This window comes from Anomaloglossus baeobatrachus, chromosome 5 (genome assembly GCF_048569485.1).
Source record: "Anomaloglossus baeobatrachus isolate aAnoBae1 chromosome 5, aAnoBae1.hap1, whole genome shotgun sequence".
Classification (NCBI taxonomy): domain Eukaryota; kingdom Metazoa; phylum Chordata; class Amphibia; order Anura; family Aromobatidae; genus Anomaloglossus; species Anomaloglossus baeobatrachus.
In genome coordinates this window covers 297,863,537-298,007,715 of record NC_134357.1, presented here as the reverse complement: position 1 = coordinate 298,007,715, position 144,179 = coordinate 297,863,537, and the positions used below count along the sequence as shown (strand labels likewise).

The 144,179-nt window shown below is 48.5% G+C and overlaps 1 protein-coding gene across 1 annotated transcript; it reads right to left on the bottom strand.

The window, feature by feature from the left end:
* Positions 1-28,149: 28,149 nt before the first annotated feature.
* On the bottom strand, positions 28,150-137,586 carry LOC142310005 (proton channel OTOP2-like). Its single transcript, XM_075347482.1, has 6 exons — positions 137,220-137,586; positions 94,956-95,092; positions 94,719-94,777; positions 94,452-94,579; positions 85,999-86,855; positions 28,150-29,560 (listed from the first exon to the last, which is right to left on the bottom strand). The coding sequence occupies exons 1-6, from the start codon at positions 137,584-137,586 to the stop codon at positions 29,390-29,392; spliced, it is 1,719 nt and encodes a 572-aa protein (XP_075203597.1). The 3' UTR covers positions 28,150-29,389.
* Positions 137,587-144,179: the final 6,593 nt, after the last annotated feature.

Genomic DNA, 144,179 nt, shown 5'->3' with positions numbered 1-144,179 from the left:
GCTGTATGGCTTTATCTGGCTGGTATTAAAATTGGGGGGGACCGCACGCCGTTTTTTTTAATTATTTATTTTACTGCACAGTATAGACCCGCCCACCGGCTGCTGTGATTGGGTGCAGTGTGACACCTGTCACTCAGCGTGGGGGCATGTCTCACTGCAACCAATCATAGGCGCCTGTGGGCGTGGAAAGCAGGGAATATGAGATGGCTGTGTACAGAGCACAGCGCGCCGGCCGGTATAAAGGCTCGGTCACGCTGTGCAGGCCGGCCAATCACTGCAATTCCACAACTAACAGGGCTGTGGCATTGCAGTGGTCTGCCAGCCAATCCCTGCATGAGGGCTGGCTCTCAAAAGAGCGCCAACATGCAGAAATGAAGACCACGAGTAAAGCACGAGTATTGCAAAATTACTCGGTACCCGCCGAGTAGCCCGAGTACAGTGATACTCGTGCGAGTACCGAGTAGTAACAAGCATACTCGCTCATCACTAATAGACAGGTGTGTGCCTTTCCAAATCAAGTCCTATCAGTTTTATTAAACACAGCTGGACTCCAATGAAGGAGTAGAACCATCTCACGGAGGATCACAAGGAAATGGACAGCATGTGACTTAAATATAAGTGTCTGAGCAAAGAGTCTGAATACTTATGACCATATGATATTTCAGTATTTCTTGTTTAATAAATTTGCAAAAATTTCTACATTTCTGGGTTTTTTTCTGTCAAGATGGGGTACAAAGTGTCCATTTAATGAGAAAACAAATGAACTTTTTTAAATTTACCAAATGGTGGCAATGAAACAACGAGTGAAAAATTTAAAGGGGTCTGAATACTTTCCGCACCCACTGTAGCTGCCCTTGTGATACAATACTAAAGCATCATGGAATTTATAGCGAAGCATAGAGGAAAAATCTGCAGGAATAAATCTGGTAATCACGCTAGAGATGCAAAAGGAGGCAGAATTGCAGGAATTAAGTATCTGTATATAAAATATAAAATGTATATAAAAATGCAATTGGGTGCAGGGAGGAAAAAAATACTTTGTCATGACGAGGCAAATTTACATTTTTGCGTTTTCATTTTTTCCTTCCCTTCCTTCCCAGAGCCTTTTTATTTTTCTGTCTTCATAGCCATATGAGGGCTTGTTTTCTGCCAGATGAGTTGTACTTTTGAATGATACCATTTATTTTACCATATAATGTACTGTAAAACGGGCAAAAAACTTCCAAATGAGGAGAAACTATGAAAACCCCCCCAGAATTCTGACATGGATTTTTGGGAACTGTTTTTACGGTGTACATTTTGTGCAAATAGGATCTCACAATATCTTTATCCTCATCAGTATGATTATGATGATACCAAACACATACAATTATTTTTATTATTTTAGTAGTGAAAAAAAAATCAGAAGTTTGCCAAAAAATTGAGGGGGTTTGTATCATCATTTTCCAAGAGCTGTAATGTTCTCATTTTTCTTATGATGGAGCTGTGTAATGGATTATTTTTTAACGGAGCGTGAAAACATTTTTATTCATACCATTTTGTGATAGATATAACGTTTTGATCTCTTGTTACAGCATTTTTTTGTGGTATTTCAGTAACCCCTTTAAAAAACCCTCAATTTTGACATTTTTGTGTTTATAGTTTTATCGATCGTATTAATTATTTTTATATTTTAATAGATCAGACTTTTTTACTGCGGCAATACCCCATATGTGTATTTTTTTAATTATCTTTATTTTTAATGGTGCAAAAGGTGTGTGATTTCATATTTTAGGATTTTTTTATTTTTTTGTTAACTTTTGTACTGTTTTCAATAGTCCCAGTAGGGGGGCTATAACCTGCGATCATCTAATTGCTACAGTATATTTAGTAAAAATCACAGTCTCCTTTGAAACCAGGCAGGGTTTCAAAGGAGCGCTGCTATGACAAGCATGAAGGTCTTCAGCAGATCATCTGCTGTCATAGCAACCCATTGGTGATCTGCAATCACGTCACAGGTATGCCCATGAGCGTTTAAAAAGCTGCGCCCCCACTCTAACTTGTATTAAATCCTGCAGAGTTCGACAGCGGGATTTAGCAGGTTAACAATAATAGGTTTAACAGATTAATGATTGTTAAAGGCAGGTCCTGGCTTTAACACACAACCATTACCTGCCAGGTATGGGGTGAACTCACCCGCTTCTGACATGTGCCATATATGTACGACTTTAAGGGATTAAAGTGTATCAGTCATTTGTAGGTAACTTTTCAGAATACGGTTACAAATGTGTGTGTACATGATGAATAACACTTTCTCAACTTTTTATGACTTTTATCCTGCGTTTTTCATCCTCCTCTACAGTGTGGTGGTCCGAGTGGTCTCCCGGAGGCTGCAGCATTTTGCCACTCCCCAGGAGTGGCAATTGCCCATTATCCAATCTGGTTGTCAAACTGACAGCTCAAAGGACATGACAAATGTCAGCTCACTGCACTCAATTATACTTACGTCTTTTAAGATCATGAACAATTGAAGCCCTGACCACCCACACTTCTGGGGTCAGGACAACATCAGCATTGTGATCTGGTGACATCATCACCTGCTCACGCTGCTGATGTTACTTTGGCGCCACAGAGGAGGAGGACAGTTGGCCATCCAATGAAGCCGAAAATACAAAGTAGTTTTGGGGCAGAATTGGGAGACAGTACAGGGTAGAACATTGTTGGGTGACAGCATGAGGAGAGAAAAGTGTGATGGTACAGTATGGAGAGAAAAGTGTGATTAGACAATGTGGGTGAAATAGTGTATGGAACAGTATGGGAGGAGAAATAGTGTGAGTTGACAGCATGGGGGGGGGGGAGAAATGTCTGAGTGGAAAGTGTGAGGGGATAGTGTGAGAAACATTTGAAGGGACAATATGGGGAACAGTGTGATGGGACAGTATCGAGGGAGAAATGTGTAGTATAGGGGAATAGTGTGAGGGGACAGTATGGGGAAGTGTGAGTGGATAGCATGGCAGAATACATTGACCAGCGAAAGGGTAGCAATGTTTTGAACTTTTGACTTTCAGGCTCCCTATCTCACCATCCACTACAGCTTTGAACATGAGATTGGCATCATTTATAGACAATCAACTTGACTATCTTATGCATAAATATCACTTGCAACTATTTAGCATATGATTAGCTATGCAGATTTTTGTCACGTATCTGCATTGTCACTGTTTTGCTCCTGGTGGTGTAAAAAACTTTTTCTTCCTATATACTACAAATTACAACCTGTTCTCACATTCTCAAAGAGCTGAGTATGTTACTAGATTTATTCCCAAGCAAAAGCTAACTGACTCAAATTGAGGCACAACCATGAAAAAGATTTCCCAAGAAAAGAGAGCATCATTCAGCTCATTGATAGTGGTCTCTTGGATAAAAAAAATTGCCAAACTGCATCATGTGAGTGCCATGACAGTTGGAAGAATATCAAATTAAGCCATCAATTCAAAAGCCAAGAGGTGCATGTCCAGGCAAAATATCGGAGTCATAAAGTTGGCTCATCACAAGGTCTATCAGTTCTTGTCCGACAAATACGGTACTTCAGGTGGATCTTATGCTACGTGATAGGGAGTTCACAGATGTCCATGCAAGAACACAAGTTACACAGGTCTGGAATGGTGGCTTGAAAAAAGTTGGAGAAGCCTTAACTTCAATATCATCATAAGATGGGTTAATTTGAGTTTGCAAAAAAGTATGAAAAATAGACAGTAGAAGTTTGGAAACAGGTCATTTGGAGAAATGAGATGAAAGTCAATAAACTAGGCTCTCATGGTTGAAATTGGTCTGGAGGAAACAAAATGGGCTAATGAATGGAGAAATTGAACAAACTGTCAAGTTTGATGGACGAAGCCTGATGATATGGGGTTGAGTAACAGCTAAAGGCGTTGGATACTAGAGCATGATCGATGGTGGTCTCAATGCTGAACTATATGTGAGTATCCTACAAGATGAGTTACTTCTTATACTCAAGTACTATGGGTATGAAAAGGAGAACATAGTGTTGCATCAGGACAACTACCAAAAGCAAACGTCAAGATTGGTGAAGAAATGGTTCAATGACAATGAAGTAGAGGTGCTGGATAAGCCTTCACAGTCCCTATACCTCAACACAATCGAACACTTGTGGGTAGAGTTAAAAAAAAGCTGTATATATACACCAGTGAGTTGACCAATATGCACCAACATTGGGAATGTGTAGAAGAGACCTGCTATCAGCTTTCGATCGAGACATGCTTAAATCTGATCGAGAGCATGCCCAGAAGGAGCCAGGCAGTGTTGAAAGACAAAGGTAAATTTACAAAATACTATCAAAATAATACAATTGAAATTTAGATTATTACAAGTAAAACAGTAATAATGCATTAACATGAAAATAATCTGTGTAACTCATCATATCCTAAAAAATTGTAAGTCATATTTAAGGTGGGAATGGTCTGTGGGGACAGTATTGGTTGAGAAATGTGTGAGTGGAAAATGTGAAAATGAGGGGACTGTATAGAAAAAAGTATAAGGGGACAACATGGGGAAATAGTGAGAGGGTACAGTATGGATGAAAAATGTATGACGGGACCATATGGGTTGAGAAATATCTGAGTAGACAGTATTGGGGAATAGTATGCGAGGACAATATGGGGGCATAGTGTGATGGGACAGTATGGGGGAAGTGTGAAGGGACAGTATGGAGGGAAAAAGTGTTAAGAGACAATATTGGGGAGAAATATGTGAGAGAACAGTATGGGGGAATAGTGTGAGGGGACAGTTTGGGTAGAGTAATATGTGATCGAAAAGTGTGAGGGGACAATAGGGGTAGAAAAGTTTGAGGGGACAATACTGGGACAATATAATGAGGGGACAGTATGGGGGAAAGTGGGAAGGGTCTGTATGGGGGAGAAATGTGTGAGGGGATAGTATGAGGGAATAATGTGAGAGGATAGTATGGGGGCAGAAATGAGTGATTGGACAATACGAGGAGAAATGTGTGAGTGAACAGTATGGGAGAATATGAGGAGTGATAGTGTGAGGAGACAGTATGGGGAAAAATGTATGAGGGGACAGTGTGAATGGAAAAGCATTAGGATACAGTATGGGGGGCAAGTTTGGGAGGCCACAATATAAAAACTGGGTAGTGTGGTGGGACAGTAGAAGAGGGGGCAGCATGGGTGAGGGTGAGGGCACAGCAAATAGGTGAAAGTATGCAAAGGGACAAGTGTAAGGAGAGAGCAGCGTATAGAAGCTGGACAGTATAGGGTTATTATAAGTAATAAGAGCAGACAGTGACAGTTATAGATCAAAAGACTGGGCAGTTTTTAGGCATTACAGAGGGACAATATAGGAAGGAGAAATTTGTGAGGGGACAGTATGGGAGGAAAATGTGTAAGAGGAAAATGTAAAGGGGCAATATGGAGAGAAAAGTGAGAGTGGGTAGTATGAGGGAAGAAAAGTGTGATGGGGCAGTATAGACATAAAAGTGCAAGGGGACAGTACACCGTGTGCAGAATTATTAGGCAAGTTGTATTTTAGAAGATTTTTTTCATTATTGATCAACAACTATGTTCTCAATCAACCCAAAAGACTCATAAATATCAAAGCTTAATATTTTTGGAAGTTGGAGTGTTTTTTTTTTAGATTTGGCTATCTTAGGAGGATATCTGTTTGTGCAGGTAACTATTACTGTGCCGAATTTTTAGGAAACTTAATAAAAACCAAATATATTCCCATCTCACTTGTTTGTTTTCACCAGGTAAACCAATATAACTGCACAAAATTTAGAAATAATCATTTCTGACATGCAAAAACAAAACCTAAAAAAAATTAGTGACCAATATAGCCACCTTTCTTTATGATGACACTCAACAGCCTACCATCTATAGATTCTGTCAGTTGCTTGATCTGTTTACGATCAACATTGCATGCAGCAGCCACCACAGCCTCCCAGACACTGTTCCGAGAGGTGTACTGTTTTTCCTCCATGTAGATCTCACATTTTATGAGACACCACAGGTTCTCTATGGGGTTCAGATCAGGTGAACAAGGGGGCCATGTCATTATTTTGTCATCTTTTAGAACTTTACTGGCCAGCCACGCTGTGGAGTAGTTGGATGCATGTGATGGAGCATTGTCCTGCATGAAAATCATGTTTTTCTTGAATGATACCGACTTCTTCCTGTACCACTGCTTGAAGTTGTCTTCCAGAAACTGGCAGGCGGTCTGGGAGTTGAGCTCCACTCCGTCCTCAACCCGGAAAGGTCCCACAAGTTCATCTTTGATGATGCAAGCCCCTACCAGTACCCCACCTCCACCTTGCTGGCGTCTGAGTCGGAGTGGAGCTCTCTGCCCTTTACTGATCCAGCCTCTGGTCCATCTCATTTCATCAGTTCATAAACCCTTTGCAAAATCAGTCTTAAGATATTTCTTGGCCCAGTCTTGACATTTTATCTTATGTTTCTTGTTCAGAGGTGGTGGTTTTTCAGCCTTCCTTACCTTGGCCATGTCCCTGAGTATGGCACACCTTGTGCTTTTTGATACTCCAGTAACGTTGCAGCTCTGAAATATGGCCAAACTGGTGGGAAATGGCATCTTGGCAGATTCACGCTTGATTTTCCTCAATTAATGGGCAGTTATTTTGCACCTTTTTTGCCCAACACGCTTCTTGCAACCCTGTTGGCTGTTTGCCATGAAACGCTTGATTGTTCAGTGATCACGCTTCAAAAGTTTGGCAATTTCAAGACTGCTGCATCCCTCTGCAAGACATCTTACAATTTTGGACTTTTCAGAGCCCGTCAAATCTCTCTTCTGACCTATTTTGCCAAAGGAATGGAAGTTGCCTAATAATTAAGCACACCTTATATAGGGTGTTGATGTCATTACACCACACCCCTCCTCATTACAGATATGCACATCACCTGATTTATTTAATTGGTAGTTGGCTCTCAAGCCTATACAGCTTGGAGTAGGACAACATGTATAAAAAGTATCATGTGATCAAAATACTCATTTGCTTAATAATTCTGCACAGTGTATAGGGGAGAAATGTGTGGGTGAAAAGTGTGAGAGGACAGTATGGTTTGATAAATGTGTGAAGAGACTATCAGGGGAGAAATATGTGAGGGAACAGTATTGGGGAATAGTGAAGGGGGCAATATAGAGGATATTGTGATAGGACAGTATGAGGGAACAAAAATATGAGGGAACAGTATGTAGAAGAGTGTGAGGGGGCAATATGAAGGAAAAAAAATTGAGGGGACAGAATGGGGAGAAAGAGTGAGCGGACAGTATGAATGGAAAGTGTAAAGGGACAGTATGGGGAACAGTGTGAAGGCACAGTATGGGTGGAAAAGTGTAAAGACTACTCAAATTACTTAAGCTGTGTATAGTAGGGGGGCCAAACAAATGTATTGTCCCAGGTGGAGGAAAACCTAGAATCCCCTCTATGAGAGGTGTAGCTAAGAATATAGCACTGAACTGAAATAATACTCAGCAGTATAGTCTGCGTAGCTCTCTGCCTATGACTGCTTGGTCTCTCATTGCTGATTACTCCCCCTCCTTCCTATGTAACCTCATACTTTATTGTGCTAGCTGTCTGTCCTGTTTTGACCAAGATGAACTTGAGCTGTATTGCTGAGTAAATAATGCTTTCAGTAGGAAGACATTTTTCTTATAAAAAAAGGCAGCTAATTACTGTCCTTGTACTATTGATTTATGCAAAGATTGTTGACCTTGGGTTGGCGCTGCAGGGTAATAAAACTCATTTTCTAGGGTACGGGTTGTTAAGGTATTCTGCAATACTACATATTGGTCACGTGTTGCTGATAGGATCTATGGACTTAAGGCCACTTTACACGCTGCGATATCGGTACCGATATCGCTAGCATGGGTACCCACCCCCATCGGTTGTGCGACACGGGCAAATCGCTGCCCGTGGTGCACAACATCGCCCGGACCCGTCACACTACTTACCTGCGCTGCGACGTCGCTGTGACCGGCGAACCGCCTCCTTTCTAAGGGGGCGGTCCGTGCGGCGTCACAGCGACGTCACTAAGCAGCTGCCCAATCAAAGCGGAGGGGCGGAGATGAGCGAGACGTAACATCCCGCCCACCTCCTTCCTTCCGCATTGCGAGCGGCGGCAGGTAAGGTGAGGTTCCTCGTTCATGCGGTGTCACACGGAGCGATGTGTGCTGCCGCAGGAGCGATGAACTACATCGTACACGCTGCAGCAGCGATATTTGAGAAGGGACCCCCATGTCCCCGATGAGCGATTTTGAACGTTTTTGCAACGATTCAAAATCGCTCATAGGTGTCACACGCAACGACATCGCTAAAGCGGCCGGATGTGCGTCACAAAATCCATGACCCCAACGAGATCGCTTGAGCAATGTCGCAGCGTGTAAAGTGGCCTTTAGTGAGATTTGTTTACTAGCTACATTATATGATAACGCAGATGTGACATTATAATAACCAAAAAAACAAACACAGAAAACTAGGCAAGGAATATATTAAGAAGCAACTGGGGACTACATATGAACATAATTTACCAAACTACATGATATGTATAGACTTCTAAATTGCTCCTTATAATAAAAGATAATCATACAATAAATGGACTAAACATGATACTGTTCAAACCTTTAAATTGCATGGTCGACTAACAAAGAATACTAGCGAGTTTTCCTGCCCTGTTTGTGGAGAATTGAGCTATTATGTAGCATTCAATGATTATTGATGATTTGTAAATAGGAAGTACAGGGATGAGTTTATTTAACTGAACCGCTTATGTTTGTGTTATCAGCAATATTTGCAGTACAAACTCACACCCTTCCTGAACCACTTATGCCTTACAGTCTGACGTGAAGCCGGAGTGTTTATATGAAGTCAGTTTGGAAAGTTGTGTTTCATTACATACAGCACAGTCAGTATCAGACTGGGGCGGTATGGGACCACCAGTAACATTGACCCTGGGGGCCAACTGATCAACTACATGAAAATATTACATTCACAAATGTATCTATGCTTCTATCTATTATATATAAAGCTGAGTGCATCTGTGTGTGTATATACAGTCATATGAAAAAGTTTGGGCACCCCTATTAATGTTAACCTTTTTTCTTTATAACAATTTGGGTTTTTGCAACAGCTATTTCAGTTTCATATATCTAATAACTGATGGACTGAGTAATAATTCTGGATTGAAATGAGGTTTATTGTACTAATAGAAAATGTGCAATCCGCATTTAAACAAAATTTGACCGGTGCAAAAGTATGGGCAACCTTATCAATTTCTTGATTTGAACACTCCTAACTACTTTTTACTGACTAACTAAAGCACTAAATTGGTTTTGTAACCTCATTGAGCTTTGAACTTCATAGGTAGGTGTATCCAATCATGAGAAAAGGTATTTAAGGTGGCCACTTGCAAGTTGTTCTCCTATTTGAATCTCCTTTGAAGAGTGGCATCATGGGCTCCTCAAAACAACTCTCAAATGATCTGAAAACAAAGATTATTCAACATAGTTGTTCAGGGGAAGGATACAAAAAGTTGTCTCAGAGATTTAAACTGTCAGTTTCCACTGTGAGGAACATAGTAAGGAAATGGAAGAACACAGGTACAGTTCTTGTTAAACCCAGAAGTGGCAGGCCAAGAAAAATATCAGAAAGGCAGAGAAGAAGAATGGTGAGAACAGTCAAGGACAATCCACAGACCACCTCCAAAGACCTGCAGCATCATCTTGCTGCAGATGGTGTCAATGTGCATCGGTCAACAATACAGCGCACGTTGCACAAGGAGAAGCTGTATGGGACAGTGATGCAAAAGAAGCCGTTTCTGCAAGCATGCCACAAACAGAGTCGCCTGAGGTATGCAAAAGCACATTTGGACAAGCCAGTTACATTTTGGAAGAAGTTCCTGTGGTCTGATAAAACAAAGATTGAGTTGTTTGGTCATACAAAAAGGCGTTATGCATGGAGGCAAAAAAACACGGCATTCCAAGAAAAGCACTTGCTACCCACAGTAAAATTTGGTGGAGGTTCCATCATGCTTTGGGGCTGTATGGCCAATGCCGGCAATGGGAATCTTGTTAAAGTTGAGGGTCACATGGATTCAACTCAGTATCAGCAGATTCTTGACAATGACGAAGTTGAAGTTACGCAGGGGATGGATATTTCAGCAAGACAATGATCCAAAACACCGCTCCAAATCTACTCAGGCATTCATGCAGAGGAACAATTACAATGTTCTGGAATGGCCATCCCAGTCCCCAGACCTGAATATCATTGAAAATCTGTGGGATGATTTGAGGCATGCTGTCCCTGCTCGGTGACCATCAAACTTAACTGAACTGGAATTGTTTTGTAAACAAGAATGGTCAAATATAGCTTCATCCAGGATCCAGGAACTCATTAAAAGCTACAGGAAGCGACTAGAGGCTGTGATTTTTGCAAAAGGAGGATCTACAAAATATTAATGTCACTTTTATGTTGAGGTGCCCATACTTTTGCACCGGTCAAATTTTGTTTAAATGCGGATTGCACATTTTCTGTTAGTACAATAAACCTAATTTCAATCCAGAAATATTACTCAGTCCATCAGTTATTAGATATATGAAACTGAAATAGCTGTTGTAAAACCCCAAATTGTTATAAAGAAAAAAGGTTAACATTAATAGCGGTGCCCAAACTTTTTCATATGACTGTATGTATGTCCACTACAGGAATTTGCACCATCGCATTTACAATCACAAAATTTTGCACAGACGCCTCACTTGACTCAGAAAACATCATAGACTATGTTTTGAGGGTAAAATTTAACTCCAAGTTTTACAGTTATTCACCAAAAAACCTGCTTACATTAAAATAAATGGAGCTGGAAGCTACAGGTCAATAATAGGAGCTCTGATTGGTTGCTATAGGCAACGAAGGACATTCTTAGTATAAGACAACTTATGCGTGAGGTAATATGATATCGTTAGAGACAGACCCAAACAGATACACACAGAGACAGAGACACACACACGCACACATACACACACACACACACACACACACACACAGAGACACACACACAGACACACAGAGACACACACAAAGACACAGGCAGAGAAGCATAGAGACAGAGACACACATAAACTAATATAGAGACACACAAAGACTGATAGAGACAGACACACACAGATAGAGACACACACAGAGACAGAGGCAAACAGAAACACACAGAGAAGCACAGAGACACACACACAAAGACACACAGACACACACACACACACACACACAGACACACAGAGCCACAGAGAGACAGAGACACACAGAGAAAGACACATAAACATAGAGACACACAGAGACACACACAAAGACACAGGCAGAGAAAGACAGAGACACACATAAACTAATATAGAGACACACAAAGACTGATAGAGACAGACACACACAGACAGAGACACACACACAGAGACAGAGGCAAACAGAAACACACAGAGAGCACAGAGACACACACACAAAGACACACACACACACACACACACACACACACACACACAGGCACACATAGCCACAGAGAGACAGAGACACACAGAGAAAGACACATAAACATAGAGACACACAGAGACACACACACAGACCCACACAAACACATAGAGACACAGCGACTGATACAGAGAGACACAGAGACTGATACAGAGCCAGAGACACACAGAGACAGACACACACAGAGAGACACACACACAGAGACAGACACACACAGAGACAGAGACACACAGAGACAGAGACTCACAGACATACAGAGACAGACATAGAGACAGAGATTCAGAGACACATAGACAGACACACATAGACAAAAACAGAGAGACAGACACAGAGACACACATAGAGATAGATATAGAGACAAAGGCACACAGACAGACACAAGGACACACAGAGACAGACAGACACACACACAAAGACATACACAGACAGAGACATACACAGTCACGCAGAGACAGCACACAGAGACAAAAACTCACAGAGACACACACACAGGCACACAGAGACAGACACACAGAGACATAGACACACAGGGAGAGACACGCAGAGACACACACAGACACACTGAGACAGAAACACACAGAGACAGACACACACACAGAGACATAGACACACAGACACAGAGAAAGAGACACACAGATAGAGGCACACAGAGACAGAAACACACAGACAAACAGAGAGAGAGAGAGAAGCAGATAGAGACAGAAAGGGAAACAGACAGAGAGGGAAACAGACAGACAGACAGGGAGGGAGACAGACAGAGAGACACTTGATTACTATCCCGGGCAACGCCGGGTATAGTACAGCTAGTATAATAATATACCTGGTAGTTTGTAAAATAAATGATGAGATGCTTCCTTTGTCTGTACATAGTGAAACTCTGTTCATAGTGAAACAATTGTTGTGTCAAGTACTTGATCATGTTTAGGGGGTAAGTGACATACCACTGCAAAGGGACACACAGAAGGAGTCTCCTGTTCTCCTCTGGGCCACTCCATTCCTCCATAGAGTAACACACAGGTGAGGATATTACTCCTTGCAGCCATGTAGTCTTATCAAAATTCACTTTTTCCTCTGTGGGACCTTATGGGAGCACTGCTAGTGAAGCCTAATGGCCCCAAGAGTGTTGTCTCCTCTGGATACTGAATAGACTCACAACTAACTTTGCTAGAATGGTCTTCATTCCAGGCAAATGATGTAGAATAGTAGGGGGTCTGTGGGGGATAGTTGTCGCGGGCGGGAAGGAGGACGCTGCGCTCACCACGCTCGGGTCCGGCACTGCTGCTGCTTCACTTGCTGCTCGGTGGCTCGAGCGGTGGGCCGGATCCGGGGACTCGAGCAGCGCTCCTCACCCGTGAGTGAAAAGGGGAATGGTTTTGGGGATTTATTGTCCGTGACGCCTCCCACGGTTGTGGTGAGGTTGTGACACCACCGCTGTTCTGTACGGGGATCCCGGGAGCGATGACGGGGAGCAGCTTAGATGTTGTTGTTCCCCTCCGTGGGTAGGGGGGTTGGTTGTCCCGGGGCCCGGTGAGGGAGGAATGTGGCAGATGGGTTACGGGACCTGGTGAGGTGCAGGGTCGCGGGGGCAGCGCGGTGCCGCACGGCACAGTGGTACTCACTCAGCCAATGACGAATGCAAAGTCTCCGGTAAAACAAACGGCTGGATGGACGGGTCCCACAGACGGCTGCGGTGTTTTTTCTCCCGGTAGGTTGGCGGTGACTGACTTTCCCTGCACCTGTGTTATGACCAAAGTTCTGCCACAAAAAGGCAGCATTTTGAACAACATAGTGTGAACAAGAAACCCAAATTCCCATAGACTTTGCTTGAATAGAAGAACACATCCATTTTGGCATTAAACAGCGCAGAAGAAAAAGCAGCAAAAAAGCAGGTAAAAAGCAAGTAAAAAGCAACGTGCGCACATACCCTAAGGCTATCTAGAGTGGTGGTCTCTAGAAGCACAATACTCCTTCAAACTCATTCAAACAAATTTAGCTAGGTAGGTACATGTGTTCAGTAGGGAATGGGTAGAGATAACCTTTATGCCTTTAAAGCACAGTTAGGTACATGGAGCCTATTAGTAGTCAGGCAGGTGATATTTGTTTATTTTGAGATAGCTAGATAGCTGTAAGGGAAGATATATGAGACCTATATCCAGTTGGATGGTTGGTAAAAAAAACACCTACTGCACAGTACGGTAATACAGATATAGTGTTACATAGTAGGTGCCTAAAGACATGCTGGTGGTTTTGTGATTTTAAACCTTGTGGTAGGTACACAGGGGTTGTATCATTACACACAATCCTGGCTCCATAGTGGCATGGGAAGGTTGCAAGCTAAGATGTTGTATTACATGAAACCATTGAAATGAATAGCCATCCAGTTTGCGGGGCATATCAGTAATATTAGCTGGATGCACCCTGACTGCTGAGCCCGGTCTGAAGGAGTTAATTCTTCCTTCCCATGCCCGAACCGTCCGCCCCCTTGTCCGTGTCCAATCCCAGTGTTTCTCCTCCTCCATTTTCCCATATAAAATCCCCCTTGTTTCCGGGTTCGGTCTCTCCTCATCCGTGAGACCTGGAAGCTGCTGTGCTGCTGGTACCCCGGACACAGCAGCCTCTGGTGAGAGATGGCCGACGCGCTCGCTGCAGCAATCAGGGACAGGATCGGGAGGGAAGGGGACGCATGGCTTACCTCCATCCTAGCCGAGATGCGTCCTCTCCCTCCTGAGGCTCGGGCGGAAATCTCTGGCGGCAGGCGATCCGCTCGGCGTACACGCCCGCCGGAGCGCCTGAGTCCTTCCACGATGACGTCACGGGGCATGCGCACTCGTGCGCGCGCCTCGCGGCAAGCTCCGCCCACTTCCTCCCAGCTCCCGACCGCGGCTGCCGCACGCCGACTCTGTCCCTCCGGTAACGCGGACCCGCGGTCGGCAGCTGGTAACCCCTGCCACCCTGAACCACCACTATTCCACTTGCCACCAACTATGGGAGGACATCACAGCTGCAGCTCCTCATCCATAGAGGAGACTGCAGACGCTGTGCCTCCACTGCCCACTCCCCCTCCCACCCAGCCTTCACAAACAGCACAGGAAAACATTGTGTCCAGCCTACCTGCTTTATGTGCTGGGGCAGTAATAAGCCCTTCAGCACACATTAACCCCCAGATGCTGGTCTTGCCACCCATTATGCAGGGATCTGCGGGTGCGCAGCCAGCTGCGTCTGCCCACCCCCCATCTGATCTGTTCCCACTAGTCCACACTTCACAGGCCCCCATGATTGCTTTGGAACAGATGAATGCTGAAGCTCTGGCCCGCGGTCGTAGCCGCCGCGGCCGCCGCGAACGCTCAGCAACACATTCATCTGCGTCATCGCACACCCCCGAGCGATACGAGCGCCCTGCTAGGTCGCATGGAGCACATAGCCATTCCCGCCGTTCCAGGTCCTCTCGGAGGAGCCGCCGCTCTCGCTCATCGAGGTGGCGCTCTCCTTCCGCCTCATCAGTTTCTTCAGACGCCTCCGTCGTGCCTCATCATCATCGCCGACGTCACCATCACCCGCAGAGGGAGTCGGTTCCTCCCACAGCGCGTTCGCAGCCCGTGGAATTCGTTGATCCACCACTGGAGCCTTATGTCGCCCCTATTCAGGATGCTGGTGAGTACCACTACTCTGGGGCATGGGGGGATAGTGCGGGTATGCCAGCAGCTCTTAAAGCACTTTTGGCAAATTTGCAGCCTGCGGCGGGGGGAAAAATACTAGTTAACCCTTCATTTAGTGCTAAAATTTCAAACCAACCTGACCCACCCCCCTCCCTCCTCCCCCCCCCCCCTCCACGCGCGGATATTCACAGAGACGCTTTTTTCTGTGGCGTTACCCCTTTGGGATCCCACTTGAGCGAGGAGACTGTTCAAAAAATATGGGGCAATGACTATATTGATATATGGTCCTTGGTTTCCACCGATCAACATACAGTTGATAAAGAGCGGCGATCGGCGGATCGTCCTTTTGAAAGGAGGCCAAAAGTAGCCAGATCTATGAACAACTGGCTGCAAGCATTTTGTGTCATGGGATGCGTAATGGGTCAGAAGCACCCCGAGCGCTGTTCCGAGATGTTCATTTATCTTGACACCATATACAATTCTTACAAATCGCACAGGGGATCTGCCTGGTGGCGTTACGACGAAGATTTTCGGCGTCGTTTAGCCCTCCAACCCCAGCTAGGCTGGGGGGTCAAAGCCACGGACACATGGCTGCGCCTGATGCTGGCCCAGAAGGCTTATCAGCCCTTTCATTCAGCGGCCCCTAGCAACACCGCCGGCTCCGGCTCAGTGGCCGTTCGTAGACCCGGCACGTGCTGGTCATTTAATGAAGGCCACTGTCGTTTCTTTGGCCTTTGTAAATTCAAGCACGAGTGCTCCGCCTGCGGTGGACCTCATACCGCAGCCAAGTGTACCCGTCCATCCGCAAAATTGCCTGCAAAAACATCCAGCATGCCGGATAAGGACGCCAGTGAGCGTCCTCGCGATGGGGCCGTGGCTCGACCAGTACCCCAATAAAGAGGCGGCGGCCCAGCTGCGTTTTGGTTTTACTTTCGGTTTTTTCATCCCTTTTAATTTTTGTAGGGACCCCTCGTTTGCTCAGAACCTGAAATCGGCTACTGAGTTTCATCATGTGTTGCTACAGAAATTGGAAAGCGAATTGTCAGCAGGCAGGATTCGAGGCCCATTTTCTTTACCTCCATTTTTCAACTTACGGGTTTTTCCTTTGGGTGTTGTTCCCAAAAAGGAACCGGGCAAATTTCGCCTGATTCAACATTTGTCCTACCCTAAAGGATCATCAGTAAATGATGGCATATCTGAAGCAGATGCCACCGTGACTTACGTGTCTTTTGATAGAGCGGTTTCGCTAGTTCGACAGGCCGGAAGGGGCGCGTTGATGGCAAAATCTGACATTGAGTCGGCCTTTCGCCTTCTCCCCGTTCACCCCGACTGTCACCATTTACTGGGCTGGTTCGTTGATGGCTCTTATTATTACGACATGTGCCTGCCCATGGGTTGTTCGATTTCCTGCTATTATTTCGAACTTTTCAGTTCATTTTTGGAGTGGGTGGTGAGATGGGAGTCGGGCTCCCATTCCATCACTCACTACTTGGACGATTTTCTTTTTGTAGGACCAGGTGATTCCTCACAATGTCAATTTTTGTTGGACAATTTCTGCCGGCTCATGGAAAAATTTGGCGTTCCCTTATCACAAGGAAAAACAGTTGGTCCGGTTTCAACGCTATCCTTTTTGGGGATTGAAATCGATTCTGAGGCCATGATTTTTCGCCTCCCATCTGACAAAGTTTCTGCATTACTTTCATTGCTCATGGGTTTTCGTTCAGTTCGTAGCGTTACTTTACGCCAAATGCAATCTTTACTGGGCCTCCTGGTGTTTGCATGCCGTGTCATGCCTATGGGACGTATTTTTTCTCGTCGCCTGGCCCTCGCAACCAGGGGTGTAAGGCTCCCCCACCACCGGATTCGGATCTCGGCACCGCTGCGCGCTGATTTGATTGTTTGGACTGAGTTTATCTCTCAGTACAACGGTCATACATGCTTTCAGGAGGAGGAAAAACTAATGAGGAGCTATCCCTTTTCTCTGATTCCTCTGGGTCACTTGGTTTTGGAGTGATTTTTGATGACCAGTGGTGTGCTGAACGATGGCCAGATTCCTGGCATGCCTTAGGCTGGGTTTCCAACTTAACCTTGCTTGAGCTTTTTTCCCATAGTGGCGGCTGTCGCTATTTGGGGAACTGTTCTACGGAATAAGCGCATTTTGTTTTGGACCGACAATATGAGTGTAGTTCATGCAATTAATCATTTGTCTTCCTCGTCCCCCCCGGTCATAAAATTACTCAGGTCATTAGTCCTTAGATGTTTGGAACTTAACATCTGGTTTCGTGCCCGTCATGTCCCTGGTTTTCGCAATTCCGCTGCTGATGCTCTTTCTCGTTTTCATTTACAGAAATTCCGAGAGCTTTGCCCCCATGCTCAGCCGGACAGCTTGCCCTGCCCTGTCAGTATGTGGAACCTCCTTCTCAGCAACTGATTCCGTTGGTGAGAGCTTCCGTGGCTCCTGCGACGTGGCAAGCTTATGGTAAGGCATGGTCGGAATGGCTGAATTTCGCGGGGCCCCCCCCGATTGACAGTTCAGAACCTGCCCGTTTGGCAGCTACAGTTCGGTACTTGATACATTTGCGTGATTCTGGTTTTTCTGGGTCCGTGGCCCGGAATCGTTTAACTGGTATCGCCTTCCATTTCAAGCTTCGCGGTTGGTCGGACGTCACAAAATCTTTTATTATCAGTCGGGCCGTTCGTGGTTGGTGTCGGTTGAATCCCCGCCAGGAGCATAGACGGCCCATCTCTTTTGCACTGTTGGCTCGCCTCATTGGGGCCGTCCATAATTTTTGCACATCCCCCTTTGAATCCGCCCTTTTCGCGGTTTCCTTTGAATTGGCCTTTTTTGGTGCTTTGCGAATTGGTGAGCTTTTGTCCTTGTCGAAGCACCGTCCCGGTGGCCTCCGGCACAATGATGTTACAGTTTGCAATGGGGCTTGCGTATCCGCATCCGTAAGTCCAAAACGGACCCATCTGGCAGGGGCTCTTGGATCCCCTTATTCGCTATCCCTGGCCCTGTCTGCCCCATTGTTTTGGTAAACAACTATCTAGCTGTGCGTTGCTTTGGTGTGTCCTTCTTATCTCACGAGGATGGTTCACCACTCACAAAGTTCCAGTTTTTGGCCCTCTTTCGTAAATGCCTGCGATCGTTTGGCTTGAAGCCTACTGATTTTGGTACACACTCCTTTCGGATAGGTGCGGCTACCGAGGCCGCGAGAGCTGGTTTGTCCAATTCCGAGATTCAGCGCATTGGTAGATGGCGTTCTTCTTGCTTTGCGCGCTACGTTCGACCTGATTTATTGCTTTACTAATTCTGTTTCTTTCCATAGGCGGTGCACGGCCGGCGGTGTGGCTGTTGGGCAACTCATATATTTTTTGGGCTGGCCAGAGAGCGGCGTATCGCCCGGGTGGAAGGCATCTCGGCTTTCGTGGCCTCGACGTGCATTGGAGGGGCATCAGAGGCCTGATGTGGCCGCAGGTTCTCCCGGAGGTAGTCGGCATCGCTCAAGTTGCGGTGTCCCCGGTGATTCTTCTTATACACGCCGGGGGCAATGATCTTTGTTCCTCCCGGCTTGCAGAGCTCCTGACTACTATGAGGTCTGACGTGGATAAATTCCACGGTTTCTTTCCCGAGCTGGTTCTCATTTGGTCAGAAGTAATTCCCCGCGTTGCATGGCAGGGGGCTCGCGACGCAGCAGCAGTGGAGCGGTCACGCCGTACTTTGAACGCGAGTATGTCCCGTTTCAGCCGCTTTAAGGGTGGTGTAGTCGTCAGACATAGGCAGCTGGAAGGGGACAACTCCAGCCTCATGTTGCCGGATGGCGTCCATTTGTCAGACATTGGCATCGATATTTTTTTATCAGGCCTTCAAGAGGGCATTGAGCAGGCACTTCTTTTAATGGGTGGGGGTCGGAGCGCTGTCTAGGGACTTTGCTCCTCCGTGGCGGTCAGTTCTGGAATGGTGGTGTCAAGCACAGGCTGATTGCGCCGGGTGACCGGCCTGGCATTACGCCTCGTCTTGACAGCAGTATAAGTTGGGTTTTTGATATTTGCACAAATTAATGTAAAAGCTGTGACCGACCCCAACCCAGCAAAAGATGAGAGTTTTTTATACGTTTGCACTTGATTATCTCTCCAATAAAGTTTACTTGTTTTATTACAAACGTGTGTTTTGTTCGGGCATTGGGGGTTGGTTTGGTTGTGGGTCTCAGCAGTCTATATATAGATAGGCTAGATCCATCAGTGTGAGGGCTAGCAGATTTCTTCTCCATAGTTCCAAACATAGTATCCCTTTTATAATAGCTGTATGCACTAACAGGGATGCAAAATATAGAGGATTACATAGGTGGGACAACCTATTTACTTCTGTGGATTACTTTTCCTTTTCACATGGCATGTATGCCTCAGTTTTATTTAGCTACGAGTATAATCCACCAAAATGTTTTTTACTAATTGTTTCAGGTTCTGACATTGTATTTGTGTCATAAACTATTGTACATTTCCAAGTAACTAATATACTTACAGGAGCATATACACTTATTATGTACAGCAAAACTCTGCACTAGATGTCCACAAATCCAGATGCGGATCCTGATTCTGTAGGCATTGACTGCCACGGTACCACGGTGGCGCCACTGAGGCTTCAGTCTCCACAGGGTACTGCACCTCACTTAAGGTGCGGTACTTATCCCGGGTCCGGAGGAGGTCGGTGCAGGTATCACACACATTTCATTCAATACACACCGTAGGTTGCCCTCCCCACTGGGGAACGGGCTAAGCTCGGGTCTTAAGGTTGCTATCCAAACACTGGCGCTTCCACCCACTAGCGACAGGGACCCAGGGGAGGAGCAGCCACCAGGTGAGGCAGAAAGAGCCACACACAGAGAGAGGGGAGCCGAGTTCCAGGAGGGAACAGGACAGGAGCTGATCACCAGTAGCTCCTGTAGGACAAAGGAGAACAAAACGGTTACTGAGGGAAGAGCTTCATTGCTCCCTCGGAACCAGCGCTGAGCAGGATGCAGATCCCTAGGGTGGAACATACACTACGTTGGACCACCAGAATCTGCCGGACAGGGGGATTCCACGTCTCCCTGGCCACCACTTATCACGGAGCATAGTGGCACATAGGGTCCGGAGTCGTGATTACAGTCTGGCCCCATGGCAGATCTGCACCACCTGCACAAGGGACGGGAGCTGAATTACAAGAACCGGGTCCCCAAGTAGCTTCAGGCCACGGGGATCCCACACTAAAGGCGCAAGGGGGAAGGGCCTACAGACTACCGCACTGGTACTGAGTACTGACCTCCAAAGGATCCGGGATCGGCTAGAGCCCATCACAGCTGAGTCTGGTACACCGGGCAACCAAAGAACAGTGAGTAAAGACCTGGAACCGCAACTACCGTGTCAGCCCATCACCCGTGCTCCGGTGCCAACGGTCACCGCTACAACCTCCATCATCCTCCCTGGGGCCTAGGTTCACCTGCGGGAAGCTGAACTATCCTAGCTGCGACACCATCCGCCCCAGAGGACAGCGTCCGCAGCAGTGGCTAATCCCTGGCCTGGCCGCAGGTGGCGTCATGAGACAACTACAACTCCTATCATCCTCATCATCACCCTTCCTCATCCCATCTCCCCTTTTTTTGTGTACACCTCGGGGCCAGGGCCACCCGTGACATCCCCCTGACCCAACATCACCGGCGACAAGTATTTAACCCCTTGCCCCGTGGGTGCTACACCACAACCATTAATATGGACTGAATTATATATCTTTTTACCCCTTACCACTGCAACTTACAAACTGGAGAATCCTTTTATATAAATTTTAACATGCTAGTTATCCTTAAACTCTTTTAGTGCCCATTATTCATTTTAAAAATTTTCAATTTCCCGCCTGTTAAAAATCTTCCTCATTCTGAAGAGTTGATGGTTTTCTTTTTTCATAGTGTTCACATTGCTGCCTATGTTACGGTCCATCCTTCATTCTCAGAGTGGCCATGTTCCAAGGTTAAGATCTTACATGGCTAGCAGGGTTTATGCTTTAGAGCCTGCTCACGGTGCTATTAAGTTGACTGGATTGCAGGATACGACTAGATTCAGATCCCTTGCGTTTCTCCCATTCTGCAGGTGTGAAATAACCTCTTCTATCAGCCTGCAGTCTGGTATTTGTGGATAACAACTAGAGCACCCAGCTGAAGCCATCAAAGTGTATATGTGGAGAATAGCTCTCCAAATGAGTGCACATTGGAAAAAAAACCTGATTATTTCTGTATTTATTGTACATGAAAGTGTTCAATTTGCATTTTCTTTCTGCATACACTTTATTAATTGTAATACCTCAAGATACAATGAGTTATAATTAGTGATGAGCGAGCATGCTTGTAACTACTCGGTACTCGCACGAGTATCGCTGTACTCGGGCTGCTCGGCGGGGACCGAGTAATCTCGCGATACTCGTGCTGTACTCGTGGTCTTCATTTCTGCATGTTGGCGCTCTTTTGAGAGCCAGCCCTCATGCAGGGATTGGCTGGCAGACCACTGCAATGCCACAGCCCTGTTAGTTGTGGAATTGCAGTGATTGGCCGGCCTGCACAGCGTGACCGAGCCTTTATACCGGCCGGCGCGCTGTGCTCTGCTCACAGCTATCCAGACAGTCAGTGCAGGGAGAGTGTCGCTGATTCAGGGAAAGCTTTGCGGCCCTTTATAGCTTTTTCAGTTGCAGGGCTGCAAACAGTGTGACCAAAAGTCCTTCTCAGGACTATTCTAGTTGTATACAGGCAGGCAGGGTATAGCCAGGTCGGAGTACAGTAGCAGAGTCCTTCTCAGGACTATTGTTGCTATATACAGGCAGGGTATAGCCAGGTCTGAATACAGGCTAGTGACCAGAAGAGTCCTTGTCAGGACTATTGTACCAGTATACAGGCAGGCAGGGTAGTGGTGACCGTATACCAGCCTTCATCATATCTGGGGCTGGTGTACACAGTGTAAAACAGTCCAGATAGTGTCTGACTTGTCTGTAATTGTCGCTCCCCAAAAAAACCTGTTAGGTTCTTATTGCGTCCGTGCTTGGTTTTTAAAACCGCACGTGTGTGCCTGTTGGTGGCAGCGTACAGGTGCACTTGTGTGCAATTTCCACAAACTTTGATATAACGCACAAGTAGTGAATATACACGTCAGCAGTGCACAGCATTGCAAAATGCGCAAGGGCATTGGCAAGGAACAAGGAAGTGGACGTGATGGTGGTGCAGGCAGAGGCCGAGGTCGTGGGCAAGCTCTAATTTCGCCACAACAAAGGGCCACATCTAGTCGCTCGCACGTCCTGTCCCAAATTCTTGGGGACCGCAGCAGTACACCGCTCTTGAACCAAGACCAGTGTCAACAGGTTGTTAGTTGGATAGCAGATAATGCTTCCAGTCAGATTGGCACCACCACAAACACTCTGTCTTCCACACGGTCAAGTGTCAGTAGCCGTGATACTGCACCGCACATTTCTGAACCTGATCCTCCTTCCTACCACCAGGCTGAGTACACGTCCTCCTCGGACATTAATGATCCCACACTTGGACACTCGGAAGAGCTGTTCACGTTTACATTCACACATTCTGGCCTCTCGCCAGCTCATATTGAAGTGGGTCATGAGGAGATCGTCTGTACAGATGGCCAAATATTTGAGCAGCCACGTTCTCACGAAGTTGGCAACGTGTCTCAACAAGTGGTGGACGATGATGAGACACAATTGTCAGGAAGTCAGGAGGAGGAGCAGGGTGCGGAAGAGGAAGACGACGTGGTGGATGATCCAGTAACTGACCCAACCTGGCAGGAGGATATGCAGAGCGAGGACAGCAGTGCACAGGGGGAGGGAGGCGTAGCATCACAACAGGCAGTAAGAAGCAGGGTGGTGGCCCCAGGCATAAGTCAGGCAACCGTTCCCCGGAACAACACGACGACACAAGGTGCCTGTACAAATGTTAGGTCTTCCCGAGTCTGGCAGTTTTTTAAGTTGGATCCAGATGATTCAAAAAAGGCCATTTGCAACACCTGCCGTGCCAGCATCAGCAGGGGTACCAAAACTAGCAGCCTGACCACCACCAGCATGATCAGGCACATGTCAGCCAAGCACCCGACTTTGTGGGAAGTACAACAGAGTCGAGGAGCAGTGCTTGCTGATGTCACTGCTACGTCTTCGCTGGTTGTGCATGCGAGCCAATCCCCTGTCCATGCTGCCTGCGAACAAGCCTCCTCCACTCCTGCACCTGCAGTTGCCTACGCAGAAAGAACACCATCATCAAGCACGTCCTTGTCCCAGCGCAGCGTTCAGTTATCCATTCAGCAAACCTTTGAACGCAGGCGCAAATACACTGCCAACACCCCACATGCCACAGTTCTAAATGCTAACATTTCGCGACTGCTTGCGCTGGAAATGTTGCCTTTTAGGCTGGTGGAGACAGAAGCATTCCGTGACCTGATGGCGGCAGCTGTCCCACGTTACTCGGTCCCCAGCCGCCACTATTTCTCCCGGTGTGCCGTCCCCGCGTTGCATAACCACGTGTCACAAAACATCACACGTGCCCTGAACAACGCTGTTTCACCCAAGGTCCACCTAACCACAGACACGTGGACAAGTGCTTGTGGGCAAGGCCGCTACATCTCGTTGACGGCACACTGGGTTAATATTGTGGAAGCTGGGACCCAGTCTGAGCGAGGGACGGAACACGTCCTTCCCACACCAAGGTTTGCAGGCCCTACCTCAGTCAGTGTTTCACCCACACTCTACAGCTCCGGAATGTCATGCTCTTCAGCCTCCTCCTGCGCATCCTCATCCACTGTACCCTCCACACCAGTCACAAGCTGGAAGCACTGCAGCACTGCCTCGGCGAAGCGGCAACAGGCTGTGCTGAAGCTAATCTGCATAGGTGACAAACCCCACAATGCAGAAGAGCTGTGGACAGCTCTGAAACAGCAGGCAGATCACTGGCTCACACCTCTGAACCTAAAGCCAGGAAAGGTCGTGTGTGACAATGGCCGGAACCTGGTGGCGGCTTTGAGGCGAGGCCAGCTGACACATGTTCCATGCGTGGCCCATGTGCTCAACCTCGTGGTTCAGCGGTTTCTAAAGTCATACCCAGAGCTGTCTGATCTGCTGGTAAAAGTTCGCCGCCTGTCTGCACATTTTCGAAAGTCACCTACTGCTTCAGCCGGCCTTGCCGGCTTTCAGCGCAGTTTGCATCTTCCGGCTCACAGACTGGTGTGTGATGTCCCCACGCGTTGGAATTCAACTCTGCACATGTTGGTCAGGATATGTGAGCAGAAGAGGGCAGTTGTTGAGTACCTGCATCACCTAAGCCGTCGGGAAATGGGTCAAACTCCACACATAACACCTGAGGAGTGGAGATGGATGTCAGACCTATGTACCATCCTCCAAAACTTTGAGGACTCCACCAAGATGGTGAGTGGTGATGACGCCATTATTAGCGTCACCATACCGCTACTCTGCCTTCTAAAACGGTCTCTGCTGAAAAACAAACATGATGCATTGCAGGCGGAGCGCGATGAGTTGCAGCAAGAAACAGTAGTGGGTGTGGGTGATGATAACACACAGCCCAGCCTCGTCTCATCACAACGTGCAGTGGAGGACTATGACGAGGAGGAGGATGAAGACATGGAGCAACTCTCCGGCCAAATTGAGGATATGACATGCACACCAGTCATATCCTCGGTTCAGCGTGGCTGGCCAGAGGACAGGGTAGATGAGGAGGAGGAGGAGGAGGAGGAGGAGGACAGCATGTTCAGTCATCTTGTTGGTCAGGCTACTGAAGTCCTGGCTGTTAAGAGTCTGGCGCACATGGCTGACTTTATGGTAAGCTGCCTGTCTCGTGACCCTCGCGTTAAGAACATCTTGGCCGACAATCATTACTGGTTGGTAACACTGTTAGACCCACGCTACAAGGAGAACTTTTTGTCTCTTATTCCCGTGGAGGAGAGGTCAACCAAAATGCAGCAGTTCCGGAAGGCCATAGTCACGGAAGTAGGCAAAGCATTCCCCTCACAAAACGCTAGCGGCATAGGTCATGAATCAGTGGACAACCGAGGCGTACAGCCGAGAGAGGCACAAGTCCAATCCGCCAGAGGTAGGGGAACAGTCTTTAAGATGTGGGACAGTTTTCTCAGCCCCTCACGTACCACAGCCCCTGAGGTGCGGGGTAGTGCCACAAGAAATCCTAAGTTTGCCCAGATGCTGAAGGAGTACCTTGCAGATCGAACAACTGTACTCCGACATTCCTCTGTGCCTTACAATTATTGGGTATCCAAGCTGGACACGTGGCATGAATTGGCTCTCTACGCCTTGGAAGTCCTGGCCTGCCCTGCTGCTAGCGTTTTGTCAGAGCGTGTTTTTAGTGCCGCAGGTGGAATCATTACAGATAAACGCACCCGCCTGTCAACTGAAAATGCTGACAGGCTGACTCTGATCAAGATGAACAAGGGTTGGATTGGGCCAGACTTCACTACACCACCAGCAAATGAGAGCGGAATTTAAAGTTTGCCATGTACCTCCACTCACCCATGGGTACACACTTCTGGACTTTGGATAATCGCTGGACTGCTCCTCCTTCTCCTCATGCGCCACCATGATGATGACCGTTACAAATTGCAATACTTAGGCCTTTGTTTCAGGTATACCCCCAGTGGTAAATTTTTTCGCCCATTCTTTGCAGAATGGACATTACAATGACAGGAGACCCGCTCCTTTGCAATGGGAACAATGTTTTGAGGCCCTCATGCACGTCTCTACCCAGGGACAACGTGGAGCCTCCCAATTTTTGGCTGCCCTGCCTAAGGGCTATACTATAATACACCCACTTCCTGACAATGGACACTTAATGTTTTGAGGCCCTCATGCACGTCTCTACCCAGGGACAACGTGGAGCCTCCCAATTTTTGGCTGCCCTGCCTAAGGGCTATACTATAATACACCCACTTCCTGACAATGGACACTTAATGTTTTGAGGCCCTCATGCACGTCTCTACCCAGGGACAACGTAGAGCCTCCCAATTTTTGGCTGCCCTGCCTAAGGGCTATACTATAATACACCCACTTCCTGACAATGGACACTTAATGTTTTGAGGCCCTCATGCACGTCTCTACCCAGGGACAACGTGGAGCCTCCCAATTTTTGGCTGCCCTGCCTAAGGGCTATACTACAATAGACCCACTTCCTTCCAATGGGCACTTCAGGTTTACAGGCCCTCATGCACGTCTCTATCCAGGGACAACGTGGAGCCTCCCAATTTTTGGCTGCCCTGCCTAAGGGCTATACTACAATAGACCCACTTCCTTACAATGGGCACTTCAGGTATACAGGCCATCATGCACGTCTCTATCCAGGGACAATGTGGAGCCTCCCAATTTTTGGCTGCCCTGCCTAAGGGCTATACTATAATACACCCACTTCCTGACAATGGACACTTAATGTTTTGAGGCCCTCATGCACGTCTCTACCCAGGGACAACGTGGAGCCTCCCAATTTTTGGCTGCCCTGCCTAAGGGCTATACTACAATAGACCCACTTCCTTCCAATGGGCACTTCAGGTTTACAGGCCCTCATGCACGTCTCTATCCAGGGACAACGTGGAGCCTCCCAATTTTTGGCTGCCCTGCCTAAGGGCTATACTACAATAGACCCACTTCCTTACAATGGGCACTTCAGGTTTACAGGCCATCATGCACGTCTCTATCCAGGGACAATGTGGAGCCTCCCAATTTTTGGCTGCCCTGCCTAAGGGCTATACTACAATAGACCCACTTCCTTACAATGGGCACTTCAGGTTTACAGGCCCTCATGCACGTCTGTATGCAGGGGCATTGGTGAACCTCACAATTTTGGACTGCCCTGGCAAAGGAAAATACTACAAAGACTCACTTCCTCAAAATGGGCACATTAGACTCAGAGGCCTTTATGTACGTCTCTTCTCAGGGACATCGGAGTGCCACACAATGTTTTCACGTAAAATCTTTCATGTATTAATCTCAAAAAGTAACATACACCAGCTCTATCTCACTATTGGGTATGTGCCCTTAACATTTCCGCCATGAAAAATCATTTTGGGGTCATTTTGGAAGGTTTTCTGGTGAGTCCGTAAAAATGGCGTAAAACGCGGACAAAATTGTTCACAGCTGTGACTTTTCAGTGATAAATGCTTCAAGGGGTCTTCCCCATGCTGTTGCCATGTCATTTGAGCACTCTTCTGAGACTTTTGTGACATTTTTAGGGTTTCGACATGCTGCCGGGGGGTCATTTCACAAAAATACTCGGGTCTCCCATAGGATAACATTGGGCTCGTTGCTCGGGCCGAGTACACGAGTATCTTGGGAGGCTCGGCCCGAGCTTCGAGCACCCGAGCTTTTTAGTACTCGCTCATCACTAGTTATAATAGGTTTTTCATTTACATTTATTGGCATTTTTATACAAACTAAAAGAAATCTGTCACCAGGTGTTTGCAACGCAGTCTGAGAACAGAATAATGTAGGGGCAGAATTCCTGATTTATCAAAATGACAGCAAGGAGCTCAGTATGTGATCCATTGCTGGATCACATACTGAGCTCCTTGCTGTCATTTTGATGAAATCACTGTTTTCTCCACTGCAACTAGTAGTTCTTTGAATGCTGTGCTCTGTATAACTCCGCCCACACCATTGATTGGCAGCTTTTTGCATACACTGGGAGTGTGGTTACACAAAGCAGGAGGACTATATGGCATGAGACCGCTAGTCCTGTAGTGCAGAGGTTTTTTAAGCAATTGTTATTGCTAAACAAATCAGTATATGGTTGTGGCTAAATCCCAGTGGGTAGAAGGCCCTGTGGATAGCTTGTTTGGTGGGCGTGGTGATGTTTCCTCCTCTCCACTATAATCATGCAAGGAAGGGGCTTCAGCCCCCTGGACCCCCCATCTGTGGGTCCTACTTCCAGACCCCCACTTCTATTATAATCAACTCCATGCTTACATGGACTTAGAAGAATAATGTATGTTCCTGGTATCAGCTATGTCAGCGGAGGCCCCGCCCCTTTTGGTCACATCGGCGTGACGTCACCAGAGGTTCCTCTGTCCACTGGGATTTAGACGTTACCATCAGTATATGGCTGCCATACCACGCATACTGTACTCTAAATACAATTTCCTTTAAAAAGTAAGTACACACCTAGTGTGCTACTAGTACTCACAGATCAGAGCTACCTTTCTAGCTGCATCTGTGCAGCTTGTAAACTCCATCTTGGCACAGAGATGGTCAGTGGAGTGGAGATGAGTGAAGGACCTGGGATGATGTCACCATCATGTGACCTGAGGACCTGAGGGGGATGGAGTTTGCATGCAGAGACTGGGAAAGGAAGTGAAACAAATCCTCTCCTAAAGTGGTTAATGCTCTTGGAACCAGGGGAATGCTGGGAAACAGTTGTAATTCTTGTTAGTATATATCCTCCCTGTAATATCACTGTCACATAATCTGGGCATGCTGGGAATTGTATTTCTCCTTATATCTCCTCCATCCCTTTTAACATTTCCTACTGCACAAAATTTGTTTATTACTGCACAAATTGTGTATTACTGCACACTAAAAATACTCTGCTGTAGTGATAACCTTCTAATGATAAAACACTGATTTTATTGAAACAAAAACACATAGCCTTTTAAGTGGCACATCACTGGAATCAGGGACTCTGCCTCTACATCATGCTGCTCTTAGATTACATAGCAAAAACCTGGTGGCAGATTTCCTTTAACAGGTTTTTCACCTTTCACAATACAGTGAGTCAGTCATCCTCAGCAATTATCCTAATATTATGTAGCATATTTGTATCTAATACTTTATGCTGACGCTGCAAACTTAAATTGCATTGGACTGAAAAATATAATTTAATGAATAAGTGATTTCAGAAAGAGCTTTGAACCCTAAGATAAGGTTCACTTCTACCTTTTTTGGCAAACGAGCTCATGGTCTATAAACAACTTCAAATAAAATGATCACAGTTTCACGTGCTTTATAAAAACAATGTACGTTTGTATCATAAATGACTTGTCATGGATAATTATGGTGTAGTAACTATCAGACAAGCTATGGAACAAATCGACCTGTCTTCAGTGCCTTCTCTAGCCTTCTAGATTTACCGTAATGTTCTTTTGCTCTGACATGACACCGATTGTGCTATGAAATTACATAGACCTCCAGAAGGCTAGCCACTGCATGCATCCGGTAGAAGATCCCAAATGGAAGTCCAATGTTTACTACAGCGGACCACATGGGTGATCCATAGAAGTTCATCTCCAGTTCATTATCAAACTGTGGACGAGCACCAAAGGCAGGCATGATCCAGAACTAGGAAAATATGACACAATACTGTTAGAAACAATGACCTTGGTAATCTAACGTAAATTACTTTTATACTAAAGTGGAAAACTTAAAGGAGTTGTGCAACATAAACTCCCAAAAATTTTTTAAGCTACGGTAATCTGTGCTGTATTGTCATATAAAACACCCCTACATTATTTTTTTTGTTTTCTATCTTTTATTCCTCTTGAATTATCACTTTATTCTCTGCAGCTCTTTGTTTACTTGCAGCTCAACCAAACATGACATCTTCCTATGCCAAACCTCACAGTCAGAGCTGACACCGCCCGGCCTCACTGTCCAGCCTCGCACTCTGGCCGCCCTCTGGCCGCCCTCTACACACACATTCCCTGTCAGTATTCTGCCCCAGCACCTGATAGATAAATAAATACTATGTAATGTAAACTATATATAGCCCCCAATGTGAGTCTATAGGATATATATACACACACATAAACATATACCCCTACACACCTAGCGATGTATAATACAGTGGAACCTTGGCTTACGAGAACAATCCGTTCTGGGAGTGTGCTTGTTAACCAAGTTACTCGTTCAGCAAAGCAAGATTTCCCATAGGAAATGATTGCAATGCAGACAATTTGTTACACAACTTGTTAAATGTCCCATCCTGGTCCCCTATTGTGCCATTCCAAACACGTACAAACACGCACACAAACAGATTATACTCACTTTACCTTCCATTGTAGTTCACCCATACAAGATGTGTATCGGGTAACCATCGCAACCAATGCCGCACCTTCCGCTCCCAGCGCGATGACGTCAAAGGCAGGAGCTGCTTGCCTCTAATTGGCCAGCGCGCTGCCTTTGAGTAGTGGCTGACAGGGGAAGTTCCTCCCTCGTCGTGATGCTTGCCGATACACAGCCTGTAGCGGCGAACAACAATAACCAGGAGGCCGGCGATAGAACAGAAGGTACACATATTATGCTCACCTTACCTTCTGTTCCATCGCTGGCCTCATGGCTCTTGTAGTTCGCCGCTACAGGATGTGTATCGGGTAACCATCGGAACGGAAGGTAAGGTGAGCATAATCTGTGTGTGTGCGTGCGTGTGCGTTTGTGTGTGTTTGTGCGTGCTTGTGTGTTTGTGTGCGTTTGTGTGGATAGCAAGAGCGGGTTAGATCGTGGTGTATGTACGGAACCAGAAGTGTGTGCGGTGAGTATTTTGCTCGTACAGCAAAGCTTGCTCGTAAACCGAGTTACAAATTTACAGCAAGCTTTGCTCGTTAAGCAAAATACTCGCTAACTGGGTTACTCGTTAAGCGAGGTTCCACTGTATATATAATCCCCCCTCATGGACTCCGTCTCCTCTGGCCCCTCCCAGCACCCCATCACCTCTCTGTATCTCACCCGTGCACTGTCTTCTCTCCCCCTGCACTCTCTTCTCTGCCGCCCCTGTGACGCCCCTGGACTATTCAGGTCGTCACAGGGTACTGCACAATCTTCCCTCCCCGTGCAGGATTCAACCCTCCATGGTTCTGGGTCTTTATCCTGCAGTACTACCTCCACCAGCAAATAAAATCCTAGGTACACCTTGCACCACACCCCGTCAGGCACACCAGTGGTCAGCTTAAGCTGGAATAGGGCTGCCCACCCAGGGTCATAGGGGTCAGGCAGGGAGGTGGGAGGTGTCAGTTGAGTTGAGTGGTAGCCCTCGAGCTGAGAGGAGCTCTGAGGAAGCTGGGAGTTGTAGCTCCCAGGGGAAGCAGACGGTCGTCTGGACCTAGAGGAGTCGGACCCCCTGTCGCAGGGGATTGAGACTAGGTGCCTGGGACCTGTCTTGGAGGATTATCAGCAGCCTGGGCCTAATCACTGGTCTGGGACTTAAGGCACGATGGGGTACACGGACCCTAGGTCGGGGAGAAGCTTCAGGTGACCCGGCAATTAACCTGCGGAGGATAGAGCCTCTATGGACTGTTCCCACGAAGCTCAGAGATTGGGGGCACTAGCACAATGTGTGGGATAGGGCTTTCCAAACAAGCAGCCCACTGAAATCTCAAGCATGAGCCCCTGAGAGCAAGCTCTTCCGCTTAGCCATAGTGGGGAGCGTGGCCCGGAAAGCTCCAAGCTGACGGGTCACAAAGGACACTTCAAAACTAATGTGCCAGGAGGCAGGTTACGGACCACCAGGCAGTGCTGCAGGGGACGGGACCCAGACGAGCTCCCCCAAGATGGCAGCGGCACCCAGAGACTTGGTTTACCACGTTGTCAGCGTCTGCTTATTTACTGAGTGAGTACCTGATTGACCCCTGCAACCAGCGAGCCTGCGCTCCCCCTACACCCCATCATAACATCCAGAGTCCTGGGGCCTTCACCTACCCGTGGATCGTAACGACACCTAGCTGCTCCACAACATCACCCCGGGTACTCCCAATTACCGTACACCACATGTGGCGTCACAAACTATATCTCCCCTGTAAATACCCCCTTTTCCATTTGAGTGTGGCCCCTAGCCTCCGGGTCCGGAGACCCTCGAGGCACGAGTAATCACAACCCCCACGGATCCGAGCGGTTTGACCACTGCAGGGGCGGCACACCCCCATCCCCCCGCTTTGTCTCTCACCCGTGCACTGTCTTGTCTCCCCCTGCACTCTCTTCTCTGCCACCCTCCTCCCCCCAGCTCTGTCTCTCACCCGTGCACTATCTTCTCTCCCCCTGCACTCTTCTGTGCCGCCCCCCCTCCCCCCACTCTGTTTCTCACCCGTGCACTGTCTTCTCTACCCCCTTCCGCCGCTTCCGCCGCTCTGTCTCTCACTTGTGAGATGTGGCAAACAGCGCTGATGGTGTCCTAGACAGAGAGGGCAACCCTGTTTGTCCAGGACCCGGGCACATACAGGTCACAGATAGCAGCGCACAGGGAGCGGGGGAGAGTACGGAATGTGGGGAGGGGCAGGGGCTCATCGCACTGTACCTGATAGGCTGCAGGGTGGCAACATAACATCAGCTGTGATGCCCGTCAACAAGGTCCAGCCCCTGTTGACGTGACATCACAGGAAGCAGCAAAATCCTGGCAGGAGCGGTCACATGACTGCTCTGAGTAGGGGGAGAGGGGCTGACAGAAGGGCAGGTAGGTAGATGATAAATTTCATCACAGATTTGTTCCCAACTACTGAAAGAATTAATCATCAAAGACAAAATGCAATTCCGACTCAATGACCAATAGCCTTTTCTTTAGGAGTGTGCATAGAGCGATAAATCGGGACACTGAAAAAACAGGATTTTTAAATTATAATATTAATATATCATATATAATGCTGCACAGTTAGAATGATTTTAAAACAGAATGGTTAATAGTGTATTTCTATAAATTAACAAAATGGAAATCTATCATATTTTCTGGATTATAAGACACACTTTTCCCCCTCAAAAACTGGGGGTAAAATGGGGGTCCGTCTTATAATCTGGATATGGCTTACCAGAGCGGCAGTGGTGGAGCGAGGTCACAGGACGCAGAGTTGGCGATACCGAAAGCTCAAAGGAGGGGGTGTCACTGCAGTGGAGCATCTCAGGAGGGTCACAGGACGGAGGGCGCCATTGATCTGACAGCAGACTGTGGGCTCCATTGAATCGCTTGCTGTTGACACGATGGATTGCAAGAAAATGGCCGCGGAGGCGGTGCGTGCGCAGGTTGACACAATGAACTTAAAGAAAATGCCCGCGGAGTCCTATCTGCGTACGTATCGCCTCCACGGCCATTTTCTTGAAGTTAATCTCATCAACCATGGGCAATTCAATGGAGCCCGCAGTCCGCTGGCAGATCAATGGTAACTGCCTCCGTGACACCCCTGAGCCCGCAGTATCGCCGACCCTTCGTCCAATGACCCTCCTGAATCGCGACACCCCCTCCTCCGATCCTGCAGCATCGCTGACCCTGCCTCCCGTGACCTTCCTGAGCTGCTCCACCACCACCACTCAACCCTGGTGAAATATTATTTTAACATTAAGAATTATTTTTTCCTATTTTCCTCCTCTAAATTTGGGGTGTGTTTTATAAATCAAAAAATACGGTATTTAAAATCAATATGGAGGGAGTACCCTTTGCCTAAAAAACAGCATTATTCTTCTAGGTTCACTTGCACATGGCTTATGAAAGAACCCGAGGAGAGGTTGTTCCAAACATCTTGGAGAACCAACCACAGATCTTCTGTATTTAGGCCTGAACAAATCCTTCTGTCTCTTCAGACCAACTTGATGATATTCAGATCATACGGTACTTTTTTGAATTGTTTATACTTACCATAGCTTTTATTGAAATGCATGTCATGGTGTAAAGTTGTTTTCCACCGCAACTGTGGCTTTTACAGCAACTCCAGTAAAAGTGGTACAAAAAAGTACAAAAATGTCTCTATCTGTCCAGTAACATGTACCAGAATTTATGGAACCATAAGGCCTCATTCAGACATCAGTGATTTGTTATTGTATGCAAAAAGATTTAAGTGTCATCAATGTTTTCGATCTAATTTTCATTGGTGTTTAGTCAGTGTATTAGTTTTTATCATCAGAGTTTCATCAGTGATTTTCTCATTTGCAAAAAAACATAAACAATTGCCACGTTTCTCCTGCCCATTGCAATACTAAAACCAGACAGCTCACAGAAGGCATATCTATGCTGTCCATAATTTTCAAAGAATGATAGACTTGTGTGGCTGATCGGTGACTTGGATCAAAATTGCACGTCTCCATAATTTTTTGGCAAGCCAGGGGTCACAGGTCACAACACCACATGCACCCCACATTCCCTGCAGGTACACACAAGGTCAAAACTAAAATCCTTGTTGCCTTCCTCCAGGGGCTGGTGTCCACACCAGGGGGTGGGCCAGGCGGTAGGCTCCGCCCACCGAGGAGTTCACAGCCCTGGAGGCGGGACAACCAGGCAGTGCAGTTTAGGAGGAAGAAGTAGAAGGAAGTGAAGTGGTAGTGGAGCAAAGGAGAGGAGCTTGTAAGAGGAGTAAAGAAGTAAAAAGAAACAGTTAAGCAAGCCTGAAGTTGGTCCGGGTGTGTGCCCCGGACTGAGACAGCAAGGTTGGCAGACGGCGGTGACCGTCTGCAGGCGAGACTGATTGGAGGTTGCCGAAAGGACCGTGGACGGGTGGTGACCCGGCGGTACCGGAGCAATATACGAAGATTAGTCAGCACCAGGGCAGGGGCCTTTCGGATCCCGGCAAGGCTAGGAGTCGCCGAATTTGCCAAATCCGTCAGTAAAGGGGACGACTGTCTCCCAACAACCAAGTCCCGTTGAAGGCAACAGTCCAACCGTTAAGGGGAGACACCGCCACCGCCAAGGCACCAGTTTCCCAGGGCCAGTGCCTGCGGGCAAGAGTGGAGCTCCTCCGGCTCATATCCAAGCTGGGGAGCGGGTTACCGGTGGGAACCCATCGCTACCAAACAACAACACATAGGTGCAGGGAAGAGACCGTCACCGTCAACTGCAGGGGAAGTCAGCACCGTGAGCCGTCCGAGGGACCCGTCCAACCAGCCGTTTGTTTACCGAGAACTGTGTCGTGTTTACTGGCTGAGTGAGTACCTCCGTGCCGTGCGGCACAGCGCTGCCCCTGCGCCCCTGCACCTCCACAGGCCCCAGACCCGCCTGTCCACCATCCCAACCCCATCACTGGGCCCCGGGATCACCAACCCCTACCCACGGAGGGGCAACACAACAACTGGCTGCTCCATACCATCACTACCGGGCTCCCCATACAGAGCAGCGGTGGTGTTAACAAATCACCACAACCGTGGGTGACGTCACGGACAACAAACTATCCCAAAACACCAATTTCCCTTTTCACTCACGGGCGAGGAGCGCCGCTCGAGTCCCCGGGATCCGGCCCATCGCTCGAGCCACCGAGCAGCGGCAGCGGCAGGCCGCAGCAGCCGCAGCGGCAGCCGGACCCGAGCAGTGGGAGAGCGCGGCGTCCCCTCCTCCGCCCACGACACCCGCATCAGCAGCCGAGCTGCTCGGATCCGGATCCACGGTGGCTCGAGAGGGCTCCGGACCTGGGGGTCGTGCGACTCCTCAAACGAAGGGGGGTTATGTACAGGGGATGGTGTGAAAGTTTTTGACACCACCCGTGGTGTGTGGTAAGGTGGAGTACCACTGCTGCGGCTGGGAGTACCCGGTGGCGATGGTGTGGGCAGCCAGGTTTTTAACCCCTCCCTGGGTTGGGGGAATGCGCCGGGACTCGGTGATGGTGACGAGGATGTGCCGTCGGGACGGTAAGGGTCACTTGCGTACTCACTCAGTACAATAACGCTGACACCGACAACTGTAGTAAACCAAAGTTCTGGACACCGCTGCCGCTGAAGTGGAGCACGCCTCAGTCCCATTGCTGTTGGTGTTGCCTGTTAGTCTGTGACCTTTTCCCGTGGCACCTTGTCTTCTATTTGGTCCCTTTAGTCTGAAACTAATCGGGTCCCGCTCCCCAGTATGGCTGTCAGGGTTCACGCTTGCGATTTTCTGGACCGTATATGTGGAAAGTCCTATCACCCTCGTTGCGCTAGTACCCCGATTTTGAAGCGGGTGGAGAATGGATCTTGAAAGCTCCCGACCTCCTCTCTCTCTCTCCTCCAACACTACACTCCTCTTGTGACCTCTCCTCTTGAGAGTCGCTGCTCAACTGACTGTCTCCTGACACTCCTGACCCCACCCCCTTAACCAACTCCCCAAGTGAGTGACCCTATTCCACTCAGGCCGTCCACTGGTGTGTCTGGTGGGTGTGGTGCAGAGTGTTCCTAGGATTTTGATTAGCTGTTCTTGGCAAGACCAAAGGTTAGTGACCCGTAACCAAGGAGGAGATGGATATTGCATAGAAGGGCAGATTGCACAATACCCTGTGACGACCTGATAGGCCAGGGCGTCACATTCACAGTCCATGAAAAAACATGACCTTAGGAACAACAGCCTCTTAGACTATAATTGGTATGTAAACAAGAAAACAGGGACCTGGGATGAATCTCATGTCACGTGTCAAGCAACAACTTCGAGGAAAATAGGACCACAAGAAAGAGAAAAAGAAGTCTTTAAATTTTGCTAGTTAATAAAAATAACCATCTCATGAAGCCAAAGTTCATACAACATAAATATTTATTATAACAATGCTTCAAGATAATATAAATCAAACAATCAAAAATCAACGGATATATATGTGGCGCCCCTGACCTGGTCAGGCACCACTGAGTACTGCACCCATGCTGGGGACAGTACAATACAGGTAATCCAGAAGGCTGACCGAGGTGTGACTACACAGGCGCATAGTGATCAGGTCTCACACATGTACCTTTGGGAGGACCCCTGGGGATCCCAGGAGGGGGCAAAGCCTTCACCTCCACTGGAATAGTGGAGGGGGCCAAAAGCCTCCATCTCCTCTCAAGGGGTGTGGTAAGAGAATCTGGTTGCTAGGTGGCGTAGGCAGGCACAAAAGGGAAAAGAGAAGGAGGAGTAAACAGTCTGCAGCAGAGTGTGGAGGAGTGAGGAGCAGGAAAGTGAAGCTCTGACAGGAGCAGCAGTGAAGGTCCCAGATGTGAGCCGGTTCAGAGCAGAGTCCAGGGAGCTCCGAGGAGAGCTGACCCCTTCCCCTGGGCTGCTGTAGTCTGACAGCGTCCGCGCAGTGGCTACCGACGGGGGAGAACGGTCACCTAGGAGGGCTACCCGAAACCCATCTCCAGCTAGAGAGAGAGCACAGAGTGGGAAGTAAGGAGACTGCTAGGGAGAACCAGGCCCAAACGGGCGGCAGATCCCGGAGCGGGGATAGATCCACCTTTCCTTGCTAAACCTGCCGGTGTGGGGCCCTCAAAGCCCACACCACAACAACTAAAAGCCGCAGCCACGTAGCCACAGTTAGGGCCCACAGTTCACAGGAGGCAAGAAGCTGGAGTGATCTGGCCCAGGCAACAAGCACACGGCAAACGAAGGGGAGTGAGGCTTCAGCAACTTCCCTGGGTGACCCCCATAGGGACTAAAAGTCGGGGTTACCCCAAACCACCAAGGGCTAAGGAAGGCGAGTTGGTAGTCACCATCAGAAGTCAGCCTGAAGGATACCTGATTCCCGCCTGGTTCATCCCAGCTACGCCCGGGTTACTCACCCTGCCACCTGAAGTGAGTAAAAACCCTGAAAGACATTCTGCCTGTGTGGAGTTATTCTGCGCCTTGTGGTACTACGCACCTACACAGGGCCCTGGGGCTTGCCTCACTCTCAGGAGGCTATTCCAACTAACTGCACTCACCATCAGCCCCAGGCGTCCCTCAACCTGCAGTGGCGGTCCCCACTGACCGCAATTCTGAGAGTGGCGTCACGACAAGAAGAAGATCTCCTACCTGTGACCAGACAGCCGAGTGGAGTCCCTGAAGGTAATGCACCGACACAACACCTGTGGGGCTTCACATCTGGCGTCACGAACAGGATAAGGACTAGACCTGTTCAGACAGGTGACCATGTGCCTGGGCGGTCCGCTTGGAAAATTGGAAGCGCCGCCATATTGCCATCATGAAAAGCGCGCTGAAAAACAACAGCAGCCCGCGCTGGGAGAAGTTACCGCCCACGAAGAGGTGTGGCTACCCAGAGATCCCCTGCAGAGTTCTGACCTCGCTTGTGAAGAGAGCGGAAGCGTCCAGAGACGTCGGGACAGAAAGGGAGCCAGAAGCCTGCTGCTGGGAGAGGAGCTGCTGAAAGAGGCAGAGCGGAAACTGAACAGCTTGCTACTAGAGGCAACGACGAGTCCACTGCTGGGAAATCGTACAGAAGAGGGCGCAGAAGAAATGGCGTCTGACCGCAGAAACCCAGAACCGGGCTCCGCTGCCTGGTGGTATCGGGAGCTGGCCCAGTTCTGCGACCGACTGGAGACCCGGGTCGTGGAGCAGATCAGAGAAGAACGCATGGAACTTCTGGAGATGGCTGCCGCGGTTCAGGCCTATGAGGGGAGAGCCGCGCGCCGAGTGCCAGACCGGGCGGTGACGACTCAGACCCCGATGCTGCCACCGATGGGTGAGTCCAGTGATGCCCCTGCCGGCGCGAGTGCCCCGACCCCTGCTGCCACGCCCGCAGTCCCTGAAGAGGCGCCCGGCGCGGCGACGCTGAGCCAGGCCGCAACCACGCCAGGTGCGGCCCGCCAAGCCCCGGCCGCCGCAGCGATGCCCTGCTCGGCCCACCAAGACCCGGTCCCTGCAGCAACGCCCAGTCCGGCCCGCAGAGAACCGGCAGCCACCGCGACCCTCATCCACGCCGCAGGTGTGACGCTAACCCAGGCCGCCGCCATGCTAGGCCCGGCCCGCCGAGACCCCACCGCAGCAGCCACGCTCGTCCGCGCCGCAAGTGAGGTGCTGAACCAGGCCGCAGCCACGCCAGGTGCGGCCCGCCAAGCTCCGATCGAGGCAGCGACGCCCAGCCCAGCCTGCAAAGACCCCATCGCAGCTGCGACGCCGATCCAAGCTGCGCCAGAAACGCCCATCCAGGCCGCCGCCATGCCAGGCGCGGCCCGCCAAGACCAGGCCGCCGCCATGCAGGGCGCGGCTCGCCAAGACCAGGCCGCCGCCATGCCAGGCGCGGCCCGCCAAGATAAGATTGCATCACCATTTACCCCGGCCTGCAAGGCCAGAGCAGACACCGCTCCCCAGTCCAAAGAGGTCCCTGCTGGAAAGCCCACGCTGGGGGAGGACCCCGCATACTGGCAGCTGAAGGCTGACATGGAGGCCAAGTTTCCACAATGGTTGGTGGACCAGTACATACTCCCTCCGCATACCCCCAAGACGACTCCTGCAGCAATCATGCCAAAGAGATCCCTGCCTGGGCCTGCTGAAGAAAGTCCATCCCCAGCACTGCCACCAAAGGAGTGCTCAGAAGAACTAAGGGGGAGAGGAGGCCAGGAAGCTGAGGAGCTGACTCAGGAGCCACCAGCAGTGGATCCATGCCCAGAGCCGGAGATGTTGCCATATTCTCGCTGGGATGAAGAGGAAGATTTATCCAGCAACCTCACCTGGGAGCCTGCCAGCAGTGAAGCAGCCACCCAGCAGAATCAAGCCCGCAAGACACGGCGCCGTAGCAGAAACCAGTTGTCACCTGCTCCGCCATCCCCAGAGCAAAGAGAAGTCACGGCCAGAGACCTACAAGAAAAACGGTTCCTGAGAAGAGCCAAAGCACAGGTCAGAGGACCCCTTTGTAGAGGAATTGTGGAAGACTTTAGCCTGAAGTCAGGATACGGGTTCATCGTTGCACCTGGTATCAAAGAAGGCATTTTTGTCAATAGGAGAGACGTCAGAGCTAATTTGCCCAGAGGACATCCTGGAAGGAACCTGCGTACAGGAGACTCCGTACAATTTACCATGCATCAAGGAGAAAGAGGCTGGTATGCGCTAGATGTAGCACCATGTCCTGAAGAAGAAAGGAAAGACAGCGATAAAGAAAGAAAAGACAAAGGACCTACTGACGAGACTACCACAGATGAAGAAAAAGGTCAAGGAAGCAACAGGTGCCGCAGCCCTACAGGCCCAAGCCCTGGTGAGGAGGAATCCACATAAAGTACAGAAAGAAGCATAGAAGTTACCAGTTTGAAAAAAGTTTGTTTTGCAACGTTTTACAAGTTTAAGAATGTGCCCACATAAACTCATGTGAGAAATGAACCTTAAGGCTATGAACTGGCTATAGCCACAAACTCTCGCAGTGTAAATAGTTACACCAGAGGGCACCACCGCCACCAGAGTCAGCCTGCTTAGGGGCTTGGCTCGTCTGCAACCAGGGAGCACGTCCGTATATAGGGCCTTGGCTCACCTGCAACCAGAGAGCATGCCTGTTTATGGGGCCTGGCTCTCCACCACAAAGAGGGTACCTGGTCAGCACCAACTGTGGAGGCCGCCTCTACATCCTGCCAGAAGAGGCTGAAGGCGCGGCTCCACCAGGCCAGGTATACCCTGAAAACCACCAGACCCTGAAAGCCGCCTCTACATCCTGCCAGAAGTGGCTGAAGGCGCGGCCAACGTGAGAGGGTTTTGGGTGGGTTAACGGACTTGTGGGTGGAGGGTGGTGATGTATGGTACCTGGTGGTTTTAAAAATGTTTTACATGTTTTAATGTTTTATGCATTTTAAAATGTTGTCTTGCAGCCCGAGGACGTGCTGGTGATAACTAAGGGGGAATGTGGCGCCCCTGACCTGGTCAGGCACCACTGAGTACTGCACCCATGCTGGGGACAGTACAATACAGGTAATCCAGAAGGCTGACCGAGGTGTGACTACACAGGCGCATAGTGATCAGGTCTCACACATGTACCTTTGGGAGGACCCCTGGGGATCCCAGGAGGGGGCAAAGCCTTCACCTCCACTGGAATAGTGGAGGGGGCCAAAAGCCTCCATCTCCTCTCAAGGGGTGTGGTAAGAGAATCTGGTTGCTAGGTGGCGTAGGCAGGCACAAAAGGGAAAAGAGAAGGAGGAGTAAACAGTCTGCAGCAGAGTGTGGAGGAGTGAGGAGCAGGAAAGTGAAGCTCTGACAGGAGCAGCAGTGAAGGTCCCAGATGTGAGCCGGTTCAGAGCAGAGTCCAGGGAGCTCCGAGGAGAGCTGACCCCTTCCCCTGGGCTGCTGTAGTCTGACAGCGTCCGCGCAGTGGCTACCGACGGGGGAGAACAGTCACCTAGGAGGGCTACCCGAAACCCATCTCCAGCTAGAGAGAGAGCACAGAGTGGGAAGTAAGGAGACTGCTAGGGAGAACCAGGCCCAAACGGGCGGCAGATCCCGGAGCGGGGATAGATCCACCTTTCCTTGCTAAACCTGCCGGTGTGGGGCCCTCAAAGCCCACACCACAACAACTAAAAGCCGCAGCCACGTAGCCACAGTTAGGGCCCACAGTTCACAGGAGGCAAGAAGCTGGAGTGATCTGGCCCAGGCAACAAGCACACGGCAAACGAAGGGGAGTGAGGCTTCAGCAACTTCCCTGGGTGACCCCCATAGGGACTAAAAGTCGGGGTTACCCCAAACCACAAAGGGCTAAGGAAGGCGAGTTGGTAGTCACCATCAGAAGTCAGCCTGAAGGATACCTGATTCCCGCCTGGTTCATCCCAGCTACGCCCGGGTTACTCACCCTGCCACCTGAAGTGAGTAAAAACCCTGAAAGACATTCTGCCTGTGTGGAGTTATTCTGCGCCTTGTGGTACTACGCACCTACACAGGGCCCTGGGGCTTGCCTCACTCTCAGGAGGCTATTCCAACTAACTGCACTCACCATCAGCCCCAGGCGTCCCTCAACCTGCAGTGGCGGTCCCCACTGACCGCAATTCTGAGAGTGGCGTCACGACAAGAAGAAGATCTCCTACCTGTGACCAGACAGCCGAGTGGAGTCCCTGAAGGTAATGCACCGACACAACACCTGTGGGGCTTCACATATAGAGCACAGAGGGGGAATAGAAAAGACCCCACATGCCCCAGGGTTGCACGTGGGGACCAGCATCCCGACACGTGTTTCATGTCTCAACGCTTCTTTGGGGGACAGATAAAAAAGTGTGGAAATGTGCAGCCTTATAAACCTCCCATGTAAGCCCCATCATACCCCATCCCGCCCAGCTGTTACTGCGCACGGCTGGTGTTGAGAGTGCAGCGGCATTCAGCCACCCGGCATCCGCAGCGGAGATCGGAGGGAAGAAAACTTCCTATGACGTCAGTGAGTAAAGCCAGCTTTACACCTTACAATTAGGTATGCGATCTCGTATGCGATGTGACACGCCCAGATCGCATATGCGATTGAATGAGATTGCACATAGGTCGTTCATTTGCTGTCACACGTGCGTTAGTAGTCTATGTTAAATTGATCAATTTTGTGTGCGATCCTTTAGATCATGTGTTCTGTGACGTATGCATTGGGCACCTTTTTTTTTTTTTTTATTTATTGACTTGCCAAGCGTGTGTAATGTGTAGGGATGCGGTTTTACTACGTCATCTGCCATTCAGCTCTGCTACATGGCCGCTGACAGCAGACACAGACAGCCATGTAGCAGAGCTGAATGGCAGATGACAGCAGACACAGACAGAGCCGCACTGTCAGAATGAACTCGGGTGAACCTCACCCGACTTCATTGTCATGCTGCGGCTCTGTCTGTGTCGCGTCCTGATTAGCGGTCACCAGTGAAGGACTCACCGGTGACCGCTAAACTCCTGAGTAAGTGAATTGAGCAGCCCTCTCTCATACTCACCGATCCCCGGCGCTGCACGGCGTTCACACTGCTCCGGCGGCTTTTACTGTTTTGAAAAAGCCGGCCGCCCATTAAACAATCTCGTATTCCCTGCTTTCCCCGCCCACCGGCGCCTATGATTGGTTACAGTGAGACACGCCCCCACGCTGAGTGACAGGTGTCACACTGCACCCAATCACAGCAGCCGGTGGGCGTGTCTATACTGTGCAGTGAAATAAATAATTAAATAATTAAAAAAAACGGCGTGCGGTCCCCCCCAATTTTAAAACCAGCCAGATAAAGCCATACGGCTGAAAGCTGGTTTCTCAGGATGGGGAGCTCCACGTTATGGGGAGCCCCCCAGCCTAACAATATCAGCCAACAGCCGCCCAGAATTGCCGCATACATTAGATGCGACAGTTCTGGGACTGTACCCGGCTCTTCCCGATTTGCCCTGGTGCGTTGGCAAATCGGGGTAATAAGGAGTTATTGGCAGCCCATAGCTGCCAATAAGTCCTAGATTAATCATGTCAGGCGTCTATTAGACACCCTCCATGATTAATCTGTAAATTACAGTAAATAAACACACACCAGAAAAATCCTTTATTAGAAATAAAAAACACAAACATATACCCTGGTTCACCACTTTAATCAGCCCCAAAAAGCCCTCCTTGTCCGGCGTATTCCAGGATGGTCCAGCGTCGCGTCCAGCTGTGCTGCATGAAGGTGACCGGAGCTGCAGAATACACCGCCGCTCCGGTCACCTCCACACAGCAAATTAAGACAGCCGTGCAATCAGCTGAGCTGTCACTGAGGTTACCCGCTGTCACTGGATCCAGCGGTGGATGCAGCGGTGGCCGCGGGTAAGCTCAGTGACCGCTCAGCTGATCGCGCTACTCACCGCTGCTCCTCTCACCTCCACGCAGCAACTGAGGTGAGTAGCGCGATCAGCTGAGCTGTCACTGAGGTTACCCGCGGCCACCGCTGCATCCACCGCTGGATCCAGTAACAGCGGGTAACCTCACTGACAGCTCAGCTGATCGCCGGCTGTCTTCATTTGCTGTGTGGAGGTGACCGGAGCGGCTGTGTCTGCTGCTGCTCCGGTCACCTCCATGCAGCAGCGCTGGATGCGACGCTGGAGCATCCTGGATTACGCCGGACAAGGAGGGCTTTTTTGGGCTGATTAAAGTGGTTAACCAGGGTATATGTTTGTGTTTTTTATTTATAATAAAGGATTTTTTCGGCTGTGTGTGTTTATTTACTGTAATTTACAGATTAATCATGGAAGGTGTCTCATAGACGCCTGACATGATTAATCTAGGACTTATTGGCAGCTATGGGCTGCCAATAACTCCTTATTACCCCGATTTGCCAACGCACCAGGGCAAATCGGGAAGAGCTGGGTACAGTCCCAGAACTGTCGCTTATAATGTATGCGGCAATTCTGGGCGGCTGTTGGCTGATATTGTTAGGCTGGGGGGCTCCCCATAACGTGGAGCTCCCCATCCTGAGAATACCAGCCTTCAGCCGTATGGCTTTATCTGACTGGTTTTAAAATTGGGGGGGACCGCACGCTGTTTTTTTTAATTATTTAATTATTTATTTCACTGCACAGTATAGACACACCCACCGGCTGCTGTGATTGGGTGCAGTGTGACACCTGTCACTCAGCGTGGGGGCATGTCTCACTGGAACCAATCATAGGCGCCGGTGGGCGGGGAAAGCAGGGAATACGAGATTGTTTAATGGGCGGCCGGCTTTTTCAAAACAGTAAAAGCCGCCGGAGCAGTGTGAATGCCGTGCAGCGCCGCGCCGGAGATCGGAGATCGGTGAGTATGAGAGAGGGGGTAAGAGGGATAGACTGACATGGACAGAGAGAGAGGGACAGAGATAGTGACCGACTGACAGAGATTAGTGAATGACAGACATTGTGAGGCGCTTCAGAACGCAGCTTTTCAGCTGCGCTCTGAAGCAGACCTTTTTTAAGCTGCGGTGCAGAGCGCACACCTGCGCACATAGCCTCAGACATCAAAATCGTATGAGGGATGTCACGAGTTACAATTCACTAGGTTCATACAACAAAACGTCCAATGTATGAGGAATAAACGACGTGTATGCGATCACCGTATTTTCGTTCAATCTTGATTGCACGTAGGTGTCACACGCAAATACGTCACGAACGATGCCGGATGTGCGTCACTTACAACTTGACCCCGACGACGGATTGAAAGATCTATTGAAGTGTGTAAAGCAGGCTTAAGTCCAGGTCTCCGCTGCTAAGGACACCGCCGTAACCATGCTTGCAAAGAGACACACTCGGCCGTTGAGACGTGAAACACGTGTCGGGATGCTGGTCCCCACGTGCAACCCTGGTTTTTCATTTACTAAATATGGGTGAGTTTTCATACTGAAGTTTGACTGTTGTGGCATGGCTATTTAACTAGGGCAATTTTTCTGCACCTGCCTTTCTACTCTGCCTTTTGAACAGCATGACTTAGGCGGGCTATACACGTTGCGACATCGCTACCGATATATCGTCGGGGTCACGTCGTTAGTGACGCACATCCGGCGCCGGTAGCGACATCGCAATGTGTAAATCCTAGGTGCGACGATGAACAAGCGCAAAAGCGTTAAAAAAATCGCTGATCTGTGTCACGTCGTTCATTTCCATAATGTCGTTACTGCTGCAGATTCAATGTTGTTCGTCATTCCTGCAGCACCACACATCGCTGTGTGTGAAACTGCAGGAACGACAAACATCTCCTTACCTGCGTCTACTGGCAATGCGGAAGGGAGAAAGTGGGCGGGATGTTATGTCCCGCTCATCTCCGCTCCTATGTTTCTATTGGCTGGCTGCTTAGTGACGTCGCGGTGACATCGCTGTGACGCTGAACGCACCTCCCCCTTGAAGGAGGGATTGTTCGGCGGTCACAGCGACGTCGCTGACCAGGTATATGCGTGTGAAGCTGCCGTAGCTATAATGTTTGCTACAGCAGCAAGCACCAGATATCGCATGTATGACTAAGGCGGGTGCTATCGCGCTCGACATCGCTAGCAATTGCTAGCGATGTCGCAGTGTGTAAAGCCCGCCTAACTCAATCTATCATTAAACATCTATCCAGTGGCATGTGGGGTCTTTTCTATTTCCCCTCTGCACTCTATATATCCGTTGATTTTTGATTGTTTGATTTATATTGTCTTGAAGCATTGTTATAATAAATATATATTGTATGAACTTTGGCTTCGTGAGATGGTTATTTTTACTAACTAGCAAAATTTAAAGACTTCTTTTTCTCTTTCTTGTGGTCCTATAATTGGTATGTGTTCTATCCATGAAAAATACAGATAAAATGTGGGCGTAAAAGAAGAACAGACGCCCGATTGAAGCCTCAGGGTGCAAATCCTAGCGTTTTTTGAACTAGAAGGATCACCAGAAAGATGCTCATCAAATAAGTATAAAAGACACATGTATGCAATACAATAGTCTCACAAATACATATAGAGTGGCATTAATGAGATGGGGTTAATAACAGCGCTATTCATAGATATTTTTTATGCCATTATATGGCATGACAAAACTCCCAAGCACACTGGCCTTAAATGTTGCCTACACTGTCATATAAAACATAAATTTGCATTGTTTTCCACTATTTTGATTGGAGTACTGACTTTTTTTAATTGTCTCTATTTATCCAGCTATTTAAGGAGCTCTGCTTCTGAGGCATAATAATATCCCAATGGTCAGTGTCTACAGGTAAAGGGGTTAGCCATTATATATTTACTGTAAGGATGACTTCATGTGTCCCTGTTTTATGGCCTGTGTATATGTAGCGCCCTTGCTGCTTCAGGCGCCACAGGGTACTGCACCTGCAGTGCTCAACCCGGGTCCAGAGGAGGTCGGTGTCGGTTCCACTTACACAACTCATACACACAACCAGGTTGCCCTCCTTTACCGTGGAACAGGCTAGGTTCGGGTCAAAAGGGGTCTTTAGGATACCATCACCCTTGGGATCCCCAATCCACTAGTGGCGGGACCTGGGACAGGGGGAGCAACTACCAGGGGGAGTTAGGAGTCACCACAACAGTTAGGGACAGAGCAGTTGGGTATAACAGAGGCTCCGGTGGGACACAGGAGTTGATACGGTAGCCGAGGGGAGAGCTTTATTGCTCCTTTGGGACTGGCGCAGTGCAGGGTGCAGAATCCTAGAGTGAATATACTTCAAGTCGTCCATCAAAATCTGCAGGCTTGGGGGATTGCACGTCACTCCGGCCCCCATAGTTCCTGGAGCACAGTGCTAGATAGGATCCGGGGTCGTGTTCCAAGGCAGGCCCCACAACGGATCCGCAGCACCTGCATACGGGCAGGGAGTAAACACGTTAAAAGAACTGGGGTCCCCAAGAGCTTAAGGCCACGGGGATCCAACACCAAGCGCAAGGAGGAAGGGCCCACCGACCACTGTACCGGCTTTGACCTCTAAAGGATCCGTGTTCGATGGGGCCCATCACAGCGGGTGACCGGTACTACCTGGGCGAGCGGCAGAACTGTGAGTATACACCTAAGAGCCGCAGAGACTGTGTCCGTCTATCATTCCCGGCACCGCCACCCCGCGCCTCGGCGCCCGCCATTACTACTCCCCTCATCATTTTCCCCGGGGCCCGCTCCACCTGTGGGGAGCAGAAACACTTTAGCTGTTACTATCATCTGTCCCGGAGGACACCGACAGCAGCAGTGGCTATTCCCTGGTCACATACCGCAGGTGGCATCATATAATCAACCTCCACCATCATCCTTCACCACCCCCTCCTTTATTGTACACCTCGGGGCCACGAAACCAGGCAGAAAGTGCCACCCCGTGACATCCCCAGACCCAACATCACCAAACCCAATGACGAGTACTTTAACCCCTTGCCCCGTGGGTGCTACAACTGCACCTCATCTGAGGTGCAGTATTGATCTCGGATATGGAGGAGGTCGTCACCGGTAAATCACCAACAACACACTCAACCAACACATAACACTGGAGCTCTTCCACTGGGACTGGGTTAGGGTAGGTGCTGGGGTGGCCATCATGAGGTATGGGACCTCTTGCCCACTAGTTCAGGAACCCAGGAGGCGGGACACCAACAGGGTTAGTTAGGCACCATCACACTCAGTAGTCAGTCTGCTCCGGGCGCAGAAAGCGCCAGGTCACACTCAGGAGTAGATAAGCAAAGACACGGACGGTTCGGGGCCCATGGTCTGGAGCTGGAAGCTTGACCCGGGTTCTTAGGAAAGAAGCGGGATTCCAGGGTTCGTGGGGAGTGCAGAAGGCATCCGTGACCCATTCCATGACCCAGGAGCTGGGGTGGAGGGAAACCGTCGAAAGGAGATGCACAGAAGGAAACACCGGCCTCGACCTCCGAAGTATGCGGGATCGGCTAAAGCTCATCAAAGTGCAGCCTGGTACTCCAACGGCGGTGTGCTTCCAGTGAGTAAAGAACCTAAACTGCACCCTCTGTGTCGTCCAATTAATACCGGCACGAATAACTACCCCCATCGTCCCAATGCCCAGCTTTATTGACACCGCTGGTGTCATGGAACCGGGCAAGGCCACCGCAGCGACCCAGGAGAAGCACCGCCGCCCGGTGACGGGTAACCCCATACCCCTTGGACGAGTCATATAGGCCGCATTGCCTGGTCTCCTGACCTGAGTTAACTGCCTCATACATATCTATAGGTTTGACTGTTTAGTTCAGGACAAAACCAAAAATACCCTTTAAAACTTACTTTTATTAATTTCAATTAAAATCTAATTACTAAAATCAAGCACTCGTGTGAATACTACATACAATTTAATAGATATTATGATACCAATACATAGAGGGGGAGGGGCCCAGGGCTATTCACCTAAAGTCTCCCTTCCTAGTGTGACGCCCTGGACACCCAGGGGTCACAGGTCATGACACTCACCACATACACCCCCACCCCAGTAAGGTACCACCAGTCAACCAAAAGACCTGACTGCCTCCCTCAGGGTCAGACAGGCACACCGGGTGGGCGGAGTCAGGCGAAAAGACATACCCACCGAGGAGTCTGCTGGCCTGAGGCAGGAAAACACAAGTAGATGTAGTTGGAGGGAGATAGAAAGTGGAGTGGAGAGAGAAGAGCACCGTTCTGCTTGGGGCCTGGGTTGGAGCCTAGAACCCCAGATCAGTCAGGCAGGCAGACGGTAGTGGCCGCCTTGCAGGAGACCGAATACGACCAGCGGAACCGTAAGGGACCCAGGACAGGGTAGTGGCCCGCCGGAACCGAACCTGGGAGCTAACTGGATACCGGAGCACCAGGCAGGGTACTCAGACCCCGAACTAGGCTATAAGCCACCACCATAGTCAAATCAACTGATTGCGGTCTGGACCTCAGGGGTTCATTTCCACCTAAGTCCCGATTGAAGGCAACAGCCCAACCCGTCCGGATAGGAGGCCAGAGATCCAAGGGGCCAGCATCTGCAGGCAAACGGGCTCCTCTGACACATATACGCCGGGGAGCGGCTACCAGTGCCCAGGCACAGTAACCAAGATCACATACAGGTGCAGGAGAAAGGCGGACATTACTAACCGATCTGGAGAAGCTGCAGCCGGCTGCGGGCCCCGTTCGTCACCCCGTTTGGTTCACCAGTGACTCTGTAGTTTAATCGTGAGTACATCAGTGCCCTCGGGCACCGCACCGCAACCCAGCGCCCTGCAACCTCACTACCGGGCCTCGGGACACACCGCCCCTACCCACGGAGGGGTTAACACCAAGCTGCGCCACTACACCGATCCCGGACGAGCCCCCGTGCCTTCACCGCAGCGGTGGTGTCCATCATCACCACAACCCGTGGGTGGCGTCACGAACTGTACAACACAACCACCCCACAACCCCTGCGTACACCGCCACTACACGCCCCCTTCCAGAACGACGTGACCCCCGGGTCCGGAGGCACTCGAGCCACCGACACACACGAGCCCGGACCCGAGCGGCTCGGCGGTCGCAGACAAGGCCACGGGGCGGTACACTAGCTGCGGAGGTTGGCACCCTAGACATTGCGAAGTGGCGCCCCCGCTCACTGAAGGCTGACCCCTCCTGTCCCTACAATAGCAAGCTTATAGGTGCTGCTATCCTAAGTGTAGTGGCAAAACATACATGGTGAGATATAATAATTTAAATAGTATAGGATCCGATATAAAATGGAATCTCCCAAACTTGATATTATTTTGGTATCAAAGATATTTATAGTGTGTCACCTAGGGATAAGGGGTACTCAGATCCGGGCCAAGGGGCGTGACCCGGTCTGTGATCCCAGGCTCCACAGCAAAAAGGGGATTAGGTAAGGGAGATTGTCCGTGATGCCACCCGTGGGTTGCGGTGATGAGATGGTGGCACCGCCGCTGCCCCTGGGGACTGTGCCCGGGACTGGTGGTGTGGGGCAGCAAGGTGGAATCCCCTCCATGGGTAGGGGAGGTATAGTCCCGGGGCCCAATTGGGAGTTGTGGTGGTGGCAGGGATTGCAGGGAGCAGGAAACTCACAGTTCGGTTGTCTTTGTGTTGGAAGAAGCTAGGCTTATGTGTGTGGTCAGGAAACAGAGTCCTTTGTAAACCAACTTGCCGGTGACCGGGAGCCTTTTGGAGGGGTGTGCTGGTCCCACACACGGTGCAATGAGCAGGAGTGTTTGTCATTGGACTTATGCTTCCTATATCTTTATTTAGCCTTGATGTAAATTTATACACTGGATGTATTGATGTATTTGTAATAACCTGCAGGTAACGGGATACGCAAGGACTGCACGGAACCACGGGGGTTAAACAATGCAAATTTAATAATGTATTGCACAACACAGGTGGAAGAAAAGTGCGGGAAAGGAAGGGGAGAAAAGCGGGAAGGTGCACAGCAGTAGAGATAATGCAATATACATACAACTACTTTGAATAACTTGTCAAGGGTTGGAAGCCTCAGATTGTACTCCCAAAAGCAAAACACAGAAATCCTTATTAAACAAAAAAAACGCAGAGTCCTTGTGGTCTTACTCGTATAACACAGTGCAGAGTCTTTTCCTATCTGTCCCTAACTAAAAGTAGTGTGCACACTTAACTGCAGATTTCAGCGTGGGGTACCTCGTCACCGTTGGGGCCCGTATTCCGCCGGCAGACACCTCTAAAGTTCAGTCTTTGTCCCGGATCTGTAACTTGCACGTGCTGCCTGGCTCCTCGCTCCACATCCAGCCTCTTTGGATCTGTAATTTGCACGTGCTGTCTGGCTCCTCGCTCTACATCCAGCCTCTTTGGATCTGTGTCTTGGGGGGGACACCACGCAACACTCTAAGGTACTTGGACCTCGGAAAACAGGGCAGATTGAGGCCTTCTATATTACAGCCCACTCGAGCACACTCCTCTCTGCAAAAACAGCCACATGTAGACTCCTCCTCCTCCTGTTCCAGACTGAACCAAGTCACTCGAGCAGCAGGACTTTTGCCCGCTGTTCTCTGTTTTGACAGCAGGTGGCAGCATAACACAAGGAAGTCCACCAAACAGTCTTTTAACCTATATATATATATAAATGTTAACAGGTCTTACATTTCCCCCCCTCTTTAACCTCGGCTGTCCCGGCCGATACACTCCTGAGGCACTCTGCAAAGGGGCACACGGTGGCAACTCCTGCCCTGCTTCACAACCTGTTGCTTGGGAGCCAATGTCGTAAAACAGGATTCAGTGACAGAACACACAAATTCATCTGCCAAGTACCAATCAGGGGGAATACTAGCATTAGCCCGCTCAGTCCGGCTTGGCACCACAGCTAACTCACCAGACGTCGGCACCGTATCAGGGAGTACAGTATTCCCGTCCCCATCTCTGGAGATTAGTGACTCCTGCTCTGCAGGGGTGGCACCTGTGTCTTGAACGGATGGGGGTGTGGATCTCTCCCAGTCTGCTGGGTTTGTCGGGGCCCGCCACCATTCTTCATCGTCAGAGCCCTCTTCGAAGGTAACAGGAACAGGCACGGGCACCGTCTCCGAGGTACTTTGTCTGGTCCTGTCTTCTGAATAGCAGGGCCTCAGCATATTACGATGCAGGATGAGGGTGTCGCCTCTTCGCTCACCTCTCACTTTGTATACTGATCCGTGGGGAGAGATTCTTCTAATCACAATGTACGGCTCTGTTTTCCAGCGCTCACTCAACTTGTGTCTCGGGTGTTTCTCTGCAACTAGTACTCGGTCTCCTGGCAAGAACGGGGCTTCACACACAGGTTTCCGCTGCGGGTGTGTCTTTTCTTGCAACCGCTTGGTGACAATTCGATGGATAGTCTCCAGCCGCCGACGGTGACAGTCAACCCAGGAACCTACGCTCTGACCTTCACTGATCTCGGGGGGAGCCAGGTTGAGCTCTTCTATGCCTCTTCCGGCTCTTCCAAACAGTAGTACGTATGGGGTGTACCCAGTGGTGGAGTGGACACGATTATTGTACGCCCACACGAGTTCTGCGAGATAGCCGGGCCAGTGATTCTTACGATCATCCTCCAACATGCGTAGCATTTGTAGGAGGGTCCGGTTAAATCTCTCGCAGGCTCCGTTGCCCTGTGGATGATAAGGCATAGTCCTTGACTTCTGCATTCCGTAAATCCTTTGCAGCTCTCTCATGACACCGCCCTGAAAGCAAGTCCCTTGGTCGGAATGTATTCTTTTGGGGCAGCCGTACACCCGGATAAAGATATCACTGATGGCTCGAGCAGCTGATTCAGCTGTCTGATCTCTGGTGGGCGTCACCACTGCAAATTTGGAGAAGTGATCTGTCATCACAAGGCAGAATTGCTAGCCCCGGTGGGGGAAGATCATGAGTACTTCCAACGGCTCTTTGGTTACAATAGTCTGTACTGGTGCTTGCTGTGGGGGAGCCTTACTTAACTCACAGGAACGGCACAGTTTACAGGCCTTCTCTACTGCCCGAAGCATCTGAGGACAGTATACTATTCTTTGCAACCACTGGTAAGTCTTGTCCGGTCCGAAATGGGCTCCCTTCTCATGCGCCTCTTGGGCCAGTGGTACTGCCATCTTCTGGGGTATCACTGATTGCAACCGTACTTCCAACTCTGTAGCTAGGTGCACCTTCCGATACAGCATCCCTTCTTGCACCGACAGCTTATCCCACTGGCTGAGAATCTGGAGGGCCACGTGTGACAGCGTGGCCCGTATTTCCTTTCTAGGCTTGTGCTGCTGGATCACCCACTCTTTCACTTGAAGCAATTCTGGGTCAGATGACTGAATTTTCACCCATTCCTCTCTGGTTTGCCCAAGCAGGCATGATGTCGTGCCCGACGTAATTTCCAGCATACGAGCCTCTACCACTTGAGCGGTGAATTTACTGAAGTCCGGAATTTCGTCTTCCTCCAACTGTTCATCTCTCTCCCCCACTGGGGCTTCGGTGGTAACACGAGAAAGGGCTTCCGCATTCTGATTTTCATGCTTAGAGCGGTACTGCACATGATAATTGTATCTGGAGAGTCGTGCCAGACACCTCTGTTCCATTGCTCCCAGTTTGGCGGTGGAGATGTGAGCCAGGGGGTTATTATCCGTATAGACTTCAATTTGAGTCCGTGAGATATTCCGAGAACCTTTCGGTTATCGCCCATACTAGTGCCAGTAACTCCAGCCGAAAGGAACTGTAATTCTCGGGATTGCGCTCGGCTTCTCGCAACGTCCGACTTCCATATGCAATCACCCGTTCAGTACCATTCTGTACCTGGGCCAGTACTGCACCCAGGCCGTAGAGGCTCGCGTTTGTATACAACCGAAAGGGGAGGTTATAGTTTGCATAGGCAAGCACAGGGGCGCTAACCAAGGCCTCTTTCAATCGGTGTAAGGCTTCTGCTTGTCTTCGTCCCCAGCAAATTTTCTGTGCTTTTAGTCCTTTCGCAGTCCCTCAGAGCAATTCGTGCAAAGGTTCTGCCTCCTTCGCGAAATCTTTGATAAAGCGACGGTAATATCCGGCTAGCCCCAGGAAAGCTCGAACCTCCCGCACTGTGCTGGGTGTGGGCCATTGTAGCACTGCTCTCACTTTCCCATCGGAGGGCTGTACGCCGGCTTCCGACACCTTGTGTCCGAGATATTCAATCTCTTCCTGAAAGATCCGGCATTTTTTTGGTTTTAGTTTAAGCCCATGGGCCCGTAACCGCTGAAACACTTGGCCCAGGTTTTCTAGATGTTTCTCAAAGGTTGCAGAATACACTACTATGTCGTCCAGGTAAATCAATGTGGCCTCGAAGTTCATGTCTCCAAGGCAACTTTCCATGAGGCGCTGAAAAGTTCCTAGGGCATTATTTAGTCCAAACGGCATGCGATTGAACTCGAAGAGTCCCATGGGTACAATAAATGCGGTCTTGGCCTTGTCTTTCTCTGCCACAGGGACCTGCCAATATCCGCTGGCCAGATCAAGGGAGGAGAAGTAATGTGCCTTTCCCAACGCCGACAGGGACTCCTCTATCCGGGGCAGAGGGTAGGAATCACGAACCGTGCATCCATTAAGCTTGCGGTAGTCAACATAGAAGCGGGTAGACCCATCCTTTTTCTTGACCAGCACGATTGGGGCAGCCCATGGACTCTGACTTTCTCTTACCACCCCGCTCTTCAGCATCTGCGCCAAAAGCTCTTTTACCTCTTGGTAGTACTTTGGGGGTATTTGCCTGTACCTTTTCCTGATCGGTGGGGCATCTCCTGTGGGTATTTCGTGCTGAATCTTGTCAGTACAGCCGAAATCTTCTGCGTGACGGGAGAACGTGGCTTGATTCTCCCAAATAAAGTCCTCTATGTCTTGGGCTTGCTCCGAAGCAAAGGGGCTCAGGTCCACTCCCATCTGCCCTAAGATGACGCGACTGTTCCATTGATCAGTGGGTTTCTCTTTTCTTTCCATAGAAAGAGCCTAAGTCCAGGCTTCCCCTGCCATGGGCTGCAATTCAATCGATTCTGCGGCCGCCACCTCTTCAGGCGCTAGGTAGACATGGGCCAGAACAACTCCCGAGGTCAAGGTGTAGGCCTGTTCACCGGTGTTCACGCAACGGAAAGGGACCCTTCCATTTCTTACTGTTGCTAAAGTGCGAGCCACCAACGGTTTGTCTCCGTTCTCTTCACCACGGTAAGGCTTCACCAACACCTCCATCCCCTCGAGTGTACGGTGGGCCCCGACTGGCAAGGTGAGGACTGTCTCACGATTTGGAGGTAGAGTAATTGTTGTCTGTCTTGGGACTCGAACCCTCCCCACCGGGTAGCGGCTCCCACCATTCTTCCACAGTCCTCGGGCATGGATAAGGTGTTGGAAGACCTTTTGGACAGGCCTGTTAGCAACTGTCGTCTTCCAGTAATCACAGCCCCCCTTGTTGAAGAGCAACTGGTCTAATTCTTTCAGGACGTTCATGCCCACGATAGCTGGCACCTCTCTGTCGTACCGGCCCTCCGTTAACACAATCCCTTTTTTGCCTAAGTTCTGGCCACAGGCACGTATGTTCATCCACACGACCCCTACAACCGGAATGGGAAGATTGTTTGCAGCCCTCAGTTTGATATGTGCCCCTTTGTCAATGGATACAGTTTGTCCAAAATGTTGGTAGAAGAACTGTTCTGGCATGGTGGTCACTTGGGACCCAGTATCCATCAGGCATCTTACTTCTCTCTCTTCAAATTCGTCCGTGATCGTCGGCGTGCAGGCTGCTATATCTTCAGGGCGTTGGTTTTCTCTAAGCTCAGTTGGTCTCCCCGCCATGTGCCCATCCATGGAGGGAGGCACTAGTTTAACGGTGGTCTTTCTTGAGACGTCTTCCTCTCCGGACAGTGTCGGAATAAATGGTTCCGATTTCCACAGTTCCAACACTGGTAGTCTCCAGCGGGTCTCGATCGTCTCTGCTCGATCTGTCCCCTCTCTTCTTGATAGGTATGCGTGCGGGTATTTGGTCGCGGTGCTGTCGTTCCTACTTCTGACGCCGGGGCTTGCATATTCTTCAGCAACTCTTGTAGAGCAGTAACAGTCTCTTGTAACTGATCCACTTTAGCCTCAAGCTGGCTCGGTTCTCGGTTTTTCTCACCCGGGACTACCTTATGCATACAAACTTCACCCCAGGCGTTCTGTGAGTCGCAATTTTCAGTTTGTGTGCGGGAGACTGCTTCTTCCAATATCTCCTGGAAAGTTAGTTTTTTTTCTACCCTGAGCCGTTCACGGAGGGCACCTTTGATCTTGGGGTTATGTAACCCACGGAGGAATTGATCTCGTAGGGTACGGTCAGCATAACCGGGGGTTTGTGCTAGCTCTGGCTCTGCTGTAAGCATTTGTCTCATTATTCTCTGGAGTGCATTTGCATACTGTGGCAGACCTTCTTCTTCACCCTGCAGCCTGTAGAACAGTTGCGCCTATAAATCTCCTGCTTCTGGTTTCCCGCCATACACTCTCTCAAGAATCTTCACCACCTGCTCTAACGTCTTTCGTTCACTCTCAGGGCGCAATAAAATGGTCTCTTGAGCATGGCCTTCAAGGGCAATCAACAGTATCTCCCCTTGATTTTCTGCAGTCACTCCTGCTACTCTCAACATGCCCCTCACTCTCTGGCGCCCAGTCATGGAGAGGTACATTGCTGCCAGTAAATTTTGGTATATGGGTCAGCATAGCCCCCAGGGACAGTTGCCTTGCTGGTATTCCCCCATCAGGTTGTATTAGAACACTTCCATCAGCGACACCCCCATCAGCGACACCCCCCTGTCCGTACCTTGTTCCGTACCAGCCTGCGTATCCTGCCGACTACGCCAAATGTAATAACCTGCAGGTAACGGGATACTCAAGGACTGCACGGAACCACGGGGGTTAATCAATGCAAATTTAATAATGTATTGCACAACACAGGTGGAGGAAAAGTGCGGGAAAGGAAGGGGAGAAAAGCGGGAAGGTGCACAGCAGTAGAGATAATGCAATATACATACAACTACTTTGAATAACTTGTCAAGGGTAGGAAGCCTCAGATTGTACTCCCAAAAGCAAAACACAGAAATCCTAATTAAACAAAGAAAGCGCAGAATCCTTGTTGTCTTACTCGTATAACACAGTGCAGAGTCTTTTCCTATCTGTCCCTAACTAAAAGTAGTGTGCACACTTAACTGCAGATTTCAGCGTGGGGTACCTCGTCACCGTTGGGGCCCGTATTCCGCCGGCAGACACCTCTAAAGTTCAGTCTTTGTCCCGGATCTGTAACTTGCACGTGCTGCCTGGCTCCTCGCTCCACATCCAGCCTCTTTGGATCTGTAATTTGCACGTGCTGTCTGGCTCCTCGCTCCACATCCAGCCTCTTTGGATCTGTGTCTTGGGGGGGACACCACGCAACACTCTAAGGTACTTGGACCTCGGAAAACAGGGCAGACTGAGGCCTTCTATCTTACAGCCCACTCGAGCACACTCCTCTCTGCAAAAACAGCCACATGCAGACTCCTCCTCCTCCTGTTCCAGACTGAACCAAGTCACTCGAGCAGCAGGACTTTTGCCCGCTGTTCTCTGTTTTGACAGCAGGTGGCAGCATAACACAAGGAAGTCCACCAAACAGTCTTTTAACCTATATATATATATAAATGTTAACAGGTCTTACATATTGATCAAAGGTCTGCTGACCTATTGTTACTCTTGGATCACAACTGAGTATATGTTCTGTTTGCTGTGTCTCTCAGTAATCACACTCAGTGGAGATCTTCAGGCTCTTTATTAGGTGGTAATGTCAGCCATTACATCTCTCTCTGCTGCCTGCACTCTGTCTGCAGTACCAGAGAGTTCCCACTTGCTTGTGGTGAACACATACAAGTAGTGAGACCCCTAGAGGCCACACAGCATATACATATTGCTACATCCTTTCTCTTTAAACAAGAAGAACAATCAAACTTAGGCTGCTTTCACATTACGTGTTTTTAATATGTGTCATGAACTTTTTTTGCTGTAAAAGCGGATCCTGCTTTTACAGCAAAAAAACGCATGCAAACGCATGTGTTATTTTGCCGGATCCTGTCACTTTAAGTTTATGGGCGGGCATTGGAGTCATGTGATCGGGAGTCAGTGGAACTGAACGTGATAAACTGGCAGCCAGCTCATAACCAAGGTAAACATCGGGTAACTTGCTTGGATACCCGATATTTATCTTTGTTACGAGCGTCTGCAGCTGCTAGGAGCCAGGCTCCCTGCACATGTAACCAACGTAAACATCGGGTAACTAAGAGAAGTGCTTTCCTTGGTTACCTGATATTTATCTTGGTTACGAGGGTCTGCAGCTCTCAGGCGAGGGAGAGAGAGAGGAGAGGGAGAGGGAGGGGAGAGAGGGACTGATCATCCGAGGTTGTTTTCTGTGCAAGCTCAGTAGAGCAAGCAGGATCCTGTCTATCAGCATGCCAGCGTTCACATGCGTTTGCGTGCAGTATAGTCAGGATCCAGCAATTTGCAGTATTTGGACGCAGCTCAAAAACGCTACAAGTAGCGTTTTTGAAAAATGTTAAAAAACTGCAACTCCCTGGATCCTCACTATAACGCATGTTGACGCGAGTCCATTGCAAATGCATTGAAATGAAAACGCATTTGCACTGGATCCGTTTTTGCATTAACAAAACGTTCAGGACGCATGTTAAAAAACCTAGTGTGAAAGCAGCCTTAATAAACACAACAGTTAATCTGAACAAGTAAAAGATAATTACAATATATACAATTAGATATAATCCTTGAGGTGCGCAGGCTTTCTGATCATTCTGCCCACCCTAGTAACATAAGAAGAGTCAATGTCCACCTCTGGTAGTTCTGATTCTGGTAATATGCCTTCTGATATTGCCTTTCTCTGGTTAAGGCTGGAAACACATCTATGCGAGTAAAATCGGTCCGACTGGGCTGAAAAATACTCGGCTGATTTTAGTTCACGTTAGGTGCGAGTGCAACGCAAGTGCGATGCTTTTTGCTCGCGAGTGTGTCGCGTTTGCGATGCTAGTTTCATGCAACATCTTAATTAGATAAAAGCTATTACACATGTGTCATATAATTAACCTATGGGAATGTGCTGTCACATTCATCTAATGAGCGAAGTTACTGCCACACTCGCAAATGTGAACGGTGGTGCGCGTGTGTGATGCTACTTTTAATCCCCTTCCATAGGAAATCATTGGGACAAATGGTGCGAGAAACTCGCAAAAAAGCAGCATGCTGCGATTTTTTTCTCGGTCCGATTTGGACTGAGAAAAAAAATCGCAGATGAGAGCTGAATCATTGACTAACATGTGTCCGATTTCAATGCGAGTTTTTCTCGCATTGCTCTACTGCGAGAAACTCGCAAGTGACAAGCAGCCCTAACAGTCTCACCCTGATGGTCAGCAGTCACTGTTGGTACTTGGCTTGGACTTGCTGCCTCGTTATCTTGGGTATCAGGATATTGTTCAAAAAGCCATGAATCATCTTGTTCTTGTGTTTTCCTCAAATATCTCCTATTTCTCCTTAGGCTTCTTCCGTCTTCTGTTACAATTTCGTAGGACCGAGGTCCTAGTTTCTGGACAACCTTTGCCTTTTGCCAGTGTTTGTCGTATTTGCTGCTTGGCTGCAGCCATATGTTGTCATTCCTCTGGAGATCTGGCAGATCCTTTGCAGATTTATTGTAATAGAAAGCTTGCCTATCTTGATTTTTCTTTAGTTGAGCTTTGATGTTTCCCACCAACTTTGGCTTTAACCCCTTCAGCCCCGGGGCACTTTCCGTTTTTGCGTTTTTGTTTTTTGCTCCCCTTCTTCCGAGAGCCGTAACTTTTTTATTTTTCCGTCAATCTTGTCATATGAGGGCTTGTTTTTTGCGGGACAAGTTGTACTTTCAAATGAAACCATAAGTTTTACCATATGGTGTACTGGAAAGCAGCAAAAAAAATTCCAAGTGTGGAAAAATTGCAAAAAAAGTGTGATGGCACAATAGTTTTTGGGATGTTTTATTCACGGTGTTCACTATATGGTAAAACAGATGTGTAGGTATGATGCCTGAGGTCGGTGCGAGTTTGTAGACACCAAACATATATAGATTTACTTGTATCTAAGGGGTTAAAAAAATTCACAAGTTTGTCCATTAAAAGTGGCGCACGTTTTGCGCCATTTTCCGAAACACGTAGCGTTATTATTTTTTGGGATCTATGGCTCAGTGATTATTTTTTGCGTCTCGAGCTGATGTTTCTAATGGTAACATTTTTGCGCAGATGCTACGTTTTGATCGCCTGTTATTGCATTTTGCGTAAAACTTGCGGCGACCAAAAAACGTAATTTTGGCATTTGGAATTTTTTTGCCACTACGCCGTTTACCAATCAGATTAATTGATTTTATATTTTGATAGATCGGGCATTTCTGAACCCGGCGATACCAAATATGTGTATATTTATTTATTTTTTAACCCGTTAATTTTCAATGGGGGGAAAGGGGGGTGATTTGAACTTTTAGGTTTTTTGTTTTTTTTTTTAATTTTTTAAAACTTTTTTTTACTTTTTTTATTTTATTTTACTAGTCCACCTAGGGGGCTATAGCGATCAGCAATCCGATTGCTGATCGCTATCTGCTGATCACAGCTATACCGCTGTAAACAGCAGAAATAGTCACTTTCTTTTTTCCTCTGCTCCGTGCCGAGGAAGAATGAAAGTGAAACTTCGTAGCAGCAGGCGTCATCACATGACCCTGTGCTACAATGGCAACCACCGAACGTCACGTGATCACTCACGTGACATCCGGAGGGGGCGGCGGTAAGTAAAAAACATGGCCGCGCGCATATAGATCTCGCTGCCAGACTTTGGCAGCGAGATCTAAGGGGTTAATGTTCCGGGTGGAATGCGATTCCACTCGGAACATGTAGGCACACATGTCAGCTGTTGAAAACAGCTGATATGTGTGCCGATCCACGCCGCCTGCCCGCGGCAGGGGGCGGGGCTTACCGGGACGCGATCCATGACGGAAAGATCGGTCCATGGTCGTGAATGGGTTAACAGATGACTAACGGTTGGTATGAGTGTCTTTGTACGTCTACTCATGAGCCTCTGTGCCGGACTGCTGTCTATGCCTTGGGTGGGTGTGTTTCTATGATCCAGTATAGACAGATATACATCAGTACCTGCCTGTTTTGCTTTTTTTAGGAGTCTTTTGGCCGTTTTTACTGCGGACTCTGCTTTGCCATTACTCTGTGGATATCTTGGAGAAGACATCTGGTGTTCAAATTCCCATCTCTTGCTGAAAGTTTTAAACTCTTCTGAAGTAAGCTGAGCAGCATTGTCAGAGAACACGATATCTGGAATTCCATACCTGGCAAAATGGGCCTTGAGTTTTTTAATCACTGTTCTGGCTCTTGTGTCCTGTAACAAATCAATCTCCCAAAAGTTAAATAGTCCACTGTAATTTAGGTATTCTTTGTCATTCCATGTGAACACATCTGTTCCAATTTTTGACCAAGGCCTCTGTGGAATTTCATGAGGTTGCAATGTCTCCTTCTGTTGCTTATCACTGCAGGATGCACATATTTCACATTGTGCTATATAGTTTTTAATGTGGTCATTCATTCCTGGCCAATAAATAAATTCTCTTCCTCGCCGTAGACATCCTTCCCTGCCTAAGTGAGAAGAGTGCAGTGTTTCCAGTATGTTTCTTCTGAGTGCTTCTGGTATAACAGCTCTGTCTCCTTTAAAGATGATTCCTTGCTGCACTGACAGTTCATCTCTTATGTGGAAGAATGGAGAAAAATCCCTAGGCACATGCTGCTTGTATTTTGGCCAGCCCTGCAAGATGACAGTCTTTAAGATCTGGAGAATTTTATCCTTCTCTGTACAAGTCTGTATTTGCTTAAACTTGTCTTTTGACACTGCCAGATAGTCACACATATTGATGGTTTCAATTTCATTTTCCTCATCATTTGTGACAGGTAGGTATGCTCTGCTTAGAGTATCTGCAATCAGTAAGTCTCTTCCTGGACAGTAACAGATGTCAAAATCATATTTCTGAAGTCGTAACAGCATGCGCTGTAGTCTCTTTGGGGCATTTAGTAGTGGTTTCTTTGTAATGCTCTCCAATGGCTTGTGATTAGACTGCACTGTTACTCGTCGACCATAGGTGTACTGGTGAAACTTCTCCATCCCAAATACCACAGCCAGTAACTCCTTCTCAATCTGAGCATATCCCTGCTCTGTTGTTGAGAGGGCTCTGCTTGCAAACGTGATTGGCTGTTTGTTCTGCATTAGTGTAGCTCCAAGGCCTTTTTCTGAAGCATCACATTGTACCACCACTTCTCGATCTGGGTCGAAATACTTCAGGGTTGCTGCATCTGCAATAGCCTTCTTTACTGACCGGAAAGCAGTTTCCTGGTTTTCTGTCCATTTCCAGAGCACATATTTGTGGATTAGCTGTCTCAGTGGCTCACACATATCTGACAGATGCTTGCAAAATTTGCAGAGATAACTTACCATGCCCAGAAATCATTGTACTCCACACACATCAGTTGGGGTTGGCAAATCTTGAATTGCTCTCACCTTTTCTGGATCCACTTTTACACCATTTGAGGTCAGAAGATGTCCAATATATGCAACTTCTGTCATTTTCAGTATGAATTTGTCCACGTTCAGCTTTATTTGTTTTGCTCTACATCGGTCAAAAAATTGTATCATCTTCTGATCATGATCCTTGATTGCAGATTCCATATCTTCACCTTCTCCCACTATAAGGATATCATCTGCTATTGTTTTTACTCCAAGAAGTCCTTCCAAAGCATGCATCAATTTCTGCTGGAACATCTCCGGAGCAGGTTTTAGTTCCATGGGCAGTCTCAGCCATTTATAGCGTCCAAATGGTGAAGAAAATGTTGTCAATAAACTTGATTCTTCAGTCAGTTCCACATGCCAGAATCCATTTTTGACATCACATCCAGAAAATATTTTAGCCTTTGATAGATCTGGGAGAACATCATCCAATGTTGGCATCGGGTAATGATTTCTTTTCAGCGCCTTGTTGAGTGGCTTCGGATCAATGCATATTCTTAACTTGCCTGATGGTTTCGGCACTATGACCAAACTGCTGATCCAATCTGTGCTCTTCTGGACTGGTGCTATCATGCCTCTTTTCTGTAAATCTTGTAGCTCTACTTTCAGTGGTTGCATTAAAGCTACAGGCACACTTCTTGTAGGTAATCTGGTAGGCTGCACGGTTTTATCAATTTCTAGCCTGTATTTACCTTCAATAAACCCATCACCTTCAAATAAAATCAGCATACTCCATTTTTATTTTTTGAAAGTCCAAATTGTGCTCTGCATTTAGTTTGGGATTTGATATATCTTGGGAAACTTCAACATACATAATGTTCTGAGACTGTACTTTTATTAAGTCCATTGCCTGCACTGCTTTTACTCCCAGTATTGGCACATGGTTTCCACCATGCAGCACGGTAAATTCAGCTCTGTAACTTTTCCTGTTACATGGGTTCCGTATTTTGAGCTTACATGTCCCCATAGGTTTCAGAACACTTTTGTTGTACATCACCAGTACCTTGTCCGTTGGCTCAATGGAAACCTGCTTGTTCAGCAGAGCACTTGGAATTACATTGCAGCTTGCTCCACAATCCAGCTGAAATCTAATGGGCTTCTCATCCAATAGGAAGGTTGCATAGAGCTGCTTGGCATCCTTGACTACTGGCTGCCTGATTACATTGACATTCTCTGTTGCAGGTCGCAGCTGTAGCCATGTAATGTCCTCTGCACTGTCAGTGTCTGGTGTCACAGTGTGGACCTGTCCATGCTGTTTGCCTGTTCCCAGCATGCAGACAGCTGAGAAATTATTCTTCTTGCCACACAACCTGCAGGTTTCGCCATATGCTGCACACGTGATCTTGTCTCTCTCATGTCTCTTACCACAATATTTGCAGTGGATCATGCTTATAGGGGAGCTTGGTCTTGTCTTTACTTTCATAGATACTGCATGTACCTCATCATCATCATTATTATCACTGGTGCCTGCCATCATCTTCAGGCGCGCTTCGTCAGCTCTGCAGCCCTGCAGATTTGCATGGATCTCTCTAAGGTCAGCTCTTCGTCTCTGAGTAACCTTTCTCTGAGGCGAGTGTCCATAATGCCACATACAATTCTGTCTCTTAGGAGGCTATCTCTGATTTCCCCAAAGCCACATGTTGCAGCCAATGTCCTCAGCTCTGTCACATATCTGTCTACATTTTCACCATCCGCCTGCTGTCTTGTGAAAAACTTGTATCTCTCCACAGTCTCATTTCGCTTATCAAATGCCTCCACAATGTCTGCTAGGACGAGGTGGTCTGTGTCTGGCAGTAAGGTCTGGGCTAGTTCTCTGCCTTTTTCTTCAATTAAGTAATACAACAGCTTTACTTTACGTTTGTCATCACTGGGGGCCACTGTCAGATCCACATACAGAGTAAATGTGGCGCCCCTGAGGCTTCCGTCACCACAGGTCATTGCACCCCATCCAGCGGTGTGATGCCCCATTCTGGGAGAGGAAGAGAGTGAACTCCGGTCCCCTGGTAAATCCACACTACACCCATTGCTAGGAACACACTGGGACCAGGGAAAGTGGCAGACAACCCTCCCATGCTGCATGCTGGGAGGGGTCGTAAGACCCATCCCTGCTCCTATAGGGTAGAACAGGGCAATTGGGGAGGTGGGAGGAGCCATCTGAGAGCAGACAAAGGGAGGAAGGTCAAGTTTAGTTAGTCTACCTCAGGGAGTGAGAGAGTGAGCATGTAGTTGTAGAAGAAGAACGAGAGAAAGGAGGGAGGAGGAGGCCTGCTGGAGGCAGGCAAGGAGGAGAAAAGAAAGACAAGAAAGAAGGAAAGAAAGCTCCAAGTCAGACAGGAGCAGAGAAACAGAAGGAGACGCTTCCTGGTGAAGATCCTGGGACCCAGAGGTCCAGGTGACACCACGCAGAGACAGAAGGAGTCGCAGGGCCACGGGTAGTCCTAGAGGTACCACGAGCAGTCCTAGAGGTACCACGGAGAGGTCCTAGAGGCGCCACGGGTAGTTGTAGGCTACGGTGGCCTGTTCCACAATAACATCGGTGGAGGAATCAAGCTGCGACAGGGGACGGTCCCTAGAGACTGGAGGAGTGCAAAATCATCTCCAAACAGTAAAAACCGAGGCCCAGGGAACGTTGTAAACTCCCAGGGCCAGAACCCATAGCAGACGTCCAGAAAAGGGGTAATCAGCCGACAGGTGACCCCCCAGCCTGGAGGCTGTAGTGGAGGCCAAGCCAGGTCCATCCTAACAAAGGCAAGGCTAAGGAAGACAGCAGAAGAAAGAGACATTAAGAGAAGGGTACCGGCTTTCACTCTCAGAATCACCCAGAAACGGCGGAGGTCCCTGACAGTGGTCCCAGCAGTCCAAGGGTCCCTACAGCTGTGACAAGAAGTGTGAGTAAAGAACTTGAACTGCACCCTTGAAGTGGTCTCTGTTATTTCAGCTGCATAGACATTCACAAGCACCAACTGTGCCCCGGGCATTGCTCCACCTGTGGGGAGCAGTACCACCATTGCTGCCATAACATCATCCCGGTGGCCTCACACAGCAGCGGCGGCTTAATAGCCGCATACCGCAGGTGGCGTCACGAGCACAAACTTTATTCACCAAGCCACATATTTACTGACACCCACCAGGGCCACGGAGCCGGGCCCAGCCACCATTGACTACCACCGGACTAGTCCGGCCTGGCACCGGGTGTCCCACAGCCCTGGGGTGGGCGAGTCAACTTTGGCGTCACGAACAGGATTTCATGCCCGCTCCCACCGGGTACTGTGCGCCTGAAGAATCGTGAAATAGCCTGTGTTTACTGTAAGAAACAACCGCCATTGAAGTCACTGAGCGCGGGAAGAAGGGGGGCGTGCAAGAAGAAAGGGCGCGAAGAGAAGCCCCGCCCCCTTGTCCAAGAAAAGAGCGCGAAGCGGTGCCCGCCATAGAAGGCGGAAGAAGAAGAAATGGCGACCAGATAAGCTGGTCGGCTGGCAGAGAGAGTCTGAATGCCAGACCAGCAGATAAAGAAAATGTACCTGATAGTAAGCGGAGCGGTGCTGGCCGTGATGGGCTGGGCGCCAGTCTGGCGCCAGTTGCTAATACAGCCTCTGGCCCCGCCTCCGAGAAGGGAAAGGGAGCAGCCGAGTGGCGTGGTCGAGCACCCGAGCAGTGTTCCAGGCAGCATTCCCCAGGTCGGTAGCATGGCGGAGGAGCTGCAGCAAGGTGCACCATGGACCGGAAGAGTGGATCCCGAGCTGGACCTGCTGAGAGAAGAAATGCGAGTCCTGGCCCGGAGGCTGAGTAGTGTGGAAGTGGAGGCAGACCGGCAGAAAGAAACGCCGAGGGTGCCGGAGGATCTGGAGCGGTGGATGGATGCCGCGGAGCGGAAGCAGGGTGAGCAACCAGAAACCCCGTCCAGTCCGGACCCAGGGCCCCGTCACGCGCCCACGTTAAGCCCCTTCACTGACCCCCTGGCCTTCCCAGCCTACCCCGCGGACGCCCGGTGGGGCACCGGAGGCCTGCCTGAGACCCCCGCAGACGGAGCCTGGGGAGGGGTGAACCCCGAACAACTAGCGGGCCCCCTGCCGAGTCCCCCTGTGAGCCTCCTGGGAATGGCATCCCCGGGAGTGAATTGGGATGCGGCGCCCATTGAAAGCGGGGGACTGCAGCGGCCGCTGCTCCCCAAAGAGACTCCCCTGGCCAACGAACTGACGTGCCGGAGGCTGGTGGTGGAGTACCAGAGGGAGCGGGAACTCCGGGAGGAGAAACGGAGGGCTAGAGAAGCCGCTAATCTGGCCTCCAAAGAAGAGGTCAGGAAGGCCCTGAAGGGATCCGAGGGCCCAGTGCGACGGGGCCTAGTAGTGGACTTCCGACAAGCTGGTGGCTGGGGCTTCATCAGGGAGCCCGGCCTGGGCAAGGACGTGTTTGTAGCCCGAAGAGACATCGAGGAGCACCTGCCCAGAGGCCACCCAGGGAGAGATGCAAAGCTGGGTGATGTCGTAGAGTACACACGGCTGATGGGGAACCGTGGCTGGTACGCGCTGCATGTACATATCCTGCGGGAAGAAGCGGCCCCAGAAGAGCCAGAGTGGCGCCGCACAGTGCAGGAGCGCAGCATCTCCCCTAGCAGCAGTACCACCTCAAGGCAGACCCAGGCCACAGAACTGAGCAGAGGTCCTGCGACAGCCACTCAGGAGACGCAGACCAGGATCTCCATGGCGTGTGTGATGCAGGGAGCCCAGCCAAAGCAGGGCCCGAGAGACCACAGCAACAGCCCCCTGCAGACGAGCAGCCCTCTGCAGCAACGCCGTGCAACACCTGCAAGCAACCCCACTCCAATCCAGGCTGCAGAACAGCGCAGAAGGTCAGGGACCAGCGCCCAGGGGACCCAGATGATGATATCGTCGGCATACCTGCTGCCAGGAGCAATGCCGGAGTGGGACCCTCGCATCTACCCTCGTGAGTAAAGATGAAGAGATGCTGAACTGTATATAGCCCCTGTCTGCCCCTCATTCTTTTTGAAGAAGTCCCTTGTGTTCTGCCCCTCATGCTTTTTGAAGACGTCACCCCCATGTTTATGTGTTACCGGGCCACTGAACTGGAATGTGGGCCCCGGTGAATGTGTATGTGTCCTATGTAACCAGGCCATTGGACTTAATGGCTGGTTGATTATGTCCCATTGTTGATTGAAAGAAACGAACTGCCGGGCTACTGGACTTGTTGTAGCCGAAAATGTATATAGTTGCACCCGTTGTGCCCCCTACCAGAATTATGGGGGAAGTGCCCAAACTGTGCAATGAACTGAAAGTGCACACATAGTTTCTTTATAAGAAGTTTGCAACGTTAAAGTATTTGTGCCTCCCATAAAGGGAAGAAATGTTAATTGTTTTATTGCTTTGCATAACAAAAATTTTGCAGTTTCTCCACATGTTTTTGTTGTTTTTCAGCCCGAGGACGTGCTGTGATTTGCTGTGGGGGAGTGTGGCGCCCCTGAGGCTTCCGTCGCCACAGGTCATTGCACCCCATCCAGCGGTGTGATGCCCCATTCTGGGAGAGGAAGAGAGTGAACTCCGGTCCCCTGGTAAATCCACACTACACCCATTGCTAGGAACACACTGGGACCAGGGAAAGTGGCAGACAACCCTCCCATGCTGTATGCTGGGAGGGGTCGTAAGACCCATCCCTGCTCCTATAGGGTAGAACAGGGCAATTGGGGAGGTGGGAGGAGCCATCTGAGAGCAGACAAAGGGAGGAAGGTCAAGTTTAGTTAGTCTACCTCAGGGAGTGAGAAAGTGAGCATGTAGTTGGAGAAGAAGAACGAGAGAAAGGAGGGAGGAGGAGGCCTGCTGGAGGCAGGCAAGGAGGAGAAAAGAAAGACAAGAAAGAAGGAAAGAAAGCTCAAAGTCAGACAGGAGCAGAGAAACAGAAGGAGACGCTTCCTGGTGAAGATCCTGGGACCCAGAGGTCCAGGTGACACCACGCAGAGACAGAAGGAGTCGCAGGGCCACGGGTAGTCCTAGAGGTACCACGAGCAGTCCTAGAGGTACCACGGAGAGGTCCTAGAGGCGCCACGGGTAGTTGTAGGCTACGGTGGCCTGTTCCACAATAACATCGGTGGAGGGACCAAGCTGCGACAGGGGACGGTCCCTAGAGACTGGAGGAGTGCAAAGTCATCTCCAAACAGTAAAAACCGAGGCCCAGGGAACGTTGTAAACTCCCAGGGCCAGAACCCATAGCAGACCTTCAGAAAAGGGGTAATCAGCCGACAGGTGACCCCCCAGCCTGGAGGCTGTAGTGGAGGCCAAGCCAGGTCCATCCTAACAAAGGCAAGGCTAAGGAAGACAGCAGAAGAAAGAGACATTAAGAGAAGGGTACCGGCTTTCACTCTCAGAATCACCCAGAAACGGCGGAGGTCCCTGACAGTGGTCCCAGCAGTCCAAGGGTCCCTACAGCTGTGACAAGAAGTGTGAGTAAAGAACTTGAACTGCACCCTTGAAGTGGTCTCTGTTATTTCAGCTGCATAGACATTCACAAGCACCAACTGTGCCCCGGGCATTGCTCCACCTGTGGGGAGCAGTACCACCATTGCTGCCATAACATCATCCCGGTGGCCTCACACAGCAGCGGCGGCTTAATAGCCGCATACCACAGGTGGCGTCACGAACACAAACTTTATTCACCAAGCCACATATTTACTGACACCCACCAGGGCCACGGAGCCGGGCCCAGCCACCACTGACTACCACCGGACTAGTCCGGCCCGGCACCGGGTGTCCCACAGCCCTGGGGTGGGCGAGTCATAAACTCCTCTTTCCAGTGTCTCCATGTCTGGGATAGATTACATGATGAGACATCCAGTTTCTGAGGGGGCTTCAGACCAGTCTCCATCTTGTATAATGACAGGAAATCTGTACTCACAGTTGCAATGATGTTCTGTACAGTCCCAGTCTCACACAAGCTCTGAGGATTTGCAGGTGTCACATGAAGGTTCTGTGCCCAGCTGCCACCATGTTCTGTTTGCTGTGTCTCTAAGTAATCATACTCAGTGGAGATCTTCAGTAGAGATGAGCGAACTGGCCGTGGTTCGGCTCGAGCTCGGTTCGCCGAACGGAGGTCTCGTTCGAGTTCGGTTCGTCGAACGTTCGACGAACTGAACTCGAACCAATAGGCTATAATGGGAGGCAATCACAAACACATAAAAACGCATTATAAATGTACACATACAGTTAATAAACATTGCCATAACACTTACCGGTCCCCGCGATCCCTCCTGCACTCTGTCTCCTGCCGCTATTCCATCCGATGATCGCTGAATCCTCCCGGTGACCGGCACTGCCAGCAGTGATGCAGGACCTATCGTGATGTCAAAATAGCCATGTGACCAGTCACGTGGCTATTATCTCATTGGCTACAGACTGGTCACATGACTATGACGCGTCATGTAGGACCTGCGAGTGCATCTCTCCGGTACACGGTGCACATTTGTGTATCGCCGTGTACCGGCGACATGCTGTAGCACACGGTCAACTCCCCATTCCGTTAGGGACCGGCTGACACAGCCGGTCATTAACGGAGATCACCATTGCCATAGAAACGCAGTTAGCGGTGACGTCACCGCTAACCGCGGCTCCGGGAATCACATGATCGGAGCCCTTTTGCTATGGTAACGCGTCTGTCACCGCCAGCAGCCAGCAGCACTGATCTCTCACTCCGTGAAGGCTGCACGCTGCTTTCCGTGCAGCCTTCACGGAGTGATTTCTGCACGGGAAGCAGCGTCTTCCCCCATGCAGCAGTGATGGATCAGAGCTGCATTTGTTGAACGAGAAAGACAGACCATGAATCGTGGAGGGCTGACAGGGGGTAATAAAGATGGAGTCTCTAATGTGTCTGTGTATTTATTTCTATTAAAGTATTTTTTCTCTGTGTGGTGTCTATTTTTTAACCCTTTATTGGAGATTCTTAATGGCCGGGTCAAACGTGCCTGACATTAAGAATCTCTGGCTTAATACTAGCTAGTAAAACAAAGCCAGTATTAACTCATGATTACCCAACAAGCCACCGGGCTCCAGGGCTGTTGGAAGAGTTGGATACAGCGCCAGATGATGGCGCTTCTATGAGAGCGCCATTTTCTGGGGCGGCTGCGGACTGCAATTCACAGCAGAGGCGGCCAGAAACCTCGGGCTAACCTATGCCGCGGATTCCAATCCCCAGCTGCCTAGTTGTACCCGGCTGGACACAAAAATGGAGTGAAGCTCACGTCGTTTTTTTTTTAATTTTTTCATGAAATAAGTGAAATAATTAAAAAAAACGTGCTTCCCTATATTTTTGGTTCCCAGCCGGGTACAAATAGGCAACTTGGGGTTGGAGGCAGCCTGTGGCTGCCTGCTGTACCTGGCTAGCATACAAAAATATGGCGAAGCCCACGTCATTTTTTTGGTGGGCAAAAAACTTCTGCATACAGTCCTGGATGGAGTATGCTGAGCCTTGTAGTTCTGCAGCTGCTGTCTGCTCTTCTCCATACAGACAGACAACAGCTGCAGAACTACAAGGCTCAGCATACTCCATCCAGTACTGTATGCAGAAGTTTTTTGCCCCCTGAAAAAATTATGTGGGCTTCGCCATATTTTTGTATTCTAGCCAGGTACAGCAGGCAGGTATGGCTGCCCCCAACCCCCAGTTGCCTATTTGTACCCTGCTGGGAACCAAAAATAAAGGGAAGCCCTTTTTTTATTATTTCATGAATTTCATGAAATAATTAGAAAACAAATTACGTAGGCTTCGCCCCATTTTTGTGTCCAGCCAGGTACAACTAGGCAGCTGGGGATTGGAATCTGCAGCACAGGTTGGCCTGAGCTTTCTGGGCCCCACTGCTGCGAATTGCAGTCTGCAGCCGCCTCAGAAAATGGCACTTTCATAGAAGCGCCATCTTCTGGCGCTGTATCCAACTCTTCCAGCACCTGCCTGCTATACCTGGCTAGCATACAAAAATATGGCGAAGCTCACGTCCTTTTTTTGTAGTTTTTTGGCAAAAAAAATAAAAAATGCTTCCCTGGATTTTATATTGCCAGTGAAGGTAACACCAAGCAGTGGGGGTTAGCAGCCAGTAGCTGCTTGGATTACCCTTAGCTAGCAATACAAAAAATGCAGCGGGAGCCCATATATATTTTTTTTAATTATTTATTTAAATAACTAAAAACAAAATGGGCTTCCCTGTATTTTGATTGCTGGACATTATAGTGCTGTAAAAATAAATCTTTAAAAAAAATGACGTAGCGCTCCACGGTATTTTTGATTCTCAGCGCAGATAAAGCAGACAGCTATGGGTTGCCACCCTCATCTTCCTGCCGTTACCTTGGTTGGCAATCAAAATACAGGGAAGCCCATTAATTTTTTCTACTTAAAAAATAGTTAAAAAAAAATGACGTTGGGTCCCCCCATTTTTGATAGCCAGCTAGGGTAAAGCAGACGGCTGTAGCCTGAAAACCACAGCTGGCAGCTTTACCGTGGTTGGTGATCCAATGTGGAGGTCCCCCCAGGCTCTTTTTTTATAATTATTTTATAAATATTAATAATTACACAAAAAAAGTAGGGTCCCCCCAAATTGGATCACCAGCCAAGGTAAAGCGGACAGCTGTGGTCTGGTATTCTCAGGGTGGGAAGGTCCATAGTTATTGGGCCTTCACAGCTTAAAAATAGCAGGCCGCAGGCACCCCAGACGTGGCGCATCCACTAGATGCGCCAATCCTGGCGCTTCACCCCAGCTCATCCCGTGCCCTGGTGCAGTGGCAAACGGGGTAATAAATCGGGTTGATACTAGCTGTAAGGTCACCTGACATCAAGCCCAGCAGTTTGTGATGTCATGGCGTCTATTAGATACCCAACATCATAAACTGTCAGTACTAACAAAAAAAAAATCGACAAAAGAAATTTATTTGAAAAAACAGTCCCCAAAACATTCCCTCTTTCACCAATTTATTGTAAGAAAAAAAATAAAGGGGTCCCACGACGACTCTGGACCGTCTAGAATATGGGGGGGAGACACTCAGGGAACGTATCCCCCATTTTCTAGGAGTGCAGACCCTTCATGTGAGGAGTGTGGGTGCAATGAATCTGCACTCACTCTCCCCGGGTCCACAGCAGCAGAGTCCATGTCGTAATGGTTGCTACCAAAGCTGCAATGCAATGCTCATGAGGTAAGGGCATGCCTAATCAGGAGAACTATTCTACATTTCCAAATATTGGTATTTGCTGATATTATTGCTATTCCACCTACTATATATTGGGGATAGGATCTTGGAGATGGAATACCCCTTTAAGTCCAGTTATCCAGCTGAATGAATACTTAACAACAGAGCTCGCTATTTAGATGTGTTTTCTTGTGGCGTATAACGGACTCTCATGTTTGGTAGTCATTCAGCAGGGCAACTATAAAAGCAAATCCCTCCATTTGGAAATGTAGTATAGCTCTCCTGATCAATTATGTTCCTTACCTCATGAGCAGGGCATTGCAGTAATAATAATAATTTATTCATTTATATAGCGTTATTAATTCCATAGCGCTGTATGTCTTTGGAGTGTGGGAGGAAACCGGAGTACCCGGAGGAAACCCACGCAAACACGGGGAGAACATACAAACTCCTTGCAGATGGTGTCTTTGATGAGAATTGAACCCAGGACCTCAGCGCTGCAAGACTGTAGTGCTAACCACTGAGCCACCGTGCCGCCCATTTAGCTTACAGATGCATAACCACCACTCACTGTGTCTGAACACAGGAAGCTGAGCTGACAGCCGCTCTGTGCATGCGGCAGCATCTATTGTGAAGGAGAGGGCCACGGGGGATCAACGCTGCACAGGTACCGTGGGACACCGGGGAACACCGGTGGGTTTATAGGGGGTGACCTGGCAGGCCTGGGGAGGAGTTTTCTGTCGCATGTGTCATGGCACATGCGACAGAAATCAGAGGAGTAGGGTGAATGCGGCCGGCGCGCTGCTGTGCTCGCGGCCATCTTGAATTTCTGGGAGGGCATCAGGGGGGCACTTTGGCGACACCGGGGGATCGGAGGGGACCGGGGAGGAGATTTATCATGTTTGTTCATGCCAGATGGGAGATAAATAATTAATAGTGATGAGCGAGCATGCTTGTTACTACTCGGTACTCGCACGAGTATCACTGTACTCGGTCTACTCGGCGGGGACCGAGTAATCTCGCGATACTCATGCTGTACTCGTGGTCTTCATCCCTGCATGTTGGCGCTCTTTTGAGAGCCAGCCCTCATGCAGGGATTGGCTGGCAGACCACTGCAATGCCACAGCCCTGTTAGTTGTGGAATTGCAGTGATTGGCCGGCCTGCACAGCGTGACCGAGCCTTTATACCGGCGGGTGCGCTGTGCTCTGCTCACAGCTATCCAGACAGTCAGTGCAGGGAGAGTGTCGCTGCTTCAGGGAAAGGTTTGCGGCCCTTTATAGCTATTTCCGTATCAGGGCTGCAAACAGTGTGACCAAAAGTCCTTCTCAGGACTATTCTAGTTGTATACAGGCAGGCAGGGTATAGCCAGGTCGGAGTACAGTAGCAGAGTCCTTCTCAGGACTATTGTTGCTGTATACAGGCAGGGTATAGCCAGGTTGGAATACAGGCTAGTGAGTGACCAAAAGAGTCCTTGTCAGGACTATTGTAGCAGTATACAGGCAGGCAGGCAGGCAGGCAGGCAGGGTATATAGCCATTCCTAGTGGTGACCGTATACCAGCCTTCATCATATCTGGGGCTGGTGTACACAGTCTAAAACAGTCCTGATAGTGTCAGACTTCTCAGCAATTGTCGCTCCTAAAACCTGTTAGGTTCTTAGTGCGTCCGTGCTTGCATTTAAAAACCGCACGTGTGTGCCTGTCAGTGGCAGCGTACAGATGCACTTGTGTGCGTTTTTACCAAACTATTATATAACGCACAAGTGTAGTGTATAATACACGTCAGTCAGCAGTGGCTGATAGTGTCAGAGTTCTTAATTTTTGCTCCTAAAACCTGTGTTAGGTTCTTAGTGCGTCCGTGCTTGCATTTAAAAACGGCACGTGTGTGCCTGTCGGTGGCAGCGTACAGGTGCACTTGTGTGCGTTTTTCACAAACTAATAAATAACGCACAAGTCTAGTGTATAATACACGTCAGTCAGCAGTGCCTGATAGTGTCAGACTTCTCAGTAATTGTCGCTCCTAAAAACATGTTAGGTTCTTATTGCGTCCGTGCTTGCATTTAAAAACCGCACGTCTGTGCCTGTCAGTGGCAGCGTACAGGTGCACTTGTGTGCGTTTTTCACAAACTATTAAATAACGCACAAGTCTAGTGTATAATACACGTCAGTCAGCAGTGTCTGATAGTGTCAGACTTCTCAGTAATTGTCGCTCCTAAAAACCTGTTAGGTTCTTATTGCGTCCGTGCTTGCATTTAAAAACCGCACGTCTGTGCCTGTCGGTGGCAGCGTACAGGTGCACTTGTGTGCGTTTTTCACAAACTATTAAATAACGCACAAGTCTAGTGTATAATACACGTCAGTCAGCAGTGCCTGATAGTGTCAGACTTCTCAGTAATTGTCGCTCCTAAAAACCTGTTAGGTTCTTATTGCGTCCGTGCTTGCATTTAAAAACCGCACGTCTGTGCCTGTCGGTGGCAGCGTACAGGTGCACTTGTGTGCGTTTTTCACAAACTATTAAATAACGCACAAGTCTAGTGTATAATACACGTCAGTCAGTAGTGCCTGATAGTGTCAGACTTCTCAGTAATTGTCGCTCCTAAAAACCTGTTAGGTTCTTATTGCGTCCGTGCTTGCATTTAAAAACCGCACGTCTGTGCCTGTCGGTGGCAGCGTACAGGTGCACTTGTGTGCATTTTTCACAAACTATTAAATAACGCACAAGTCTACTGTATAATACACGTCAGTCAGCAGTGCCTGATAGTGTCAGACTTCTCAGTAATTGTCGCTCCTAAAAACCTGTTAGGTTCTTATTGCGTCCGTGCTTGCATTTAAAAACCGCATGTCTGTGCCTGTTGGTGGCAGCGTACAGGTGCACTTGTGTGCGTTTTTCACAAACTATTAAATAACGCACAAGTCTAGTGTATAATACACGTCAGTCAGCAGTGCCTGATAGTGTCAGACTTCTCAGTAATTGTCGCTCCTAAAAACCTGTTAGGTTCTTATTGCGTCCGTGCTTGCATTTAAAAACCGCACGTGTGTGGCAGTCGGTGGCAGCGTCAGGCTCCATATTGTCCCTGGATAGAGACGTGCATGATGGCCTGTAAACATGAAGTGCCCATTGTAAGTTAGTGGGTCTATTGTAGTATAGCCCTTAGGCAGGGCAGCCAAAAATTTGGAGGCTCCACATTGTCCCTGGATAGAGATGTGCATGAGGGCCTCAAAACATTGTTCCCATTGCAAAGGAGCGGGTCTCCTGTCGTTGTAATGGCCATTCTGAAAGAATGGGCGAAAAAATTTACCACTGGGGGTATACCTGAAACAACGGCTTAACTATTGTAACGGTCATCATGATGGCGCATGAGGAGAAGGAGGAGCAGTCCAGCGATTAGCCAAAGTCCAGAAGTGTGTTACCATGGGTGAGTGGAGGTACATGGTAAATTCCCGTTACAAACTTTAAATTCCGCTGTCATTTGCTGGTGGTGTGGTGAAGTCTGGCCCAATCCAACCCTTGTTCATCTTGATCAGAGTCAGCCTGTCAGCATTTACAGTTGACAGGCGGGTGCGTTTATCTGTAATGATTCCACCTGCGGCACTAAAAACACGCTCTGACAAAACGCTAGCGGCAGGGCAGGACAGGACTTCCAAGGCGTAGAGAGCCAATTCATGCCACGTGTCCAGCTTGGATACCCATTAATTGTAAGGCACAGAGGAATGTCGGAGTACAGTTGTTTGATCTGCAAGGTACTCCTTGAGCATCTGGGCAAACTTAGGATTTCTTGTGGCACTACCCCTCACCTCAGGGTCTGTGGTATGTGAGGGGCTGAGAAAACTGTCCCACATCTTAAAGACTGTTCCTCTACCTCTGGCGGATTGGACTTGTGCCCCTCTCGGCTGTACGCCTTGGTTGTCCACTGATTCCTGACCTATGCCGCTAGCGTTTTGTGAGGGGAATGCTTTGCCTACTTCCGTGACTATGGCCTTCTGGAACTGCTGCATTTTGCCTGACCTCTCCGCCTCGGGAATAAGAGACATACATTTCTCCTTTTAGCGTGGGTCTAACAGTGTTACCAACCAGTAATGATTGTCGGCCAAGATGTTCTTAACGCGAGGGTCACGAGACAGGCAGCTTGCCATAAAGTTAGCCATGTGTGCCAGACTCTTAACAGCCATCACTTCAGTATCCTGACCAACACGATGACTGAACATGCTGTCCTCCTCTTCCTCCTCCTCATCATCTACCCGGTCCTCTGGCCAGCCACGCTGAACCGAGGATATGACTGCATGTCATATCCTCAATTTGGCCAGAGAGTTGCTCCATGTCTTCATCCTCCTCCTCGTCATAGTCCTCCACTGCACGTTGTGATGAGACGAGGCTGGGCTGTGTGTTATCACCCACACCCACTACTGTTTCTTGCTCAAACTCATCGTGCTCCGCCTGCAATGCATCATGGTTGTTTTTTGAGCAGAGACCATTTTAGAAGGCAGAGAAGCGGTATGGTGACGCTAATAATGTCGTCATCGCCGCTCACCATCTTGGTGGAGTCCTCAAAGTTTTGGCGGATGGTACATAGGTCGGACATCCATCTCCACTCCTCAGGTGTTATGTGTGGAGTTTGACCCATTTCCCGACGGCTTAGGTGATGCAGGTACTCAACAACTGCCCTCTTCTGCTCACATATCCTGACCAACTTGTGCAGAGTTGAATTCCAACGCGTGGGGACATCACACAGCAGTCTGTGAGCCGGAAGATGCAAACGGCGCTGAAAGCCGGCAAGGCCGGCTGAAGCAGTAGGTGACTTTCGAAAATGTGCAGACAGGCGGCGAACTTTTACCAGCAGATCAGACAGCTCTGGGTATGACTTTAGAAACCGCTGAACCACGAGGTTGAGCACATGGGCCACGTATGGAACATGTGTCAGCTGGCCTCGCCTCAAAGCCGCCACCAGGTTCCGGCCATTGTCACACACGACCTTTCCTGGCTTTAGGTTCAGAGTTGTGAGCCAGTGATCTGCCTGCTGTTTCAGAGCTGTCCACACCTCTTCTGCATTGTGGGGTTTGTCACCTATGCAGATTAGCTTCAGCACTGCCTGTTGCCGCTTCACCGAGGCAGTGCTGCAGTGCTTCTGTGTCGCCCTGGACAAGCCAGGGGCCACAGAGCACAACACTTAAACACCCCACACTCCCTGCAGGCATATCATAGTCAAAACACAAAATCCTTTTTGCCTTCCCCAGGGGCTGTTGTCCACACCAGGGTGTGGAGCCAGGCGGTTGGTCTCCACCCACCAAGGAGGAGGGAAAACACAGGCAGTGAGAGTTAAGCTAAGGAAGTGGAAGGAGGAAAGTAGTAGAGAGGAGAAAAGTGACAGCAAAGAGTCTGAAGTTGGTCCGGGTGTGTGGCCCGGACAGGACAGCAAGGTTGGCAGGATGTGGTGACCGTCTGCAGTGGAGGCCGATTGGAGTCTGCCGTAAGGACCGTGGACGGGTGGTGACCCGGCTGTACCGGACCGGTATACAAAGAGAAGCCAGCACCATTGGCAGAGGACTTTCGGATCCCGGCAAGGCTTGGTGTCGCCGTGAATTTGCCAAATCCGTTAGTGAAGGGGACCTCAGGGTTTCCAAACAGCCAAGTCCCGATAGAAGGCAACCGTCCAACCGTGAAGGGGAGACACCGCCACCGCCAAGGGCAACCGTCTCCCAGGGCCAGCGCCTGTGGGCAAAAGGGGCTCCTCCGGCCCATATCCAGGTCGGGGAGCGGGTTACCGGTGGGAAACCATCACTACCAACACTGAACTTAGGTGCAGGGAGAGACAGTCATCACTAACCTGCAGGGAGGAACAACCGCAGCCGTCCGAGGGACCCGTCCATCCAGCCACTTGTTTTACCGTGAACTGTGTCATCATCATTGGGCTGAGTGAGTACCTCCGTGCCGTGCGGCACAGCGCTGACCCTGCGACCCTGCACCTCATCAGGCCCCGCAACCCGCCTGTCATCCATCTCTACCCCATCACCGGGCCCCGGGACAACCAACCCCCCTACCCACGGAGGGGAGAAATAACAACAAAGCTGCTCCCTGTCACAGGCTCCCGGGATCCCCGTCCAGAGCAGCGGTGGTGTCCACACAATCACCACAACCGTGGGTGGCGTCACGGACAATATCCCCAAAACCCAACCACCCCTTTCCACTCACGGGCGAGTAGCGCCGCTCGAGTCCCCGGGATCCGGCCATCGCTCGAGCCAACGAGCAGCAGCAGCCGTAGAGCAGCGGCAGCCGGACCCGAGCAGTGGGAGAGCGCACCGTCCCCTCCTCCGCCCGCGACACTTCCAGCTTGGGACTGGTGTGGAGGGTAAAGTGGATCAGGATGCGCAGGAGGAGGAGGAGGCTGAGGAGCATGACATTCCGGAGCTGTAGAGTGTGGGTGAAACCCTGACTGAGGTAGGGCCTGCAAAACTTGGTGTGTGAAGGACGTGTTCCGTCCCTCGCTCAGACTGGGTCCCAGCTTCCACAATATTAACCCAGTGTGACGTCAACGAGATGTAGCGGCCTTGCCCACATGCACTTGTCCACGTGTCTGTGGTTAGGTGGACTTTGGCTGAAACAGCGTTGTTCAGGGCACGTGTGATGTTTTGTTACACGTGGTTAATGGTTATGCAATGCGGGGACGGCACACCGGGAGAAATAGTGGCGGCTGGGGACCGAGTAAAGTGGGACAGCTGCCACCATCAGGTTGCGGAATGCTTCTGTCTCAACCAGCCTAAAAGGCAACATTTCCAGCGCAAGCAGTCGCGAAAAGTTAGCATTTAGAAGTGTGGCATGTGGGGTGTTGGCAGTGTATTTGCACCTGCGTTCAAAGGTTTGCTGAATGGATAACTGAACGCTGCGCTGGGACAAGGACGTGCTTGATGATGGTGTTATTTCTGCGTGGGTAACTGCAGGTGCAGGGCCGGAGGAGGCTTGTTCGCAGGCAGCATGGACAGGGTATTGGCTCGCATGCACAACCAGCGAAGACGTAGCAGTGACATCAGCAAGCACTGCTCCTCGACTCTGTTGTACTTCCCACAAAGTCGGGTGCTTGGCTGACATGTGCCTGATCATGCTGGTGGTGGTCAGGCTGCTAGTTTTGGTACCCCTGCTGATGCTGGCATGGCAGGTGTTGCAAATGGCCTTTTTAGAATCATCTGGAGCCAACTTAAAAAACTGCCAGTGTCAGAGTTCCTGGTTTTCCAGTTTTCTTTTGAAAGAGCTTGCCCTTTGTTAACATGGAGTTTTCTGTTCTGTTGCCCTACTTCCTGTACATCTGTTTAAAAGCCGCCCCTAAAGCTTAGTCCAGTGCCTGAGTATACTGCTTCCTGTGTGCTCCTGCCCTGCTGCTTTTGGTTCCTGATTGTTATTCGAATCCTCTTGGAAAACAACCGACACCGACTCTGGGCTTCATCTGGTATCATCTAGCTGTGCTCGGACTCCGTTTGCCGTCTTTGGTCGGCACTTCTGCCCGGTTCCTTCCGTTTAATACCACTCTGGACTCACATCACGTACGGACATTTTTGGACTTACCTATTGCCCTTTTGTGTCCCGGCTGCTGCGCATTTAGGGCTTCTGGGGTGATTGCCAGACAGTCCCTGTATAGGGGTTCGCTCTTGGTGGTCTCCCTGGGGGAGTCCGGTGCGCGGTCCCGTGAATTCCCTTTCGCTCCGTCCCTGGAAGGTATTTCCTGTATTTATGTTCTACTGTGTTTTTGTTCCGTTTATGTACATATTTGCTGGTTGCATATTACAAACGTCTTGCACCAAGAACTCGTCTCTGGTTGTCATTGCCCTAACGCAATCGAAATCCTCAATACATACAATAGTATTACAGCCAGACTCGGGAAGACCTAACATTTGTACAGGCACCTTGTGTCGTGTTGTTCCGGGGAACAGTTGCCTGACGTCTGCCTGGGGCCACCACTCTGCTTCTTACTGCCTGTTGGGATGCTACGCCTCCCTCCCCCTGTGCACTGCTGTCCTCGCTCTGCATATCCTCCTGCCAGGTTGGGTCAGTTACTGGATCATCCACCACGTCGTCTTCCTCTTCCGCACCCTGCTCCTCCTCCTGACTTCCTGACAATTGTGTCTCATCATCGTCCACCCCTTGTTGAGACACGTTGCCAACTTCGTGAGAACGTGGCTGCTCAAATATTTGGGCATCTGTACATACAATCTCGTCATGGCCCACTTCAACAGGAGCTGGCGAGAGGCCAGAATGTGTGAATGGAAACGTGAACGAACAGCTCTTCCGAGTGTCCAAGTGTGGGATCAGTAATGTCCGTGGACGTGTACTCGGCCTGGTGGTAGGAAGGAGGATCAGGTTCTGAAATGTGCGGTGCAGTATCACGGCTACTGACACTTGACCGTGTGGAAGACAGAGTGTTTGTGGTGGTGCCAATCTGACTGGAAGCATTATCCGCTATCCAACTAACAACCTGTTGACACTGGTCTTGGTTCAAGAGCGGTGTACTGCTGCGGTCCCCAAGAATTTGGTACAGGACGTGCGAGCGAGTAGATGTGACCCTTTGTTGTGGCGAAATTAGAGCTTGCACACAACCTCGGTCTCTGCCTGCACCACCATCACGTCCACTTCCTTGTTCGTTGACAACGCCCTTGCGCATTTTGCAATGCTGTGCTGATTTTTTTTTTTGCAAAACTCGTGTTTTTGCAAAACTCACACAAATGCAGCGGAAAGCTGTCACCAACAGGCACACACGTGCGGTTTTTAAATGCAAGCACGTAGGCACTAAGAACCTAACAGGTCTCTATCCAGGGACAACGTGGAGCCTCCCAATTTTTGGCTGCCCTGCCTAAGGGCTATACTACAATAGACCCACTTCCTTCCAATGGGCACTTCAGGTTTACAGGCCCTCATGCACGTCTCTATCCAGGGACAACGTGGAGCCTCCCAATTTTTGGCTGCCCTGCCTAAGGGCTATACTACAATAGACCCACTTCCTTCCAATGGGCACTTCAGGTTTACAGGCCCTCATGCACGTCTCTATCCAGGGACAACGTGGAGCCTCCCAATTTTTGGCTGCCCTGCCTAAGGGCTATACTACAATAGACCCACTTCCTTCCAATGGGCACTTCAGGTTTACAGGCCCTCATGCACGTCTCTATCCAGGGACAACGTGGAGCCTCCCAATTTTTGGCTGCCCTGCCTAAGGGCTATACTACAATAGACCCACTTCCTTCCAATGGGCACTTCAGGTTTACAGGCCCTCATGCACGTCTCTATCCAGGGACAACGTGGAGCCTCCCAATTTTTGGCTGCCCTGCCTAAGGGCTATACTACAATAGACCCACTTCCTTCCAATGGGCACTTCAGGTTTACAGGCCCTCATGCACGTCTGTATGCAGGGTCATTGGTGAACCTCAAAATTTTGGACTGCCCTGGCAAAGGAAAATACTACAAAGACTCAGTTCCTCAAAATGGGCACATTAGACTCAGAGGCCTTTATGTACGTCTCTTCTCAGGGACATCGGAGTGCCACACAATGTTTTACGTAAAATCTTTCATGTATTGATCTCAAAAAGTAACATACATTAGCTCTATCTCACTATTGGGTATGTGCCCTTAACATTTCCGCCATGAAAAATCATTTTGGTGTCATTTTGGAAGGTTTTCTGGTGAGTCCGTAAAAATGGCGTAAAACGCGGACAAAATTGTTCACAGCTGTGACTTTTGAGTGATAAATGCTTCAAGGGGTCTTCCCCATGCTGTTGCCATGTCATTTGAGCACTCTTCGGAGACTTTTGTGCCATTTTTAGGGTTTCTACATGCTGCCGGTGGTCATTTCACAAAAATACTCGGGTCTCCCATAGGATAACATTGGGCTCGTTGCTCGGGCCGAGTACACGAGTATCTTGGGAGGCTCGGCCCGAGCTTCGAGCACCCGAGCTTTTTAGTACTCGCTCATCACTAATAATTAATAAATATTAAAGCCCTCCATTGGGCTATGTCTTGATGCACTCTTCACTATAGAGTCCAGCCAAGTGATTCTGCAGTTTAATCTTGCTGATGTAATATGATCTATAACTACCTTTGATACCAAAATAATATCAAGTTTGAGAGATTCCATTTTATATCGGATCCTATACTATTTAAATTATTACATCTCACCATGTATATTTTGCCCCTACACTTAGGATAGCAGCACATATAAGCTTCCTAGTGTAGGGACAGGAGGGGTCAGCCTTCGGTGAGCAGGGGCACCACTTTGTATTGTCTAGGGATGTCAACCTCCGCAACTAGGGAGGGATACTTTAGGGGAATAGTCCAAGGCCCCTCCCCCTCTACGTGTTGGTATCATAACATCTATGAAATTGTATGTAGTATTCACATGGGTGCTTGATTTGAGTAATTAGATTTTAATTGAAATGTTATCCATACAGTTTGTTTCAGTTTAGGTCAGAGCATTGTGGTTAGTGCATAGATTGTGAAATACAAACATTGTGAATTTAGCCTTAACCCTTGTCTGGTACCATGGGGTCAACGGGACCCTATGCAGATTGGTACCACTAAAAATATTTTTAGCAGACAAGGGATAAAAGACTCGAAATATTTTTGCCTCAGAGCAGATCAATATAAAAAAAACCTGTACCATACTTACCATCTACAGGTTCACTGGTAAGTCCCTGCCAATGCTCCTGGTGACTAGCATTGGCTGCTGCACAGATGTAAAGTCAACAGCGCTGAAGCCAATTGCTGAGCTCAGACACTCTGTAAGGGGCATTCCATCAACCCTGGATGAGCTGCTGAGCTCTCTGATTGGCTGCTGTGTTGTTGACGTGACATCAGCACCGTAGCTAATGCCAGAGCAGCAGAAAAAACTCACCAGAGGATCAGGGGATGATGAGTAAAGCATGAATTGGTATCTTATACCACACTACACCCAGATATGATGATTTCCAGAAAAGGGACAACTCCTTTAATAAATGTATCAAAAAGATACAATATACTGCTATATCTCTTGCTGAAGCTGCTTCCTAATTTCTTAGAGGAGCACCTCCACATTGTACAGACAACCTTCTAGTCACATCGGAACAGTCACTCATTAGGAAAATAACACTTTGATGAGGAATCATGTGACCAACCATGATTCTCAGCCTCCTTGATAGTAATGTAGCGCCCCTAAAGCCATCAGGGTGCTACAAGATTCTGCATCCCCACAAGGATGCAGGGCCTACTCCCAAGGGCCCCGGAAGACCAGTGCCGGTAACACAAAAACCCCCAGGTAATCCCAGTTTTCCCCCAACAATCCCCCATACAATGGTGCAAGGCTAGGGTCGGATCAATGGATGGCCGCCTAGAGGTGGAGCCAGTCCAGTCCACTAGTTGACCAGGTGGAAGGGGCAGACTGAGGACAGTGGTCAGACAGAGTAGAGTGTCGAGGAGTGAAGGTGGACGTGAGGAGACACACTGACACGGGGTTAACAGTAACCTGGTACCCAGGAGAGTAGTTGCCGGTGGAGTACTCCCGGAACTACGCACCAACGGGGTACAGGACCCTAGGGCAGGCAAGAGCGCCAAGCTGACCTCTTAACACCTGCACAGGGAGGGGACCCTCAAGGACCTCGCTGACCCTAAAAATCTGAGACTCAGCAACAAAGGGAGAGCCAGGGACAGGACCAAAGACTCCATCCCCACAGGGTTCACATTACCGTCATACGGACAGTAGTGGAAAGAAACACCACCAGACGGGGACTCCCAGTTGCTCTACGCCACGTGGACCCACTAACCAGAGACAGGTGCAGGGGAAGAAGGTACCAGATTACTACACTGGCACTTGGACAAAGGGGGCCTGGAGGTGAAACCAGCCGGCCTCGGGTAACCAATTACCATCAGCAAAAGTGAGTAAAGACCAGTTACACTGAACTTCTGTGTGGACTACCTTCTTCTGACACCAATCACAGCACCTATTCTCAGGGGCCCGACCCTGCTTGCGGAGGGCCTGCCACCATCCAGGCTGCAATTAACACTAGCCCAAGTAGTGACATTGTGCAGCGGCGGCTCCATCCACATAGCCGCAACACCGCAAGTGGCGTCACGTATGAACACTAATCTAATCCCCTGTAAATACACCCCCCATTACAAAAAGGGCCCAGGGCACGGAACCGGGCAACGGCCACCACAGTGACATTTCCAAGATATACACTACCTGGGACTGAGTACCCCATATCTCTGGGCGCGACAGTAATACACTGCCCATAGATAGCTAGTACAGTGGTGGAGTTTGAGTGACTTGTCTGGTTACATGCTTCACCAGCAGTAGCCATCTTGTGGACAAAATCACCGTCCAATTCGACCTAAAGGGTGTCAGAATGGCACGTCGCTAATCATGTAACCTGGACACAAAGTCAACAAGGCATAAAATGAGTACATACAGTGTGTCCACCCATATCCTGTCCACTGCCATTAACTTGAGAACGGTGGCAGCTATAGGCATAGAAGTGGTGTCTAGGTATAGTAAAGTAGCCATGCGCTACGCAATGAAACCACTTATAGCGCCACCTGGTGGAAAACAACGGAGTTAGCATTTTTATCTTGAAAACGGAATGAGATAGAGAAAAAAAGTGAATTAAAAAATTGTAGGGCATCATCAATTCAATGCGAATCGACACCTTGCATACAGAAATGCTATGATATGAGACCCAAGACCCCCCCCAAAACATTGAATGCTGGTCATGGATATGGCGCTCATTTAACTTTGATGCTCAAAGTGGCCACCGTCAGCTGCCATGCACATCTGGACTCTGGACAGCATACTGTATCTTGCTGCATGTTGTACAATATGGTAGGTGACACGTTTGCACAAGCATCTGTGATATGTCGTCGTAGGTGCTGCAATGTTGGTGGAGGGGTCACATACACCTGCTGTTTGATGTGACCTCACAGAAAGAAGTCATGGTCAGGTCATGGTCATGGTCAATGGGGTCAGGTCAGGTGAGCATGGAGGCCACTCCACGCAGCCACCATACCCAATGACTTGTAGGAAGGTCTCCATGAGGTATCGCTTCACATCTGCAGCCTTGTGAGTTTTACACATTCTAATCATAGCATTTCTGTATGCAAGGTGTCGATTCGTATTGAATTTATGATGCCCTACAACTTTGTAATTCACTTTTTTTCTCTATCTCGTTCCATCTTTGAGATAACAATGCTAACTCCGTTGTTTTCCACCAGGTGGCGCTATAGTTGGTTTCATTGCATAGCGCATGGATACTTTTCTATCCCTAGACACCACTTCTATGCCTATAGCTGCCGCCGTTCTCAAGTTAATGGCGGTGGACAGGGTATGGGTGGACACACTGTATACATCCTTACAACACATTCCTTAATATGAACTATAAACTGGCCTACCACTTTCAAATATGTCTATATGCTTAGTAAGATTAGTCATTGTTAGCTGAATGTATTGTGTTCCCCTTAGGCAACTCATAACATCATTAGTTAAAAAAAAAACCAACATTTTAACAACTATATTGATTGGCATTCCTGTTCAGTGGAGATTTAACTTACAATGATGTTGGAGATGAGCAGGAATAAAGAGATCTCCTTCACCGCTTTCCTTCTCCAGACTGTTCGGGTATTTTCTTTAGTGGAGTGTGCAACAATCCCATTGCAGTTTGTCTCCAGCTCATGTCCATGTTCAGCTTCTGAATGATTGCCTGGAGGAACTGTTACTGCTGGATTAGCATAAACTTCGTGGTTCTCTACATGGGCTACAGAAGGGTGGTGTTCTGAGTGTCCTCCACTGAATGGTTCTCTGTGAAGGCCTTCTATGATGAAGAAGTTCTGAAGAGTGTGCTGCACAATCATGAGCAGTGAGTACACCAAGTTTAAATGATCAAGGATTTTCCCGGGAGAGGTGGCTACAATAGCTATTATTGAGAAATAGGAGATACAGTATTTGCCAAGGGCAGCAATTATCAATAAACCAACATCAAGGCTTCTTGTAGGGTTTTTGTGACTGTCTGAATCTCTCTTGTCAAATCTGAAGATGATGGAGCCAGCAAGGGAGCTAATACTCATCAGGCTGAGGGCTATGATGTTGAAGATGTAAAACATCTCAAGTGCTTTTAGCTTCGTTTTCTCAGATGAAACTTCAATCTCATACACAATGAAGACACCAAGGCCGGCCACAAGGACTGCGACCCCACAGATAATTCCCACAAAAAGTTTGTTTGGACGGAGGGAGTGATGGGCGTGATGAGAATGCTGGCTCATTATTCGGCCAACATTCTTCCACATCACGTATGAAAGGGTTGAAGCAAAGAGACTATATTCAATGTTAAAGGGGTACAGGTAATAATATCCTGTCTGGAAGGTTTCGCACACTGGAGTATTGCATGCACAGTCACCGGATCCTCCACCAGCTGAAACAAAAGAGACATTCTGCTTGAATTAACACAATTTAAAATGGACATAATTGACTTAACCTCTGGCATATATATCAATCAGCAACATCTGACAACTATGGAGCACAGTGGTATACTAGGACATGGGTGGGTAAACCATTGGTGCAAACTGTGTAACCGCCAAGGGGTCCAAGAGGTAAGGGGGCCCAGTTCTACCTCCTATCACAGACACATAAAAGGGTGCATTGAGACTGTAGAGAGCATGAATACTGTTGTGGCACAGGGTCCTCTTTTTTCTGTGTCCACTCCTACATAAGGGTACATTCACACGTTGTTTTTTGGCAGCGTTTTGTTTTTTTTCCGCACCAAAAACCAGAGTGGTGGCAGTTGTGTGTAGAATACGCACATTTTTCTCATATTTTTACTTGCATTTTTTACCCGCTCATTTGTAAGAGTAAAAAGGGCCACAAAAATGCTGAAAAAAATGATATGGTATGTATTGGCAAAAAAGCCCTAGGACTTAAAATATACAGGAAAAATACAGTGTACGCATGAGATTTTAGAAATCTCATTGATTGGAATGGTAAGGTATTTAAAATTCTGTGGAGCTTTATATCTAAAAAACGTCCGCCTCTATACAGTTTGTGACTCTAGCATTAAGACTGTAGAAGATTGCCATTTATGCAATTTCAGTATAATTTGGATGGGTTTATTGCAAATAGCGAGTACAATGCAAGTCAACGGGAAATGCGAGTAATTTTCTGTTGGATCCAACAAAGAGGTCTAGGGGCCTGAGGAAAAGGCTGAAATGGATGGGAAAGTGATGAAACTGAATGGGGAAAGCCTGGAGAATATGCCTGCATGTATTTCTGACTCACATATAGTTTCTGGGAATAAGGATGTTACAGTATTAGGGCTCATGCGCACGTAACTGCAGAATCTTCTGCAGCGATTTGACAGCACATGTGTGCGTCAAATCGCTGCAGAAAGACTGCATAAGGGATACAGTATTTTTGTTAAAAAAACCCGATTTCATGCGCTCTGGCTGCTGCTCCCACCATAGACAGAGTGGGAGCTGCATCCAGAACGCAGAAATAATTGACATGCTGCTTTTATGAACGCACGGATTTGGGTCAAAATTTAGCACCCAAATCACTGCGTTCATAAAAGCATCGTACGCACGTCAGGGGACGCAAGACGCATGCATTTACGCTGCAGTGCAATACGTAGCGTAAATGCATGCTATTACGCGACGTGCGCATGAGCCCTTACGCCACTTTTACAGATGCACAAGAACACCTACCAAACCTCCTCTTCTTCCAAGAGCCATAACTTTTTTTTTTTCCACCAATATAGCCATATGAGGGGTTGGTTTTTGTGGGACGAGTTGTACTTTTGAATGACACCATTCATTGTGCCCCATATTGTACCGAAAAATGAGATACATACTGTATTTTTCACTTTATAAGACTCACCTGATTATAAGACGCACCCCCAAATTTGGTGAAGGAAAAGAGAATTATTTTTTTTAATGTTAAATGGGGTCCGACTTATAATGCCAGTGTCTGTCTAACAAATCATATAGGGTATATGTCTCTCATAGCGCATCCTAAAATTAGCCCCCTTAATCTAGATATGGCCCCCTTATATTGAATATAGCCCCCTTGTGCTGGCACACGACTCCCAGTGATGCCCATGGCCCCCTATGGATGGCACACATCCTCCTGTGCTGCCCATGGCCCAATACGGATGGCACATGTCCCCCTGTGTTTGATATGGCCCCCTATGGATGGCACATGTCCCCCTGTGCTGCCCATGGCCCCCTATGGATGGCACATGTCCCCCTGTGTTTGATATGGTCCCCATGCTGCTGCCCATAGTAAAATAAAAAACTCTTTACTTACATTCTCCAGCACTGTCCTCCCTCGTGTCTCCCTCCCGTGCTGCTGAGCTCCTGCACTTCCTGGTTCTCGGTGCTGGTTATGTGATCGGCACAGCAGAGTGACATCATCTCTGCGTGCCTGATCACAGCAGCAGCAGGGAGACCGGGGAGACACGCTGGAGGAGGTAAGTAAAGAGTTTTTTATTTTAGGATGGGCAGCAGCATGGGGGCCATATCTAACACAGGGGGGGGGCATGTGCCATCAAAGGGGGGTGCAGGCACATATAATATGCGCCGCTCCCCCAGCCCATCACCGCGGTGCAGTTTCAGCACCACGGTGATGGACAGTGGCAGTGCATATTATATGAGCGGGAGCAGGAGATCTCCCGCTGCCTCCTGCAGCCTTCACCAGCCTCCACCAGCCTGCTTCAGCCTCCATCACCGCTCCAGAGCTGCCCTCACCTCCCCCGGGCCATGCAGTATATAATCCATATATTCGGATTATAAGACGCACCCCCTACTTTCTTCCAAAATTTGGGGGAACAAAAGTGCGTCTTATAAAGCGAAATATTCCAAATGTGGTGAAATTGCAAAAAAAGTGCAATTCCCACAATTGTTTTTTGGGTTTTTAATTTACCATTTTCACAATATGTTAAAACTGACTCCACAGGTCAGTACGAGTTTGTAGATACCAAACAGGTATAGTTTTACTTTTATTTAAGTGGTGAAAAAAATTCTGAAGTTTGTAAAAAAAAAAAAAAAAAAGGAATTGCAATTTTGTTGCCATTTTCCAAGTCCCATAGCGTTCTCATTTTATAGGATCTGTAGCTCAGAGACAGCTTATTTTTTGCATCTTGAGCTGACATTTTTAATTATATCATTTCTGGGTCGACGCAATGCTTTGATCACCTGTTATTGCATTTTAATGTAATGTTGTGGCGACCAAAAGAACTACAAGGGTATGTGAGCACATTGCGTTCTGGCGTGACAAATATTCTGCAGCGTTTTGTCACTGCATGTGCGTTTCAAAACGCAGACGAAAAGCTGCGTTTTGGATGTATTTTGAATGCGGTATTGATGCAGAATTCATGCGCTCTGGATGCTTGCTCTGCCATAGACAGAGTGGGGAAAGCATCCAAAACGCACAAAAGAAGGGACATGTTGCTTTTTAGAACGCATCGATTTTGTCAAAAATTTGGCATGCAAAACGCTGCGTTTTAAAACGCAACATGTGCATGGATTTTGCTAAATTCTCATAGACTTTGCTGGGGATGCAGAATGCATGTGTTTACGCTGCAGTTTAAAACGCTGCTTAAACGCATGAAAAAACGCCACGTGCGAACATAGTCTTATTCTGATGTTTAGATTTTTTTCTCGCTATACCCTTTACCAATCAGAAAAATTGATTTTATATTTTGATATATCGGGCATTTCTGAACGTGGCAATACGAAATATATGTATGTTGTTTATTTTGTTATTGTTTTATTTTAAGGGGTCAAAAGGGGGATGATTTGAACTTATAGGTTTTTGTTTTTTTTTCATATTTTAAAACTTTTTTACATTTTTTATTGAGTTTATTAATGTCATTAGGCTGCTTAAACACTGCGTTCCTATCCCTGTTCAGTAGTACCGTCGAGGCTTCTGTCCGAACCCCCCCGCAAAACAGTTATTGACTATAATGGTGTGTGACGCCCCTGACTATCAGTGTGTCACAGGGAACTGCACTTTCCTTTCTCTTAGTGCAGAACTCACCCTCCATGGTTCTGGGATTCTAACTACTGGTATTGCTTCCATCAGCACTCAAATCCTAGCCACACCTCACACCGAACCCTGTCAAGCACACCAGTGTGTGGTCTAGCTGGAAAAGGGCCACCCGCCTAGGGATCAGGCAGACTGGTGGGAGGGACATAGAGAGTTCAGCAGTAGCTCCCAAAGAGTGAGGAAATGGGAGTAGCAGCTCCCTGGAGTTGAGCAATAGCCTTCAGAGAGTGAGGAGCTGACGGAGCTGTAGCTCCCTGTGTGACCTTAGTTGGGTCGCAGATGGTGGTCTGGGACCAGAGGAGTCGGAGACACAGTCACAGGGTATATTGGAGGAGGTGTAGCAGACTTAGTTTTGGAGAACGGTCGACACCATAAGTCCAGTAACCAAACTGGTACCGAGCGTGGCGGGGTACAGGACCCTAGACCAGGCAGTAGCTTCACACAACCTGATAATTCACCTGTGGAGGATAGGCTCTTTATGAATTTTCCCCAAGAGATCAGAGATTGAAGGCATCAACACAACGAGGGGGATAGGGCTTTCCAGTTTTTGCAGCTCACTGAAATCCCAAGTGTCAGCCATCGAGAGCACAGCTCCACTATTTCACTATAGGGAGCGGGACCCTGACAGTTTGAGGCTGAAGGGTCACTCAGAAACATCTCCACAATTCTGCATGGATGCAAGCTCCAGACCACTAAGCAATACCAGCGGGAATGTACACCTGGACGGGCTCCTCAGAGTGGCAGCGGCACCTAGAGACTTGGTTTACTTCTGTGTCAGAGTCTGCTTATTGGCCGCACTAACAACTGCACCGCCTGAGTGAGTATGTCGCGGGCGGGGGGTGCGCTACTCGACCGCGCTTGCGGCTCGGGTCCGGCTGCTGCTGCTGCTCGGTGGCTCGAGTGGTGGGCTGGATCCGGGGACTCGAGCGGCGCTCCTCGCCCGTGAGTGAAAGGGGTTGGTTTGCCTTGGGGATTGAGTTTGTGACTCCACCCACGGGTCGTGGTGAGGTTGGGGCACCACCGCTGCTGGTGACGGGGATCCTGGGAGCGTTGTTAGGGAGCAGCTGGGATGTTTTCCCTCTCCGTGGGTAGGGGTTGGTTGTCCCGGGGCCCGGTGAGGGGAGAAGGGAAGTATGCAGGGCAGGTGAGGTGCAGGGTCGCGGGGGCAGCGCGGTGCCGGACGGCACGGTGGTACTCACTCAGTCAAGGATGAACACAGAGTCTCCGGTAAAACAAACGGCTGGATGGACGGGTCCCGCAGCCGGCTGCTGTAGTTACTCCCGGACGGTTGGTGATGGCTGCCTTTCCCTGCACCCGTTGTGTGTTTTCGGTCCTGATGGCTTCCCACCGGTAACCCACTCCCCAGCGTATAGATGCCGGAGGAGCCCTTTTGCCCGCAGGCTCTGGCCCTGGGAGCTCTAGCTCTGGCGGTAGCTTTATCTCCCTGTACGGTTTGGACGGTTGCCTTCACTCGGGTCTTTGATGCTTGGAAACCCCGGAGGTTCCCTTCGCTAACGGATTTGACCAGTTTTATGGCGACTCCCAGCCTGGTCGGGGTCCGCAGGCCCTGCCGGTTTGGTGCTGGCTTCTCTTTGCTCCCCGGTTCGGTACCAGTGGGCCACCGCCCAACCCCGGCCCTATGGTTCCGCGTCGATAGGCCTCTCCTGCAGACGGCCACCACCGTCTGTCAACCTTGCTGTATGTGCCCGGGCCACGTACCCGGACACGGTCAGTCAGCTCCCCAACTACCACTTCACTCACTCAATGGGCGGGGCCAACCGCCTGGCTCCGCCCCACCTGGTGTGGACATCAGCCCCTGGAGGAAGGCAACAAGGATTTGTGTGTGCGGCTGATGTGCCTAACTGGGGTGTGTTGTTGCAGTTCCTGTGACGACCTGGCTTGCCCAGGGCGCCACAAGTACACTTGCCTCCCCGGGTCCTGACCTACTCAAATCACCTCCACCATCCCATTCACCATCCCTACGCAGCCCCGGGGCCTTCTCTACCCGTGGAGGGACCACCATCTCGCTGCCCCGCTCCATCCACCCCGGGTACTCCCATCGGCAGCAGCAGTATTCTCTTACCACGGGTGGCGTCACGAACAGTCCCCTTTTAAATATTTCCCCCTTTTATTTGAGTTGCCGCTGAGCCCCAGGTCTGGGGACCATCGAGCCACAGCAAAACCCCCGGACCCGAGCAGTCTGCCTGCTGCAGGGGCGGCACAGGTGCAGATGGAGTCACCATGTGCTCTGTCGTGCACCGTTTTCTAGAGTATATGCCTATTAAAGGCGGACACCCAGATGTAGTAGACTGCGTCTGGGTGTCAAGCTCTAGTAAGTGTATACTCCCAAAAATGGTGTATAACAGAGCACACGATGACTCCATCTGCACCATTATAGCTAATAGTCCCGTGGGCACATACGTCCGAAACCCGTTTTGTAGGAGGTTTGCACGGAAGCCCCGACGGGACCACTGAATAGAGAGAGGATTGCAGTGTTAAAATTGCCTTAGGTACCCTGTCTTATGCCTGTACTGTCCGATCACTTCTGCCAATCAGATGCTTCAGCATCCCTCTGATCAGCAGAAATGCTGTTCTCCTTTGAATGTCGGTGCTCAGATCAATCGTCATATGTGGGGAATAATGTTGGCTGATTAGTCAGGAAGGGGTTAAGGGCATACTGGTGCTTGACGCAGTTTATAGGGGACAAATCTAGATACATTTTCCCTTTACAATTAACTTTGTTTATGGAAAAACCCATTCATGTATTAAAGATGTTCAGTCATTTAAAGTTTGGCACTTACATAAAAAAACAGGAGCGTAACGATCACGGTCATGGACTCTGCAACCACAACCGGGCATTGGGGTGGAAGGGGCCTGCTGACCCCAGCGTCTACATCAGCTGGATGTGCCTCTGAGGATGCACATCCAGATAAAATGCATTGTGAAGCAGAAACCCGTCAATACATGCCACCACCCAAACAGAGGCCGACAGCTGATGTTAGAGTGGCAGGCATTGGAGTCACATGGCAGTGATATCATGGGTTGCCATATCAGTAACGCTGATGTCAGCTGCTAGCCACTGGCTACAGAGGTGGACACCGCCTGCATGACATGGAAGCGGGGTAGGTGAGTAGAATTGCTTTTTTGTATATGCGTTAAAGGCAGAATGGGGAACATACAGTATATACTAGAATGGAGAACATATTCATCAGGATGGGAGACATATATAAAAGGATGGAGCCTAAGATGGAGGATAAATATACCAGAATGGGGGACATATTTACCATGAAGGGGTCCAGGATGGGAGACATATAAACTAGTATGGGGGACATATTTACCAGGAAGGGGCCCAGGATCAGAAACGATGGGAAACATACAGTATATACCAGGATGATAGACATATATACCAGGAAAGGTCCCAGGATGAGTACATATTTAACAGAATGGATGGGGGAGAGATATATCATGAAGGAGTTTATGATGGAGACATATATAACAGGATGGGGGACATATTTTAATAAGAAGGTGCCCATGATGGGAAACATACATACCAGGATGGGGAACATATATACTAGGATGAGGGACATAGTTACCTGGAAGGAGTCAAGAATGAGAGACATATATACCAGGATGGGTGACATTTATCAGGATGGAAAACGTTTTTTTACCAGGAAGGGGTCCAGAATGGGAAACATATATACTAGGATGGGGGACATATGTATCAGGTTGGGGGACATATATAAAAGGATAGGGGACATTTTTATCAGGAGGTAGCCTAGGATGGGGGACATCATTACAGGATGGGGGCATAACTACATATTCAAGGAGGAGGGGGGCAGCACTTATGTCTTTATTCATTCATCTGACCAACATGCAGGGAAGAAGGGGGAGCCAGGTCTTAAATTTGCACCAATGTCCATCGACTCTAGTTATGCCACTGTAAATAAGTTTTAAAACTAAGATATTCTACCTCTTGAAGTCCTGTGACCACCAGATGAGTTACCACTGTTAGTACTAGGGGTCTGGTGAAGAGATTCATCTGTGACCGCAGCCATCCAGATAGCTAGATTAGTGCCTAGAGTCAACATGAGACCGCACCTAAAAACAGACACATGATTACTGTTACTGTGATTTCACCCACTAGATTACATTGTAAGTATTGTAACATTTTTATTCCTTTTTCATAAGAAATTACATAACCTGGGATTGTTCACCAGGATTCTTCATTTATTCTTACCTAGTTAGGTTCATGTGAGTCTGAACACAGTGCTGGCAAGAGATCCAGAGGAAGTACGTCTGTATAGGAAGATCATGTGATCACACATTACTTTTATATTTGGAATCAACTACTGTCAAGCTAATTAAAATGGTCAGATCAAACACATTTTACAAATATTTCTGGTTTACAAAAATTGCTACAGTTAATACAAAAAGTTTGAAAAAAGTGTTTTTAAATGCAGTTCAAAAATCTTACCTGTAGCACTACAAACAGGCCTTGAAAGACTGGATATATAATTTGGATAGGAGATCCGCAATGAGCCAGACTGACTGATTTCCCAATCTTCAGCACATCTAGAACCAACGAACAAACTCCAAAAACTGCTAGCCCGACTACATATGGTAAAAAGAGAAAACAGTGAGAATCAGTTTCCAGCTTGTGGATTTTTATTAGTGTTTGGACAAATGTAGTCAGTCAAAAATATATGCAAAGTAACTCTCTCTTCATATACAGTGGAACTTTGGTCTACACTGTGTTCCAAATTATTATGCAAAAAATATTTTTCATATTTTCCTAAATTAACTTTATGAATTGCAGTCATTGTTATTTTCCAGTCATCTACTATTCGAGTATAATTGAAATGTTTTTGATCAAAATGCCTATGAAAACAGTATATTTTTAAAAATAATAAACACTCAAAATGTACTCAAAATGCATGTTCCAAATTATTATGCACAGCAGAGATTTAAACTTTTTTATTTTTATTTTCAAAAACAAAATGGTTAATTGTGAAATTCTAAGCATTATCAGCTTATTACAAAATGAAATCAAACAGTTTTCATGTCAAAACTTAATTCTAGGTGATGTTACATTTGCACTTAGGACCCCTTGTTCGAAAGAAGCTTCTGAACTCTCTCGTCCATTGAATTTGTCAGTTTTTGGATGGTTTGGGCTTCAATTGTTTTGCATGTGGACAGAATACCCTCCCAGAGCTGTTGCTTAGGTGTGAACTGCCTCCCGCCATTATAGACACTCCTTTTGATGATGCTCCAGAGGTTCACAATGGGGTTGAGGTCAGGGGAAGATGGTGGCCACACCATAAGTTTGTCCTCTTTTATGCCCATAGCAGCCAGAGATGCAGATGTGTTATTTGCAGCATGAGATGGTGCATTATCATGTATGAAAATCATCTTGCTGCGGAATGCACGGTTCTTCCTCCTGAACCATGGCAGGAAGTGCTGTTTTAGAAACTCCACATAGATTATGGAGTTCATCTTTACCCCTTCAGGGATCCTAAAGGGGCCAACAGTCTCTCTCCCCATGATTCCAGCCCAAAACATTACTCCACCTCCTCCTTGTTGGCGCCTTAGCCGTGTTTTCATGGGGTGTCCATCAACCAGCCATCCTCCACTCCATCCATCTGGACCATCGAGCGTTGCACGGCACTCATCGGTGAACAAAACAGTTTGAAAGTCAGTCTTCATGTATGGTTTGGCCACTGGAGCCGTTTCTGCTTGTGTGCAGTGGATAGAGGTGGTCGAGAGGATGGCTTACACACAGCTGCAAACCTATGAAGGACCCTGCATATTGTTATTCGGGGGACGTTGGAGGCACCAGCAGCTTCAAAAACTTGTCTGCTGCCATGACAAGGCATTTTAGCAGCTGCTCTTTAACCTGACGCAATTGCCTGTTGGAAAGAGTCCTCACTTTTTCCTTATCAGCACGCACACGCGTGTGCTGTGAATCAGCTACATACTCCTTGATTGTGCGATGATCACGATGAAGTGTCTTGGCAATGTTGATTGTGGTCATGCCTTCACCTAAATACTCCACAATGTGTTCCTTCTCAGCAGCCTTTTTCTTTCCCATTTTGGCAAAAAATTTAGGCTGCTTAATAATGTGGAACAGCCTTCTTAAGTAGTCTTGCCTTTATTTGGACACACCTGCCAAACTAATGTGCACAGGTATCTGCAATTGCTTTCAGTGATATAAAGAGCCCTGACACACATCACCATCAATGAGTTTACATGACAAACAAAAAATGTCTGACCTTATCACTCCTAAACTCTTTTTGCATAACAATTTGGAACACAGTGTAAAGGGTGCTTTACACGCTGCGAGATCGCTAATGATATATCGTCTGGGTCACGTCGTTAGTGATGCACATCCGTCTTCGTTAGCGACATCGCAGCGTGTGACACCAAGGAGCGACGATCAACGATCGAAAAAACGTCAAAAATCGTTGATCGTTGACACGTCGCTCCTTTTCATAATATCGTTGGTGGTGCATGACGCTGGTTGTTTGTCGGTCCTGCGGCATCACACATCGCTATATGTGACACCGCAGGAACGACGAACATCTCCTTACCTGCGTCCACCGGCAATGAGGTAGGAAAGAGGTGGGCGGGATATTCCACCCGCTCATCTCTGCCCCTCCGCTTCTATTGGACGGCTGCCATGTGACGTCGCTGTGACGCCGCATGAATCGCCCCCTTAGAAAGGAGGCGGTTCGCCAGCCACAGCGACGTCGCAGGGAAGGTAAGTCCGTGTGACAGGTGTAAGCGATGTTGTGCACCACGGGCAGCGATTTGCCCGTGAGACACAACCGACGGGGCGGGTACGCTTGCTAGCGATATCATTAGTGATATCGCAGCATGTAAAGTGCAGTTAAGAGTAACTTGGTTTGAGAGCGTTTTGCAAGACAAGCAAAGCTTTTTACAAAATTGTAACTTGGTTTAAGAGCAATGCTTTGCAAGAAGAGCAAATACTCACTGTGTATACTTCCAGTTCTGTCTTTTCACCGTGCTCTGACCTGCTCCGGAGGTAACTTTCTGTACAAATGTACTGTATACAGTATACCATTGTATGGTACAGTATATACTAAATAGCATGTCTATCAATTTGCATTTATGGATGCAGTATTGTGCTTTCTGCTAACCAGCACTGCACATTGCTTATACTGTACCTCTCACACACCAACAATTTTATTGTAAGCTAAAGTGCAGTTTTCTTTGCTTTATATTTCTTTTACTGTACTGTACAGTATTTTGTATTAGTGTACTGTAATAATTTTCTATGAATACAGTACATTATTTTGTATTACTGTAATAAGTTTGTATAAATTGCCAATGTATGTAAAGTGCTGTGGAATTAATAGCGCTATATAAATGAATACAATTATTATCATTATTATTATAAATACAATAAATATTTTTTGGTTGTGGAACGATTTGTCTGTTTCAATTAATTCCTATGGAAAAATTTACTTTGATATAAGAATAACTTGGTTTAATAGCACACTCTGGAACCAATTATGCTCGTAATCCAAGGTTCCACTGTATATCTAATACTAGCTGTAGTACCCGGGCGTTGCCCAGGATAGTAACTGTCTCTCTGTAATACTTATTCTATATTCTGAGGATTTCGATAGCGTAGGGCAATGACAATCAGAGACGAGTTCCGGGTACAAGATGTTTTATAGTATGTCACCACGGTAGAAACAGAACAAACACAACAATACAATAACACATACAATACTTTCCGGAATAGACGCGCAGGGGATTCCCGGGACCACGCACCGGACTCCCCCAGGGAGACCACCGGAGCGAACCCCTATACAGGGACTGTCCGGCAATCTACCCCGGAAGGCCTAAATGCGCAGCGGCCGGGATAAGGAGCAAGCGGTAAAGTCAATGAGTGTCCGTACGGAAATGTTTATCCAGGATGGTTACGAACCAAAAGAGAACCAGGCGGAGTGCTGACCGAAGATGGTAAACGGAATCCGGGCACAGCCTTAAGAGCCGGGTACAGTCCTGAGACAATCGGTAGGTAGTCCTTTAGGGGAATCCCGAGGCAATCCGGAATAAGCAGCAAACACAGCAGGAGCACACAGCAGGCAGTATACTCAGGCACTGGACTGGGCTGGGAGGCGGCCTTTTAAGCTGCTGGACAGGAAGTAGGGCAACAGAACGGTAACCTCCATGTTAACCGAGGGCAAGGGCAGTCAAAAGAGAACTGGAAAACCTGGAAACCTGACATTACTCCCCCCCCCAGAGACGGCCTCAGGACGGATCAGGGCCAGGTTTGTCCGGGTACCGGCGATGAAACTGAGCAATCTTCCGGGGTGCCCGAATGTTACCCACCGGTTCCCAGGAATCGTCCTCGGGGGCGTACCCCTGCCAACGTACCAGATACTGAAGCCGACGACGATGGAGCCGGGAGTCAATAATGTCCTCAACCACGAACTGCTCCTCGCCGTCGACCATCACAGGCGGAGGAGGAGGCACAATACGACCATGAAAAGTATTAGGGGAAACGGGTTTGAGGAGAGACACATGAAAGACCGGGTGTACCTTTAGATGGTGCGGTAACCGTAGCCGACAGGCCACAGGGCTCACGATCCCGGTGATTTTGAACGGACCGATGAATTTTTGTCCCAGTTTCTGCGAAGGAACACCCAATCTCAGGTTTTTGGTGGATAACCATACAGAGTCCCCTACCTTGTACATGGGTGCCGGTTTCCGGTGAGTGTCCGCCGACCTCTTGTAACGCTCCTGGGCCGTAGCTACGGTGTTCCTTAGAACCTCCAGATTTTGTCGTAGTTCTGTCACTCTGTCCTCCACCGCTGGTACCGAAACCGCAACCGGTGACCTAGGCAAAATAGTCGGATGGTAACCCAGGTTAGCGAAAAAGGGCGTTACCTTAGTGGAGCTGCTCTGAGTGTTGTTGTAGGAGAACTCCGCCAACGGAAGCATCTTCAACCAATCGTCTTGGAGATGGCTGACATAACAGCGAAGATATTGTTCCAGGGTTTGATTCGTCCGTTCGGTTTGTCCATTTGTCTGAGGATGGTATGCAGAAGACAAACAGACATCAATCTGGAGTGCCGTACAAAACCCCTTCCAGAATCTCGACGTGAACTGCACGCCCCGATCGGAGATGATCTCATCTGGTACCCCATGCAATCGGAATACGTTCTGGACAACCAAATCCACTGTCTCTGCGGCTGAGGGAAGACCGGTACACGGAATGAAGTGAGCAGCTTTAGTCAATCGATCCACCACCACTAAAATGGTATTATGCCTGCCTGAGACCGGCAACTCCACAATAAAATCCATGGAGATAGACCCCCAAGGGCGAGATGGCACGGGTAACGGTTGGAGGAGTCCCGTAGGAGCCACACGAGGGACCTTGCACCGGGCACAAACCACACATGAGTGGACATAGTCCTTCACGTCCTTTAAACAGGTAGGCCACCAGAAAAACCGGCTCAGAAATTCCTGCGTCTTCTGTACCCCCCTATGACCGGCCAACACGGAGTCATGAACCAACTTGAGAACCCGAAGTCTTACGGCCTCCGGGACATAAATGCGTCGTTCTCTTAACCACACACCATTCCGAAGAACAAGAGTTACATCATTCGGGGGGGCAGCAAGAAATACATCACCATCATAGGCCAGCTTGATGTCCTTCCACAAGTCCTGGTCCTGGATTACTCCAACGAAATTGGCATCTGTTAACACGGTCTGCGACGGGGTTCCAGGCACGGAGTCCACGGCAGGGATTCGGGACAAGGCATCGGCTTTCCCATTACGTGAACCTGGACGGTATGTAACAACAAAATTGAATTGGTTAAGAAATAGGCTCCAACGGGCTTGTCGTGGAGACAGGCACCTGGCAGACTTGAGAAATTCCAGATTACGGTGATCTGTGAGTACTATCACTTGCTGCGCGGCTCCCTGTAAGTGGTGTCTCCATTCCTTGAAGGCGGCAATAATCGCCAATAATTCCTTATCCGCAATGTCGTAGTTCCTTTCCGCAGGGGACAACCTGCGGGAGAAGAAGGCACACGGATGCAGGAGACTCTTGTCCCCGGTCCTTTGAGAAAGAATGGCCCCTAATGCGTAGTCGGAAGCGTCGACCTCCACGATGAAGGGAAGTGCGGGATTCGGATGCACTAGTATGGGTGCTGAGGTAAAACATCCCTTGAGACGATGGAACGCTTCCTGAGCCTGGGTGGACCATACAAACTTCTGTCCTTTCTTAGTCAACAGGGTGATGGGACGAACAATCTCTGAAAAGTTACGGATAAAGCGTCGGTCAAAGTTGGCAAAACCGACAAAGCGTTGTACCTCTTTGATGTTTCCCGGTTCCGGCCAGTCGAGAATGGCTTGTATCTTGCTAGATTCCATGTTCAGTCCCTGAGGAGAGATGACATAACCTAAGAATTGTATTTGTGAGCAGTGGAACTCACATTTCTCCAGTTTAATGTACAGGTGGTTGTCCCTCAGCCGGGTAAGTACGGTCTTGACGTGCTCCTGGTGTTCCTGGAGAGAATCAGAAAAGATTAGAATATCATCCAGATAGATCACCATGAATTGGTCCATGATATCCCTGAAAATATCATTAACTAGATGTTGAAATGCCGCAGGAGCGTTACAAAGTCCAAAAGGCATCACTAAATACTCAAAATGTCCGTACCGACATCGGAACGCGGTCTTCCACTCGTCTCCGGGACGTATACGAAGCAGATTATATGCCCCACGGAGGTCCAATTTGGTGAATATCTTTGCCTGTTGGACTCTCTCCAATAGCTCCGGAATCAACGGTAACGGATACCGGTTCCGGATGGTTATTTTATTCAGTTCCCGGTAGTCAATACAGGGTCTCAGAGTCCCCTCCTTCTTTTTCACAAAAAAGATGGGTGCCCCTGCGGGCGAGGTAGACGGGCGAATAAATCCCTTGGCCAGGCTTTCATCAATATACTCCTTTAGGGCTTCTAGCTCAGGTGCCGCCAACGGGTAAACATGACCAAACGGGATTTCTGCCCCTGGGAGTAAGTCTATGGGGCAATCATACGGTCTATGCGGAGGAAGCCGATCGGCCTTTCTTTTGTCGCATATGTCAGCGAAGTCACGATAAACCGAGGGTAAAACGGGTACCTGTACCGTGCCTTCTGCATGTGGTGTTACCGGAACCGGAACAGTTGGACAAATGGCCGGATCACTCTGCGGTGGGAAGGATATCTCCTTAGTTTCCAAATTGATGACCGGATTTGTAGACCGTAGCCACGGAATACCTAGAATAATCGGAAAATGTGGAGAAGAGATCATCATGAAAACAAGAGTCTCCTGCTGACCTGGTTTCATCACGCATTCTAGCGGTACTGTTTCCCGATCCACTGGTCCAGATGTTAACGGAGATCCGTCTACCGTCTCCATGGTAACCGGTAAGGATCTTTGCTGAGTCCGGATACCGTGTTTACTAGCAAAAGAAAAGTCCATGAAATTTCCCCCTGCCCCAGAGTCTATCATTGCAGAGGTAGGAATTAGCTGTCCCTCCCACCGGATCTGAATGGGGAGTGAACAATGGGTATATTTCCCTTCTGAGTCCTTCGGTGAGGTAGACATTACCGTCAAGGGAAATACCGCATCCAAGTGTCCACTTGCCTCAGAGATATCAGACTCTGCGTCCGTGTTATCACACTCTGCCATGGCTGCCAATACCTTATTTGGGCGATTCGGACGGTCGATTAAAAAATGGTCCGATTGACCGCAGTAGAAACACAAACGCTCACGGAGCCGGTGTTCACGACGTTCGTTGGTCTCTCGCTTTTGTAGAGAGTCCACTTGCATAGGAACGTCCTCAGCCTCCCGTGGCGTCCTGAAAGCCGGTTCTCTGGAAGGAAATGTATTATTATTTATACGGTTTATAGCTGCCCATTTTTCCTGTCTACGTTCCGTTAAACGGGTATCTATGCGCACACAGTGCTGGAGAAACAGGTCAAAATCCCCTGGGGATTCGGAACGGGCTAACTCGTCCTTGATGGTACCGGACAAACCCTTTCTGAAAACGGACAATAATGCATTGTTTCCCCAGTCGGTGTCTACCACTAACCTCCTGAACTCAGTGGCGTATTCAATGACAGAGCGCTTTCCCTGACGTAAGGAAAGGAGAGCAGATTCAGCGGTAGCACGGCGATTCGGATCATCAAACATCTGCGCCATTGCGTTCAGAAAGTCATCTAGGTGATTTAAACGGATGTCCCGGTTTTCTATCATCGGATTAGCCCAAGCCAGTGCTCGTGAGGTTAATAACATGATGATACATAACACCTTTGACCGGTCAGAACGGTAATATTCAGCATGTACATCGAAAAACAGTATACATTGGTTAATAAATCCACGGAACTGACTACGATCACCATTAAAACGGAATGGGGGTAACCTAGGCATACCGGCAGCTGGTACGGACGTAGTGGGGACGGCTTCCTGAGCCTCCACTCTGACTTGCAAATCCTGTATAGCCGGACCCAGTACCTGGTGATCATGGCCCAGCTGCGTTTCCACATCTCTAAGCTTATTCTGCACCACCTCCATCTCCTGCTGCAGGGAGTTAATCATGGAGAACAGCTGATCTACTCGTGTCTCAGTCATTGCCCCAGCGAAATCCTCTAATGGCCTGAGTATAATGTAATACTTATTCTATATTCTGAGGATTTCGATAGCGTAGGGCAATGACAATCAGAGACGAGTTCCGGGTACAAGATGTTTTATAGTATGTCACCACGGTAGAAACAGAACAAACACAACAATACAATAACACATACAATACTTTCCGGAATAGACGCGCAGGGGATTCCCGGGACCACGCACCGGACTCCCCCAGGGAGACCACCGGAGCGAACCCCTATACAGGGACTGTCCGGCAATCTACCCCGGAAGGCCTAAATGCGCAGCGGCCGGGATAAGGAGCAAGCGGTAAAGTCAATGAGTGTCCGTACGGAAATGTTTATCCAGGATGGTTACGAACCAAAAGAGAACCAGGCGGAGTGCTGACCGAAGATGGTAAACGGAATCCGGGCACAGCCTTAAGAGCCGGGTACAGTCCTGAGACAATCGGTAGGTAGTCCTTTAGGGGAATCCCGAGGCAATCCGGAATAAGCAGCAAACACAGCAGGAGCACACAGCAGGCAGTATACTCAGGCACTGGACTGGGCTGGGAGGCGGCCTTTTAAGCTGCTGGACAGGAAGTAGGGCAACAGAACGGTAACCTCCATGTTAACCGAGGGCAAGGGCAGTCAAAAGAGAACTGGAAAACCTGGAAACCTGACACTCTCTCCCAGTCTTTTTGTCTCTGTCTGTCTCTGTCCCTGTCTGTCCCTGTCTGCCTGTGTGTCTGTCTCTGTCTGTATCTGTGTGTCTGTCTCTGTGTGTCTGTCTCTGTGTGTCTGTCTCTTTCCGTGTCTGTCTCTTTCCCTATCTGTCTGTCTGTGTGTCTGTCTCTATCCATGTGTATCTGTCTCCATCTATGTCTGTCTGTGTCTCTCTGTCTGTCTTTGTATCAGTCTCTCTATCTGTCTCTCTCTATCTCTGTGTCTATCTGGCTCGCTCTCTCTCTGTCTGTCTCTATCTATGTCTGTCAGTCTCTTTCTCTGCCTGTCTTGTTCCAGGTCTGTCTCTTTTCCCGTCTGTCTCGTTCCAGGTCTGTCTCGTTCTCTTTCCCCATCTGTCTCTTTCCCCGTCTGTCTCTGTCTCTTTCCCTGGCTCTTTCCCTGTCTCTGTCTCTTTCCCAGTCTCTGTCTCTTTCCCTTTCTCTGTCTCTGTCTCTTTACCAGTCTCTTTCTCTTTCCCTGTCTGTCTGTCTTTTTCTCTGTCTGTGTCTATTGTAAATGCGATGGTGCGGATTCCTTGACACACACACACACACACACACACACACACACACACACACGCACACATACACTCAGCTTTATATATTAGATATAAAGCTGAGCATATGTATGCATGTGTGTGTGTGTGTGTGTGTATGTCCGCTAAAGGAATCCAAACCGTCGCATTTACAATCACAACATTTTACACAGACGTCATAGACTATGTTTTGATGGGAAAATGTAACCCCGCGGTTTACACTCTCCAAAAAAAACTGGTCTTCATTAAAGTCAATGGAGGTGCGAGTTTAAGGTTATTAATAGGAGCTGTGATTTTTTGCAATGGGAACAAAATAAAGTGTTAGTATAAGAAGCTTATCTGTAAGGTAATAAGATGTCGGTGGGGAGACAGATAGCAAGAAACAGAAAGAGACAGGCAGATATAAGCACAGACAGAGTAAGAGGCAGACAGGTAAAGAGACAGACATAGGCAGATGGAGACAGATAGACAGAGACAGACAGGAAACGAGACAGAGAGAGAGACAATCAAAAACACAGACAGAGGCAGACAGACACCAAGAGACAGACACAGACAGGGAAAGAGACAGACAGACAGGGAAAGAGACAGACAGGGAAAGAGAGGCAGACAGGGAAAGAGACAGGCACAGACAGGGAAAGAGACAGGCAGACAGGGAAAGACACAGAGAGACAGAGACAGACAGGGAAAGACACAGAGTGACAGACAGAGACAGACAGGGAAAGAGACAGACAGACAGGAAAAAAGACAGACTGAGACAGGGAAAGAGACAGGGAAATAGACAGAGACAGGGAAAGAGACAGAGACAGGGAAAGAGACAGAGATCAGTTAAGAGAAAGAGACAAGGACATGTCAGGGAGCCTAGTCCTGACCTGGCACAACCTAGTAAATATGCCTGTTTGGCTGATATTAGGAATGAAGGGCCTGGACTAGGGTCACTACAGCAGGATGTTGCTCCTAGCAACCAGGAAAACAACTGCTGTAGGAAGGAGGGAAATAGGAGTGCAGCAAAGCCCAGACAGATGTTGGTGGTAGGGGACTCTAAAATTAGGCGGACAGACAGGGTCATCTGTCGCCGAGACCGTGAATGCCGAACAGTGTGTTGTCTGCCGGGTGCTCGGGTTCGGCATATTGTGGATCGGATAGACAGATTGCTGGGTGGGGCTGGGGAAAACTCAGCGGTCATGGTGCACATTGGTACTAATGACAAAGTTAGAGGCAGGTGGAAGGTCCTTAAAAATGATTACAGGGAACTAGGAGAGAAGCTGAAGTCCAGGACCTCCAAGGTGGTGTTTTCAGAAATACTACCGGTGCCACGAGCGTCACTAGAAAGACAGCGGGAGCTTAGGGAGATAAATATGTGGCTTAGAAATTGGTGCAGGAAGGAAGGGTTCGGGTTCATGGAGAACTGGGCCGACTTCTCAGTCGGCTACAGGCTCTACAGTAGGGACGGGCTGCACCTCAATGGGGAAGGTGCAGCTGTGCTGGGGGAGAAAATGGTCAGACGGATGGAGGAGCTTTTAAACTAGGATCGGGGGGGAGGGAGGGTAGTGGAGCAAATAAGGGGATAGATAGAGCAGATAGAGACAGGGAAACGGTAGGGGTCAATGAAGGATTAGGGGGGGATGGGACATACAAGGAACGTAGGGAGGCTAGGAGTAATAAAGGTGTTAATAGGATTAAATGTCTACTGGCAAATGCAAGAAGTCTTGCAAACAAAATGAATGAATTGGAGACTCTTATGTCAACCATGGATTATGATGTGGTGGGCATTACGGAAACCTGGCTGGATGAAAGCCATGACTGGGTGACAAACATACAGGGTTATAGTACATTTAGGAAGGACAGGAAAGGCCAAAAAGGTGGTGGGGTGTGTATATTTATCAAATCTAACCTAAAACCTGTGTTGTATGATGACATTGAGGGGAACAGCAACAATGTAGAGTCAGTATGGGTAAATGTACATGGGGAGGGGAATAATGGAAAAATGCTAATTGGAGTTTGCTATAAGCCTCCTAACATACCTGAACAAATAGAGGGTGAAATGCTGGAACAAATTGAAAAGGCAGCTAATAATAATAATTGGGTTCTTATTATGGGGGATTTCAACTATCCAGACATACAGTGGGACATAGAATCTTCTGGTTCTGCTAAAAGCTGTAAGTTCTTATCTACCATTCAAGACCATTTCCTCTCTCAGATGGTAGGTGAACCGACCAGGGGAGATAATTTGCTTGATCTGGTCCTGTCAAATAGACCGGATACAATTTCAGATCTACAGGTCCGGGAGCACTTGGGCACCAGCGATCATAATATGGTAAGCTTTGACATAATATTCAATAGAACATTTCAAAGGGGGAATGCTAAAACCTGGAATTTTAGGAAAGCTGATTTCAACAAATTAAGGGAAGAGCTTAAATGTGTAGATTGGGACAGAGTCATGGTAACTGGGGATACCGAACATAAATGGGGTAAGTTTAAGGATATACTACTAGAGTCCTGTAAAAAACGTATACCCTCTGGTAATAAAATGTCCAGGAATAAAAAGAAACCACTATGGATAAATAAGACTGTACAAAGTATAATACAACAAAAACAAAGGGCGTTTAAAATCTTAAAGGCTGAGAATACAGAAATAGCATTTCAGGAGTATAAAGATATCAATAGGCAATGCAAAAAAGAAATCAAACAAGCAAAACTAGCTACTGAAACAAAAATCGCCAATGACATTAAAATAAATCCCAAAATCTTTTATAAATACATTAATGCCAAAAGGAAAACAAAGGATAGTATCGGACCCTTAAAATATAATAACAAGTTAGTTATAGAGGACAAACAAAAGACTGAGATATTAAATAGGCATTTCTCATCTGTATTCACCAAGGAACTGACTGTACCAGGGATCATTCAACAAGTGAAAAATCAAAGTCCACCACCCGATATAATTAATTTAACACAAGATGAAGTACGCCTACGTCTGAGTAAATTAAACATTGACAAATCCCCAGGGCCAGATGGCATTCATCCACGAATATTGAGGGAATTGAGCTCCGTAATCGACAGACCGCTGTATCTCATCTTTTTAGACTCACTTGTAACGGGGTTGGTGCCTCAGGAAGGATTGGAGGATTGCTGATGTGGTACCGATATTTAAGAAAGGTAAGAGGGTAGATCCAGGCAACTACCGTCCAGTAAGCCTGACATCAGTAGTATGCAAAGTTTTTGAGGGCATTTTAAGGGATGACATGCAAAAATATATTGCAGAAAATAATATGATAACTGACAAACAGCATGAATTCATGAAAGATAAGTCGTGTCTAACAAACCTGTTGGGGTTCTATGAGGGGGTAAGTTCAAACCTGGATATTGGTAATGCAGCTGATGTGATTTATTTGGACTTTGCAAAGGCATTTGATACTGTATCACATAATAGCCTTATACTAAAGCTCCAGAAGCAAGGACTAGGGGACACAATATGCAACTTGGTAAGGAATTGGCTAAAAGATAGGAAACAAAGAGTAGTCATAAATGGTACATTCTCTAAATGGGCTATAGTCAGCAGTGGGGTGCCGCAGGGATCTGTGCTTGGACCGATTCTTTTTACTCTCTTTATTAATGACCTTGTGGATGGGATTGATAGTACAGTGTCAGTCTTTGCCGATGACACCAAACTATGTAGGATATTAAAAACTGACCTGGATAGTACAATATTACAAAAAGATCTGGATAAGATATCAGAATGGGCAGATACTTGGCAAATGAGATTTAATGTTGATAAATGTAAAGTAATGCACCTAGGACGGAGTAATCCTATAGCTGCGTATACATTAAATGGAAGTAAACTCGGGACTACAGAACAGGAGAAGGACTTGGGTATTCTCATTACAAATAAGCTGAGCAGCAGCACTCAATGTCAAGCAGCAGCTGCTAAAGCAAACAAGATTTTAGGGTGTATAAAAAGAGAGATTAGATCCCGTGATCCCAACGTATTGTTATTCCTCTATAAATCACTTGTAAGGCCACATCTGGAATACGGGATCCAGTTTTGCGCTCCACATTTTAAAAAGGACATTCAGAAGTTAGAGTCAGTTCAAAGGCGGGCAACTAGACTACTACAAGGAATGGAAGGCCTCCCATATGATGGCAGGTTGAAAAAGTTAGATATGTTTAGCTTAGAAAAAAGACGTCTCAGAGGAGATCTCATTTATATGTATAAATACATGTGTGGTCAATATAAAGGACTGGCACATGACTTATTTCTTCCAAAAACAATACTAAGGACCAGGGGGCACTCACTGCGAGTGGAAGAAAAGCGATTCCGACACCTAAATAGGAAAGGGTTCTTTACAGTTAGAGCGGTCAGACTGTGGAATACACTACCACAAGAGGTTGTAATGGCAGATACTATAACAGCTTTTAAAAAAGGGCTGGATGATTTCCTCAGTACACAAAACATTGTTGGTTATAAATGACTTAGTGACTAAATGTAGAACTGGTGGAGGAAGGTTGAACTAGATGGACCTAGGTCTTTTTTCAACCTAAGTAACTATGTAACTATGTAACTATGTAAGGAAAGAGAAAGGGAAAGAGACAGAGACAGGGAAAGAGACAAAAACAGGGAAAGAGACAGAGACAAGGAAAGAGACAGAGAAAGAGACCGAGACAGTTAAAGAGACAGAGACAGTTAAAGAGACAGAGACAGACGAGGAACGAGACAGACGAGGAACGAGACAGACGAGGAACGAGACAGACGGGGAACGAGACAGACGGGGAACGAGACAGACGGGGAACGAGACAGACGGAGAACGAGACAGATGGGGAACGAGACAGACAGACACAGAGACAGACGGGAAAGAGACAGACAGACACAGAGATAGAGAGACAGACACAGATAGAGAGAGACAGACACAGAGAGTGAGAGACAGACATAGAGACTGATACAGAGACAGACAGAGAGATAGACACAGACAGACAGAGAGATAGACACAAACAGACGGACAGACATGGATAGATACAGACACACAGACAGACAGAGACAGACAGAGAAAGAGACTGACAGAGAGACAGACAGACAGGGAAAGAGACACACAGACAGAGAGACAGAAAGACATACAGAGACAGACAGACAGAGACATAAAGAGACAGACACACAGAGACAGACAGACAGACATACAGACACATAGACAGACACACAGACAGAGACAGACAGGCAGAGGCAGACAGACAGAGACAGACAGACAGAGAGACAGACAGAACGAAACAGACAGACAGAAAGACATACAGACAGAGGCAGACTGAGACAGACAGAGAGAGGCAGACTGAGACAGACAGACAGAGGCAGACAGAGACAGACAGAACTTAGAGACAGTTACTATTCCGGGCAACGCTAGGTACTACAGCTAGTATATTATACTAGAAGGTGGCCCGATTCTATGCATCGGGTATTCTAGAATTTACGTATTGTGTAGTTAATGTATGATTTTTGTTATATATATATATATATGTTTAATCTCTTTTTTATTGAAAAATTATATATATATATAGATGTTGTGTGTAGTTGCCAAGTGTTTGTGTAGGGTGCTGTACATGTTCTGGGTGTTGTCTGGGTGAGCCGGGGGGTGTGAGCGGTGTTGTATGTGTGTTGCGTTGTGTGTGTTGCGTTGTTTGTGGAGCGCTGTGTGTCTGCAGTGTTGTCTGTGTGGGTGTGGGGTGCGTGTGTGTGTTTTGGGGGGAGGTATGTTTTGTGCAATGCGTGTGTTGTGCGGTATGTGCGTATATTTGTGTGTGCCGCGGTGTTTGTGTGTTGGGTGTTGTGTGTGTGCGGCGTTGTCTGTGTGTGTGGGTGTCTGTGTAGGGCGGTGTTTGTGGTTCCCAGTGTGTGTGTGGTGTGTTGTGCGGTGCATGTGTGGAGGTGTGTGTGTGTTTTGGGGGGAGGTGTGCACCCCCCATCGTGCTCTATCCCCCATGCTGCGCACCCCCATCGTGCTCCATCCCCCATGCTGCGCACCCCCCATTGTGCTCCATCCCCCATGCTGCGCACCCCCATCGTGCTCCATTCCCCATGCTGCGCACTCCCCATCGTGCTCCATCCCCCATGCTGCGCACTCCCCATCGTGCTCCATCCCCTATGCTGCGCACTCCTCATCGTGCTCCATCCCCCATACTGCACACTCCCCATCGTGCTTCATCCCCGATGCTGCGCACCCCCCATCGTGCTCCATCCCCCATGCTGCGCACCCCCCATCATGCTCCATCCCCCATGCTGCGCACCCTCCATCGTGCTCCATCCCCCATGCTGCGCACTCCCCATCGTGCTCCATCTCCCATGCTGCGCACTCCCCACCGTGCTCCATCCCCCATGCTGCGCACCCCCCATAGTGCTCCATCCCCCATTCTGCGCACCCCCCATCGTGCTCCATCCCCCATGCTGCGCACCCCCCATCGTGCTCTATCCCCCATGCTGCGCACCCCCCATAATGCTCCATCCCCCATGCTGCGCACTCCCCATCGTGCTCCATCCCCCATGCTGCGCACCCCCCATCGTGCTCCATCCCCCATGCTGCGCACCCCCCATCGTGCTCTATCCCCCATGCTGCGCACTCCTCATCGTGCTCCATCCCCCATACTGCACACTCCCCATCGTGCTTCATCCCCGATGCTGCGCACCCCCCATCGTGCTCCATCCCCCATGCTGCGCACCCCCCATCGTGCTCCATCCCCCATGCTGCGCACCCCCCATCGTGCTCCATCCCCCATGCTGCGCACTCCCCATCGTGCTCCATCTCCCATGCTGCGCACTCCCCATCGTGCTCCATCCCCCATGCTGCGCACCCCCCATAGTGCTCCATCCCCCATTCTGCGCACCCCCCATCGTACTCCATCCCCCATGCTGTGCACCCCCCATCGTGCTCCATTCCCCATGCTGCACACCCCCCATCGTGCTCCATCCCCCATGCTGCGCACTCCCCATCATGCTCCATCCCCCATGCTGCGCACTCCCCATCATGCTCCATCCCCCATGCTGCGCACCCCCCATCGTGCTCCATCCCCCATGCTGCGCACTCCCCATCGTGCTCCACAGTCACACATCAGACAGTATACACGCACACATCCGATCGCATACACGCACACACCCGATCGCATACACGCACACACCCGATCGCTTACACGCACACATCCGATCGCATACACGCACACACCCGATCGCATACATGCACACACCCGATCGCATACACGCACACACCCGATCGCATACACGCACACACCCGATTGCATACACGCACACACCCGATCGCATACACGCACACACACACCCGATCGCATACACGCACACACACACACTGACGATATCGCACATACGCGCTCACACACACCCAACATCCGGAGATACCACATGCTTCCGGCCATGTGATCCTCCGGCAGGTCCTGGAAGGTCACTGCACAGGGCACAGTATCGCCGCCTAGGAGTAAGCGATATCGCCGGATGTTGTGAGTGTGTGGATGCGATCTGATGGGTGTGTGAGGTGTGTGTGAGAGTGAGTGAGTGTGATCTGATGTGTGTGTGTGTCTGTTCTTATGTGTGTGTGTGTGTGTTCCGCCGCTGCAGGACCTTGATGTGCTCACCTGCTCCCGGTCGGCGTCTGGTGAGTATGACTGCGGGGTCTTCTTTCTTCTGTCTTCTCTCTTCTGGGGGTGCCTGCTGCCTATAATGAAGTGTCTTGCAGTGTCTTTAACTCTTTCACCGCTGCATGACACTTCATTATTGACCGCACCGGTGTACGCTGGTAACCATGATATAGTTACCCGATGTTTATCATGGTTACCAGCGTACACCGGCTCCGTCACGTCCCAGCATTGCAAGGTTATGTCTGGTGTATGCTGGTAACCATGATATAGTTACCCGATGTTTATCATGGTTACCAGCGTACACCGGCTCCGTCACGTCCCAGCATCGCAAGGTTATGTCTGGGCTGGGGGAGTCGGGGCTTCGTTTGAATTCGGGGGAAGGGGCGTGGCCGAGCGGTCGATGCGTGCGGAGTGTCAGGGCGAGTAGCCAATCCATGCGGGGGGCGGGGCCAGGCCGAGGTGAGCGGCCAATCCGTGGGGGTGGGCGGGGCCAGGCCGAGCCCGGTGGCCAATCCGAAAGTTGTCACTGTAAGGACACAATTTTGGAGCAAGACAGACATACAGACAGACAGACAGACAGAATAAGGCAATTATATATATACTAGAAGGTGGCCCGATTCTACGCATCGGGTATTCTAGAATTTACGTATTGTGTAGTTCATGTATGATTTTTGTTATATATATATATATATATAGAGAGATGTTGTTGTCTGTAGTTACCAAGTGTTTGTGTAGGCGCTGTACATGTTCTGGGTGTTGTCTGGGTGTGACGGGGGGTGAGAGCGGTGTTGTATGTGTGTTGCGTGTGTTGCGTTGTTTGTGGAGCGCTGTGTGTCTGTAGCGTTGTGTGTGTGTTGCGCGGTTTGTGTGTGTGTGGTGTGTTTTGGGGGGAGGTATGTTTTGAGCAATGTGTGTGTTGTGCGGTATGTGCGTATATTTGTGTGTGCCGCGGTGTTTGTGTGTTGGGTGTTGTGTGTGTGCAGCGTTGTCTGTGTGTGTGGGTGTCTGTGTAGGGCAGTTGTTTGTGGTTCCCAGTGTGTGTGTGTGTGTGGTGTGTTGTGCAGTGCGCGCGCGTGGGTGTGTGTGTGTGTGTGTGTGTGTGTGTGTGCATCAGCCTCTCTTCTCTCAGCCTACCTCTCCCAGCCTCCCTCCTCCCAGCCTCCCTCAGCATCAGCCTCCCTCTCCCAGCCTCCCCAGCATCAGCCTCCGCCAGCATCAGCCTCTCTCCTTCCAGCCTCCTCCAGCATCAGCCTCCCTCTCCCAGCCTTCCCCAGGATCAGCCTCTCTCCTCCCAGCCTCTGTCCTCCCAGCCTTCCCCAGCATCAGCTTTCCCCTCCCAGCCTCCCTCAGCATCAGCCTTCCCCAGCATCAGCCTCTCTCCTCCCAGCCTCAGCCTCTCTCCTTCTAGCCTCCCCCAGCATCAGCCTCTCTCCTTCCAGCTTCCCTCAGCATCAGCCTCCCCTTCCCAGCCTTCCCCAGGATCAGCCTCTCTCCTCCCAGCCTCCTTCCTCCCAGCCTCCCTCTCCCAGCCTCCCTCAGCATCAGCCTTCCGCTCCCAGTCTCCCCCAGCATCAGCCTCCCCAAGCATCAGCCTCCACCAGCATCAGCCTCTCTCCTTCCAGCCTCCCCCAGCATCAGCCTCTCTCCTTCCAGCCTCCCTCAGCATCAGCCTCCCGTTCCCAGTCTTCCCCAGGATCAGCCTCTCTCCTCCCAGCCTCCTTCCTCCCAGCCTCCCTCAGCATCAGCCTTCCCCTCCCAGTCTCCCCCAGCATCAGCCTCCCGAAGCATCAGCCTCCACCAGCATTAGCCTCTCTCCTTCCAGCCTCCCCCAGCATCAGCCTCCCCATGCATCAGCCTCCACCAGCATCAGCCTCTCTCCTTCCAGCCTCTCTCCTTCCAGCCTCCCCCAGCATCAGCCTCCCCTTCCCAGCCTTCCCCAGGATCAGCCTCTCTCCTCCCAGCCTCCTTCCTCCCAGCCTCCCTCTCCCAGCCTCCCTCAGCATCAGCCTTCCGCTCCCAGCCTCCCCAAGCATCAGCCTCCACCAGCATCAGCCTCCCTCGTCCCAGCCTCCCCCACCATCAGCCTCTCTCCTCCCAGCCTTCCCCATGATCAGCCTCTCTGCTCCCAGCCTCCTCCAGCACGCCGTGCTCCTCTGCCGACACTCACACACCCGATCGCATCCACTCACACACCCGATCGCATCCACTCACACACACCCGATCGCATCCACTCACACACACCCGATCGCATCCACTCACACACACCCGATCGCATCCACTCACACACACCCGATCGCATCCACTCACACACACCCGATCGCATACACTCACACACACCCGATCGCATACACTCACACACACAGACACTGACGATATCGCACATACGCGCTTATACTCACAACATCCGGGGATATCACATGCTTCTGGCCATGTGATCCTCCGGCAGGTCCTGGAAGATCACAACAGCACAGTATCGAGGCCGAGAAGCAAGCGATATCCCAGGATGTTGTGAGTATGTGGATGCGATGTGATGTGTGTGTGTGAGTGAGTGTGATCTGATTTGTGTGTGTGTATGTGTGTGCTGTTATGTGTGTGTGCTGTTATGTGTCTGTATTTTCCGGCGCTGCAGGACCTTGATGTGTGGATGCGATGTGATGTGTGTGTGAGGTGTGTATGAGAGTGAGTGTGAGCCGCTGTACACTGTTAACTATGATACACATCGGGTAACTAAGGGACCTTAGTTACCCGATGTGTATAATGGTTACCAGCTTTCACGGCCTCCGTGAAGATCCCAGCATCGCAAGGTTATGTCTGGCGCTGCTGGGATCCTGACGGAGCCGGTGTAGAAGCAAGAGATATCCCAGCATGTTGTGATGTGTGAGGTGTGTGTGAGAGTGAGTGTGAGAGTGAGTGTGATCTGATGTGTGTGTGTGTACTCACCTGGGAATCGGGGCTCCGTGTCAGTTGGGCCAGAGCGAGCGTGCATTGCGTGAGGGGGGCGGGGCCTGCAGAGAGCCGGGGCGAGAGGCCAATCCGTGGGGGGGGGCGGGGCCATGGCGAGCCCAGCGGCCAATCAGCTTTGTGTCACCGTAAGGACACAATTTCGGAGCATGACAGACAGACAGATAGACAGACAGACAGACAGACAGACAGACAGACAGACAGAATAATAGATATGTATATATTATACAATAAGCACTGTGTTGGGTGGGTGTGGAAAAAAATGCTGCAAAGTAAAAAGGCTTTTCAAACATACAAGTATTAATATTTTATTTGTTTTATCAATGAACAAAATGCAAAGTGAATAAACAAAAGAGAAATCTAAAAAAAAAAAATCAATACCTGGTTTGGCCATCCCTTAGCATCAGTTCTTCTAGGTACACTACACAGTTTTTGAAAAACTCTGCAGCAAGTTTGTTACAAACATCTTGGAGAACTAACCACTAGTGATGAGCGAGCATGCTTGTAACTACTCGGTACTCGCACGAGTATCGCTGTACTCGGGCTGCTCGGCGGGGACCGAGTAATCTCGCGATACTCGTGCTGTACTCGTGGTCTTCATTTCTGCATGTTGGCGCTCTTTTGAGAGCCAGCCCTCATGCAGGGATTGGCTGGCAGACCACTGCAATGCCACAGCCCTGTTAGTTGTGGAATTGCAGTGATTGGCCGGCCTGCACAGCGTGACCGAGCCTTTATACCGGCCGGCGCGCTGTGCTCTGCTCACAGCTATCCAGACAGTCAGTGCAGGGAGAGTGTCGCTGATTCAGGGAAAGCTTTGCGGCCCTTTATAGCTTTTTCAGTTGCAGGGCTGCAAACAGTGTGACCAAAAGTCCTTCTCAGGACTATTCTAGTTGTATACAGGCAGGCAGGGTATAGCCAGGACGGAGTACAGTAGCAGAGTCCTTCTCAGGACTATTGTTGCTATATACAGGCAGGGTATAGCCAGGTCGGAATACAGGCTAGTGACCAGAAGAGTCCTTGTCAGGACTATTGTAGCAGTATACAGGCAGGCAGGCAGGCAGGCAGGGTATATAGCCATTCCTAGTGGTGACCGTATACCAGCCTTCATCATATCTGGGGCTGGTGTACACAGTCTAAAACAGTCCAGATAGTGTCAGACTTCTCAGTAATTGTCGCTCCTAAAAACCAGTTAGGTTCTTATTGCGTCCGTGCTTGCATTTAAAAACAGCACGTGTGTGTCTGTCGGTGGCAGCGTACAGGTGCGCGTTTTGCACAAACTATTATATAACGCACAAGTCTAGTGTATAATACACGTCAGTCAGCAGTGTCTGATAGTGTCAGACTTCTCAGTAATTGTCGCTCCTAAAAACCAGTTAGGTTCTTATTGCGTCCGTGCTTGCATTTAAAAACAGCACGTGTGTGTCTGTCGGTGGCAGCGTACAGGTGCGCGTTTTGCACAAACTATTATATAACGCACAAGTCTAGTGTATAATACACGTCAGTCAGCAGTGTCTGATAGTGTCAGACTTCTCAGTAATTGTCGCTCCTAAAAACCAGTTAGGTTCTTATTGCGTCCGTGCTTGCATTTAAAAACAGCACGTGTGTGGCAGTCGGTGGCAGCGTACAGGTGCGCGTTTTGCACAAACTATTATATAACGCACAAGTCTAGTGTATAATACACGTCAGTCAGCAGTGTCTGATAGTGTCAGACTTCTCAGTAATTGTCGCTCCTAAAAACCAGTTAGGTTCTTATTGCGTCCGTGCTTGCATTTAAAAACAGCACGTGTGTGCCTGTCGGTGGCAGGGTACAGGTGCGCGTTTTGCACAAACTATTATATAACGCACAAGTCTAGTGTATAATACACATCAGTCAGCAGTGTCTGATAGTGTCAGACTTCTCAGTAATTGTCGCTCCTAAAAACCAGTTAGGTTCTTATTGCGTCCGTGCTTGCATTTAAAAACAGCACGTGTGTGTCTGTCGGTGGCAGCGTACAGGTGCGCGTTTTGCACAAACTATTATATAACGCACAAGTCTAGTGTATAATACACGTCAGTCAGCAGTGTCTGATAGTGTCAGACTTCTCAGTAATTGTCGCTCCTAAAAACCAGTTAGGTTCTTATTGCGTCCGTGCTTGCATTTAAAAACAGCACGTGTGTGGCAGTCGGTGGCAGCGTCAGGCTCCATATTGTCCCTGGATAGAGACGTGCATGATGGCCTGTAAACATGAAGTGCCCATTGTAAGGAAGTGGGTCTATTGTAGTATAGCCCTTAGGCAGGGCAGCCAAAAATTTGGAGGCTCCACATTGTCCCTGGATAGAGATGTGCATGAGGGCCTCAAAACATTGTTCCCATTGCAAAGGAGCGGGTCTCCTGTCGTTGTAATGCCCATTCAGAAAGAATGGGCGAAAAAATTTACCACTGGGGGTATACCTGAAACAACGGCTTAACTATTGTAACGGTCACCATGATGGCGCATGAGGAGAAGGAGGAGCAGTCCAGCGATTAGCCAAAGTCCAGAAGTGTGTTACCATGGGTGAGTGGAGGTACATGGCAAATTCCCGTTACAAACTTTAAATTCCGCTGTCATTTGTTGTTGGTGTGTGTGGTGAAGTCTGGCCAAATCCAACCCTTGTTCATCTTGATCAGAGTCAGCCTGTCAGCATTTACAGTTGACAGGCGGGTGCGTTTATCTGTAATGATTCCACCTGCGGCACTAAAAACACGCTCTGACAAAACGCTAGCGGCAGGGCAGGCCAGGACTTCCAAGGCGTAGAGAGCCAATTCATGCCACGTGTCCAGCTTGGATACACATTAATTGTAAGGCACAGAGGAATGTCGGAGTACAGTTGTTTGATCTGCAAGGTACTCCTTGAGCATCTGGCCAAACTTAGGATTTCTTGTGGCACTACCCCTCACCTCAGGGGCTGTGGTATGTGAGGGGCTGAGAAAACTGTCCCACATCTTAAAGACTATTCCCCTACCTCTGGCGGATTGGACTTGTGCCCCTCTCGGCTGTACGCCTTGGTTGTCCACTGATTCCTGACCTATGCCGCTAGCGTTTTGTGAGGGGAATGCTTTGCCTACTTCCGTGACTATCGCCTTCTGGAACTGCTGCATTTTGCCTGACCTCTCCGCCTCGGGAATAAGAGACATAAAGTTCTCCTTTTAGCGTGGGTCTAACAGTGTTACCAACCAGTAATGATTGTCGGCCAAGATGTTCTTAACGCGAGGGTCACGAGACAGGCAGCTTACCATAAAGTCAGCCATGTGTGCCAGACTCTTAACAGCCATCACTTCAGTATCCTGACCAACACGATGACTGAACATGCTGTCCTCCTTCTCCTCCACCTCATCATCTACCCTGTCCTCTGGCCAGCCACGCTGAACCGAGGATATGACTGCATGTCATATCCTCAATTTGGCCAGAGAGTTGCTCCATGTCTTCATCCTCCTCCTCGTCATAGTCCTCCACTGCACGTTGTGATGAGACGAGGCTGGGCTGTGTGTTATCATCACCCACACCCACTACTGTTTCTTGCTCAAACTCATCGCGCTCCGCCTGCAATGCATCATGGTTGTTTTTTGAGCAGAGACCATTTTAGAAGGCAGAGAAGCGGTATGGTGACGCTAATAATGTCGTCATCGCCGCTCACCATCTTGGTGGAGTCCTCAAAGTTTTGGCGGATGGTGCATAGGTCGGACATCCATCTCCACTCCTCAGGTGTTATGTGTGGAGTTTGACCCATTTCCCGACGGCTTAGGTGATGCAGGTACTCAACAACTGCCCTCTTCTGCTCACATATCCTGACCAACTTGTGCAGAGTTGAATTCCAACGCGTGGGGACATCACACACCAGTCTGTGTGCCGGAAGATGCAAACGGCGTCTTAAGCCGGCAAGGCCGGCTGAAGCAGTAGGTGACTTTCGAAAATGTGCAGACAGGCGGCGAACTTTTACCAGCAGATCAGACAGCTCTGAGTATGACTTTAGAAACCGCTGAACCACGAGGTTGAGCACATGGGCCACGCATGGAACATGTGTCAGCTGGCCTCGCCTCAAAGCCGCCACCAGGTTCCGGCCATTGTCACACACGACCTTTCCTGGCTTTAGGTTCAGAGTTGTGAGCCAGTGATCTGCCTGCTGTTTCAGAGCTGTCCACACCTCTTCTGCATTGTGGGGTTTGTCACCTATGCAGATTAGCTTCAGCACTGCCTGTTGCCGCTTCGCCGAGGCAGTGCTGCAGTGCTTCTGTGTCGCCCTGGACAAGCCAGGGGCCACAGAGCACAACACTTAAACACCCCACACTCCCTGCAGGCATATCATAGTCAAAACACAAAATCCTTGTTGCCTTCCCCAGGGGCTGTTGTCCACACCAGGGTGTGGAGCCAGGCGGTTGGTCTCCACCCACCGAGGAGGAGGGAAAACACAGGCAGTGAGAGTTAAGCTAAGGAAGTGGAAGGAGGAAAGTAGTAGAGAGGAGAAAAGTGACAGCAAAGAGCCTGAAATTGGTCCGGGTGTGTGGCCCGGACAGGACAGCAAGGTTGGCAGGATGTGGTGACCGTCTGCAGTGGAGGCCGATTGGAGTCTGCCGTAAGGACCGTGGACGGGTGGTGACCCGGCCGTACCGGACCGGTATACAAAGAGAAGCCAGCACCATTGGCAGAGGACTTTCGGATCCCGGCAAGGCTTGGTGTCGCCGTGAATTTGCCAAATCCGTTAGTGAAGGGGACCTCAGGGTTTCCAAACAGCCAAGTCCAGATAGAAGGCAACCGTACAACCGTGAAGGGGAGACACCGCCACCGCCAAGGGCAACCGTCTCCCAGGGCCAGCGCCTGTGGGCAAAAGGGGCTCCTCCGGCCCATATCCAGGTCGGGGAGCGGGTTACCGTTGGGAAACCATCACTACCAACACTTAACTTAGGTGCAGGGAGAGACAGTCATCACTAACCTGCAGGGAGGAACAACCGCAGCCGTCCGAGTGACCCGTCCATCCAGCCACTTGTTTTACCGTGAACTGTGTCATCATCATTGGGCTGAGTGAGTACCTCCGTGCCGTGCGGCACAGCGCTGCCCCTGCGACCCTGCACCTCATCAGGCCCCGCAACCCGCCTGTCATCCATCTCTACCCCATCACCAGGCCCCGGGACAACCAACCCCCCTACCCACGGAGGGGAGAAATAACAACAAAGCTGCTCCCTGTCACAGGCTCCCGGGATCCCCGTCCAGAGCAGCGGTGGTGTCCACACAATCACCACAACCGTGGGTGGCGTCACGGACAATATCCCCAAAACCCAAACCACCCCTTTTCACTCACGGGCGAGTAGCGCCGCTCGAGTCCCCGGGATCCGGCCATCGCTCGAGCCAACGAGCAGCAGCAGCCGTAGAGCAGCGTCAGCCGGACCCGAGCAGTGGGAGAGCGCACCGTCCCCTCCTCCGCCCGCGACACTTCCAGATTGGGACTGGTGTGGAGGGTAAAGTGGATCAGGATGCGCAGGAGGAGGAGGAGGATGAGGAGCATGACATTCCGGAGCTGTAGAGTGTGTGTGAAACCCTGACTGAGGTAGGGCCTGCAAAACTTGGTGTGTGAAGAACGTGTTCCGTCCCTCGCTCAGACTGGGTCCCAGCTTGCACAATATTAACCCAGTGTGACGTCAACGAGATGTAGCGGCCTTGCCCACATGCACTTGTCCACGTGTCTGTGGTTAGGTGGACTTTGGCTGAAACAGCGTTGTTCAGGGCACGTGTGATGTTTTGTGACACGTGGTTATGCAATGCGGGGACGGCACACCGGGAGAAATAGTGGCGGCTGTGGACCGAGTAACGTGGGACAGCTGCCACCATCAGGTCGCGGAATGCTTCTGTCTCAACCAGCCTAAAAGGCAACATTTCCAGCGCAAGCAGTCGCGAAATGTTAGCATTTAGAACTGTGGCATGTGGGGTGTTGGCAGTGTATTTGCGCCTGCGTTCAAAGGTTTGCTGAATGGATAACTGAACGCTGCGCTGGGACAAGGACGTGCTTGATGATGGTGTTCTTTCTGCGTAGGCAACTGCAGGTGCAGGAGTGGAGGAGGCTTGTTCGCAGGCAGCATGGACAGGGGATTGGCTCGCATGCACAACCAGCGAAGACGTAGCAGTGACATCAGCAAGCACTGCTCCTCGACTCTGTTGTACTTCCCACAAAGTCGGGTGCTTGGCTGACATGTGCCTGATCATGCTGGTGGTGGTCAGGCTGCTAGTTTTGGTACCCCTGCTGATGCTGGCATGGCAGGTGTTGCAAATGGCCTTTTTAGAATCATCTGGAGCCAACTTAAAAAACTGCCAGTGTCAGAGTTCCGGGTTTTCCAGTTTTCTTTTGAAAGAGCTTGCCCTTTGTTAACATGGAGTTTTCTGTTCTGTTGCCCTACTTCCTGTCCATCTGTTTAAAAGCCGCCCCTAAAGCTTAGTCCAGTGCCTGAGTATACTGCTTCCTGTGTGCTCCTGCCCTGCTGCTTTTGGTTCCTGATTGTTATTCGGATCCTCTTGGAAAACAACCGACACCGACTCTGGACTTCATCTGGTATCATCTAGCTGTGCCCGGACTCCGTTTGCCGTCTTTGGTCGGCACTTCTGCCCGGTTCCTTCCGTTTAATACCACTCTGGACTCACATCACGTACGGACATTTTTGGACTTACCTATTGCCCTTTTGTGTCCCGGCTGCTGCGCATTTAGGGCTTCTGGGGTGATTGCCAGACAGTCCCTGTATAGGGGTTCGCTCTTGGTGGTCTCCCTGGGGGAGTCCGGTGCGCGGTCCCGGGAATTCCCTTTCGCTCCGTCCCTGGAAGGTATTTCCTGTATTTATGTTCTACTGTGTTTTTGTTCCGTTTATGTACATATTTGCTGGTTGCATATTATAAACGTCTTGCACCAAGAACTCGTCTCTGGTTGTCATTGCCCTAACGCAATCGAAATCCTCAATACATACAATAGTATTACAGCCAGACTCGGGAAGACCTAACATTTGTACAGGCACCTTGTGTCGTGTTGTTCCGGGGAACAGTTGCCTGACGTCTGCCTGGGGCCACCACTCTGCTTCTTACTGCCTGTTGGGATGCTACGCCTCCCTCCCCCTGTGCACTGCTGTCCTCGCTCTGCATATCCTCCTGCCAGGTTGGGTCAGTTACTGGATCATCCACCACGTCGCCTTCCTCTTCCGCACCCTGCTCCTCCTCCTGACTTCCTGACAATTGTGTCTCATCATCGTCCACCCCTTGTTGAGACACGTTGCCAACTTCGTGAGAACGTGGCTGCTCAAATATTTGGGCATCTGTACATACAATCTCGTCATGGCCCACTTCAACAGGAGCTGGCGAGAGGCCAGAATTTGTGAATGGAAACGTGAACGAACAGCTCTTCCGAGTGTCCAAGTGTGGGATCAGTAATGTCCGTGGACGTGTACTCGGCCTGGTGGTAGGAAGGAGGATCAGGTTCTGAAATGTGCGGTGCAGTATCACGGCTACTGACACTTGACCGTGTGGAAGACAGAGTGTTTGTGGTGGTGCCAATCTGACTGGAAGCATTATCCGCTATCCAACTAACAACCTGTTGACACTGGTCTTGGTTCAAGAGCGGTGTACTGCTGCGGTCCCCAAGAATTTGGGACAGGACGTGCGAGCGACTAGATGTGGCCCTTTGTTGTGGCGAAATTAGAGCTTGCACACAACCTCGGTCTCTGCCTGCACCACCATCACGTCCACTTCCTTGTTCGTTGACAACGCCCTTGCGCATTTTGCAATGCTGTGCTGATGTGTATTCACTAGACTTGTGCGTTATATCCAAGTTTTTGCAAAACTCACACAAATGCAGCGGAAAGCTGCCACCAACAGGCACACACGTGCGGTTTTTAAATGCAAGCACGGAGGCACTAAGAACCTAACAGGTCTCTATCCAGGGACAACGTGGAGCCTCCCAATTTTTGGCTGCCCTGCCTAAGGGCTATACTACAATAGACCCACTTACTTCCAATGGGCACTTCAGGTTTACAGGCCCTCATGCACGTCTCTATCCAGGGACAACGTGGAGCCTCCCAATTTTTGGCTGCCCTGCCTAAGGGCTATACTACAATAGACCCACTTCCTTACAATGGGCACTTCAGGTTTACAGGCCATCATGCACGTCTCTATCCAGGGACAATGTGGAGCCTCCCAATTTTTGGCTGCCCTTCCTAAGGGCTATACTATAATACACCCACTTCCTGACAATGGGCACTTCAGGTTTACAGGCCCTCATGCACGTCTCTATCCAGGGACAACGTGGAGCCTCCCAATTTTTGGCTGCCCTGCCTAAGGGCTATACTACAATAGACCCACTTACTTCCAATGGGCACTTCAGGTTTACAGGCCCTCATGCACGTCTCTATCCAGGGACAACGTGGAGCCTCCCAATTTTTGGCTGCCCTGCCTAAGGGCTATACTACAATAGACCCACTTCCTTACAATGGGCACTTCAGGTTTACAGGCCATCATGCACGTCTCTATCCAGGGACAACGTGGAGCCTCCCAATTTTTGGCTGCCCTGCCTAAGGGCTATACTACAATAGACCCACTTCCTTACAATGGGCACTTCAGGTTTACAGGCCATCATGCACGTCTCTATCCAGGGACAATGTGGAGCCTCCCAATTTTTGGCTGCCCTGCCTAAGGGCTATACTATAATACACCCACTTCCTGACAATGGGCACTTCAGGTTTACAGGCCATCATGCACGTCTCTATCCAGGGACAATGTGGAGCCTCCCAATTTTTGGCTGCCCTGCCTAAGGGCTATACTACAATAGACCCACTTCCTTACAATGGGCACTTCAGGTTTACAGGCCCTCATGCACGTCTGTATGCAGGTGCATTGGTGAACCTCACAATTTTGGACTGCCCTGGCAAAGGAAAATACTACAAAGACTCACTTCCTCAAAATGGGCCCATTAGACTCAAGAGGCCTTCATGTACGTCTCTTCTCAGGGACATCGGAGTGCCACACAATGTTTTCACGTAAAATCTTTCATGTATTAATCTCAAAAAGTAACATACACCAGCTCTATCTCACTATTGGGTATGTGCCCTTAACATTTCCGCCATGAAAAATCATTTTGGGGTCATTTTGGAAGGTTTTCTGGTGAGTCCGTAAAAATGGCGTAAAACGCGGACAAAATTGTTCACAGCTGTGACTTTTCAGTGATAAATGCTTCAAGGGGTCTTCCCCATGCGGTTGCCATGTCTTTTTAGCACTCTTCTGAGACTTTTGTGACATTTTTAGGGTTTCTCCATGCTGCCGGGGGGTCATTTCACAAAAATACTCGGGTCTCCCATAGGATAACATTGGGCTCGTTGCTCGGGCCGAGTACACGAGTATCTTGGGAGGCTCGGCCCGAGCTTCGAGCACCCGAGCTTTTTAGTACTCGCTCATCACTACTAACCACAGATGTGTGGATGTAAAGGCTTGTGCAAATCTTTCTGTGTCTTCATGTAATGACACACAGACTTAATAATATTGAGATCAAGGCTCTATTTGGGCCATATCATCACTTACAGGACGTTTTATTTTTCTTTACCCTCAAGAAAGTTCCTAATGATATTCGTGTGATTGTTTATTAGCCTGCAGCAGAATAAACTTGGACACAATCAAAAGCCTCCCTGATGGTATTTCACTATGGAGAAATATCTGCCTGTATTCCTCAGTATTAGGCCGATTTCACACGTCAGTGAAAAACACAGACATTCTTCACTGACGTGTAAAACACGCACATGTCCCTCCGTGCGCCGTGATTTACGGCACACGTGGGTTGTCTATGTGCAATCCGGGCTCCGTTCTCCGTAGTCCGTGATTGCACATAGATATTAACTCACCTGCGCCAGCTCCCGCTCTCCATGGTGCTGAACGCTCCCGCGGTGCAGCATCCGGCCGGCGCTGACCTCCGCAGCAGCTGCTTCCGGGTCGGCTGTGTCGTGCATTCATGAATATGCACGACAGTAATGAGCCGGCTCAGAAGCAGCAGGCAGAACAGGCTGCATAGAGCGTCGCTGGAGCCGGGTGAGTAAAAATGTTTTTTATTTTATAAGCACGTTTTTTTCTGGCACGTGTTTCACGGATCACACCACTGCGTGGTCCGTGGGACATCAGTGATGCCAGAAAAAAATGGACATGTCTCCGTTCGGCAATCACGGACATGCGGGTACGCCACACGGAGACACTTTCAGTGACAAATCACTGATGTTTGAGCAGACCCATTGATTTTAATGGGTCTGCGTATGTCAATGATTCTGGTACGTTGAAAAAAAGCACAAACATACCAGAATCACTGACGTGTGAAACAGGCCTTAAGGACAGCATAAATCTTGATCAAATCCCAATTTAATGCTGAAATGCAGCCCCCAATCATAAAGAGCCTTCATCATGCTTCACTGATGCCAACAGACACTCATTAACCCCTTTAAAACCTTTGGCGTACATATACAAGGTCCAAGGTTGTATCTGTCCCTTTAATGCAAGCTTGCGGAAAAATGGAATCGCCTTGTGAGCCCACATTATTCTCCTCACATGTCTGCTGATCTGATCGGCAGACAAATGCAGCTAACAGGCGCAAGTGGATCTCCAGTTAACTGGTTAGATTGCGTTGACAAACTCTGACAGCTCAATCTAACACACGCCAGGAGAGACCGTGTGATTCTCCGCTTCCATTGGCAGCCCGTGACACAATCACGCGGTGCCGATGGGTTGTTATGACGACTGATGACCCCTGTCGCTGTCATGATGTGCTTCCTGACGCATCTCTCTGATCAGCAGAAGCAATTGCAGTGTATGAGCTTCAAATCCCCTAAGTGGACTACTAAAATTAATAAAAAGTAAAGAAAAAAAAGTTTTGTAAAATATGAAAAAATTAAAATAAACCTAAAAGTTCATATCACCCACCTTTTGCACCATTGAAAATAAAACAGGAAAAACAAAACACATATTTGAAATTGCCGCATTAAGAAATGCCCAATCTATCAAAATATAAAATCAATGAATCTGATTGGTAAAAGGCGTATCGAGATTTTTTTGGTTGCCGCAACATTGCATTAAAAAGAAATATTAGATGATCTAAACACCGCATCTGCCCAAAAATGGTATCATTAAGAAAGTCAGCTCAAAAAACAAGCCATCACTGAGCCCCAAATCCCGAAAAATGAGAACGCTACAGGTCTCGGAAAATGGCAACAAAAGAGCAATTTATTTTTATTTATTTTTTTTTACAAACTTCAGAATTTTTTTTCACGACTTAGATAAAAGTAAAAGTATACATGTTTTGAATGTACAAACTCATACTGACCTGGGAAATCATATTACCAGGTCAGTTTTACCATATAGTGAACATGGTAATTAAAAAAACAAAAACAATCAAGGAATTGTGTTTTTTTTGCATTTTCACTGTCTTGGAATTTTTTTCCCGTTTTCCAATAAAATATGTGGTAGAATGAATGGTGTAATTCAAAAGTACTATATATAGTTTGAAGATAAAGAATCCAGCTCAACCAGGAGACCGCTCAGTTCCGTCGGTAATAGAAAGCAAAGGATCCCGCTGCTGCTTCACCGTCAGGTACAAGGTGAAAGAAGAAGAATGTTGAGTGTTTACCAAGTCTAAGGGGTACTTTGCACACTACGACATCGCAAGCCGATGCTTGCGATGCCGAGCGTGATAGTCCCCGCCCCCCGTCGCACATACCATATTGTGTTATAGCTGCCGTAGCGAACATTATCGCTATGGCAGCAACTTCACACGGACTTACCTGCCCTGCTACGTCGCTCTGGCCGGCGAACCGCCTCCTTCCTAAGGGGGCGGGTCGTGCGGCGTCACAGCAACGTCACACGACAGGCGGCCAAAAGGAGGGGAGGGGCGGAGATGAGTGGGACGTAAACATCCCGCCCACCTCCTTCCTTCCGCATAGCCGGCGTGAGCCGCAGGACGCAGGTAGGAGATGTTCCTTGCTTCTGCAGCTTCATACACAGCGATGTGTGCTGCCGCAGGAACGAGGAACAACATCGTAACATCAGTCCTTCCGAAATTATGGAAATGACCGACGCTACACCGATGATACGATTTCGACGCTTTTGCGGTCGTTAATCGTATCAAAAACGATTTACACACTCCGATATCGACAGCGACGCCGGATGTGCGTCACTTTCGATTTGACTCCACTGACATCGTAGCTGCAATGTCGTAGTGTGCAAAGTACCCCTTTTGGCATTACGCTCGAAAAACGTCTGGTGTGAGCCTTACATGTCGTATGGACCTGCTATATTAAAGGAAAAAAAATCTGGAAGTTGGATCATTTCTTCTTGTTTCACTTGTAACTCAAAAGTACAACTCATCCTGTAAAAAACAAGCCCTCATATGGCTATATTGACAAAAAAAGTTATGGCTCTTGGAAGAAAGGGAGGAAAATACAAAAACGAAAAACAGAAAATCTCCGGGTGTTGAAGAGGATAATGTTCCATACCTCAGCCCATTGGCAAACAAACTGCCTTTTTTTTTACAACCAAATATTTGACATTTTGACTCATCAGTCTAGAGCACTTGCTGCCATTTTCTGATCCCAATGCCACTGGTGTGGGGGGCACTTACTCACAGTGTGAGGAGCCTTTATACAGTGTGGGAGCTAATGGGGGGCCTTTGTACACTATGGGAGCTAATGAGGGGGCTGTCATATACTGTGTGGACTACTTTGGGGGCCCTCATGCAGTGTCAGGGGCTACTATTGAAGCCATTATACAATGTGGGGGCTGCTGTGGGGACGATTAATCAGTGTGTTGGCTACTGTGGTGGCCATTATACAGTGTGTGGACCATTCTTTTGGGGGAGCTGTAAGACCATCATACTGTGTATAGGTGAGGTGTAGAGGTATCATACTATGTATAGGAGGAGCCAGGGCCGGCATCAGCACCTGGCACACATGGGCAAATGCTGGGGCCCTGGACAGCTGGGGGTGCCCACTCACCATCTTCAGTCCTGCTGGCCCCAGGCTGAGTTCCGGCGACTGCAGTGTTTGGTCTGGCAGCCGCACTCAGTGCCGCCATCAGGGCATTACAACCATGACTCCTGTAAGGGGCTCTATAAGCAGAAGCCAGAGGGGGGCCCGCTGACAGCCTGGGCTCCTCCCCTTTCATCCCTTAGCTCACCGGGCCCCAGGGGACGGGGCCGCCAGCAGGTCAATGAGGGGGCGCGGGACGCTCACAGAGAGCTGCTCTGCACTGATTTACAATATGTGATCGGTGAAGAGAAAGACAAGAAATGTACTGGACCAGAACGGAGGCTGAGGTGAAGGACCTGTCAGGTCATCTGACTAATCATGTGCCTGATCACATGACCGGTGAACTGGCACGTCCTGTAGCTGCTGCAGCCTCTGTGCAGGTCCCAGTGACTCCTCTCCTGCTCTGCACCGATCAGGAACTGCAAGATGTGGTAATGTATACTGTGTGCATGTAGTCTGTCTGACTCTTTCCTAGTCAGTCTGTCTGTCTCTTTCCCTGTCTGCCTCTCTCATTCCCTGACTGTCTCTGTCTCTCTCATTCCCTGTCTGCCTCTGTCTCTCTCACTTCCTCTCTCTCTGTCTCTCTCATTCCCTGTCTGTCTGTCTCTGTCTGTCTCATTCCCTGTCTCTGTCTCTCTCATTCCCTGTCTCTCTGTCTCTCTCATTCGTTGTCTGTCTCTCTCATTCCCTGTCTGTCTCTGTCTCGATCATTCTCTATCTGTATCTTTCTCTCTCATTCCCTGTCTGCACACGGAGCACAGTGTATGTCCTCCCGCAATGTATGGGCCCTCCACCGTCCTGAGCGGTAGGTTCCACCCCCCTCCCCCCGATGTGTATGGCCCTCCCTCCACCTGAGCTGTATGTTCCACCCCCCTCCCCCACATCTGTATGGGCCCCCCTCCATCTGAGCTGTATGATCCAGTGCCCCAGAGCAGTATGGCTCCATCAGAGTAGTATGCCTCAGACCCCACCAGGGAAGAGCAGTATGCCCCCGGCCCCACCAGAGCAGAGCAGTATGCCCCCATCCCTACCAGAGTACAACAGTATGCCCCCAGCCCTCCTCACCAAATCAGAGCAGTATTCCCCCAGCCCCCCTCATCAGAGCAGCACGGGCGCCCCAAAGCGGTATGGCTCCACCAGAGCAGAACAGAATGCCCCTGGCCCCCCTCACCACAGGAGAGCAGGATGCCTCCTGCCCCCCATATCATAGCAGCATGGGCCCCCAGAGTAGTATGGCTCCACCAGAGCAGATCAGTATGCCCCCAGAAGGTGGGAACAGAGCAGAATGCCTCCGGTCCCCCCCACCAGAGCAGAGCAGTATGTCCTCAGCCCCCTCACCAGAACTGTATGCCCCAAGCCCCCCCACCAGAGCTGTATGGGGCCCTCCACCAGAGCTGTATGAACCCCAATACCAGAGCACAGCAGTATGCCCCCTGCCCCACACATCATAGAAGCATGGATCCCCCAGAACAGTATAGCTCTACTAGAGCAGATCAGTATGCTCCCAGCAGGGGGGAAAAGAGCAGAATGCACCCGGCCCCCTCACCAGAGCAGAGCAGTATGTTCCCAGCCCCCTCACCGGAACTGTATGCCCCAAGCCCCCCCACCAGAGCTGTATGGTTTCCTCCACTAGAGCATTATGAGCCTCAACACCAGAGCCATATGCCCCCTTCCCCAGTGATGTGTAAGCCTTCCCAGTAACATCTGTTCCCCCCCAGTAACATGTATGCCCCAGTGATGTGTATGCCTACCTAGTAATGTGTATGCCCCGCAGTAAAGTGTATTTCCCCGAGTAATGTGTATATGCCCTAGTAACGTGTATGCCCTTTGGTAACATGTATGCCCCTCAGTAATGTGTATGCCTCTCTACAGTAATGTGTATGCCTCCCCAGTATTGTCTATGTTCCAAGCCTCTTCTGTGATGTATATCCTGCAGCTCCAGCCCTTCCTGTGATGTATATACTGTAGCCCCAGCCCCTCCTGTAATGTATATACTGTAGCCCCCAGCCTTCACTGTGATGTACATACTGTAGCCCCCAGCCTCCCCTGTGATGTATTTACTGTAGCCCCTAAGCTCCCCTGTGATGTATATACTGTAGCCCCCAGACTTCCCTGTGATATATATACAGCAGTCTCACTGTTCGCGGCCATGTTTGTTAAAGTGATGTCCTTCACATAGCACAGTCTGCACAGCTCCATGCCCAGGAGGAGCTGGAAGGAGACAAGCGGGGAGGTGAGTGAGGCTGCTGCTGGCTTCTCCATATTAATAATATCTCTAATGTGTCTGTGGTGTGCACGTATGATGTATATATCTATGTATGTCAGTGTATGTGATTGTGTGTATATTTTTGTCTGTTTATATGTATTTTAGGGACTTTGTCTTCAAATATGTATATACAACCCCTGGCAAAAATTATGGACTCACCTGGCTCTGAGGATGTTCATTCAGTTGTTTACTTTCGTTTTAAAAAAGCAGATCACAGACATGGCACAAAACTAAAGTCATTTCAAATGGAAACTTTCTGGCTTTAAGAAACACTAAAAAAAATCATGAAAACATAATGTGCTAGCCAGTAACTGTTACTTTTCAAGACCAAACAGGGATAAAAAATTATGCAATCACTCAATTATGAGGAAAAAAATTATGGAATCACCCTGTAAATTTTCATTTCCCAAAACTAACATCTGCATCAAATAAGATCTGCTCATTAGTCTGCATCTAAAAAGGAGTGATCACATCTTGGAGAGCTGTTGCACCAAGTGGACTGACATGAATCATGGCTCCAACACTAGAGATGTCAATTGAGACAAAGGAGAGGATTTCAAACTCTTAAAAGAGGGTAAATCATCACGCAATGTTGCAAAAGATGTTGGTTGTTCACAGTCAGCTGTGTCTAAAATCTGGCCAAATACAAACAACATGGGAAGGTTGTTAAAGGCAAACATACTGGTAGACCAAGGAAGACATCAAAGCGTCAAGACAGGAAACTTAAAGCAATATGTCTCCAAAACAGGAAATGCACAACAAAAGAAATGAGGAACGAATGGGAGGAAACTGGAGTCAATGTCTGGGACCGAACTGTAAAAAACTGCCTAAAGGAAATGGGATTTACATACAGAAAAGCTAAACAATAAAAAATTACTGCCTGAAGAGAACATGTAAATTTCCACAGTCATTGATGATATGGGGCTGCATGTCAGGTAAAGGCACTGGGGAGATGGCTGTCATTACATCTTGAATAAATGCCAAGTTTACATTAAAATTTTGGACACTTTTCTTATCCCAACAATTGAAATTATGTTTGGGGATGATGAAATCATTTATCAAGATGATAATGCATCCTGCCATAGAGCAAAAACTGTGAAAACATTCCTAGAAAGAAGACACAAGACACAAGAAGATCAATGGCATGGCCTGCAAATAGTGCGGATCTCAATCCAATTGAAATCTTTGGTGGAAATTGAAGAAAATGGTCCATGACAAGGCTCCAACCTGCAAAGCTGATCTGGCAACAGCAATCAGAGAAAGTTGGAGCCAGATTGATGAAGAGCACTGTTTGTTGATCATTAAGTCCATGCCTCAGAGACTGCAAGCGGTTATAAAAGCCAGAGGTGGTGCAACAAAATACTAGTGATGTATTGGAGGGTTCATTTTTTTGTTTGTTTTTCATGATTCCATAATTTTTTTCTCATAATTGATTGATTACTTAATTTTTCCCCCCTTTTTGGTCTTGAAAAGTAACCATTACTGGCTAGAACATTATGTTTTCATGATTTTTATTAGTGTTTCTTAAAGCCAGAAAGTTGCCATTTGAAATTTGTTTGGTGCCATGTGTGTGATCTGCTTTATTTAAACAAAAGTAAACAACTGAATGAACATCTGTGCCCCCCGTAGAAGCAGCCGAGCTGCTCGGATCCGGGTTCTCAGTGGCTCGAGGGTCTCCGGACCCAGGGGTTGTGCGGCCACTCAAATGAAGGGGGTATTTACAAGGGGTTATAGAGTTCGTGATGCCACCTGTGGTGCGCGGTAACTGGGGTGAATACCGCCGTGGCCTTTGGGGAGTACCCGGGGTGATGATGGGGTTCAGCCAGGTGTTGTGACCCTCCACGGGAAGGGGGAATGCCCCGGGATTTGGTGGGAGGATAAGGCCGTGGGATGCAGGGGTCACTCTTGTACTCACTCAGTCCAGTAAGCAGACACCGACAACCGGGTAAACCAAATCATTGGACACCGCTGCCGCTGAGGGGAGCTAGTTCAGGTCTCTTCCCCAATGGTGCTGCCTGGTGATCCGTGACTTGCCTCTTGGCACTAAGCTTACTTCTCTGGTGGTTCCGGTAGTGTGAAACCTGCCGGGTCCCGCTCCCCACTGTGGCTAAGTGTGGGAGCTTGCTCTCAGGGCTCACGTTTGTGATTTTCTGAACCGTTTTGGGTGGAAAGTCCTATCCCCCCTCGTCGCGCTAGTGCCCTGATTTTGGAGCGGTTGGAAACTAATCTTGAAGGCTCCGTTCTCCACGAATAAATTATCGGGTTGCATGCAGCTACTCCCCGACCTAGGGTCCACTTACCCCGTCGTGCCTCGGTCCCGGACCAGTGATGGTGCAAGGCCACCAACTGTCCTGCTCGACAGATCCGAGCCCCTTGCTACGATACCCTGTTACCGGGGGTCCGACTCCTCTAGGCCCAGACCAGCGTCTGCAACCTAGATAGTTTCCTTATGGGAGTCACCGCTTCCGACCTCCTCAGAGCTCCTCACAGCTCGAGGGCTACTCTCTCCACCACCATTCACTAACCAACTGACTACACTCCTCACCTCCCCTCCCTGACCCCCCAGGTGGGCGACTCTATTCCACTCAAGCCGTCCACTGGTGTGTCTATGGACTGTGGTGCAGGTTGCATCTAGAATTTGATTTGCTGATGTAGGCAACACCATTTGGTTAGGGTCCCATAACCAAGAGGGAGGTGGATACTGCATGGGAGGGTAGATTGTGCAATACCCTGTGACGACCTGATAGTCCAGGGGCATCACACATCCTCAGACCCAGGTGAGTCCATAATTTTTGCCAGGGGTTGTATATGTATGCCTTTATGTGTACGTGTCTGTCATATCTGTTTATGTACGTTTCTGTGTGCGCATGTGGCCCACTGAGACTTTTTCGTCCGGGGGCCACAAAAACCTGGAGCTGGCCCTGCTTTACACAAAAGCATTTGTTGGTGAAGACAGCTTCAAGATGTCTCCTGTATGGAGAAACTCGTCTCAGGAATGATTCTGGCCCATTCTTCCATACAAACACTCTTCAAATCCTAAAGATTCCGTAGTCTTCTTCTATGAACTCTGAGTTTTAGTTCCTTCCATAAATTTTCTATTGGATTCAGGTCAGGTGATTGGCTGGGCCATTCTAGAAGCTTTATTTTCTTTTTCTGAAACCAACTGAGATTTTTCTTGGCTGTGTGTTTGAGTACATTGTCTTCCTGAAATGTACACACTCGTTTCATCTTCAGCATCTTCTGTGCTGGCAATATTTCTAGATGGACTTCAGCTAACATTTTAGCCAACCCATTAAAGTGTGCTGGGACATTATTATGAATGCTGTTAACGTCTTGGCCATGCAACTACAGGCCTTGTTCATGGAAGAGGTAGATATCAAGCTGCAGCAGCAGCAAGCAAGTTTACAATTTTTTTTGCCTCATGCAAATTGTACGTTTGCCTCCATCCTGTCTATTCTGGGTGTGGTAGTCAACAAGTTGGCATTGTATTGTCTTTATTCTGTGGAGATTCACAGGCCTGGGCATTTTCACTACCCGAGGATTCCCTGGCATTTTCCTTGATTGAGGTGTTTTTCATCTATGACAACCCAAAGTTGTAGGAAATGAGTGATCCAGCTTTCAGGCATCTTTGAATAAAACCCAGTTTTTAATGAAAAATATTACTAAAAGCAAAGTCCATAATAGGCATTGAAATGTGATACAGCAGGTCCTAGTTGAATTGTGCGACCACGACGGGACGCATTTTGAGCAGGATCTCGTGCTTCTACTGCCGACATTTGGAATGGTCTCCGGGGTGAGCTGGACTTATTCATATTATAGCCCATACAAAGTCACTGTTGCTGAATCCAAGATCTGCAAGCTGGTTCATGGAGGCCATAGAATGAGGACTACTGCTCACATGTTAGACGTTGGACAATAGAGGCCTCTTGGAATGACTCTGCTCTTCAGAGTCAGTTCCATCTGGGGCTTTTGAGTCAGAATAGAGACATGATGGCTTAGAGTCCCTGCCCGCAGTCTCTGGAAGAGACTATGACACTGGCTGTTTGTTTGGATAGACGCCTCAGAGATAGAGACACATTTAAAGGCATTTCAGTGGCATCTTCCTGCCTACCCGTTTACACCGAGGAATCTATGCAGCAACACCAAAGGGGGAACTGAACTTGGAGCATTTGCTCTGTTCTGTTTATATTGTGCTGGTTCTGGTAACATCATGATTCAATGTTTCAAATCTGTTAAAGAATTTCAAAAGGGAAAGAAGAAGAGAATTTTTGTAGTCATGTAGGTACCAAGAGTCTGAGATTTGTCTTTGGTACAGGCCAGAGAGCTGTCCCTGTGTAGAAATGCTATACAAGACCTTTCCCTGAGTAGTAGGGCTATACCACAGCTGTCCCTGGTACTAGGGCTACACGACAGCTGTCCCTGGGTAGTAGGACTATAAGAGAACTGTTCCTATGTAGTAGGGCTATGTGACAGCTGTCACTGGGTAGTAGGAGTATGCAACAGCTGTCCTTAGGTAGTCGGACTATACGACTGATGTTCCTGGGTACTAGGGCTGGGGTAGTAGGGATATGCAAGAGCTGTTCCTAGATAGTAGGGCTATCCAAGAGCTGTCCCTTAGTTGTAGAGCTAAGGGTTCTGTCCCTGTGGGGCTAAGGGCGCTGTATATGGTTTGTAGGGCAAAGGGTGCTGTCATTGAGTTGTAGTGCTATGCAGATGTGCAAGGATTGTAGGGCTTTCCCTGGTGTGTAAAACTTTAGGCATTCATCAACATTGTACACCTGGTAAATCTCACAGCAGGCATACATTTGGCAAGATACACCCCCAAAAAAATCCCATTAGTCATCCTCCAGCATCGCTTCCCCAATAATTTCACCACAGGTGTCCCTCCAGAAACTCACAGCCCCTAAAATCCCATTGAAAGCATCACCCCCAATTACACATATCTCCAATCCCACCACAGGCATCAAAGACCCCCACAATTCCACCACAGACATACCCACAGCATTATATATCCACAAAACCAAAGAGAGACATCCCTATAGCATTGCACCCCCGAAATCCTAACACAAGTATCCCTACAGCATTATAGACACTTAAAATACCACCACAAGCATCCACCTAGCATTGTTCACACCCAAAAACTCACCAGAGACATCCCTTCACATTATAGACTCCAAAAATCCCACCAAAGACAATCCAACACAATGGGCAGCACTTTGAACACATTCTATAAGTGGTCATAAAATTGTAAATAACTAATTAACGAATAAGGTTACATTAAAAACAAGCACACCATTGTTTTTTTTTGGGAAATTCTCAATAAGTCTGATGTGTTACATGACCCTCTTTCCATTGGAAAAAATAAAGTTGAATCCAAAATGGACGACTTCAAAATGGCTGCCATGGTCACCACCCATCTTGAAAAGTTTCCCCCCTCCCATATACTAATGAGCCACAAGCAGGAAGTTGATATCACCAACCATTCCCATTTAAATGTATCCATATAAATGGCCCACCCTGTATATACCGTAGTTATTTCTCCCTAAATAGTTTGTGGTCAAACTCTCTGGGGACATCATTTTTGCCAGATTTTCTGTTTGACTATCTCTTAGTGATACTGTGTGCTACTAAAATGTAGATATTTTTAGTCAAAGATTTTAAAATATTATTCAGTGCAGAATATTGGAAGTATTTAGACTGAAAGAACAAAAATATTCAAGTCTAAATTATAAAAAAAGTATAAAATAAAGTGCTATCACTTTAGTTGATTACACCTAATAACATATAATTGAAAATCATTGCTTTTCTTATGTATTGGTAAATGTTGTTTCACTAAAATGTACAATATATTTGTTCGTATACTCAAAAATGTGTTTAACACTAGAAGTCCCAGAGAGGGATCATGTAACATTTCTACCTTTGGAACCCAGAGACAGGTCGAATGACCTGAAGGATTTACACTCTCTTACAAGACCTTTGTTGAGGTGGATCTACACAATTGCCCCCTGCTGATTCCTCAGGCAATGGCCACATTTACAAATGAAAGGATGCTAATTGGAGCCATCAGAGTTGTCAGTTTGGACTAAGGGTCATTTGACCCTCTTTCGGGACTTCAAGAGGGAGCTCGAAATTTCTGGGACTTCTAGTGTTAAGAATGTTGCATATATGAAAGAATAAAAAAACACATGAGGTAGTAATAACTTTTTTTGGAATTGAAAAATTAGTAATGTCTATTGTATTTGGTGTAGCTGCTCAAGTATTTTAAAGAGGTTGCCCACCATTTAAACATTGATGGCTTATGCTTTGGAAAGGTCATCAGTGTCTGATCAGCTGCTTCAGCTGTTTTTGATGCCGGCGGAGGCAGCAGGTGGCTGGAAATGCTCAGTTCCAGAATTGCTCCATCTTCTGATAGTGGTCACGTCCGGGTATTGCACATCTGTCTACTATTGATGTGAATAGGAGGCGGATGTGCAGTACCCAGCCGTGGGCACTCTCAGAAGATGGAGCTATTCTGGAACTGAGTATTTTAAGCAGCCTGTTGCTGCCGCCACTACAAAAGAAAACAGCTGAACGGCAGGTGTGCTGAGTATCGGACCCCAGATGATCAGACACTGATGACCTATCCTAAGGATAGGCCATCAGTGTTAAAGCAGTGGACAACCTCTTTAAGCCAGCTGCCCTATATGACCTTTCCAGAACTTCTTTTACTATGTCTTTAGAGAGAAGCTATAGATTCAAACATATAATAAGAATCCTGTCTGATTTTATATGGTAATTTTCTATACCGGTATATAAATATAATTACATTTTCTTTGTGAATTTGGCATCTAGCAGTAATTAGGAATTATTTAAAGAATAAAATATTGTACCTAGATGATTCTACTACATTGATCATCATTATCTTCACATCTATTACATGATTCTCCATTACTCTATGCTCTTACCTCTAAGCCAGATGGGTCCAGCATGGGAGTCCTTTAGGGTTGTGTGACGTTCCTTTCTTGATGTCCAGAGCAGGTAAACCATCATCCAGCAGCCTGTGAGGCCCATAAGGACACACAGCAAAGAGAGTACCTCCCGGTCAACCACTGCCACATCATTGAAAGCTCCACTGCTAACAAGGACAATGGCCAACAGCAGAACATTTAACCCCAGATGTCCAGAGAGCAAACGACCCCCTTTCTTCCATAAAACAGGTGGTTCAACAGCAACCAAGGAATGCTGGCCAATACTGATCTTCTCAAACTTGGTGTCATTTTCTAGGGAAGACTCAGTTGCAGGAGAAATGGTGTCAACACTTATGTCCCCCATAGTCAAGGCCTGGAAAATAAATTAACTAGCTTATTTTCTTTCTTCCAATTTTGTTTGTTTCTCGCTTCTTAGACTTCTTCATTTCTATCACATTTGGAAAACTGAATCTGCATAACTATATGTGCAAACTATGTGATAATAAGAAATGTAATATATATAGCCATGAAGCATATATATCATATATCTCATTTAATTGAGAATTGGAGCACAGATAATAGTCAAGTTGCTTACCTATGACTACCATCCCATGTGTAAAATCCTAAATATAGGATGCTGCAGTTGTGTAGATATCTAGATATATTAAAAAACTGAATAGAAAGTTGATTACAGTAAGTAGAATAGTGATGCATGGCCTTCAAGAGAATAGCATGTGAATTTCAGAGGGTGTATGTAAATAAGTTTCTAGGGAAAGTTAGAGGTCTTTACGTCATTGTTGGGCTAGGATATAGATTATTAGGTTTGGTGTTCAGTTTGTGGCTTATGTGTCATCGGATAGGTTTCACAATCCTAAGGATTTTTCTCACAGAATCGGGCCCCAGGGGGTCACCTGGTACTGTCATCTCCATATATTTATACAGAATTTTCCTGGTTCCAAATCTTAAATTATTTCTATTCACTAAGTTTCAGTACAATCTGTATCTAAAGTGTAAAGCTAATTGTAATGATCTAAACATTAAAATAAACAATATATATAATGAACTAAACAAAATATTATATTGAGTGATAAAGTTAATAAGAACATTTCATTCAACAATTCATTCAAACTTTTCTTACCTGTTGTGTTTCTCAGGAAATACGATTGTTTTGTAATATTCTTTGACTTTAGTTTCCAAAGCAGGAATTGGTTCAGTACTAATGGTGGTCAGTTTCAGAAGAGTTGATGATCGTCTTCGGGATCTTGGTACATACCAAGATTATTTCAGATGGTAGTTCTGAAATCTTCTAGGTCAACGTAGCTATTGTCTTCTTTATTTTGGGTCTTGGATTTTTTTTAATGATTTTAAATTATCTGTTAGAAAACCCTTCTGCCCTAGGTTGGAACATCTACCTTAGTCTATAAGTAACCTACTGGTGTCTTTAATGACTTTGGGCTAGATTCTCTATTTATATGCAATAAACTATTCATATTTTGGTCCTTTCATCTGGGATGAGCTTCCTCTTTTCCCAGATTATACTGTTTCTAGGACTGATTTACACACTGTGATAATAAGACATTATAAACTCTTCATTCTGTATCCATTGACTTTTGATTTAAGGCCCCTAATATACAAGGGACAGTGAAGAACAAACAACATGTCCTACAGCATTTAGAAGTTTATTTTCTCACAGAGGGACAATCACTGATTTCTAAACTTAAATCTCTTTGTAAAATCTATTGGGCCTCTATATTTCATTTTGTGACACATATACTGTGCGACAAGTATTAAAGTATTTACAGAACATTTAAAATGATGAAAAGACATACAAAAATAAACTGCGTTCTGTGACAAAAATACATGATATGAAGCCATTAAGAAACTATTTTAATGCTTAAATCTATTTTAAGAGCACTTGACTATAGTATATTGTATTCTATCAGCCAGAGAGTCTGTCTGCACCTGTCTTAATGGGCCAGGAAGTCATTAGAATTGTCTTTCCCCCATAATAATTACATTTATCACATGTACCTTTGAAGGCCTCTACAAATATTTACATATATATGTATGTGAATGATATTAATACCTATTTTATGAGTTGAACTACATTATCTTTGTATTTTAGGATGAGCACGCTTTTACATGCTGGACGTTTGTTAAAAGTCGCAGAATAGTACTGTTTGTAATTGTATGTTTTATAACCATTTATAAGAGATAGTGTAGCCTGCAATATATACATTCTAAATTACAATTAGCAAAGTGCACCATGGCTGGAGTATTAGCAAATCTGATGCTATACGGTAGATATGGTGAGATCTATTCTATATCTATAAGAGTAGTTGTGACCTCTGAGGTATTTGTCAGGAAGTTCCAGATGTATTTATATCTCCAACCTATGCCACTGGAACACTGCATATATTAACCATAGGTTCTCTTTGTTAAAAATAAAATGTTCAGTGTGAGAAGCTGGCTGTGGACTAAAGACTATTGGACCAAAGGATGTAAAACGTAGTCCACAACTCTAAGGAATGCAGAGCTTTTCCAGTACAGAGTGCTGCCTACATCTATCTTATTGTTGTTCTAATTGTTGTGTTTTATTGGATATTTCCTTGCTTGTCATTTTAAGGCACACAGAAGGCCAGGCAGGAGATTGGTAATTAGAGTAAAGTAATAATTGCATTACTTTTGTTTGTGTCTCAGGGGCCTCAAATTAAGCCATTATCCTCCCAGCCACTAGTCTTATTATAGGGATGGTCACTGTAGACCCAGCAGAGCTGTTACCTCAGGGTGTCTTACATGCCGTCTCTGGAGTGGGCCTCGACCTCAAGAAAATACCTCCACCAATGCACGTTAAGCATTAGGTGAGTTATTTCCTGTGGAAAGGCTTAATCCTGAGGGTGGCTTGGGGTACTTAGGGCACTGATGTGAGAATGGGGGTTGTTGCTGACTGGAGCTGGGTAAAGGCGCTACAGTGGTGGTATCCATCATCTGGAGGAACATAGACTGTGACTGCAGACTATACCAGTGGGAAATACAAAAGCTGTGGGAGGCAGTGGGTATTGCCTGGTACAGGGGCAATGTAACTACTGGTCCTGGATTGGGATCTCGTCGACTGGGGGCATATTATTTTGGTCATCTACCTGTAGTTGCTGTAAGGCCATGGACAGAAGAAATATAAAATAAGTGCACTGTTAATCTGCCTAGGTGATCAATAGAACCCACAACCTCAGATCTTCACATTCAGTATTTATTATTTTACTGGATTACTGTTTGTTGTGTTGTTCAATGCAGCAAAAGAAAGGTATATCCTTAATTTATTATCTAAAAATACCAAAAAGACACTATTTTCACTCATGTCTGGCCTCTGGGTTTGACACAAGCGATGGGAGCTATACAGGCACATGTAACAAATGACACAGCAATACGTAGTGTGAAACCACTTCTAAGGCTCTAAAAGTAATGTGTAGCCACAAAAAAAAATAGCTTAAAGAAAATTAAAAAGAAGTAACTCCCCTTACCTATCTTGCGCCATTCCTGCTGCGATGCTTTCATGGTCCCCCTCCTGTCTCTCACCTTCCTCGACAGACATGCAGCCAGTAACTGCTTGGCATATAGGGAGCATCCAAACAAGAACAGATGAAGAGAAAATTATTTCATTTATTAGGTTTAATTATAAGAATTCAGGCTTCACAAAATCCAGACAGAGATATCAGTTAGCCATATACTGTATAGGATAAAAAAACCTTAACTTTAACACTTAACAGTCAATGCCCTTCATAGGTGAAGAAGAAAATCTATGGCACGCACCAATAGTTAAAATCAATCTTAGTTTGAATGGTTCTGGGGCACTGCGTAGGGCAGATATTTTTAAGTAGAAGTATTATAATCATTCTGCTATTTTAGGGGCATCGTGTCGGGATGTGCTACAGAAGACCGGAGAAGATGGAAATCTGCAGAGACGAGATGTGAATATGAAAAGTCATCATGGCATCAGGACAAGATGAAGAATAGAAAGAAATGACTAGAGACAACATCATCTATAAGGTACCTGAATGTAAATGTTTATTTGTGATACTGACTATGTCTTATCATTAGGCCTTGGTCCCACTTGCGCATTGCTTCTGATGTGAGTGCAATGGGACCCCCACTGATCAGCTGCTCTTGGCGCAGGTGTCCGGAAATACTTATTTCTGGATCTGCTCCGTCCTCTGATGGTGTCCGCGGCCGGGTACTGCACATCAGCCTCATTGATTTTAATAGGAGACTGCTGCCACTATCAGAAGACGGAGCAGATCCAGAACTGAGCACTTCCGGCCACCTGCCACCACCGACACCTAGTGTAGGGAATTGGCGGGGTTGCCAGGTGCCGGACCCTGACCAGTCAGACATTGGCGACCTATCCTAAGGAAAGGTCATTAATGTTAAAATAGTGGACAATCTGTTTAATAAAGTCTTGTGCCGTCTGACAAGTTAAGGGTTACTAGGTTTTTATTTATGTTGTTAGGAGCATTAAAGGGGTTTTCCAAATTTGTTATGAGTCTGCAGTCTCTCCTTGTGTCACTCTGTGACTGCAGCCTTCTGAATTCTCATAGTGTGCACACTGCACACCGTCCGGATTATCTGGTGCTGGCGGTGAGAGTGGGAGGTTATGAAGCTGCAAGTACGCGATTTACATAGATGTGGTCACGTGCTGAACAGACATGCTCAATGAAAATGAATTGACTGAGGCTGGAACATCAAATCAGAATGTGACCAGAAGAATCACATACTTGTGCTCACATGATCATCCACTCTCTCCACTGGCACCGGCACACCCCGCCGCAGCCCCGCTACTCAATGTCGGTCGGCAGCGCGCCTGACAGCACCCCCAAACCCCCCGTCCCCGCTCCTCGCCTCAGAGATGCGTACCAGTAAATATTTTTTTACAAAAAAGCACTGGTGTTATATATGTCACTGGCAACAGCCACGTGTCCAGGGCAAGTTGATACCGGTCAGTGAATTAACAGGCATTGGTTTTGTGTTCACCATGAGGGAAAGACAGTAATCACTTTTGTTAGAGTGACCCCCTGTTGGCACTGTGTGTTGGCAGATGGTGCCCAGTTCTCGGCTTTCAGAGGGGGGGATGTGTAGCATAGCTAGGAAGGACAGGGATAATCACAGCTCCACAGGTCTTGATTAGGAGTGCACCTGCAGTGTTTTGAAAAAGAACCTGGAAATGGGTTCAGGGTGTATGACTAGTGAAACTGTCAGTCTGCTGGATGTAGCCAAGGGGTTTCATACGGAGTTTTGCATAAAACTCGCCGACTGTCATAGCAAGAGTTAACCTCTGCTAGCCTGCTCATTAGGCTTCTTTGATCACTGCTCTTCTCATTTTTAGGCTGGAGGAAATCTACCTACATCAACTATAGTTTATACTGTGTTTTTCTGTGAGTTGTGCTGTCCCAGACGTGCTGTAGAAAGAGTTGCTTTGCACTTTGTGTTGTTGTGGAGTTACCCATCGCCTTGTTGTTTGAACCATGCTCTTGTTTTCCTCCTAATCTCTTATTATCCTACACCTCTGTGTGTGCATGCTGTGTGACAGAGTTTTGGTTTCCCCTGTTTGTCTATTTCTATGGATTAAATCACACTTATATGTCATCTCCCCCTGGGAGAGAGGGAGAAGGTATAAAATCAGCGCTAGTCAGGAGTAGAGATGAGCGATGTTTGAGTCGAATGGTTCGCCAATTTCATGTTCGAGTGATTTTGGGGGGTGTTCGAGTCGTTCGACGAACTCGAACGATTTGCTAAAAGTTCAGCAGTTCGAGTTACGTTTGAGAACGGTTCGATCACCAAAAAGCGTAGCTAGTTACTAGCTGGCTTTTCACTGTAATAGTGTGAGTGACTGAGAATCATGATATTATCAAAATTCAGCGTATAGTGTGCGGGGGGGGGGGACGGTGTTTATATCAGTGCTGCTGTTGAGTGCTGAAAGAATGGCGATCGCCATTTTTTTTTTCCTAACCGTGCGTACAGTGGGGCGGGCCAGTCTGTCAGCAAATCACAGACACACACACAGCAAAGTGGTTTTTTGCCAGACAAGCAAAGGCATGTGTCATAGGCTGTGCATGTCACATGTCCTTGCCTTATAACACACGGCCATTTTCCCCATCGGCACCATTATCTCTCTGCTGCGGGTGGGTGACAGTCACCGCTCTCGCTGCTGCTGCTGTGTGCATTATAGACATACAGTGCAATCTACACAGCGCTTTAGGGATTAGGGACTACTTGTAATTTCAGCCCTTTCAGGGCTGCATTACAGCCGTTCATAGCCCTTGTTGCTAGGCAGGTCTGTGCCAACGCTGTGCAGGGGTTTATATAACAGCGTCTGGCTACTTCAGCTCAGTCAATTCCTTAGTGCATTGTTTTATTGGCAGGGATAGAAAGTGAGGCTTCCTTTGCTGACCAGCTAGCTACAGCACCTCTGCATTCTACACACCTGCCCATTTTTGCTACGCAATTTTATTTGCGAACAGTACTGACACTTTTAGTGGCATACTAAAATTGTCTGGGATACTAACTTAGTGTTCCTTTGCTGTCCAGCTAGCTACAGCACCCCTGCATTCTACACACCTGCCCATTTTTGCTACGCAATTTTAATTGCAAACAGTACTGACACTTTTAGTGGCATACTAAAATTGTCTGGGATACTAACTTAGTGTTCCTTTGCTGACCAGCTAGCTACAGCACCTCTGCATTCTACACACCTGCCCATTTTTGCTACGCAATTTTAATTGCAAACAGTACTGACACTTTTAGTGGCATACTAAAATTGTCTGGGATACTAACTTAGTGTTCCTTTGCTGTCCAGCTAGCTACAGCACCCCTGCATTCTACACACTTGCCCATTTTTGCTACGCAATTTTAATTGAAAAACAGTGCTGACACTTTTAGTGGCATACTAAAATTGTCAGGGATACT

Bases quoted from the DNA above. Each gene is read 5' to 3' on its own strand.
- LOC142310005 (XM_075347482.1), bottom strand. From the start codon at position 137,586: ATGGGGGACATAAGTGTTGACACCATTTCTCCTGCAACTGAGTCTTCC. The intron at 94,580-94,718 runs GTAAGAATAAAT...GTCTGTTTTTAG, and splicing joins ACTCACATGAACCTAACTAG to GTGCGGTCTCATGTTGACTC. The intron at 86,856-94,451 runs GTAGAATATCTT...CTTTTGTTTCAG, and splicing joins TGGTCACAGGACTTCAAGAG to CTGGTGGAGGATCCGGTGAC.